This window comes from Manduca sexta, chromosome 28 (assembly GCF_014839805.1).
Source record: "Manduca sexta isolate Smith_Timp_Sample1 chromosome 28, JHU_Msex_v1.0, whole genome shotgun sequence".
NCBI classification, from domain to species: domain Eukaryota; kingdom Metazoa; phylum Arthropoda; class Insecta; order Lepidoptera; family Sphingidae; genus Manduca; species Manduca sexta.
The window spans coordinates 14,464,241-14,608,419 of record NC_051142.1 but is presented as its reverse complement, the minus strand read 5'-3'; the positions used below and the strand labels follow the sequence as shown (position 1 = coordinate 14,608,419).

Sequence of the window (144,179 nt, the reverse complement as noted above, 5' to 3'; positions counted from 1 at the left end):
AGTACAAAAAAAGTATTATGAACCTTATAAACACACGTTCTGATGACGTTGCAATGGACATTGCTTAACATTGAATTTCTTAACATTTTCGCTTATAACATTTTTATTTATAGTTCTACAACAAAAAGTTACCAGACCAAAGTTGTAGAGAATTTAATTTGCAACAAAAAATGTTTATATATTTTTTTTGTCAGATAAATAGTTTAAGAGATACATCGTAAAAACCATTTCAACCCTTATTTTCAAGATGGCGGCCGTGGGACAAGGGTGGCGACCCCACAAACTTGGTTTTAGCTTTAGACTGACCCCCCCTACACTTCAAAAAAATAAAATTGCGTCCTCTAAAAAACGCAACCCCAAATGTAACTTTTCAATGGACTAAGGTTGTTACATAACTTTTATAACCCACAAAACCCCAAAAGTAAATAAAATACCACACATGTAACAGTCGATGCCACGGCGATTAAAAACGTCATAACCTTAAGCTATACGCAATATGACCCCATACCCCCGGTAATAATTTATTGGGTAATTCCGACACACTTTGATAATTCCCCATTTTTATAGGTGGAACCGCTATAAAATTTATGCTGTCGTTACATTTTCGGTCAAAATAATTGATTCAGTTCGATATCTGGTGCCTTTGTTGAATTATGATATCTAAAGAGGTGCGAAGAAGCTGTCAAGTTATACTGAATAATATGTCAGTTTTATTTAATTTTAGTTATATTTAAAAAAAACTGATTCAGTCGGATATGAGGTATCTGGTGACTTTGTTGAATTATGATATCTAAAGAGGTGCGAAGAAACTGTCAAGTTATACTGAATAATATGTCAGTTTTATTTAATTTTAGTTATATTTAAAAAAAAACTGATTCAGTCGGATATGAGGTATCTGGTGACTTTGTTGAATTATGATATCTAAAGAGGTGCGAAGAAACTGTCAAGGTATGCTGAATCATTTTATACTAGTACTATGTAACTGGTAGCTTCTAGGGTTGTTAAAGCAATTATCAGTTTCATTGTGTATATCTGAAATAGAAATTGTCAGCATCGACGCGACGCAATACTTAAATATTCCAAAATTATTGCGTTCACTCTTATAACATTTTGGGTACGACATAGTATTTTTTTTTACATCGTAAATAACTCAACCGAGTTAGTTTAGAGAAAACGGAAATAAACTTTGCTGTTGAGTTTATTGCAGCGAGGTATATATGACTTAGGATTCTCTAAAACCAATAACCTGACGGAGATCTGGATTGTTCATGGAATAGGGTATTTACTGTCTTGATGGTGAATTGTTGGACAATATGAAACGCTAAATATTTAATAGACGCCATAAGTAAACATTATAGGGCAAGAGCGATTGAAATAAGTGGATATTACAAGATTTATGGTACAGATTGCTGAGCACTGTAGTGTCATGCATTTCTTCATTTCTAAGCAGACGATCGTGTACAATAAATTTAATGACTTGCTTGCTTTCTCTGCTTACATCTCATTCAATTAAATAAAAATCCTACAACTCGATTTTACCTGTAAATACAAAACGGATTCTCAGTAAATATATATAACATATCGATCTCACGTTACGTACAAACGCTTCCACTGAACCAAAAGTTTAGTGACCTAAAATAAATTACCGAAAATCCTTTATGGGGCTGAAATGTTGAGGCGATAACAGGAGCTGCGGTCAGCCAAGTTTAACCTGTCGGACAAATGCTCGGCTTTTAACGTGTTAACACAATGTGATGTATTAAATAATGCCTCTTGGAGCCTTAGAATAAATGGTTGTGAACAAGGGCGGATCTAGGGGGGGGGGGGGGGGTGTATTGGAGTCATGACCTCCTTTGGGCTGGGTCTAGATGACTACTGATAATGTTGAATTAACCTCATTGATATCTATAAAAATTAAAATAAATCATCGAAATGTTTGTGCGCGCATAACTTCCAAATGGCTGCATCAAATTAGATATTTCTTTCTTTTATTAACAGACTTCAAAAAAAGGAGGAGGTTATCAATTCGACGTGATTTTTTTGTGTTCGATATTGTCAGGAGAAGGTTTGTATGATTATTAAAAAGAGAAAATATTTATAAATCTCAGAAAAGTGAGTGTGCGAGTAAGACAGAAGACTGTGAAACGTCTTCAATATATTAACAAATCTCTGGCAGAGTAACGTTCAGTTGTTCACTTAGAGTATCTTCAAAAATAACATATTTATAAACACATATTTTACAGTATGGAGAGATAGACAGTTCATTCAAGTCATCATTGCAACTAACAACATGTGTGGCAGGACGACGTCGGCCAATCCCGCTATTATTTAATAAAAAAATATTTTGTATGATAGCAAATACACGCGTATACCTTGCATAATACTACATGCTGTTATTTAATCTATGTTCAAAGGAAAATTCGTAATTTCATTAAAATTATTTTAACGTTTAACAATAACATATTATTTTTTTGTAATTAGATTTATTATTCTAATCAACTCGGACTCTATCCTGACTAGCCCTCAACTATATGACCACCTAACCCTGACCCCTGACTTAAAAGCTGGTTCCGCCCTTGGTTGTGAAATCGAGAACTAGTTAAGTAACAAATTGTTTAAGTCCCTTTCATTAATTTGAAATGTTCCCCGAGTATTCTCAAATATATAACATTTGCGATGTTTACCTAAGAGATTAAAACCACGTAAACATATATCAATAAAGGATTCGTTCTAAAAAAATAAATCTAACCTATATTCCACTACGCTGCTGCTAACTTCCACGCTGAATTTAAATCAAGTCCTCACAGACGAAAAATTCAAGTAAATTCATGTCAAATTCACATCAGACTACACGATATTATATCAATCCTTTAAAATCCCTCAAGAATGTCTGAAATAAAATCTTTATGATAAAGTATCAGGGCCCCAGGTGCTGGGTAATAAAAATACTGACGTATTTCAAGTTAGATCTTGTATGAGATCGTAGACGCCTGGCCTGACACGTTCTTGTAATAAAAATAGATATCTATGCGCAGAGGGTGAGTATTTTTAAAATTGGGAATTTGGTCATCTAAAGCCCTCAGTTGTTTTTGATGCCTGACAAGAAGACAAGTATGTATGTATGTATATATGTATGTATGTATATAGTATGTTTAATGTTCTACTTTATATTTCCGTCTTCCTAACTTTATTTTTTATTCGGTGACCTTATGGTGAGTTGAGTGTTTATTAGAATGTCGGCTGACATGGAAAAGATATATGTAGTGTGTTTAATATGCTTTTTTTATTTTCGTCTCCCTGACTTCTTTTGGGCAAAAGGACTCTACTACACCTGATGGTACGTCGAGTCATTTCGTTCATCTCCAATAGAATGTCGGCTGATAAAAGATGATTACCCCTCAGCTGTCGACATAATTATGCCGGCCTGTTGGAAACGGATACACAGGCTGATCCCGGAACGCGAGACATTTATATGAGCCACTATGGCGGGTTTTAACATCTTGTGTATGATGGTTGCTATCCAGGCGGATGTAAAATATTTCCTACTATCAACAAACGTTAAATATGTGGCTTTCTGCAGACCCCACGGTAAGTACTTTGATAATTTTTTAATTAAATGAATTCCAAACCACAGTTTCTCAGCTAACTGGTTAATGTAGTTGTATTGTGGGTGCGGTACGACGTCGCTTTGAGATCCCGGGTTCGAATTCCGGAAGGAGCAAATTAATATTGGGTTTTTCGGCTCAGTATCAGGCCTGAAATTTGTAAGCGATATGGGGATAAGCTTGCCTTATCGCACTATGGACCGGAATACAGGTGGTGAAAAATAGATGCCCTGTCTACTTCTTCGGAGATTAAAATCCTGAACTGTGTTTATTATTACTTCAGAACATTGAGCTAATGCAAAAGCCGACGACAGGTTTCCATTCCCGATAATTAGATTTTATACCGTTGTTAAGTACATTTTCGTGTTAATGATGATTAGGAATAGTAATCAGGATCTTATGAAATCAGCTTTATTACCTACTAACAAAATAACCTAGATCTATAATTGCGATTAAGATCATTAAAAATGAAGAGAATGATCTGATGATACTGATGATTATTTAAATATGCACCAGTGTACCTCCAGCACCATAGTATTATAGTTTTATGGTACGCAACTATTTCGCCTGCCATGTCATTCTAAAATGTAAACAGATAGACAAACTGATCCTATAAAGGTACCATTACTACAAAATACTAAAGGCTAACGCAGACGGAAAGCGCTCAGCCTAGCCCAGGATAGCCTAGTTGGGTATGAAATGGACTGCCGAAACGAACATCCGCAGGTTCAAAATCCCAGGGCAAGCACCTCTGACTATTCTGAAGTTATGAGGGTATACTTTGTGAATCATCACTTGTTGTAACGGTGAAGGAAAACATCGCGACGGAACCTGCATACCTGAGAAGTTCCCCAGGAATTTTGAGGGTACGAAATCTGCCAATCCGCACTAGGCCTGTGTGGTGGACTTAGGCTTAATCTCTTTAGATAGTAGAGGAGGCTTGTGCCCAGCAGTGGGATAGTATAGGGCTGATATTATTTTAACGTAGACTTAACGCCTTGCTGGTATATAAATATATTTTTATAAAGTAGCCGAAATTTCACAAATAAATACTTGAATAACTGGATGATGTGGCTGCAATCTAGATGATATGTCACCATTAAAGTAGGAGTGAACTCTTTAAGGCGATACCTCAAGGTCCATTTTCATACATTTTGTTTCACCTTTAATCTGGGTAACTAAACAAGTATTGGCAAGTAAAGAATTTAAATTCACGTCTAGTTAGTGATTAGTTCTCGCAGTTGAAAGAAAAACGTAAAAATAATTAATAATCATGGATATTTCGGCCTTTGAAATTTAATATGACGAAATTTTAAAGGCCGAAATATCCCATATATTATTTTACGTTCAAAAGGTAAAAACCTTATCTTAAGGTTCCTTTTTGAATTGGGTCTATGTATAATCCAGATCTACATTTCAAAATGGACTCAGTAAATGGCAAAATGGCGGCAAAATCATATTAATTTGTTTCGTGATTAAAATTTTGTATCAGCACGCTGTTTACTGTAAAAAGTATTTCAAACCACATTACACATTATATTTTAATTTCCGATGACTGAGTCCAAGCTGATAAGTCTGCGTGAACTTTAAAACACAACCGAGCTTTTAAAAGCGAATTGCGCATAATAAAATGCTATGAGTATTGTAAAACCAGGCGTATTTGAGCCCCGACTAGACATTCTAGCACAATGGTTTTAGCTATTCTACCACCATGTAGCCTTTATAAAACGTTATAAAAATGTTTATCGTGTAACACAATGTTACTTAATTAGTCATGCTTCCGTTGTTCTATTATTAGAAAGAACGAACTAGGGAAACGCTCGCCTTGAAGGTAAACATTAAGAATTCTTACATTTGAGAACCTTTTTTATTTAAAAAACATTATATACTATTTCAGTACATAAATAACGCTGAATTTAAAAAAAAAAACAGCTTTTGGGATTCAGAAAACGTCAAGCAAAAAAAACAATGTTACACTGTGTGCAATTATAATATGTATGAGTGCGATATTTATTTTACATTCATAATTTAATTGGCTCATTTTTAGGGTTCCGTACCTCAAAAGAAAAAACGGAAACCTTATAGGATCACTTTGTTGTCCGTCCGTCCGTCAAGACCCTTTTTCTCAGGAATGCGTGGAGGTATTAAGCTGAAATTTATATCAAATACTCTGGTCTACTGTCCCTTGGTGTTGTGAAAAAATCAAACTTCTAAACCAACGTAATAAAAATATACAGCTGTTTATGCCGCAAATTTTTGAAACTCGCAAGGGAATCAAAACCTACAAGGTACTTCCCGTGAACTCAGAATCTTGAAATTTGGTATAAAGCAACGTCTTATAGTACAGATAAAGGAAAAATTGCGAAAACTGTAATTTTTTAGTTACATTATACAATAAAAATATTTTTAATAATTTTAAAGTTAAAACCCCTTTCTTCATGAACGCGTAGAGGTATTCAATAGAAATTCATACCAAATACTCAGGAATATAATACCTTTAAGCTGTAACAAAATCAAACTTCTATGTCAACGCAATCAAAAGATACAGCAATTTAAGCCGCATATTTTTAAAACTCGCAACTACTCGCAGGGGAATCAAAACCTAAAGGGTACTTCCAGTCGACCTAGAATCTTGAAATTTGGCATGAAGCTGTGTTTTATTGCACATATAAAGGAAAAATTCCGAATACCTCATTTTTTTAGACCTATGTCTTTAAATTATGCTCTTCTAGCTTTCCATATTGTAATGCTATCGATTTCATTTTGCAATAAAAATACCATAACTATAACTCGATTGTCGTGATGGGTGAACTTTTACTTATATACCTACAGGTTTATAAGGAACACTCGGTGCGCGAGTCCAACTCGCACTTGGCCTGTTTTTTCAGTAACCTAAAATGTGTTTAAATAGTTTAAAATTACTTAGAATTAAAAAGTGGGCTTGAGGGTTATTGTTAAGTTTACAATTAATATGGGCGTAATGGTGTGGATTGTACAATAATGAATACATATTAAATAAGTTTAATAGATTTATAAAACATTGTACAGCTGATTTTGTTCCAAATAAAATGAAAAAATAAAGCTGGATGTTCAATAAATAATTAAATAAGCGTCAGTTCTTATAATACATTTTAGCAGCTATAATTTAATTTGTAAGGGTGATTTGAAAAACAAATTTTTAGGAACTGTTTCGGATTTTACTCTACATATTGCGTGTTATTGTTATTACGTGGACAATCGAACTGATAATGTTGTTCGTCGTCGCAGCAGCAGCTCCAGTAGTTTATTGTCAGTTTCAGAAGCTCCAGAACCAGACTTTGATTTTGTGAACAATTGCTTCATCTGTGTCAAAGCGATTCAGGATCCAAGTAATTCGCGTACAAGCCGACAACCGCGGGTTTGTGTTGTACGTAATGAGAGTACAAAAAAAGTATTATGAACCTTATAAACACACGTTCTAATGTCGTTGCAATGGACATTGCTAAACATTGAATTTCTTAACATTTTTGCTTATAACTTTTTTATTTATAGTTCTACGACAAAAAGTTACTGGACCAAAGTTGTAGAGAATTTAATTTGCAACAAAAAATGTTTATAATTTTTTTTTGTCAGATAAAGAGATACATCGTAAAAACCTTTTCAACCCCTATTTTCAAGATGGCGGCCGTGGGACGAGGGTGGCGACCCCACAAACTTGGTTTTAGCTTTAGACTGACCCCCCTACACTTCAAAAAAATAAAATTGCGTCCTCTAAAAAACGCAACCCCAAATGTAACTTTTCAATGGACTAAATAGTGTGGTATATAAGTCGTATCATCATTGTCATCGTTGATTTGTGTACTCTTAGTTAGTGAATATTCTCAAACACTGTAATATATACTTTAAACATTATTAATTTGAGGTAGAGGCTTGTAATTAGCAACTTTATTTTACTTATTGATGAAACTATTTGTTCATTATTATTAGTCTGTAAGCTTTCTTTGAATGAATTAAAAAAAATAATCGAATTTCACTTTTGAGTAGCATCTTAAGTATATATTTAAGGTTTTAAACTATTTAATAAATAATACTTAACTGATAGAGCGCTTGTTTCCGGTTGAGTTGGCGCTGTATAGTGAACAAAACTCAACTGTCAAAATCCGTCATATCCTCTCACAAGATATCATTGGAAATGTTGTTCATATCAGTTAACGACGATCTTTAAATCTTGACAGCATCTCAGTTTTTATGACACTTCAGAGTTAAATTGAGTTGCATACTCAGAACAATAACAAGTATAGAAGGAGTCTGAATAATCCGCATGCACTTATCCTATTTTTTCAAATAGACCTAAACCGTTGAAAAGAACGAGACAAATATTATGTTGCTAAGATCGGCTTGTCGGGCTCCGCAATCACCTCTATGATGCCGAATTAAAAAGCAAATTAATGTCAAATGTTATAACTATGCAAAGCGCAAACACAATTTAGTTTCGTTATACTTGTGTCAGAAGGAATCGCAACATAATTAAATTTCTTGCTGTCAAAGACGGTTTACACTCAAATATAATAGTATTACTTCTGGGCTTGTTGATGTTCTGAGGTTGCATATATTAGGCCCTATGACATCTACCAAGCAATTACGTTTTATGTATGTTTTTATAAGAACAAAGAGACAACGTTAAACTTGATAGTATAGATAGTGCAGTCGAAATATAATAACCAAAGAGAGAATGAATTATGACGCCCTACTTTTTGGATGTCTGACCCCGGAACACAGTTCGTCGGAACGAGAACTTTGACGGATTTTTTATTACACTCGTATGTATGTTGCTATACAATGGAACAGAATATTGAAATAAAAATATTTATCGCGTTTATTTATATTATTATTTTCTCCCGACGTTTCGAAGAGTGCAGCCTTTATGGTCACGTGGCTGACTTAAAATAATAATAATATATACAATATCCGTAAATAGTTTTATTTTAATGTCTAACATTTGCATAAACATAAAAAAACCATTAGTCGGATAGAAGGTGACTATTATATACAGGGACCCTAGCAAATTTGAATGATAATACGGTACGTACAATACTATTATTTTGAGTTGTGAATTGTAATTATTCGGACGCATTTTTTTTGTGTCAGTAATTACCATTAATAATAAGTTTTTGAAAGCGGTAAGCGGAGTGAAGTCGAGATATAGTATTGAATGACGAGATTTTTCCTCGCTATTCAACAAAAATATGCCGGCCTGTTCGAAGCCGACTATGTACAGGCCGATGCTATAATGCGACACGTTTATGCGGGCTATTATAGTGACACTAATACAAATACGCACACACGCCTTTTATCCCCGAAAAGGTAGGACGAGGCGCTAAGGATGCACCCACTTTCCGCGTCGTGTTTTCCGCCCCATGGCATGATAGGGCCTATCGCCGTATCGGCGAACTAATTTCAAACTGGGCAGTCATGCTGAGGAGAAAACCCAGCATCACTTTGTCCAAGCCAAAGATCGAATCTGAGACCTTAGCATGGCATTAGTATCATAATATAATTATGCCACCCGAGCAATCAAATATACTATCACTAGCAACATTCTACCACCAGCTATTTTACCCTAACTCTAGGCTAAATTCATCCCCAAAAATTACATTAGACTTTGATTCCAAAAAATGTTTTATACTATTGTGTAGCCGCGAGCAAGACCTATAAAGTCTAGCATCTCCGTAATATATTTCACAGGATGAAACTATATGCTCCGCTAATTCTGGTTTCAGGCTTGAGTCGTATCGTGTTTAAGCCGATGATGTCAACGCATCATTAATTCATACGGCTTGACGCCATACTGATGTTAGAATTAAGCTGTATTGACCTTACGTTCAATGTCATTAATATCAAGCAGGAGAAATTCATTCCTGGACATTATTAGGTTTAATATCTAATATTTATTTATTTATTTTACATTTTATATATTGAACATATAAGTATAAAGGCAGAGTTAATGCCGTAGGTATTCTTTACCATCAACGTTTGGGTGATAAAAATATAATAATATAATATGGGAAGAAAATATAAAAATAATATAGCAAAAAATAAAAGTATAACTACACGGACATAATCAATAAACAATAAAAACAAACTAATGTTTTGGGCGACGACTCCAGTGTAGTGCCATAGAATAATTTATTTATTCACTTACAGCAATTAAACTAAACATAAAAGCTATATATATTACGAACAATAACAGACTTCATGACGGGCGACAGAGATTACAATAACCCCCTTATTCATAAACGTTTTTTATCTAAGGACGGAGTAAAGCTGTGATAACAAGCCTGTTTCTCAGTGCCCAACGGCACTGAGAAACAGACATAGGGCCGTTGAGATTGGTTATTATTGTTGTATTTCAATATTAGCCAATCACAACGGCCCTACGTCTACGCACTGCCAAGACTGCCATGCCGTCAGCACTGAGAAACAGACTTGTTATTACAGCCTTACTCGGTCGTTCGATAAAAAACGTCTATGAATAAGGGGGTAAGTCTAAACAGGTGGTGGTAGGATATATTTTATATTCGCCCGGATAGCGACCACCATAGAAAAGGTGCTAAAACCCGCTATAGTGGCTCACGTAAGTGTGTCGCGTTCCGGGATCAATCTATGTATATACAGTTCTAACGGCCGGCATAATTGTGTCGACTGCCGAGGGGTAATCATCTCCCGTCAGTCGACATTCTATTGGACCACACTTTACTTACCAAAAGTGTATTAGGGTCACTTTGCCGTATACACACAAAAAAAATCTAATCGGATTAATAGTTTCCGAGATTAGTGCGTTCAAATAAACAAGTTCTTCAGCTTTATATACTAGTAACATAAGACTCTTCTTAAATCATATATCATCAAACCAACTCATCTAATCCGCTTTGATCCCGTCCGCTCATACCTATTCGTCAATAACCTACTTTGAGTAAGCTACATGTAACAATGCATTAGATCCGTCCATTTGTTCTGTCAGCAATTACGTCGGCCCTCCTGAGGGAACGATAGCGCAAGTTTATGCGAACCTCTGCAACTACGGGCTTCATCAGGTTAGATACGATGTTTGATGAGAAACCTTAAGAAGTTACGTAAGAAATACAATAATTGTGAAATAGATAATGTTGGAAAGGTATGTACGTATATACAACAATCTGGTATTGTTTGCCATTTTACTTATAGTGTATTTAAAGCGCTTTAACACTGCATGTTTTATAAGTTTGATTAGACGACGATTGCTGTTTGAGCGCTGCAGCGAACTTTAGCTGTTCTAACGTTTATATGGACGTTCGTGTCTATAGAATATACGTCAATGTTATCAGGCCTGTGTTATACCCAGTTCTTAACGTTAACAACTTTTTTATTGCTCTTTTTTTGAACCATCAAAATTACTGGATACGCAATTCCACACATCACTTGTTTACTGCAACAGAAACACTGTTGCAAACTTTAATGGGAGTGTCATAATTCAACTTACTTTTTGCTTATTTTTAAAATAAAAACATTATGCAAGTTTGCGTTCTCGTGCGCGAGACATAAGACAAACGACCAAGAATTTTCATACTTACAAAATAATTAATACAATTTTCTTAAATTTTTAATATAATATTGAGTTTAATAATTCGTAAAAAATATTGTTCGTCTATTAATAGGGAACGCGTGCCCCGAAATATATCAACCAGAATGTATAACTAAAATGCTATATAAATTATACACTTATCTCTGATACATTGGAAGTTATTTCATAATGTTATTACTTGATGGTTATTAATCCGCTATTATCGTAAAAATATAATCGCCAGGCACTTCCATATTTGGCAAAATTCCAAAAAAGCCCGTGATAACTGAAAACACGTGGAGGTGGAAAACTTGATCAATTAGGAACCAAAATTTGTAACAAAGCGACAGTAATTGTTTCGCAGACTTGAACTTCCCTGCCAACGGAGAATCGTCCAGAACTTGTTAAAAGTTTGACGTAATTAGAAAGCAGACTTTATTTTAATTAGCATAAAGATCAAAGTAAATTAACGAGCTCCCGGAAACATCCCAGATCATTTTGTTTTCAAACTTATAAATGTTTAGAGCAGTTTTTATGTTTGTATTTAAAGTCTTTGTAGTAATGTCGGAATTGGTGTTGTTGCTCAACTATTTCTGTAGTTTAAGATAAAGTATCAAAGTTATTTTAGTACACAAAATATGGCCATAAAATTATGTAACACTTACGAAAAAAAAATTCAACAATAAATGCCAAAGTTTGTAAAAATGTTTGGATGTTGTAGAAACAATTAAACGGATTTGGCATAAAGATAGACCATATCCTATATTAACGCACAAACATTTTATCTCGGTAATTTGCTCCATAGAAAATAAATGGATTTTGTTATCAAGATTTTGAAATAGATGGCGTTAGCTCCACACAGTGTTTTAGGAATTTTAATAGTGGGAAAGCCTTTACACTTGAGCAAAGCTGCGAGAAATTATTAAAAACATATTTACGTTAACAGAAGATTTATTTTTATAAAACAAAATCCCCTTTTCTAACTGCCTATATGTTATCGATTTTCTCGAAATCCAATAAAACGGATTTTTATGAAATTCGGTATGGGGATAGTTTAAGACCCTGGGAAGTTTATAGGCCATTTCTATCCCGGGAAAATATATAGCGAGACTTTTATCCCGGAAAACTTAAAAGCTATATGTCTTTTTATTATTTACTAGACAGTATAATTACTTGGTTATCTGAGACTCTACTTCTAAAGACAGACGTGGTGCTGTGGTTTGGAATTCTTAGTTCTGCTAATAATTTATTAACAGTCACATCTAAATAGAGATACAGTCAGCTCGTAATAACTTATATAAAAATATAGTCCCCCCCCCGTGACCACTAAGGCTGCAAAATCTTCGAAACGTCGGGAGAAAACTAAAACATTAGAACCGCGATAAAATCCCAACAGTTTAATTTTAATAAAAATATATCCACTAAATCCCAAACCCATTTGTAACTCAAACGATCAAGCGAATTATAGCAGACCTTGACCGCTATCGTTTAGGGCAAGGTCACAAGAATCCGCTAGACTATGCCATCCCCATTGTGCCAAATACCATCCGTTCATACTGAAATTTTCCGATTGCGTATTATATGCTCAGTGCGTACGTATGTTGGTTTTGGAACAGTTACATTACGTTCGAGACTGAGCATCCATATGAGATTTAAATATTTGAGTTATTTGGGGTTCTAGAGTCTGATATGATAATAGGCTCGTATATGATGTCATGGAACATAATGTATATATTATATAAGGTCGAAGAAGTGTAATGTACTAGTTGCACCTTTCTTATTAGATATAAGTCGTGAGTATAATATATCTCTTAAATAATAGTAGTACTTCGCTTAAGCGAGATAGTGTACTGTGTTTAAAGCTAGCCACAACACAGTTCTACAAAGAGTCCTTATCAGTAATGTTTAAATATATGCAATGATTCCGATTACTCGACTGTTAGAAATTGAAATAAAATTAGTGTTCAGATTTTATAGTTTTTTGATTTTTAATTTGTTCCCGACGTTTCAAGGACTTTGTAGCCTTCAGGTATTGCCCGGAAAGTCAAAGTTACAATGCCTATCTACATTTTACAATTATACTCGTAATTAAAAATGTCGTTGATGATCCGATCTACGCAAAATGAGCTCAGAGTATCTGAAAGATTGGCAGCTTTCGGGAATAAAATAAAAACCAAAAGGACCGATAAATTCTAAAACCTAGTTTTATTTCAATATTTTAACACCGGCTATCTTCTCTCATATAAAAATAATCCAAGAACCCACCCTTTCTGGAACAAAATCGAGTTTAACCCCGTATTTAGCAAACATGGTTGAACGCACTCAGCCCCTATTTCCCCAGGTAATTCCTCTAAGTATTGACACATAAAACCATTATCGATATTCCCGTTGCTGGCGTGTGCACAAACATTTTGTGATATGCCTAGATGCGACAAAAATCATGTATTAGAGGTTAAACATTCAGAATTTTAGTAAGTATTTTTATGTTACGCATTATCTATGCAGTGATTTGTAAATAATCAGATTTTTTTTTTATTGCTTTCATTGAAGAGACGAGCTGCCATTCGCCTGAAGGTAAGCGATACGACCGCCCATAAGCAGTAGAACCATCATCCAACACCTTGAATCACAAAGTATTGTTTGATATTCCACTGCGCTCGCCATTCTCAGACATTATTCATTATTATCAGACATCAGATGTTAAGTCTCAATATTTAGTAGTTACATTGGCTACAATGTTCTTCAAACGGGAACACAGGAAACGGGAACAGTGACTACACACAGCTGCTTGGCGGCAGAAATAGACTTTAAATTCGTTATGATGAGCCTATAAATGCATTAAACTTAATTTATTTATTTTTATTTGCTCATAGCCGGACCTGCTCGAACTTAGGTCTACAAACTATAACGATGTAGATATTAATTTTATTGTTTATATTAAAATTAATTAATGTTCAATTAATTAGTTAATGGCAAGAGCGCAATTAAAGTTACCTAAGACAAAGATACAGCTTTTAAATATTATAAAAAAGCTATATATAGCTTATCCTATTCCAATATCAAAGTATGACAGGAATATATTCATAAAGATTTTTAGGTAATTTTATAAAAATTATGAAAAATTTAATACCAGACTTTTGATCAAACCTCACATTCTGCATTCTCCCGCAGCATATCGACCTGGTCAGTTTAAGTAATGAGCTGTTGACCTTCGGGAGGGCAACGGGAATTCCGACCTCGCGCATATTTGGCGAGAGCGCGAGGAATCCTCTGCCAAGTGTGTCGGGAATTGTATTATATGTAATATAGTGTATGGTATTTATAAATATGTTATATATACGATAATAACACTGGATTTGATGGATATTCAGTTTCTATATCAACTAAGGAGATGGCTGCAGTTGTCGCAATAATGCCGGCCACATAATGCACCGATCAAGACCACGACTTGTTATGAGAATCTATAGCAGTGTTTTTATTCAACTTTTTAGTAACAATTGCTACGTAGTAAGCACAATAAATAAGTTAAAGTTGTTAGAAATATAAAATTTTATTAGTTACCGTAAACTTGCGCCATAACGAATTGTCTACGCTTCGTAGAAGAGCTACAATTACTACGAAGCTACGAATACGACGTAGCTCGCTACAAACGATTTATTAGTTTTGCACCCTATTTAACTATAATTTTTAATTGAAATAATGAATTAAAATACGAATATCACTATTAAAGAACGTTCAAGAATAAATTTATATAACAAATGCCAACTATAAACAAACGCCGCACAAGAATCTCCAAAAGTTCGTAACGTGAGATATTCCATACGGCAAACTATTTTCCATGCGCCAACATTGTCGCAGCTGTACCTTTGACGTCAACTATTTGCGTTTTAAATACTTGACAACTTCCTGCAGCACATCCCTTACCGCCGACAACGGGTTGTTATTGCGAGAAAGTTTATGTTTCGAAATCCTTTATTGTTCAGTCTTTTGTTTAACACTTAAAGCATCTCAATGTTTGCCGGCAAACATTACAACTAAATGACATTACGCGTGTCACGGAAAAATAACCTTATTATGTAGTATATAAGGTTATATTTCCGTGTCACACGTAAATGTCAATGTAGCTGACATGTTTGCCGGCAAACATTGAGATGCTTCACGGGCTAAAGTATATAATGTCAGATTGCGAGACGAAATGGACAGTTTTCTTCCTATATTTCTATTGTGGTGATTTCTTTGCATATAGATTATTTAGAGTACCTTCCAGTGGCGAATGTTCCATATAATCCGATTCCTGCTTTCCTTTCGTAATTTATGTAAAATCTAATAACGTTAGTACTAAGTTATTTGCAGAACGCATTTATGCATGTTATTAGTACTTAAAATTTCATCCTTCGCCATTGGTACCTTCTACAAACTTGTCTATTTAAGATCACTACTCTTAGATGAATAGGCTTCCTTTTTTATTGCCTCCGACGACAGATGGTCTAACAGACCACCTGATGGTAAGTGGTCATAGTCACTAATGGATGGTATATCTTACGCTTACGCAAGAAACAGATCAACCACCCAGAGCTAAGTAAGTTACTTATATAAAAACATATCTTCAGCAAAAAGGACTGTAAGGATTCCCTCTCTTCTCTGCCAAGAATGAAAAGCATTTTTGCCTTGGCTAGGAAATCTTACAACAAAACTGGTCTCTCATAAGTCTAAACAATACCGAAGAATGAAAGCAGCATCTTTTAACTGCATTGTTTCATAAAAGGCCATAATTAAAAACCGGACATTAGCGAGTAATATTTGTTTGAGGGTTTCGTACTATTAAATGCTATTTTTCCATAACAGTAAAGAAGGTACAATAAGCCTGCTTATATAACATGTCAGTGCAAATTTCCAATGAAGCAAGTTATGTTAGTAAATGATAGCTAAAAAACATGTTTTTAATACGTGCACAGCAAAATAATCACTGCACCTGATGGTAAGTAGTGTAGGGTCCAATAGAATGTCGACTGACGAGAAATAATTAACTCTCAACAGTCGACAGAATTATGTCGGCCTATAGGAACCATATATATACAGACTGATCCCGAAACGTGACACACTTTCGTGGGTCAACTATAGAGGATTTTAACATCTTTCGTACGGCGGTTGCTATCCGGGCGGATATAACATATATCCTACCACCAGCAATTAGAAAGATTTAGATATACTGTTTGATTCCACATCAACTCTCTCCAGAATTATATTAGGACGAAACCTCAAATATTTACCATTAGACCGGAATACTTGTGGACTACATAGATACAAGATAGGTTTCCCTATAAAACAGAACCCTAAAAGCATCCACGGTAAAAATGCATTAAGGCAGTGAATTCCGCATTGTAAATAAAAACTGAAACAATTACTAAGCAAGCGAGACGTCTTACAAACTGCGGCTAATATAAGGTCGGTCAGACTTGGCATCGTTCCAAACGCGCCTATTAGGAGCGGGGTGTAGTAAGTTATATTTAGTCGCACTTTAGTTTTGTAACACGAAGGCAGACGGGCAGAATTGATAAGTAGACTAGACTAGTTTTCAAATATCAGCCACACATCCAAAATTTCTTTGCTGTTAATTAATATGATTCGTAGTTCCTCGTTAAAAATACGTTCATACCAGTGGCAAAGCGTCCATACAACCCGATTCCTACCGGCTTCCCTTTTAAGTTTATTTATATTTGTCATAGTTTTTGTTTTCTGTTAAATTGGCCGTGATATGTTAACTAAAGCCTTTTTTTCCTCGGGTTACCTTTTAAAAAATTTCATTCTTCGCCACTGGTTCATACTGACAGAAAACTATCAAGCATGCGGTAAATTCTGTACCCGCTTTTTGGCCTATCAGAATAGCACAGATCATGAAACGCAATTAGGCCAGCGTGATTGACGAGACGTCTATCTTTAATAATAGACTAGTGCTCAGCAATGAGACATTGTAATACAGAGCTAATACTATAATGAACAAATTACCATGTATTTTCTCTCGATATGTCCAACACTTTACCAACAGAATTGATGCGAGGCTCCGGATTGTCGTGTTTCTTAGCGGCATTTAAAGCTTCCTTCCCGTATCGTTCGCGTGTTTTCAAAATTACGCACACAAACTTGTAGAGTGGCTTCTAACTTTTAGAATCCTTAATGTATTGCTGCGAAAGGGAAACTGTTTGGTTACGCATATAACGTATTTCAGGTTTGCATAATGATTTCTTATGTTTACGCGAATGTTAGACATTAAAATTTAACTACTTTTCGGATTTAACCGCGATAAAAGCCGGAAAATAGTTTAATTTTATAGTATTTTAGGATGATTATGGAATACGATACACTTATAAGGGCCACTATGGCGAGTTTTACACCTTGTGTACGGTGGTCGCCCTCCGGGTCCACACAAATTTCACACCACCAGCTACAATTTCTAAGTTTTCCAGAATGAGGATCATGGTCTAACGTAGTAGTACTACACTTCTGAATACTGAGAGTCGATGTTTGGTAAATTCCATAAGACTTTGTCCTACTATTGTATAATTCCAATGGTTAGAACATGGAACATAAAAATCTCAGCCACTTAACGAAAAATAATAAGCTGTATCTTGATTATGGTTGTACGACAATGGCATTATTCCGTCCGAAACAAACATTCTGAAGACGTCTCTATAAAGTAGTTTTACTACTTCTATCCTCTACCTAGAACCAAGGAGAATAAGAAACGTCTGAGAGATAACTTGACCATGATGCCAACAGCCCTTCACAAAATCACGCTGTGCATGATACCGAGTTGTAGGTACTTGAGTGTCTGAACGCGGACTAAATTAAACAAGTCTGTGACCGGTACTGTTCCTGGAACTTTGAACTCTTGCTGCACAAGTCATGAGAGATAGGGATAATTTTGTAAAATATAGTTTTAAGGGCGGTATTTTTAGTTGCACCTGAGATGAATTGGTTAATAGATGATATAGCAGTCAATGAATATTATCTTGAAATTTCAGTAAGATAGCGTTTTTTGATACATCGGAAACTTCTTGATGGTCAGTTATAAAATAAATTCGAATTCTTAACACCCACAGCGAAGTAAATCAGTTGTATAATATGGTTTCACGTCTTTGCATTGTCTCATGCGTTGCAAAAAATAACAGGTCTTGAAAAAAATTATCTTTTGTTTTATTATGAAACGGGATCGGTACTACATCCCATAATTTTCAAAATTTGCTGCTAGCAGAAACATAGGCATCCATTGACATGATAAACATAACATTAAAAATGAAATTGAATCTTTTCTAACAGTTCGTCGCACTTAAGACATCATTATTAGCCCCATGAGGTCCACTGCTGAATACAGTCCTCACCTAAAAATTTCCAGGCGGTCCAGTCAACAACCTTTATCCAGCCTACTAATTACGTAAAGTAGCATATATATTATATATATCAACGTTTATTTTTTTACAATTCGCACCATAATCGTCTATTCCAATAACTTGAACCATCCAGACCTCGGATCCGTTGACAGCGTCTATTGTTTGCGAGGCTCATCCCGTAGGACCTGCTTACAACCCAACTAGAAACTTGAATGGGAACTTACGATCCCCATTCATAAAGGAATGCAATATCACAATTTAAAGTAATGAAGCGCCTCGACAACTCGAACGCTAACTTCACGGATATAGTTTGGAAAATGGAATTTTGGATTTCCTTGGCTTTTGGAATTTGTTTGTAAGAGGTTCTGGAAATTTTATGATTGATTATATTTGTTGTTATGTTTTAAATAGTAATATAACTAGTGAAGTTAATGTATTAATTTACATCCTATTCAGGACGAATTTATGAACTTGGAATAATGGGTATTGTTCTAAGCTCATGAAATTGCACCGTTATACATCACCAGCATTATAATCCGACTTAAAATGACATCTTTACTCTTGGGTATCGTATGGCAACTAAGTTTACCATGGTTGAAGCTTGGTTTTGTGATAGGTTATCGCATATATTATAGTTAGGGATGCAAAATACTCGATGATCCTGTGGAGCTCTCGTTACTATCTGTTTGAACTACATTTTATTTTATGTCAGATTCATTGATGGTTTAATGTATCTTGACGCAACTGTCATTCCTGTAGCATTGTAAGTGGTCACTTAGTAGTAGATAACTTGATTATTTTCCAACCCTTCGTTGCTCCAGAGTTTCCAGATTCGAATCTCGGTTGAGAAAAATCTATTGTACCGTTTACGTCTATAAATTTTATTGCCAATTTAAACACCACTAAATGTGATTACATAATGAGAATTTCAAGTATCATTTACTTTTATCAGCACTTAACCGCCAATAATTCTTTCAAGCCGATCGTTCCGAGTCCAGTATTGCTTCGGAGCTCTGCTTTTAGGGATTTCTATCCAAATTGAAATACGAAAACTTTTGGTTACTGCCCGAAATTGATCAAACCTTTTCTGTGTCTTCAGTACAATTTTCAGTCAGAATTTGGACAGGATGGCCAATTTTGGTAATCCGAAATTGCATGGTTTTTAACTGAGACAAATTAATAAAAAAATCTTAAAATAAGACTTTTATGAGCATACATTATACTAATGGCCGTTTGGGCGGAAAAGTTCTGGAGTGGCGACCACGAACCGGAAGACGCAGCGTAGGCAGGCCCCCCACGAGATGGACCGACGACCTGGTGAAGGTCGCCGGAGTCCGATGGTGGGGGCGGCCCAGAACCGGTCCCTATGGCACTCAATGTGGGAGGCCTATGTCCAGCAGCGGACGATTCCCGGCTGAAATGATGATGAAGCATACATTTGTTCTAATTATACACCACAATGTTATCTAAGTCGTAAATTGTTTTCCATTCTGAAGGTCTATAATCCAAGGAATGAAACCTTTTAATTGGCCTACGAAGTGTTAAAATATAATACGCAAACCATCAGGCTTTGTAACTCTACCAGGCTTGTTAAAAACTAATGTATGTAAAACTTGTCCAGCCGCTTCGTTAGTTTTGGATGAGGCTTAAAATAAAATGTTATTTTCATAGAATATTCTGAAAATACGAGCCCAGTTGCGGTGGTTTTAGGCGTGAAATGAAAACATTAGCAGAAAGTTACAATTTATGTTCCTGTTTAACTATTTATAGTAATATAACTTTTAATAATTTATAAATGCTTATAAATCTTAAATTGCATTGGATATTTTAGGTGAATATAGTATATTTTATAGAATAATAACAATAATGAAAATGTGTGAGTATTTTGTAAATCAACAATGCCAGTTGCTTAATATGAGTTTGTTCATCTTCAAGAATATGTCTGCTTAATGGTTTCTAAGTCATGTATTCTACACACTCAATAGTTAAATAACGACTAAATTTAACCGACATAAAAAGGAGGTTCTCAATTCGCCTGTATTTTTTTTATGTTTTTTGTCTCAGAACTTTTGACTGGGTGAACTGATTTTTTATCAACTTATGTCTCACAGCTGGGAAATGCAATTCGAACTTTACTAGTCATGGTTTAGATACTTATCCACAATGCCAGTGAATATTGATGGCTATCATTATGCTCGCCAATACAATTTAGTAGGTCCCCAGAGACTTGCTAAATTCAAAATGTTGTGTGAAAACCGCGATAAAATCCGAAGATTAGTTTTAATTCCTAACTTAGTGAGGTAAAATAGTGTCCCAAAATATTGGCAGAAGAAACGTTAATTGAAAATGTTAAACTGAATCAAATAGTATAAGCAACTCGAAACTTATTCATCCTAATCTCTTCTCTAAAGTTATTTACGAATTCGTAATCTTTTGAAATATTATTTCAACTAATCCACTCAGAATAACAATCAGATTACAAACGAGACTTTGAAATTGAACTAAGTTCATCTAAGTTTGTCATTCGAGTCTCGCTTTGTACTTGTTAATGCCGAGTTGTAGACAGAAATATGCTTTAAGATTACGATGAGATTACCAAACAAGAAGAGGTAGATAAGTAATAAGTTTGACTAACTTATGGCGTCAAGACCTGAACCAACATTCAGCGCAGTTTTCTGTAAAACTTTGATACGAGACTACCTTCGTGGCTTAGTTGTACTGCTAGCGTGTTGTCACCGCTCTGCGGTCCTGGGATCGAATCCCGGATCGGACAGAGTGATATTTGGGTTTTTCTGTTCAGTATCTGCCCGGAGTCTGGAATCTGTGCCCGATATGGCGATAGGCTCGCCCTCTATCACATCATGGGACGGACCACACGAGGCGAAAAATGGGTGCCCTGATTGCGCCTTTGCATACTCCTTCGGGCATAAATGTGTGATGTGTGTTTTATGATACGAGTTTAATCAAACCGGAGCAATATCAAAACAAACGAAAATGAATATAGCGTTTATCATAATTATTCTAATTCTAGTTATTCAGTTTCCATCATAAGTCGAGTATTTATTGCTCGAAATCATTAAATTATTCATACACTGACCTTAATTGAAAGTGATCCTTATTCCAAAGTCATAAAGCTGATACTCGCTAGCATTTATGTGACGAGTAAAACTTCTATGGATATTACCCAAAAAGGCCTAGGTGCTTTGAGTGTCAATATTCCAGTCATAGCTATTAATAATTCCACAACTATACAGAGAGCAGGTGATGCCAATAATGTTCACTTTGCGTTACAAAGGTTCAAATATGCACTTATTCCGGACTACATCGTCCTTTCCTCGTACTAACGTAATTTAAGCTCGATTCTGAAAGCCATGAATAGCCATATGAATTGTAAAACTTTTAGCAGATGAGCGACTATTTTTAGCTCTTAGCTCGCAAGCATAACGTTTAGTAGTGATCCGATTATTCCTGTGTTCGATTCTATCAGCAGTGCTTTGTGATGCCTAATTCCCAAAATGTGCCTAATTGCGTCTGATTTCGAAACAATCGTCTATCTCATTATGCGACAGATTAGTCTTGCTAGAGCTATGGGTGCATTTGTAGGGCTTCTGCGTTTCTCTTTGATGACGAAAACAAACTGTATGTGAAGAAAAAATGGAGCAATTATTATGAAAAAAAAATTGCTTAAAAATAGCAATGAGATCTTTTAGTTATATTCTTTTTTATAATCATTTTGATTTTTAATAGGCCCTTCTTTAAACATGTTGATGTTTTATCCAAATCAAATTATTTATTAAAGTACAAATATCTACCATCATCCGAATAATGTAATACAACGATCTATATTCGATACACTATGATCTATCTATCCATCTGATCTATGATTGACACCTAATTTCGAATTGCTTTATCCTAAAAACTTATATCTGGCAAATGTATCCACATGTATGTCAAGTATGTATGTATATATATGTTACAAGCAATAACGAACAAACAAAAAAGATCTTGTTAGGACAAGTTGAAGCCTGCTCCTACGAGAGCGGTGCGGATTAAGCAGTAATAACATGTAAATTAGTCCCCCATTCCTTACGTCTTGACTTAAGACAAGGACTAAGGCGGTTTTATGTGGGTTAATTGGGTTGTTCCTGAAATAAATAATGTTTTGGTGAAGTATTACGCTCTGGCTTCGTTTGAGGGACTTTTGGAGATGTTACGTTTTAATTGAGAACGTGTCCGCCTTTTTTTTAAACTAGTCGAAATTCGACCGTCGAATTTAATATATTTGTCACACATATTACATGTAAATTATTTTTTTCTATACTCTAAAAAGATTACAATTTTTTTTCTTTGCGTATAAATATGTATGTAATATAATATATAATAAATTAGTTAGCGCTAAGAATATAATTTCCAGATAATTTAATACAGCACGATATACTGCGATATTGATTTCGTAGTTATTTGCTTAATGCCGATTTTTAAAGTACCTCAATTGTCATTTTAACATCTTTAAATTATATTCTATCAGAAAAACTTTTATCAGAACATCGGCTTTTTATATAGGCCAATAGCATTACGTAAAATATTCTTTCACAGCATCCGTAGTACTTTTTTACGCCTATCGCTGCATCCTATCAATTGCCCCACACTCGCTCATACATAATTCAGACACTGTAAGTTTTACAGGTAGTATACACATGAGGCGCTGCGGCCGCGTCGTTAGCCACATTAATTTATGCGCCTGCCAAATTGTTTGATGCGGTCATTCGCGATCGCAAATGGAAACTTATCGTTGTCGATAACATGGTTTATTTTCCGTTGAGATTCGCCTACCCAAATTATTAATGAGTTAAAAATCATTTTCCATTTTAGCTGACTTAATGTTTGCTAATCTTGGTAAAATTGTAGGTATTTTGGTATGAAATGACTAGTGTGCAGTAATAATAATCTTTGGGTGTACGTCATGGTGGGTAGCTTACTTCACTTTTATGATCCTACTAGGTGTTTTTCGCGGTTTCGCTTGCGTGAAGGGCTTTTCCCGCTTTCAGAGTCCCTAAAATACAGAAACGGTTCCATAGAGTTACTTATGATACCAGCGCCATCTATTCAAAATATCCATTATTTCTCATTGGAGAAAATTTACCGATATAAAAAGTAGCTAATTTGTTAATACAGGGCATATTGGAGTACTCGTGTACTAAATTGTATCCAAACCCGTTTAGATGCTTCTGCGTTTACTTCTAACAAAAATCCAGACATTTATAATAATAGTAAGACACCGTAGACGCATACGAATTCTATTAACTCATCATAGATACTTGTAGACTAATCAACTCTATTATGACTACTCATAATAGACTTGATCTGTATGAAAGTGGTTGGTTATATCCAGCGAAACAGCCTCTGCCGCTGCTCATACTGTCCTAAATATACGTCAAAATTTTATCTAATAAGATATGAAGGATAAAGAAATATTTGTAATTTACATAGATTTAAGCTTTTGAAATATAGAAATAGTTACTAGTGGTAGGTCTCTCATATGTGAGAGTCCGACTGGGTAGGTACCACCGCAATGTCTATTTCGGCCGCCGAGTTGCAGTGTGTAGTCACTGTTGTGTTCCGATTTGAAGGAAATTGTAGCCAGTACAACTAGTGGACATAATGAGACTTAACATCTCATGTCTCAGGATAGCGAGCGCAGTGGAATACTAAACTATACTTTGTAATTCAAGGTGTTGGATGATGTTTCTAGTATATATGGGCGGTCGTATCGCTTACCACCAGACGAACAACAAGCTCGTCTCGTCATTTAAAGCAATATATAAAAAAAAGTACTCCAAAAATGTTTCGATCTGATCCGCCATTTTATCAAATGGCACGTTTCGAACAAAATGGACATGTCCTAAAAACCATTACGCAAAAAGGATTTTTCTGCAGGCTACATGCTCTTAATGTTTTTTGTAGGTGTCCAAAGCGATGATAATGGGTCTCACGCTGTATTTACATATATAACATGTAATATACAGGACACAGAGATGTAGTACGCACTCTTCTAAAATTCCAAATTTTCGGCAAAAATAGATTCACATAATATGTAGGCTCCATTAGAATACTTAATGTTAATGTACGGGGTATTGCATCACTTTCTGCTTGTCACGGTATGACATGTATTGCTAAGTATTAATGCCTAATTATCTACAAAATCGATAGGAATGTCGTTATACGTTGCTCGCTAGAAATAGACGATACGGTTTAATTCCGAACAGACTCGTATACAAGAGATCTAATGCCTGGAACAACAAATACAAATCTGTTTTCTGCCAGCATACCCGCTTTAACGGTGAAGGAAAACATCGTGAGGAAACGTGAGAAGACCTCTATAGGAATTTTAAAGATATGTGAAGTCTAACAATCCGCACTAGATCAGTGTGGTGGACTAAGGACTAATCCCTCATAGTAATAGAGGAGGCCCAGAAGTGGGACAATATATATAATATATATAATCCCACTTTTGGGCACAATAAAAATATCAATCAATGGTTCAAACGTAGCTATAGTTATGCTGGAGTGGCAAATACAATATAATGGAAAAAAAACGTAGTAGAATGGAATACCCATTGTTCGATATACCATTCAAACGTAATGGTCTCAATAAAGTTCTACATTTGAAAGCTTTTAATAGAATCCCGGTTTTAGGGGTCAGTACGAAATAGTAAAAATGAAAATGTGTTAGGTATTTTACTCTTATTTTGACTTTAATGGACGCGGAATGTTTACGGTACGTTTTTATTAAGAACTTTTAGAAGGAAAATTTACGGTTTATTTTCATTTATAATTGAACTTAGTTAAACAGCTACTACGTTTCATTTCACCTTTAAACTGGTTTTCCTAAAAGCGTCAACGTGTAACGTTACTTGACTAAGGCCTGCGACATGCGGTTGCATAAGAAGGCTTAAGCCTGACTTCACAAATAGCTCAATATAACTAGCAGAATAGATAAATGAGAAGAAACTATACTGACTTATATAGACCTAGATGTTGCTTAGGCCATGCTGTAAGACTAGATTCGGCAAGAAACATTTGTTTTATGACGGAATACTGTTGGGATGAGTTTTGTATTACTAAAACTATAGGAGGGAATTAGGCCTTACCTTGATCGTTAGTATTTTGATATTTAAAGCTAACTTTTGCTCGCTGCTCCGCCCGCATGAAAAGTTTTTCCAAGCTAAAATGGAACCAGTATTTTGCAAAACCTCTGTGTGAAAATGCATTCAATTCCATACAGTAGTTTTTGTATGATAAGTGTACAGACATACAGTTAAATAAAATTTCTAAATACTCTTATTTTTCGCATGCGTTGCCCTAATGAAGACGTCATATTGTTTTTGTTCAATATATATATATTAGCCTGTTACAATGTTATTATAGGTATAGATAGTTAAGGTTTATTCTTTCCCAAGCATCAAAAGTAATACCAAAAATAAATATAATTAAAACCGAACTTGATCCATATGAAACAAAGCGCCATAGGAAAAAATATCCCTTTTGTACTCCACATTTAATGAAAACGTGTACCCATATTGAAATTTTATAGCATACGAGAATGCAATGAAAAATCCAGCCCCTGAGGCAACGCACATTAAAGTACTGTGTAATATATGTACAGCTTTTGATATGTGCCTGATAAATATTTGTTATTGTTTAAAGTATGCGCTGTCAGTCAACTCCTATTGTAAAGAGAACTAGTGTTTATCTCGCCGTGACAAACATTAGTTAATTTGTTTTAGTTAGCTCAGCTTTGTGGATTATGATACAAACATAATCACTTGCTATTGCTGGCGGTAGGATGCATTTTATATCCGCTCGGATAGCGACCATTGTACACAAGGTGGTAAAACCCGACATAGTGGCCCACGTAAGTGTCGCGTTCCGGGATCTATGTATATCCGGTTCCAACAGGCCGGCATAATTGTGTCGACTGTTGAGAGGTAATCATCTCTCGTCAGTCGACATTCTATTGGACTCCACTCCACTTACCATCAGATGCAGTCGGGTCTCTTAACAGTGCCCGTATAAAAAAATCTTAACTTGCATAAACATAATGTTTGTTTATAAATATAATATTATAACCAAATTACTTAGACTCAATTTATATTAAACTTTCGTTGAGCATTAACTATATACGAAAAATAATTGACCTCCACTAATAAAAACCAAAGAATTATCAAAATTAAGTTATTCATCAATGTCGTTGGACTACGTATTTCCAAAAGGTGTCATTTGGGCATTCCTCCCTGAATTATGTCCTAGGAGTTGTTGAACCGTTTATGAAGAAACCATTTCTCGCCATATTGATAATCATCTTAAGATTTCTTTATTTCATAAAAAAAATCTAACTGAATCCTCCATGATTTAGCCATCACTTTCATTTATTCATAAATTCACTGTGATTTCACGAATTTCTCAACACTTCACGCTTTACATCGTAAATTGTATCAATCCATCGCTGCTTTCATTAGCACTTCATTCTCTCCTTTTATGCCATGCTGTTAATTTTCCCTTCAAAAAATTTCGTTTTCATGACGCCATCTCCCAAATGGTGTACATTTTACGACGTTTTTTCCATTCATACAATTTTTTCATAGTGATTTCCTATGCGTGCGTACTGAATACACATTTTGTATGATAAGTTGTCTCCATGTGTGTTTAACAAAACAGTTTGTTGTGTAATAATAATAATAATATCAGCCCTGTATTATATACTTGCCCACTGCTGAGCACGGGCCTCCTTTACTACTGAGAGGGATTAGGCCTTAGTCCACCACCCTGGCCTATTGCAGGATGGTAGACTTCACACACTTTCGAAATTCCTAGAGAACTTCTCAGATATGCAGGTTTCCTCACGATGTTTTCCTTCACCGTGAAAGCGAATGATAAATTCACAAAGAATACACATAGGTGTGTGCCCTTGGGATTTGAACCTGCGGACATTCGTCTTGGCAGTCCGTTCCACACCCAACTAGGCTATCGCCGCTTAGTTTGTTGTGCAATTAATCGGAAATCAAATTAGTTTAGACAAGATTTTCAAATATAATAAACAATAGAATGTTTGCAATTGAAACTGAGATATAAGGTCGATCCTATTATATATGCCTTATCATCATCATCAGCAGCAACATAAAGTCCACTGCTGAACAAGGCCTCCCCTAAAGATTTCCACAAGAACCTGTGGAAAGCGGCCTGTATCTAGCGTGTTCCTGCGACCTTTATCAAGTTGTCTATAATTTTTCCCTTGTTGATCGAAAGTAAAACTAAATACAGAAGAATCTATAAAACCTATTACTACACAGAACTTTCTACTATTATGAAACCAAAACCCAAAACATTCATGTCAAAGGAATCAATTACCGAGATAGATCAAATACGGATGATGGAATCCACACAATTGGTATTCGCAAACATAGCCGCGGGCGGGAGCTGGTCCCAAACACTTTCTGTATGGTAAAAATTTAACACGCCAGTTCACACAGCTCAACGTTCCATTCATCGTAGGGTTATTTTGTGGAACAGGACCCATTCCTGTTTGTTCCTGTGTCCTGTGGGACGCGTGTAATTTTCATGTGTTTTAGAAACAGTGATCCTAGATTATTTTAGCCCGTTGTAATCCTAGGTTGAGAGGATGGCCTAGTTGATAATCCGTGTGTTACCCTTTAGGTTTTGTTTTATGTTTGAGTTTATTTAATTATTCAACTCCGTGAAATATTTACTGTTATGCAAATAAATTTCTCGTATTTTATTAATTGGTTAAAAAACTATTATTTAGTCAATTTAAATTACACCCCAGAATGTACGTATTATCTTTAATGATTCAGAACTAGGCCAGCTATGTGCCTGAAGGTGTAATGCTGGTCCGATTATTTTAATTGAAGACATTTGTTGTATTTGTAAATTTGAGTCCATACGTTAGTACTCTCACAGCAGTTAAGAAGAAATTCTACCTCAAAAATCCTTATAAAGATATGTAGGTAGCCTCAAAAGTCTGAAATTTAAAATAGATTTTACAGTAATAAAAATAGATTTATCAAAACCATCTCATGTAATGGCCCTAAGCCTGGTCTACATTATCGTCAAAATAAAAAAGGATCCTCGGCAATACCAAGCATCTAAAAGTCATACATCAAGAAGGCTTACAACGTCGTGTAAGGACCGTTACACACATTCGAACCAGTGCCCTAAATTAGACCGCAATTATTGCAAGGTCGTAGCGTTTCCACTCGCAAATGTCGTCTATCTCGACGGCTTATCCCGTCATGTAAAGGCCGGCGTATTTCTTAGACGTATTATTCCGGTTTGACGCATCGCCAATCCACCGAGCTCGCGTGTCCCGTGAAAATAATTTATGACGTCGAAATGCGTTCATACGACATTTTGTGCGGGTTATTTGAAGAATTGTGTGGGGCAAATTGTAAGAAGTAGCGGTGGATAAGCATAATCAACTGATTTAGATAATCACTTGTGGTTCAGTTCAGTGTGAATTTTGTGTCAATTAAATTGTGTGTTAAATCAATTAAAGTGGCAATTAAATTTTTAGGTAATTAAGTTTGTTTTTGTATATGTCTTCGCCAGCTTTTTTAACATTGTTTTGTCACCTCATTTATCTCATCTCATCTCGCTTTAGGGTATATATATACGGTTTATGCTATACAAACCGCACATTGTTTCTCCCCATGTACCTATAGTTGCATAGGTGAAACAGAATATTACGTTGCTATAATATAATTTTCATCATATCTATGTAATCGTATCAGTAAACAGTAAATTAAAAGTAAACAATAAAAACCCTAAAAGTGTTTTCAGACCATCATTTAATTTTATAGAGACTATAAATTAAAAATACAAGATATTACCAAAATATATTACATAAAATCGAGTGTTTAAAAATGTACAAATTCAAATATAGTATATTAACACGATGCCGTTAATTCATTAGTATTACGTTAAAACGACTAGTCGGATTTCAATATTGATTTAATTACATGCAAAACAGGAGTAAATATTTAAACAGCAGTAAAGAATTAAAAAACCACAAAGTAGCTAATACACCTGGTAAAAAAATAATATTCATACTGCTTATAACCTATGACTTGCACCCCATCAGGGTATTAGCGGCGTATCCACGCGTAGTTCAAAGCTTTAAGGAAATTTGTATCTTGCAAGGAAATGAGACGACGGATGTATCGTCCTATCGCACGTTGGAAGGAGATAGATGCTATTAAAGGAATAGTCTTGTCACGCGGTTTGCGGCCAATGCTCGAATTAAGATACGGTGAATTCATGTTTTTTATACTTAGCTCTGCTCTCAGGTTTGTTTGCGTATCTCTATCCCTATAAATGGCAAGAAATAACTAAAAAACTTTCCCTTTTCTACAAGTTAGGTGAATGTATCCAACAGCTATGGGCCCCGCCAAGATTATTTTTAGGGAGGAGCGTCTGCATAAGTAGGTACTAGAAAGAAAGAAAGAAAGATAGATTTCATTATTGCACACAAACAGTATAAAGTGCACATAGTAACAAAAAGAGAATAAAAACATAAAATTAGAAAAATAAATTATACCTATTATGCCAACAATGGGAACCCTCATTCGGCTTCTTGCTGCAGTACCAGTCTGATACCGCAGCGCTGATTTTCAATGAGGCACCCCGGATCACGTACGGACACTAAGTAGGTGTATTACGCAAGTAAAAATAAAAAATATATACGTATACAAACATAACATAAACAATAAATATAAGTGAAACAAACAAGTCAGAACAAGTCATGAATGATCATTCTCAATGTTGCATAATTACCCACGCATTATAGAAAATGGCGCTCGCATCTAACTCCGTGAACGATAAAAAAGGGGGATCGAGACAAACTACATATATACAACATAATAATAATAAATAATAATATCAGCCCTGTATTATATACTTGCCCACTGTTGAGCACGGGCCTCCTCTACTACTGAGAGGGATTAGGCCTTAATCCACCACGCTGGCCTAGTGCGGATTGGTAGACTTCACACACCCTCGAAATTCCTATAGAGAACTTTTCAGGTATGCAGGTTTCCTCACGATGTTTTCCTTCACCGTTAAAGCAAGCGATAATTCACAAAGAATACACACATAATTTATTAGAAAAATCAGAGGTGTGTGCCCTTGGGATTTGAACCTGCGGACATTCGTCTCGGCAGTCCGTACCACAACCAACTAGGCTATCGCCGCTTTTTTATAAACTACATATATCATATAAATATCGCGCGAATAAAACCATAATAAAACCTCTGTGGTCGATCGTTCGTATTGTCATCCAGTTATTTTTATTGCACGTGCACACCCTTACATCTCCCTCTCGACGCCTGTGCCAACAGCCAACAGCAACATACATAATCCTCACCTCACATGGAAACACAAATGTCTATCAACTACGGCGATATCAACTACGAGGACATATTATATATGTAGCCCCAACATCCCCAACCCATCTCGAAACAAATTTAATATTTGTAAACAACTTTAGTTAGAAATCGCCGCAAAATCTATTTGTATATCAAAATTTTAAATTTCCATTTTTTATTCCAAAATAGAATACTAATTTTTATAACAAAGGTGGACAGTCGTAGAATATTAAAATGTTTGAATATTTAATGTATTGATTTAGGGAAACTGGGTTAAGTCCAACATAATGGAAAACACTTAAGGAAAATAAATAACAAAGAGTTTTTGTTTTTGTGTAAACATTAAACCTTCTTGGCTATTGTCGGGTGATGAGATAAAAAAGTAGTAAATGAGGAAAACATAAGCACGTTCAAAAGTAGTAAATCCAGGTACGTTAATAGTATAACTCGTAGGAATTAATGTAACCCTTTATTTATTTTCCATAGAAACGAAGAAGCTCGGCCGAATTTTTCAGTTCCTGATGATACCAAAATATTGTTATTAATTATAATTCCTGTTAGATAATACTCAAGAACAACATTCGTGACTAAATTGTGTGAAAAAAATTGCTAAGAAAATATGAAAGAACAGAAAAAATATGAAAAAAAAGATAAGGGGATTTGATGCTGACATTGAAATATGTGTCGTCATAAAATATTCATTTATAGCGATTAATATATCGACGGGTAAAAGGCTACTTGACGTAAGCAACATTTTTTTGCGACACTAAGTTTCATTCTTATTTTAAATCAGCACTTTTATATGTTTTTTTTTTAACCTTGTAGCCAGTGTAACTACGGGACATAAAGAGACTTAACATCTCATGTCTCAGGGTAGCGAGCGCAGTGGAATACCAAACAATACGTTGTAATTCAAGGTGTTGTATGGTGTTTCTACTGTTTATGGGCGGTCGTATCGCTTACCTTCAAGCGAACGGCAAGCTCGTCTCGTCATTCAAGCAGGAACAAAAAAAACATATTTAACATTTCGAATAAAATGTCCCTTAAGAGCGTTTACGTGCCGCGCGTGAAGTCAACTATAGGTAATTCTTCGCAAAATTCACTCACACAGAGCCGTTGCGTAGCTGTGTGCGTAGAGTTAGCGCGTCGGCTATCTTTATAGTCAGACCAACCAATTTTGATCTTTTCGCTTTAATTATCTAATTGGAATGTAACTTATGATTTATGAATTTATGATAAATGAAGAATTCTATTATTAAATATATAAGAATTCATCATGAAATAGTTTATATGTATCATTTTGTAATTATAAAAAAAAAAAACATATTTTTACAAATTTTAACGGCAATTTTACAAATTGTTATTTTCACTTTTAAATGCAAATGCTTAAAAATTTAGGCATTTGCATTTAGAAAAGTACCTGCTAGTAAAGTGGAGCTCATCATGAAGCCGAAAGATAGGCACCAGAACTCCGTAATCAGACAATAAATCAGGAAAATTACTGTGCTACGATATTTATAATGGACCACATAATTACTCCATAGATCTGCAGTTTTTAATATTTAGCGTATTGAAAGTTTAAATTAAGTCATTAGAAATTACATATTGGAATTTATATTTTGAGTCAGAAGGTGTATGTAATGAGATGTCATTTTTAGGTGTATAACTAAAAAGTGAGAAATAAAAGACTTCTTTTTCGGAAGTTGGTTATATTTTTTGGATAGTTTTTTTTTTAATAGGTATTGCTTCTCAGTGACATCGATCATCAATCGGTCGATTGTACATCCGTGTATAACAATTTACCAGTTTTGTATCCATAGTTTTGCATAATATTTGCGACACACGACGAAGCAAAATAGTTGGTTCTGTACTTTTTTTTGACCAACAGCAGTCAGCTTTGACTGTAAGTATGAGAATACCGTCTTTTACATCGCCACAGGCAACATCTTTATCAGTTTCTTTCCTAGCGGCCTCTTGCATCCTGTCCTCTGCAGCTAATTTCAATCATTTAGCTAACTCGTCGTAACATTTCATGTAAACATTTTGCGTTAATATTGGTAAATCTATGGAAGCTAACTGTTCGTTTAAATTTGATCTACCAACTCCAGTCATCGTAGCTCTATTCACAGTTCCACGATATACGTCCATACTATCAGTATATCTCTTAGCGCTTAAATAGCTTAAATTCCATATTGCACATATTACACTTCATTAAAAATGTTGACTGCAAGCAAACATTATTCTCTTTCAATAGTTGTAAATGTTCGATACTACAACCTGTTGCTCTGTTGTGGTTATTGAGTGTTTTAACTCTTGGTCTCTCGTGAATCGCCGGCGAGCCAAGACAGCTACATGACATTTGCGTGTGTCACGGGATTATAACCTTATATACTACATATATACTACATAATAAGGTTATTTTTCCGTCACACGCGTAGCTGTCAATGTTTGCCGGCAAACATTCAGCTACCTCACGGGTTAATTTGATCCAAAAAATATTGAAAATCTATAATTTTGCGGATTTTAATAACCTTATTTATTTTGAGTGTAATATCAGGCTCGATTACCTAAAAATTAAAAAAAATATATAGAATATACTATTATTGTTATCGAAGTTTACGAAAACACTACATACTTAAGTAAAACTGCATATGGATCTAGAGGCGTTTAATTTATACATGTATAATGACGCCGAAACCTGCACAGGGTTAAACGTCAGGATAAAATAATATGTAAAATTGATGTGAGCGTGTAAACCTAAACTAGCCCAAATAGTTAAGAAGATAGGTATACTAACTACTACTAGTAGTTTTATTCACTAGCTACATAAATTACCAAATCCCTTATTTCTAAGGTTCAAAGAGGAGAAAGATATAGAATTCCGTCTCTCGTCACTTGAATTTTCTTAACAGTGCGCACCAGTGAACACAAAAACCTTGTTATTTGAAAGTAAGCGTACCTATGCATTATGCAAAAAAATCAGCCAAGTGCGAGTGGGACTCGCGCACTGGGTATTTGGCGAGTTGTAAACGTTTTGACAACGGGACAGCAAAGTGATTCTATAAGGCTAAGAACTCACGAAGCGGTTTTTACTCGCGCCCGCCGTGGTTGTGAAACGGCTGTTTTATTTCCAAACTCATGACGACCGGAGATCGGTGCGATTTGTAACCACCGCGGTTCCGATTATGTCCTGCAAACTTGGCGAGCAATTATCGCAAGGCGGGCGGTTACAAGATGGACAGTTAACGGTCAGTTGAGTTCCAGAACGCCATGGACACATATCAGAAACGATCACGATGGAGGAAAATGGCGTCAGATTTCTGTAACCACCCCTCCCCTACCGACTATTGCAGTCGCCCACCTACTAACCACAGAGCGCGCTGGTGCTACCGTGGCCCGCACGATTCTACTAGTTGGCCGCCACTACAGCGGGTACCGCATACAACCGCGCACGCCGCGGGCGTAAAAAGAGTTTTGAAATGTGGGTTTAGTCCATTGAAATGTTACAATTTTTGGGCCATGTGTGGGGGGTCAATAGAAGCTTAACCTCAAGTTTGTGGGGTCGCCACTCTTGTCCCCCGGCCGCCATCTTGGAAAAAGAGGGGTGAAAACACTTTTTTCGCGATATCTCGGAAACTATACGTCTTACAAAAATTTTGTAAAGCCATAATTTGTACCAATTGTTTTGCCTGCAAATATGTTTTTTTTTCTCCTTTATCCCCAAATGGTAACTCATACCTTTTCTACCTGCATAACATTTGATAAGTTAAATTTGGTAAGTACTATGGCAAAGAAAAGAGTTAGGAATAAATAAGTAAAGTTGTACGAATTTAACAAAAAAATTGTAATAATATATTTACAATAAAAAAATCAAAAATAAGTTAAACATTTTGTTTCGACCGGATTCTCATGAGCATTGACGAACCCGGTAAACTTTGGAGCGCTGTAACAGCGTTTTAAATGAATGAAATAAAAAATATATAGGGAACAATTTTCCTCAAAAGATCATTTACAAGTTAGTTTGAGGTAATTTTTGTAAAATGTAAAAAAAAAAGAAAACTTTTATAAACATTTTCTCACATTTTTGCTTATAACTTCTTTAATTTTTAATTTAGGGCAAAAAGTTATATAAACATATTTGTAGGCAAAACAATTTGCTACAAATTATGACTTTACAAAATTTATGTAAGATGCATAGTTTCCGAGATATCGCGAAAAAAGTGTTTTTACCCCTTTTTCCATGATGGCGGCCAGGGGGCAAGGGGGGCGACCTCACAAACTTGAGATTAAGCTTCTATTGACTCCCCACATATGTTCTAAAAATAAAATTGGGTCCTCTAAAAAATAAAAAGCTCATGTAACATTTCAATGGGCTAATTGTTTTTAGCTTAAGGTTCCATTTTTTTCCTTCGAGTAACTGTTGCTCAAGTGTTTAATGAGTAAAAAGCAACAACCATAACTACAGACGCATGTTATAACATTAGTACATCAATCTTTTAGCTTTTGCTTTAGACGAAGTTTCAGCGTTGTTCCGTTTCCTTTTCTTGCCTAGAAATAGCTTTACTTCCCATTGTGTCTGAAACATAATAATATAATAATAATTTATAATAACTACTAAAATTATTGTCACTCATTAAAGAAAAAATATTTTACTTACTAAAGTACTAAGATGTGGCAATCACTGTATACACGTGACTATTTTTCTACGCACAGCAAAGGCCAACTGGAGTCTGGCCGGAGCGACGAGCGATACGTCCTCTCTCTAGAAAGCCTCAAGGCGGACTAATTTGAAACGATTTGCGCGTTGCGTTTTATAGTGGTATTTAAAATATTTATAGAAAAATAACAGAGCTAATTTTGTTGAATTTTTAAATTGTATGTTTTAAGGAGATGTTCTTCTATTATAGTAATCCAATATTATATTCAATTAAGTAAGATATAGTGATAAAAAATTAATTTAAATGACCAACATTTCTGAAATTTTCGAATTCTTTGAATTTTTATTTCTCATGAATTAAACATAAAAAGATATTTTTTTCTCTACTAACTTTTTCTTCAGGATCTTTTTAGTTAGATAAAAATAACATATTGTTATGTTCCTTAGTGGTTTAAGATATTTTGAGCTTCGAAATAGACGTTCGAAGCGCAAATTTGAAAACCTCTGTTCAGTAATCATTAAACAATTTACAAATACTCAATAAATCTAAAAATTTTCTCTACTAACTTTTTAGACAACAAAATTTTCTATAATAATTACTAATTCATATGTTTTTAAAATAATGTTTTGATGGATATTATCTCCTTCGAAAAGTGCTGTTTTTGAGACATACGGCGCGCGGATGCGTAAACGCTCTTAAGTCAAATAGCTTCTCAACCGACGATATTTACACATAACATAGTCATTTGGCGTGTATATATAAAATAATAAATTGCAGGTATAAATAGTTTCTCTATCCATTTGGTTATATAAATATTGCGCTACCCGATATCCTCTTTAGCGTTTAACATTAAGTAAGCTAACGTCCTGCTTAAATTGTAAGTTTCTGCTATCTTCAAGGACTTGATTGTAAGTACTACAATAGCAATAACTCCAGCGAACTGTTGTTACCCAAGCCTCGCTTTAACTACACATAAATTTGGAGACAATGATAGGCGTTTGTTTTTACGGGATCTGAGGATCGGGCAAATTGTTAATAGTTATTTTAGTTGTGCCAATATCTTTTAATCTTCTTGAATTTTAAAATGGATAAAGACGCTTGCATCTTAAGCGACTGCTACAAATTATTTTTATCGTTTTAGCATGTTTTACGAGTCAAGGCGTATTTAAAACATCTTATGATCAGATTTTATTATCTTATAGGGATAGAATCCCAACCCTCGAATGGAAAAAATTCGAATACTGGAGTTCCTGATTCAACCAAGATTACAGATATATGTATATGTGGAGAACTCTCTAACTTCTCTGCTTAAACATGTCACCACCAGAAAAATTCAAACAAAAATAAATTCTAAGAAATAAAATATAATTAAAGAACAATTCCACGAACCTATCTCACGATATTGACCAGTACGTCGATGACAGCCCTACAGGTGGTTATTGCGGTTAGTTTCATGATTGACGCTATTATTCACGGGCTAACCGCATAGCCAAAGTTTCCAAACTAACCACCGCTTGAAGAACAGACTATAGATTGTTAAGAGATAATGGTTTTCCTCTCAAGTTATTACATTATAATATATAGTTATTATTATAGCGTAATGAAGCTTGATAGACTATGCGTTATACAAAAAACAAGAACACAGGCAACAGAAGGTCTGCTATCTAGTCGAATACAAAGCAATTAGTGTACACAACTATATATTGGTACTTTCTATCTAAATTATATGTAATTTTTAGATCCAGTTACGAATTTAACTTCAGTAAAGATGTGACTGAGAATTCCAGTTATGTATATTGAAATATAAAGCCACCAGAAATTCAAGTACGTCGTCATCTGAATTAATTTGAAGACACTTCATCTAATAGATATTTCGAATGCCTAACATGATATTCAGCTTCTAGTACAATGAACTATGCCCTGGAAGCTCTTGAAGAGAAATTTCGCGAGTGAAGAGGTAATGTCGGTAGGATGTAAGAACAATACTATATTGTATTTAGAAACCAATTAAATTCCTAGTGACGGTACAACGTGATATAACATTAAACTCCAATTGGATATACAGTGGCGGGGTTATGACACCCCAAAACTTTACCTACTGACGGTTAATGAAGGTGTCAAGAATATATGCAAATATTAAGATCGAACTAAGTTAGTAGTAATTGGGTGCTTTAAAACAGCATATTTGCATGTCATAAATCTTAGATAAGCGAGACTAAAGCAAATACGGGCCTGCCCCAAGCACTTCGCTACTTCACAAACTTTGTGTAAACTTTTTACAAGTTCTCTTTGTCTGGGCTCTGAATAGGCCAATAAAGTAACGAAATTTAGTTTAGGGAAGGGACGTAAGTGTATCAAAGAATAACGTTTATCTACTGAAAAGGTTAACTATCTTCGAAGATTGAGGCTGACGTATAAACCGGTAGTTTATGGTTCCAATCAGAATATTGAAAAATGAACTTTAAATGTTTGGTGCATAGTGCAATATTATGAATTATTTCTAGCTTATGCTCGTGGTTATTTGGTTGGTTATTTATCATGAAATAAAATCTTTAGCTATACGAATGTGTCCAAAAAATAATTTCCATTAAAAATTTTGCCGCTGTCATTCCATTTACGGTTTTAATTATTGAAAACTCCAAATTCCGTGTTTCATTGTATCGAACAGCGTTCGCACCAAGTTTCGAGTAAATTTCAACAGACAATTATTACTTTCCATGCAACTTTGCAACTCCTTTTCTGCCATCCGTGGTATTCATTCAGAAATATCTTCGTAAATACAATATAAAATCACCACGTGCTCCAATATTTCAAAAGCATATTTAACAGTTGAGCCTGAATAAGTAAATGAAACAGATAGTTAGAATTTTTCCTTTTATGTTGAAGATACATTATTTGATTCGATTCCTTGTATAAAGCAGAGTACCTGAAACAATATTGTTCGGATATCCAGAAACAAAATATTTCTGTAATGCTCTCCGCGTTTGTATGAGCTCTCTATCATCATATTTACAGAAATACAACTTGTCATTTAAATAAGAATTAAAAGAACTGTTTTACAAATACCTTTTGATTTTTGGAATGTAATAAGCGACAAAGGCTGATAATATGAAATAAAAATTATATGTTTTAAGATTGATTTTTAATTCAAAACTCTGAATATTATACAGTCATGACTACAGGTGAGTCAACCTTTAGTCAGAAAACAATAAGTAATGCCACCAGCCCTAAGAGGGAGACGTAAATTGTTGTTTCTGTCGATTATTTAGTTTGGAAACACTTTTTATAGCAGCAGGCCCGCAAACAAGTTGGTTAACTGATGGTAAGAGATTACTACTGTCCATAAACGCTTACAAGTGTGAAAAATCGAGGGTGTACGTCGAAATTTGGAAATTATCAAACTACTATTATTAACATACAACGTTCCATTAAAGTTGGCTTAAACAGTCGCGGTTTGGACTTTCGGAATAATATCAAAATTAATAAATATTTGGTTGAATCTTGAAATATATTATTTTACATTTTCGTATACTTTAAAGTCACGTTTATACATTCTCGAATGCTACCAAAACTAAATATTTATAATCTTATCCATATTTGAAAAAGCTCGAATTTTGTTCCAGCTCGAAAAACATATTTTCATTTTAAGATCAGATTATTTTTGATTTATTGTTGCTGCATTCCACAACACAGGAACTAAAGCACCTATCACAGCTAACTGGGTCGATGTTACACGGCTAAGCTTTCATAAAGCTCGTCTAACAATAGAAGTGCGATCAAATGGAAACACAAAAGCATTGATGAATCCAGAAGTTAAGGTAGTGTGATATAGAATTAAAAGAACAGAAACACATATATTAATGAATGTAACCAAATATGAAACCTGCGCTAATTCTAATTATAAATAAGTAAAAAAATATGCTACAATATTTTATTATTTTATATTATTATGACATCTGGTGGTTAATGAAAACAATCACAGTCCAATGATTTCTTATATTTATTAAAATTATACTATTTTTTGTTAATGTTCACGATGAAATGAATAATTATGGGGTGCAGACTTTTCATATAAGTAGGTGATGGAAAGCCTCGGGTTATGGCCGTCAAATAGCCTAGTTAGCATCACCTTGGTTTGTTAATTAGTTAGCTAGACGAGAATGCGTCTAGATAAAATATAATTATGGTAAATCACTAGATCGTTTCTACCAACCAGTAGGATTTATAGGATATATTTAGTCTAGTGAGGGGTTATTGTAAAATATTGTCATTGTATAAAATGTTTCTATTGTCATAATAAATTTCATTTCATTTTGTAACGGTAGTTCTGTTCTATTATGGTGTAGATAAACTGAAATTTAAGCGAGAATATCTATTTTCTCAGTGAGCGCAATGCACAATCGTGCAGTATTTTATTCAATTCCTTGGCAATGTTTTTGAATTTTCTTATCGCTTATCATCAGAGAAGCATCTTACTAGTCCGACACGTAACTTAAGTTTCATCATCATCATCATAATCAGCCCTGTATTATATACTGTCCCACTTTTGGGCAAGGGCCTCCTCTACTACTGAGAGGGATTGGGCTTTAGTCCACCACGCTGGCCTAGTGCGGATTGGTAGACTTCATACACCCTCGAAACCGTTCAAAGCAAGCGATATTCACAAAGAATACACACATATTTTTTTTTGAAAAGTCAAAAGTGTGTGCCTTTGGGATTTGAACCTGCGGACATTCGTCTCAGCAGTCCGTTCCACAACCAACTAGACCATCCGCTTTTCATATTTCCAAAAAAAAGAAATAATAAACTTAATGCAACTCTACAACACAATTTATAATCCTCACACCCAAATAACAATATAAATATACTAGAACGAAAACATTTATGTTTTGGGTATTATTATTATTTTATTGTATTGGGTATTATTTATGGGTATGGTGGGGTACAATGAGCTTAGGGTACGCCGGGACTTTACACTCGCGGCGTATATAATAAAATTACTGCGAGGTGTAGCACATAACCCGGGAGTGCTGCGGCATCTGAACCTTTGCGTACCAGACCGATACGTATGGAAGCGACGGCTCCCACAACTACTCGCGGTACCAGTAGCCAGAACCAATCTACTGGAGAAAACAGCTGTGACGCGGATAATTAAAATAATTAACGTGACTCATGACCGGGTAGACATATTCTCAGCTACTTTGAGTGAAATTGAGAGAGTCGTTTTAAGTCTAATTTGTTATGCAGGATAAATATTATATATTATATTATATAAGAATCAATGAAAACAAACATTTATATAAATTAGTTAAAAATGTAAATGTTTAGGTTAACCAGGACACTCACTTATCACTATAATATGTGATGTGATTACAGATTTCATAATATTTATAAAGTTTTTAGTCGTCGATGTTTAAGTGTTTACGGAAATTTATTTACGGAATTCACATCGGCCGCTTATGTAATAGTAATTAATAATAAAATACTATAACTATTGTACTACGCTATTGTATTGGATATTACCTGTAAAATAGTGTATGTGGGAATAAATAAATAAAATAAAAAAAAAAAAAAAAAATCTATTTGCATAAGATATAGCTCGTATCAGATGTCATAGGTTGTAAAAATGATGAAGGGTCGGTCGCAGTGCGTACATCACTTTTATTTCAACCAATATTGGACGGGCTGAATCCAAAATATTGGTAGACACTCTTGTATACTAAAAAGACTGAAATCGTATCGTAAAAGTTTCATCCAAAAATTTAGCCAATTTGTTTTTATTAGAGAAAATGACGTGTCATTGAAGCAGAAAATGCGACGCCTCGTTTCGATTTTAGCAAAGTTGCGTGAAAATTGTTGTGATTGAAATCAAGGGACATTATTTTAGAGACGGTTTACCCATCGCACCTACTTCTGAATCTTCTATGAGTTAGAATTATTGTGAAAATTTTGTGATACCTTTCATTGAACTCGCTGAATCTCGGCAACCTACAGAAACTATTGTTGACAAGCTTATATTAAATAGAATTTAAATTATGGTAGACTTAGAAACGTAAATTTCTATAAGACAGGACATGTAATTTAAAAAAAATGTACCCATAACTTCAAAATATCATATCATATTTTAAAATTAGAAGACGCTTATCATAAAAGTAATGGCTCTACAATATATCATTATAAGTAAATATTGTTACAGGAACATTGTTAAACTTAAGCGCTTAAGGCATATATAACATAAATCATGATAATTTATGCCTTAGTAGTTAGGACTAGTTCTAAGTTCTTAGGTACTAAACTAGACTCATTACTTGAGAAGAGAAATTGGAAATCAATATGTATGGAAACGTGATGACTTCTAGGCTTCGTTTAATCCTGATGAAGATATTTATTGGTTTTGTAAGCAATACTGTGTGAAAAGTATGTTAAGCTGTATTGGAATTAATAGGCAGTGATTATCATGGATCATGCCACAATAATAATAATCAGTTTAGTCATATTATTCTTTCACTAGACAAAGAATATATTTTTTATCCACCCGGATAGCGACCACTGTACACAAGGTGTTAAACCCACCATAGAGGTTTTCATAGTCGGTATTTTATTTTAACACTAGCTTTTGCTCGCGGCTCCGCCCGCGTTATAAAGTTTTTCAGGCTAAAGTTTTCCGTTATAAAAATAGTAGTTTCCCGGGAGCCTATGTTCTTCCCAGGGTCTCAAACTGTCTCCATACCAAATTTCATCTTAATACGTTAGGTAGTTTTTGAGTTTAACACATTAAGGCAGACACATGCAGCGGGGACTTTGTTATATTATTTAGAACTTTTTAAGTGAAACAATCCCGTCATACATCATTGTTGCATAACTTTAACCGTTTACGCAGCGCAGGCAACGCAAGCTCTCAAAACTAATAATTTTCCCCGTATTTGCAACATGTTTCTTTACTGCTCCGCTCCTATTGGTCATAGCGTGATGATATATAGCCTATAGCACTCCACGAACAAAGGGCTATCCAACGCAAAAAGAATTTTTCAGTTTGGACCGGTAGTTCCTGAGATTATCCATTACTGCTCCGCTCCTATTGGGTATAGCGTGATGATATATAGCCTATAGCACTCCACGAACAAAGGGCTATCCAACGCAAAATAGAATTTTTTCAGTTTGGACCGGTAGTTCCTGAGATTAGCCATTACTGCTCCGCTCCTATTGGGTATAGCGTGATGATATATACTCTATAGCATTTCACGAACAAAGAGCTACCCAACGCAAAAATAATTTTTCAGTTTGGACCGGTAGTTCTTGAGATTAGCCATTACTACTCCGCTCCTATTGGGTATAGCGTGATGATATATAGCCTATAGCACTTCACGAACAAAGGGCTATCCAACGCAAAAAGATTTTTTCAGTTTGGACCGGTAGTTCCTGAGATTAGCCATTACTGCTCCGCTCCTATTGGGTATAGCGTGATGATATATACTCTATAACATTTCACGAACAAAGAGCTACCCAAGGCAAAAAGAATTTTTCAGTTTGGACCGGTAGTTCCTGAGATTATCCATTACTGCCCCGCTCCTATTGGGTATAGCGTGATGATATATAGCCTATAGCACTCCACGAACAAAGGGCTATCCAAAGCAAAAGAATTTTTCAGTTTGGACCGGTAGTTCCTGAGATTAGCGCGTTCAAACAAACAAACAAACAAACAAACAAACAAACAAACTCTTCAGCTTTATATAATAGTATAGATAATATTATTATTTCAGGAAATTCTCTATTACGAATTTTAGAGGGTGTGTGAAGTCTACCAACCCGCACTAGGGCAGCGTGGTGGACTAAGGCCTATTCCCTCTCAATAGTAGAGGAGGCCCATGCCCAACAGTGGGACAGTATATAATACAGGGCTGATATTATGATATTATTATTATTTCTGATGAACATAAATATCCGCTTCGAAATATCAAAAAACAGCTGGCTAATTAATGAGAATTAACGCCCAGTCGATGATATCTCAATATCTTGTGATGCAAATATGCAAATACGCTTTTTTCAATAACTTCACGCGTCGCACAGAATTTTGAGGAAGGCCGATGAGTTCGAGCCTATGTTTCACCAAAAATATTTCCATGCCACAATAGATTACACTATTGGCATATTGGAAACAAGAACTATGTATTTTTTTATCTATAAGTTCCTGCAAAACGAACGTAATCATTTCCGTTGCATAAAACATATATAAAAATATATATTCTTGTATAATTCAAACACAGGTTTTGAATTTAAACACAGATGGTGATCAACCCTTGCTAGAAAACTAATTATTATATGTATTATTATATCCTGTTATATTAATTAAATACACCAATATACACCAACTTGCTAAAAAAACAAATTATTACATGTAGAGTGTATCCTGCTACGTCAATTAAAAACACCGATATATTCCAAATCGAAACAAACTGAATATTGCAGCCAAATCTTCCATCTCTTGCATGATTTCAAAATCTTACACTGCACCATCTTAGGATCACAATAGACGGTTCCGATCTGATTAGGCACCTTCGTTCGTCTTCGGGACACTTGCCAAAGCGAAGTTGGCTTCTTGGCACTATTCCCCAGTTCGTTTTCCAAGAATGTAAATACACCACTTTCTATACTGGTCGTTCGTATATGAATGACATTAAAATTAGTGAAATGATTATGAACTGGATATTTAGTATCGCCACGTTTGATATTTATTTACTTGAGATTTTTTTTCTGATAAATGAGAATTATTTTATGGTAAGGTTTTACCACTTTCCATGTAAAGCCATATCAATACGTCTTATATTTATATAAGTTTTTTTTTTTATATCTATCAAATAAGATTTACATGTTTGTACTTTGTTTACCATTCGATTCAGCGTTCCTTGTCTATATTATGCCTACCATAAGTGAATATTGAATATATCCCCCAGTGGGGGACTAAATGCGACAACAAGAATAAATGCTTCATATATTTTTTATAAATACTTCGTTTATTAGCTGTGATAGTGATTACAGTAAGGTTTTACTACTGATAAACCATGACATCAGAAAGCTTTCCAAGTTCAACCAGTCTTTATCCAGGAAGACAGCAAAATATAATTCTGGTAATCGTAAGTAAGACTGGAAAGTATGACCGTATACATCACACATTAAATAGAGTCTAATGTGTTTTTTTTTATATTTTTGTAATCTTTACTTAAAGAGCTTGGTCGTAATTTTAGTATTACTAATAGTTCTACTTTATAATTACCAGCTCCGGATAATAAAGAAGAAACGACTTTAAACTAAGACTCATTCTTCACCATTTTCTTACAAAGGATTATGCGGTAATAAGAAAACGTTTTTGTTACTTAAGACGTTAAAATTTCCGTCTAATAAACCGCCCACTCGGTAAACTACACCCCTTACGATTAGGCTGTGCCAACACAACACACCCTTAAAGGTAATATTTGTTTAAATTATAAGGTATGTTTCTACGCCGGCGGTATTTCCTTGCCTTTAATAATATTGTGTTTTGTGACTCAGACGAATTTCGCTTGGGGGTATATCTACTGAAGGGTGTGGTACTATACCTATATTGATTACGTAGCGACTCTCTTATGAAAAATAAGAATTCGTCAGTTGTTTTATTTTTGAGGATTTGAAGAATATAGAGGCAAGTAAATTTTTTGCGGATTGGTAGAATTTACATAGCCTCAAAATTCCTATGAAAAATTTCTCAGGTATGCAGGTTTCTTCACGATGTTTTCGTTCACCGTTGAATCAAGTGACAATTCACAAAGAATACAATAAGAATTTCAAAAATTCTGAGATGTGTGCCTTTGGGTTTTAAACCTGCGGACATTCGTCTCAGCAGTCCGTTCCACATAGAATATTATGAGTTAGCATTCAATATCGTAGAGCGTCAAGTACTCTATAAAATTTTACTATCACATTTGACATAAATTGACTATTACCAGACCTCCTCAGTAAGAGGGTAATGTTTTAATATCTGCATTTTATCTCAGTAAGGATTAAGATTGTATGTGTTTATTTACTGCGCCAACAAAACTTGAGCAATGCTAGCAATATTTTTTGGGAGGTAGAAAGTCATGTCCTTAATGAGCTACATGTGTCTTCGTTATCTGATAAAAATATGTTAGATAATATCACTGAAATATAACTTTCATTTGGAGCTCTCTTTTATATTTATGTTAGTGTCATTCAGACATGAAACATTATCTTTATAGCCCGGACGTCAGGACCAAATTTGTGCTAAAAAGTTAGTAAGTTAAAAGTATTACCAATGGGTAATAAGTATATTTGAAATGTCTGTGTAACAAGATGTCACAGCGCTCTTTTTTATACAAAAAAAAAAATATTTTACGAAAATATGCAAATATGAGCATTAAAATCACGATATGGAAAAAAGTCGAAGTATTTTACATTGGTGTTTTGTTATTTTACAGAGGTTTTTTATGACAGTCTTCTCAATATCCGCTCTATATATAACCTTAGAATTCTTCGGTGTCATGAATTGTAGTACCTCTTGTTAGACTCAATTTAATTTTGTTATTACTGATTACTTTCTTCCGCAAAATAGTAATGTGTAATTATAAATTTGGAGGACCTTATAGTCATAAATACCGACCATACAATTTAATTTCAAATGACTTTACTAATCTAATCTAATGCCATACTTTGTTATTATGATCTAGATGGCATTGCAAAATAGCTCTTATTACTTTAACGTCGAGCATGTCTTGTCATTCAGTCATATATTTTATGTTTCCATCTATGAAAAGTATAAACACGCTACCAACGTCGGGCACGGAACAAAGAACCTTTATGATCGTGTTTATTGTTCACAGCTAAGAATTCCTTCAAACGTGCATTAAGTCGCTGCTTTCAGCTTGGCTTTAACATTCAGTGTAGTTTTGTTCAAAATAAAAATAAAGTATTGATAAGTACTCTCTATGTTCAGTATGACTTTCATCTTTTATGTGGCATTAATAAAAAAAAAAATTTTTAGATTGTAAATTAATTTGTTCTTTAAATATTTACTTTACAACTCTCTGCTTGGTAAAATTTATGGATTTCTATTTTGTGTTATGTAGATTACTTTGACATTATTTGCGGTGATTAACTCCTAATTCTCAAGTCAAAATATTTATAAGAAATTTAAAAATGATTTATACCCTAATAAAGTAACCATCTACTAATAACAATAACTTAAATAATTTTCAAATAATGTAACCGCTCTTAAGCAAGAAAAACTTTTTAACTAGGCCATCAGAATTCACCGTTAATGTAATAAAAATATTTTTTCTTAAAGTCGAAGAATGATTTATAAAGTTCGATAGCCTTTGAAATTATCAAGGATCTGTGAATTTAGCATCCTTTGGATGTATGATTTCAGTTTATATTTTTATTTCCAAATCAAATATTTATATTATCTGTTTGGTTTCTCATTTATATTTTTTTAACATTTATCTAAAATATTTTAGCAATGGAATGTAAAATAACAAAAATTATTTGGATAATTATTTACAAACCACAATTTGAAGTTGATGCTAATGGTTGTGTAACATTCCTAAAATCAGTGATTAATGAACAACATAAAGATCTATAGAAATTTATAGCCAGATTAAATGGCTTGAAACATAGAGAATGAAAAAATAAAAACGAAAAGAAACATAAAGTCAAACGCTAGGTATTTAAAGTGAAACAAATTTCATAGATGATGTTTTATTCGATAATCATATATCCAGTTTTTGAAAATCGTTAACATTTTCTCGCTCTAAAAAAGAACTTCATACAATATATTTACACTCATACATCCAAATTATTCCTGTAATGTTCAATAGTAAATTATCTGTCACACTCTCATTTCATCAATTGCGGCTTGCGGCAGATTTGAGTGAAGGGTGGTTTTTCCCCGACGTAACGTTGCATGGGGAGCGCTTCTACCGTCGTCCCTGCCCGGCGAATTTTGCGCCGTCGAGCCATTCGGTGGCTGGAATTTTTGCTGCCTCAACTCTTGCAGTGGAGGTGAATTGTTAAAATGCGCTACGTTCTTGGGCATCGTTGCATAGTTTGCTACTTGTGGGTAGCTCACATTTGGAATCCGAAAACTGTTACTCCTACTGCCCAGTTTACTAGGAAGCATCATGTTGTCCATACTTAACGTTGGACTCGGAGGAGATTTCGGCACGTCTAAAGGGCCTTTGAAATTCAAATTGGCTAAATGGGCATCCGTGTTTATCATGTGTTTCTTCCTACTTTGTCTTTCCACGTCGACCACCAAACTGGGTGCGTGAGTTGGGTCCATATGGTAGTGAGAAGGCTTGCCTGATATTGTTTCGAAATGCTTTTCATTAAATCTATTCTTTCCTCGAGATCTTGATTTATCTCTTTGATAGTATACGCCAGCAAATATCAATACATTTAAAATAAGCAGAGAGCAACCAATTGCTATGGTAACGCTCAATGCAGTGGAATAAGCCGCGTAACCAGCTGCTTCCAAATTCGCGTAGCTGTTATCTGAATTGTTTAAAAGTTGTAAGTCTCTTCCACTAGGCATCACTGTCGCACAAGTCGCTAGAATACTATCCACTGTCGTCAGCGCTGTCTCTGAGTAACTTGAACCATTTGTTCTTCGGATTTGGTCATTGTCATTGATATTCCTGGATAATGGATCTGGTCTTACGATGCCTTCATACAGATCTTGTTCGTTGTGGTTTCTAAAGAGGTTGTGTCTTGCAGCAACGTCTTCCATGCCAGCTCGGTGAAGCTCAGGCACCAGGCGTAGCCAGACTGATAACTGATGAGCTCGGTAATGGTTCTTGAGACGAGACTTCATACCTGTGAACAAAGTGTAACTTTCAGTTATTGTTTTTAGTTTAAAATCAGTGATGACTGTATGGCACTGGTGTTTATTATGTTCTTAACGACTATAATGTATGTTAAACGAGTTCTATACATCAAATTTAAGCCTTGCATTTATTCCAATATAACCTTAAAATTAAAAAACCTAGAATCCCTGAGAGAGTACAAAAATAAGATTTTTTGCAGAGACCCCGCATTTCTTAACTAGAAAAGTCTTTTGCGATCAAAGCCCGCATAGCAGTGGGCAAATTAGCATTCCCTTTTTGTAGACTATGAAGACAGACGTCGCTCTTATCTGTACATTTATTATGAGAAGCAATGTAAGCTTCGGGCAAGACTCAGTCGTTAAGGAATATACTTCGCCTTAACTTATATGTTCATACATAGTAACATGTTATTTATTACTAACGTACTCTGATATCGAAATTCGGATAGTATAATAATATACGTGTTCTAATAATATTAGTTTTTTTATATTATAGGGGGCAAACGAGAATACGGTTCACTTAATGGTAAGCTATCACCACTGCCTATGAACATCTGCAATATACGGAGGCAGAGATATACATTGCCGGTCTTTTAGGTGGGAATACGTTATTTTAGTACATGAAATGTGATTTTTTTATCCCTAGACGTTGCTCGAGACTCCTTGCGCAGAATAAAAACGATTCTATACTTCTTGGAAAAATAGTAGTAAAGTGTTATTGACTTGGTTTATTTGTCCAATATCATCCAGATCTGTTCAGCGGATTCATAATTTATTTCTAACAAGCGTAATTTCTAAATATTAACAAAATTTTGCATTTATATATGAAAAAAAATAGGTCTAATTAACGCGCAACATGTAATTACCAACGTTATGTTACTCGTTTACAGAATTAGATATTACAGGTACAGTCAGCTACAAATATAATTGAACAAACCCAAAATTTCAAATGGCATTTAATCTTTTGTGTCCTTATCAACAATCGTTTTTCTTCACTAACATAAACTACAAAGGGTTTACTTTATTTTGGATAAAGAAAAAGAATACATTGATTGAAGTTAAAGTATAGAAGCGTTTCGATGTTTTAAATTTGTTCAGCTACTTCTGTGTCTACAGTCAGCTGTATATTACGTTGTGCAGTGCACCAACATCTGCTCGTTGTTGTGCATTACTAATTGCGCGTCAGCTACACCTGAACGAAGCCTCGATATATAGGTACTATATGCTAATTAGTCCGGTACAATAGTGCTCTGAGGTCCTGGGTTCGAATACCGGGTCGGGCAAAGTGATATTTGGGTTTTTCTGCTCAGTATCAGCCCGGAGTCTGGAATTTGTGCCCGATATGGCGATAGGCTCGCCCCCTATCACATCATGGGACGGAACATACTTGGCGAAAAGTGAGTGCCCTAGTTGCGCCTCTGCATACCCCTTCGGGGATAAATGCGTGATGTTATGTATGTATGTATATGCTAATTAAATTTATTAGCTTTTGTTATGCTTATGTCATAGTTACAGCGATTTTTTTAAATACGGACACGGGCAAGTTATGCCACTGCATCTGACGGTTCGTGGAATGGAGTTCAGATAGAAAGTTTACTAAAGAGAAATATTATCCCTTTTATGGTGAAAATTATGCATTGTTACTCATGTCGATTTTCAATGCTAAAAATAATATATTTTTTTACTATGCGTATAACCTACTTTTTGGTACACACTTTACTAAATTTTAGTAATATTATAAACGCGTAACTTAGTGAAAATGATTGGATGTTTGTTTGAATTAAATTCAGAAGCAGCATTTGGATAGAATTTTGCACATGGAGAGACCATGTCGTAGATTTACATATCTATTTTTATCCTGTTAATTTGTGCCTATAGTAACTTTTTTTTTAAATAGATGACATTGGTCGCCAGCACCATCTAGTTTCTCATAATTAAACACACTTACTGTTGGAATTCGGGCATAAAGGAGGGATTTGAGCAAAAAGGGCCGAACATTAAAGCGTCTATTTGTCAGCAGTCATCACAAAAGACACCGCTTGAACCCTGAATAAAAAAGGATTCTAAACGCCACTCCCACTCCTCAGCTTGGAGTGACTATATTAAGCCAAAATAAAGCAGATTTACGATCTTTATAAATTAAACTGTCCAACCAAGCAACAAAACCAGCAATCAACTCTTTTCATTTGTCCAGTATAATAAAAAATGTTCTGAGAGTATCGTTAACTATATCTCCTGACAAGCACTTCTAAACAAGAGAACCCTAAGCATCATTAATCATCTGTTGGAACATCCATACGGTTCGTTAATCATTTGTTGGTGTAGTAAATTGTTTTTAGACAAAGAAGTGTGATTATTTTTGATATTTTTAAGTTTTATTTTTTGCCATAATGGCAAATTCTAGCGGCCGTCTGATGGTCAGCAGCCACCTCTGCTCATGGACTCGGCGATGTCAGGGACAAAGACAAGCCGCTGCCTATTGTCAATTTTTTAAGTGTAAATACCTAAGGCATAGTTACGACGTATGTTATTTTTTTAATACTGGCACGATATGGATCTGGATCTAATAGATCTTATGGTGCGTTGAATGACGTCCAGATAGAAAGTTTACAAGCGCGAAATGTTATCCCTTACCAGTCGACACAATTAATAGCAAACGAATCTAGTAGGTTTTTAGCTTTTGACACAAAAAAGGGGTGTTATAAGTAGGTAAAACTGTATCTATGTATTTGTTTGGTCTCGCATAGTTCCCAAAACAGTAGCCCGTTTTTTGTGCGGTATTTTTGTTTCAAAACTGATGAGATCAAGATATCTTAGTTTACTTTACTTTCAATAATTTATGATAATCTCTAAAGGCCTTTTTTTTCTTAATACGGTTATGGCTAAGTCACAGCACTGCACCTGATGGTATATGAAGTGGGGTCCAATAGAATGTCATTGACGAGACATGATTACCCCTCAGCAGTCGACATAATTATACCGGCCTGTTGAAACCGAATATATACAGCTGATTCCAAAACGCGACACACTTACGTGGGCTACTATTGCGGGTTAGACACTTTGAGTACGGTGGTCGCTATTCGGGCGGATGCACATATCCTACGACCAGCTTAATACGATCGTAGTCACTCTGATGCAATAATACGGAATTGCAGATGTGACACTATAGTGATAAAGTAGGAAGCCGATGTAATTCCTTCACATTTAACCTAACATCTCAGGGGAGCGCAGTACATTGTCATATCAGTAATTAAATTATAAGCGATGAGTTACTATAATATATGGGTTCATATGAAGCTTCTTATTGGGCGTGGTACTCATTTTATCATTTGATAGAAAGAATGGCATGATTTTACATAACAATTTAATAGGAACCTTTTTTAATTTAAAATATGGTCCACAATCAGGGACATGATGTTAAGTTTGATTCTAACGACTTATAAATAATCTATAATTATTTTCCTTAATTTACTTGGTAACGTAAATCAAAACCTAAGAAAGAAACTTTAAGACTCAATTTCATGCGGCAAATACTAACCTATTTCCAAATACTTCTGATGAGTGGAGTCGTATACCTCCCAATTAATGCCTCGGAATTTGTTCCGTTCCCTCGAGGCCGGGAGAAGGGCCTCCTGCCGGCCACTATCGTTCGGATCCCTGTAACAATAAATAACTATTAATGAGGAAGGCCAAGATAATATTATAATAGATTATCGGAATTCATTGAGAGGTTAATGTGAAACATGTGTGGGGCAGGCTATTGTGATTTTGGTAGAAATTATCGTTGCGGTTGTGGTTAGGTTAGGGTCGCTAACGCTTTGAGCAAAAAAAAAAAACTTCGGGAAGTATGCAAAATGATTTTCGGAAATTTTATTCGAATAGGAACCCTTGCATGAATCTTCTTACTCATAAAAGTAAAAAATCATTATCTTAAAGGACATTGTTCTGTGCCCATACATAATTCGCCCTGGAACCAACAGCAATGGAAATTTTTTTGTAATATTTAGAATCTTTAATAAATTCTCGTGACATATTATTTATAAAACGGACAAGCTGGGATACCGCATCAATCCGAAAAAACGATGAGATTTTGAGGTTATAATTGATAGTAAACATTGAAAGCTTTTCAATGTTTAAGGTAGATTTATAGTCCTATCATTTACGCTTTAAATATGCTTTTTATTGATATAAGTACCTATATAATATATATAAGCCCTAAAGATTCATCACCATGTAGGTATCTGATTATTTTTTACTTAAATCAGGCTATTTTAAGACTTGATTCATATATTTTTTTATAAGTAAAAGGTACCTAATTATGTAGTTATAGTATTTACATCCTCTAAGAGTACCCTTCAGATTTTATGTATTTTCTATATATACGTACGTCATACGTATTCCCCGAGGAGACAGACAGAGGCGCACTGTTGAGCATTCACGCTTCATCAGAAACATGGCATATTTTACACACTTTTGGTAGACTCTTAGGGCATGTAGGATTAAATTAAACAAATAAAAAAATATTTTTAGTACATATTATTTATTTCCTCATCACATACATTGTTTTATAAAATATTATCTGAGTATTGTGCAGGGTTGTTGTTATGGTATTATTTATCAATTCAGTTTTGCCAATCACAATCACCGAGTCCGGAGTTCCAACATTCTATTACAGAGCACGCAGCTTCTACTAACATTGTTACATCTGAAGTATGTATAGGCTCTTGGGCCGTGGTCCAACATGCTGTACATATAAGATCAAGGACTACAACCTGAAAAAAAAAAACAAACAAACACATTATGCTCAAATTAGAATGGCAATATATTAATATTGTGTCACACGGAAAGCAGATTTATGTATTCAAATCTTCCAGCTGAATTAAATGTAAAAAACCTTCAAGCATATGACACACATTTTTTTAATCAACAATATACTTGCTAGTTTGCTCTTAAGTTGCCACAGCCACATGCTAAAGTGTGTAGTAGGTAGTATACAGACTCTGTTCGCTGTCTCCACGCAGTTACCAAGAACAGGAACTGAGGAGCGAACTAGAAGTTTGGCGGCAGTTAAACTTGTACGATTAAAGAAAAATGTGCTTACCAAACAAAGCGCTGTCCATTGTTGTATACAATGGCGAATCTGCTCGTTCTCCAACACCATGGATCCGCCAGCAGAGCCACAATTAATGCAAAAAGCAATTTCCATTTCGTATCCGTTATCAATGCCAGGTAAATTGTTACATCAGTTCACAAAGTCCAGAAATCACAGCCAGTGCATGTCGATATCGTAATTAATCGCACAGAGTCTTTATAATAGCCGAATCGTCAAGGATATAGTGAGAGTCAGAGAAATATAATATATTATATGGAAAGTGAGAGTCTAGTTTATTTGTCTCTGATGAGTGAAGTGTGAGTGACATTAAATTGAATTGAAAAATGAAGTAAGTATTAAGGATACTACTCGACTAGATTCTGAATCGATTATATCGATCATTTATACAAAAATCGATTTTATTCAACATAGGGTTATTTTTAATCGGAAAAATATTTAGCGGGACCCTTATCCCGGAAAATCTTTCACACGGGCGGATCCGATAGTAATTTAATATGGAGAGAGTTTGAGGCCCCCCGGATGGAGGGAGAGAGAAGAACGCTACTTTTTATATGTATAAATCATAAATATTTTGTACGACAGAAAAATAAATGTTCGCATAATATATTATGCTCTGCTATCTGTACCAAACCAGGGCGAGTCGCTAATATAGAATCTAAATAAACAAAGTAAATCAATATGAATTAAAAACTAAAAAAAAAACTTTTTCATAGACGACTTGATCTATAATCAATTTAGTCCTAAAACTAACTACTTATTTATTTGAGACGCATCCACTGCTCGATTAAATATTATTATTATAATAATTAAAGAACATATCGCCTCACAAATCGAATATATTAAAATGTTTCAATAATTCATTATCGGTAATTAGATTTATCGTTTTGTCAAACCGGTACATCTCTATACACAATTAGTTGTAAACATGTCGGCGACTTTGACTTTAAGTCGTTACAATACTTTTATATTATATTCATTTTGGATGTAGCAGCTTGTCCGTTTTATACACATATTTGCAAATAATATAAAAAAATACATTAATAATTATGTTGCTAGTCACACCTTTGTTGGTTCTGGGGCCGTTTTCGACAATGTCCTTTTGGCATATGTACGGTCGAAATTTTATACAAAATCATTCAGTGGTTTATGAATTAATTTCTAGCAAACTAATACTTTAAGAAAGTAATTAGCAATAATTGCACTGACAAAGCTAAAAAAAATATTGTGGTATTTCTAAACCAGTTGACCTAATTGAACATAAACCAAATACTTGACATGTACGTACAATCTGTGAGATAGCCCTATATTTCCATCGGATAATTAACATGTTACAATACAAGAGGTTCGAGGGTCATGTCCCTGGAGGGCAATATTTTGTGTATGTTATTATTTATTCTGAGTAGGGGCAACTCTCGAATGTAAATATATGAGGTCGATGTTCATTGCCCGACGGCCCGCTTGGGAATCAAACCCTGGATCCCTTACAAACTTATTTTGAGCAATCATTGGGGCAATTGTTTAGGAAACACTTGCCGAGGGAAGCTGAATCAGAAGTTTTTCGGTTGATTTCTGAAAGAAATTGTGCCAATGAAATTTGAACCCTATGTTTATTAACATAAGACGCTAAATAATTTTGCTTGGACAAACTACTTTACTTTCTTATTTAGTCCGTTTATTTATAATTACTCGCGGCTTCGTCCGTGTGAAAGTTTTTTCCACAATAAAAGTCCCTATATATATTTTCCCAGTATACAAATTAGCCTATATCCATCACAGGGTCTCGAAATATCTCCGTACCAAATTTCATAGAAATCCGTTGGTTAGTTTTGAGTGAACGCAATAACGTTCAGACAGGCAGACAGATGCGCCGAGGGATTTTGTTTTATAATAAAAATATAAGATTCTTTAAGAGGAACAATTCCGTCATACATGATTATTGTGTATATTTAACTGTTTCCTTAGCACATGTAACGAAAACTCTCAAAAGGAATTGATTTTCCCGTTTTTTCAATATTTTTCGTTGATAACCCGCTTCTGTTGGTCATAGCGAGATGTTATATAGCCTTTAGCCTTCCGCGATAAATGTGCTATGCAACACTAAAATATTTTTTCAATAAGAACCAGTAGTTCCTGAGATAAACCCGTTCAAACAAAACTCTTCAGCTTTATATTATAGTATGGATAGGTAAGTGACCTTAATTTCTTAAAATGATAATATCAAAGAGGCACTCAAGTTTATAAAAAGTAAGTAGAAAAGGCTAATAGCGCATATAAAAGTGCTGTAAATGTACTTATAATAAAGGTTTATTGGGCTTTTAAGAACAAAACGATCTAAGGGACGGCTAAGACATCCCATATTTACGGCGCAATCGAAATTGATCTTTATTACGCTAGCAATAAAGCTCACGGAGTAAATACATGAAACTTTAAACAAGATTTGAGTGTTAGAGTTTTGAATTTGTCATTAAAAGGAAGTTCATGTCATGAAAACAATTACGATCGCTTTGTTCGAAGTTTTTTGGACCTTAATTGTGCAACTTTCGGAACGATTTAAGAAAATTTTCCACGTTTACTGTTACGGCTAATTAATGTGCTTATATTTTTTAAACAATTAAATGGGACGAACGGCTGTCTTTTAAATGAACTTTATTTGACGGCACGTGCTTTACAAAGGACAAAATACATTATTTCACCTCTATATCACATAATTGCTATATTTACATTCAAATCTGATTTTATCACAATGCATATCACCATCTTTAGGATCAATTCAACTACAAAATAATCTTACCCCGTCCTGGCAAAGCTAGAGATGAACATCATGATTGATTCTGACAACGCCACCTCTGATTTGGTGTAATTTTGGGGAAAGTGGGCAAATCCATCAACCAAAGGAGCTCCGAAGATGTAAGGTAGTTCCTCTCCATGTACAGCGCCTGTTCTCTAAAAGAAATATATATCAGTAAATAATGGTAAGAATTTCGAAGGTATATGAAGTCTGCCAACAGTCACTAAGTTTGCGTGGACTAAGGCCTAAGCCCCCATAATAGTAAGGAAGGCTTGTGCTCATCAGTGAACTGCATATAATACAGGGCTGGTATACATATTAAGAAAGATATTATCTGACTACATACGAATGTTCGATAGTGTCCTGGGCAACAATATGTTTGAGATTTTTAATAATTTTCCAAGGCCTAGTAGTGCATGGCGTCACCCAATTTACAAACCGTGAAAACTAAGGCAAATTTTTTCTACAGCATCCATAGAAGAAAACATTGACCATAAGATGAAAGAATTTGACTTTATGAGTTAGTTGAACGATTCTTATCTTCTTTAAAAAGGAGTAAATTTCTTATTCGATACGTATATTTTTGTGTTTCTTATATTTTTATCAAAAAATTAAGTATACTGACTGACTAATTAGAGATAATACTTTATGTGGCGAATGGGAACCCGACACAACATATAGGTACTAATATGCATGAATATGATCTGCAAATTGTTTAATGATAATTAGTATTAGATTATTCTATATAAATTATATAAATTCTACATAAAGAGAAGCCGACAGGAATAGGTTAATATGGACCATTCGCCACAGATATTTTAGGTACATATATTTTAGTTATTAATGCATATATAAAATAACCAATAATGTCGAGTATTACAATAAAATTTCAAGAACATTACTTTTAAGTCACAGAAAAAGTGGAACGCAGATGGAGTTTCTCAAGCGATGCATATTATTTTGCAACATAATTGGATGCTGAAAGCTTGTGTAATGAGCAAATATCAAAGTCAACAAAACCTGATGTCGCAGGTAATTAAATATCTCTGTGAATACAAACAAAACACAATCTCAAATAGAGGTAAGTATAAAGCGCTCAAATGAAAGAAGTTTACGTAAAAAAATGATAAAGGATGTGTAAACTCACAATGAGCTCACCGCCATTACAATGCGGGCGTGCGAAAGAGATAGCTACATATTCCTATTACGCGCCCATGTATGCTACCAATATTTGAAACATACATTTTCTTATTTACCAAACAATTTTTACCCTGTTTTGACGAATATTTTCTGTTTTATCCTAATACGTTAACGTACGCCACATTAAATACGTACACCACAATGTGACAATATTCGATGGATTCATTAACACATTTAATCGAACAACTATTCGAATATTCATCGGAAATCAAAATTAATATAAAACTCTATTGAATATTCAAATAGATTTCATTATCCACTGCTGATGCATTTTTTATTTATTTGTCATAGAATATAAAAAAACTAAGAATTATATCGACCTATCCGAAGAATAAAGTTACTTCTGCAAAAACTCAACTTTACAGGAGAGCGATTTAAAGTTTGTCATCAACATTTTTTGATATAATATTTTTCTTATGGGTACTAGGAAATTGGTTCTTTTACCAAACTTGTAAAACATTATTTTGCATTGATTTTCAGCAAAACATTAAATTTTAAACCTGTATTTTGGATTTTAGGAGGTTCTATGTGCATGAGTAACTATTTTTTACGGAAGTGTCTAGGTCGTATAAACATCTGTAGCCTTATTTTTGGGAGAAGCGATAGTAACATGGAAACATATAACTTTGTTCTGTGTAGATACTGATTGCTTAGCTAACATTTTACAGTTTTATGTGACAAAAGGTTAAGCATTTATCGAATAAAAGGTGTTTTTCAAAGTACACAAATTTATAAAAAAATAAACAACTTCATATTTATATATTGGTACTTAAATAACTCCTCGTTTTGAAAAAAAAAACAAAGAACAAGTGAAGTTTTGACAAATTATTATGGTACTTTCAAAAGTCCGTTGACATAATAACACAATAGTTATACTCCTTATCGATAGTCACGTAAAACATAATAAAATTATAAAAACATAAACCACTTTATTGGTGCATAAGCTTTGTATACTTAAACTATTATAGGCCATAGCTAAATCGTGTTTTCACATACTTCTCAAGTTAAGTGTATTAATATAATTTCAACAACGCAATCATTATCTCAACATAGAAAAAGTATTACACTATACTAAATAACTATAATAATACTAAATGATCCGCGAGACATTCTGTCAATCGCTGAAATCAACTTTTCCTAAATTTTCTTACGTTCCGCTCAACTTCCTTAATTTTTTTCCTAAGATCCTTCTCCTGACAATAACAAACACATCAAAAAAAAATATTTGTGAAATCTGTCGAGCCGTTCACGCCTGATGGCGTGACCAAGGGAAATAGGGATTCATTTTTATATATATAGATCATATTCATCAACATATTGAAGTTTTCATTCGATCAATGTTTAAGAACCAATAAGAACAAGAAAATACAAAAAAAAATTAAATGTACTCTAGTTAAAAAATTAAATAATAAAAATAAATTACTCATATTCACTACCGCTCAAAATGTTATCATTATTACATAATTCTCTTTAATTAATACTGTCATTAATTGTCATATGAGGCTGCGATCTGAAGCAGTCTTCGTATTGGGAAGGTATAATTCACCCATCAACTAAACTAATGAGATCTTTATATTCGTCTTTAGATAATTTATTTTGCTTTTTATACGCTATCTCTAAAGTTGGTTAGGAAGAAACGGCATTACGCCGTAAGTTTTTGAGTATAGCGAAATAGTTTTTCAATTTCGCTATGTTCATATTATTCATACAATAACTTATTAAGCTCTGATATTTTCAGGTCAATGAAATAATTTGATGTCATGTTTAGGACTTTATAAGGATCTCCTCTACATTTAGCCTATTGAATAAGCTGACGCCATTCGTCAAAAATGTAAATAGCTTTTTTTTCAGCTTCTCGTTCTATCAAGGCATGCATATATACCGCTGTCTCCTTCGCTCTACGTGTGGCCTTTTCAAGAAATCTATGTTTTATAGACACGTAATTTTTTTTGGCACAGTAGATATATAGAAAGAACACAAAACGGTTTGTGTTTTGCCCACCGCAATTGTCCGACCAAAACCGATATTCGTTAACACCTACTATAACATTTTGCTCTATGAATTCGAGCAAACAACGACCTACTTCATTTGCACCTCTCTTAGCCTTTGTTTCGTCCCATATGTAACAAAAAGCCTTTTTTCTCCCCATGTCAAAAATTGTGAAGTTAAAACAAAACAGTTTATTTATAATGAAATACGCTGACCTGGCCATGTGGACATGATAATACTTTTTGGAAATCAATAACAGCGATTGAAATTAAACCATTAGATTGAGTAGCGTCACGTTTGTCGAGATCTTTTAACCTACGAGCTTAATTTTATCGGACAATTGATTGCAATTGATTCTCTGGACTCGGTACACATGCTTCAGCTGGGCCGAAACATCTGTCCAAACCTTAGGCATGGCTCGTTAAATATTTTCAGCCCCTTCTGGTAGGGCAATGACATAAAATCTTGAAAATTGTCTACGCTACCTCCTGAAACATAAATAAATGTAAGTAAGAGACCAAACAACTGCCCGCTGATTGATCTGACAAAGAATGACAATGCTGGTGATTCTCCTTTTAAGCCTTTTGATATTATAACCATGTGGGTATAGTTGTAGTCTGCTTTCAGTGACGCACTACAATAAAATAATATTTTTAACAAGAACGTTAATTATTAACACAAAATATATATATATTTTTTTATTTTTCCGTAAAATTTACTTGAAAAAGGGTGTATCTAACTATATCGTCCCAAGAATAAAGCTAAATATTTCCATATAGACCACATGATATCCATCAAACAAAGTTGTTTCTATAAGTAGAGCTGATATTTTTTATGCAATTTCCGATGAATAAAGAAGTACATTAATAAAAATCATAAATTTTATGACGTATTAAAATATCTCAATTATTATTATACAAACGAAATGATTTTATTTTTTTATTTAAGATATATTTCTATATAAAAAGTCTATTTTCCGTAGAACAAAGTTCTATGTGATTATGGGACCTCTTATTTTGACTATTTAGCTATACAAACACAGGCGATTAAAAAATATTATAAATAACCACATCAGAATAAGTAGATGCTATATAACTATCAATGTGCTTAGAGAAACATATATTTACTTACCTGGAATATCTAATTCTGCGTTATTTATTTTTGCGTTACCTGCTAAAGCATTATAATTTTCACTTGGTGACTTTATTAAAAAGTTAATCATGCGTTTAGATCTCGTGCTTTTTATTTTAATAAGATATTTATGTTATTTATATATATATAAAGTTACGAAATGAGAATTTCAACGTGAACGTGCGTAACGCCGGTCTTTCCATAAAACATAGATACAACTGACGATGCAACCCCGCGCGGGGTGCGCTTGCACCGGTCCCGATAGCTACTTGTGACGTTGCGGGGTTATTCCTTGGACTAATAAAACTTATGTACCTTTATTTTTCTGTGATCTTCAAAACTATATAACATTTTGAAATTATGATTTTACTATAAAAAAATATAGGTCTAAATAGACATTAAAATGAAATAAAAGCGATTTGGTTACATCATCATATATACCTTTATTATTCGGATAGGTCGATATGATCCCGAACAGAAGACATCTAAGTAAATTACTACATTGAAATTAAACTAATTTTTCGGATTCTATCGCGGTTTTTTGTTTTTTATTTTTCTCCCGACGTTTCTTATATCGGGCAAACAAAAAGAAATATAGGGACCCGCGTAAAAGAACATATAGCTGACGTGAAACACCGACGCTCGACGAAGTCTGCAGTCGCTGAACACTCTGAAGGAGGCGCCAATCATTATCTGCGACTAGACAAGCCACAAAACACCGATTCCTGCCCAGGATGATTCACTGTGAGCTCATTCTGCGTAGATCGGACCACCAACAGCTAAAAATTAAAAAAAGTTGTATAATTGTAAAATGTAGGTAGATATTGTAACTTTGACTTTGCGGATGAACAACACCTCAGTCCCCCCGTGACCATGAAGGCTGCAAAGTCTTCGAAACGTCGGGAGAAAAAACTAAAACAAAAACCGCGATAGAATCCGAAAAATTAGTTTAATTTCAATGTCTAACATTCGCGTAAATATAAGAAATCATTAAATTACTACATCTTGCATTCTTAAATACAATTATTCGAATAGACTGCGTATTCATTCATTCAATTTGAATATCCTATTATATTAATAGAGTACTAGTACGCGATGAAGAACATCATCATATATGCCAAATATTGTACAGAAACAAAACATTACCCATACATCAGTGGAGCGGTATAAGCTTCGCTCCAAACGGGAGCTGTTAAGTGTTTAATGGATACATCCTTGTGAATTATGTACGAACGGTATTATCTGATATACATTTACGTAACTTCGAATCCAGATATATGTGAGCGGATTATTTGTATTATAATTGGATAAAAGCTTGATATTTATACAATTAAGTTTGATTAAGGTTTGATAACGTATTTGAAACTGGTACATTTGTTTTGTTTGCTTTTTTAGAGGATAACTAGCTTCGAAAACGTAACTATGATTTTTTTTTATTATGCAACCACGGCAAAGTAACCTCACTGCACATAATGGTAATTGAAGTGGTCCAAAAGTAAGTCAAATGACGAGTGATGATTATCCCTCGGCAGTCAAGACAATTATGCCGGCCTATTGGAACGGGAACGGAACGCGACGCACTTACGTGGGCTACTATGGCGGGTTTTAACACCTTCCGTACGGTGGTCGCTATCCGGGAGGAGATCAAATTTATCCTACCACCAAGAAAAATTAATTCAATAATAGATTTTATGAAATATGTACTTACGGGTAAGCGGTAACATAATAATTATCGGCCGTTTTATATATTCAAACATGTCTCAGTATACATAATATAACATGATTGTGTAAAATTTAAGCCGAACTTCAGAAGCAACTGGGATTTAAATAATATAGAGCATTAACATCATATTAACTACAACTGGTTTTAAATGGAGAAAACTGAATAAGCAAGTACTCATATCTAATTTATCGTAGATTAAAAATATTTCAGAATTAAAATCGCCGTATTAAAACTAAAGCGCTCCATTCAAATGAAAAGCGAATATTTTAATAAAATCAACAAGCGCCCGGAGCGCACTACAACCACTCAAAAGCGTTGCAAGTTGAACACTGAATATCGTAGTTTGGAAATATTAAAGTTACATTTTCATATGAGATGTTAATTGAAACTCCAGCCGTCTAAATCATCGCGGTTGTCTGTATAAATTGTAAATATTTATGTATTTTTTTTTTATAAAATTCCTACCCTGGTAGTAAATACAATCAGCCAAATCATGCCTCTGTATGTAATTATATCAAATACAATGGTTAAATTTGTTACTGCAAGTAAAGTACTTTTTTATAACACATAGCCTTGAAGTAAGCAGTAGTTTCAACAAGAAACAAAAAAACCAAGTCTCATTCCACCTTTAAATAAAACTGTTAAATAATTCAAACAAAAGTTTATCGATAAATGTAGGCAACACTATCAAAGAGAAAATATTGAACTGGCATTTACTTGAATGGTCAGAGCAAACGCCAATGCATCACAAATGCCGATACACGAAGGCTATAAGATTGGCACAGAGTCGCAATGTGACGTGCCAACTGGCACCATTCTGAACGACACATCGGAACGGGGGCTATTCAGTATTGAACTGGGTGTAAATTAGCAATCTATGATTTGATGTTCATGTGCCTTTTATGTTAGCAGATTGACGACTAAATTTTGAATGAAGTTCGACTTATATTTATATAAAAGTAACTTGACGAAAAATATATTTTTATACATTTACATGATGAGACATATCAGTAATATGCTAAAGGCAGCACGTGTTCATAAATGATAGTATAAAAAGAATGTTCCTTAGTAAGCTAAGTATTGGAAATAATTTTAGTTTTTTGTTATTTGTTTGAATTTTATTTTATTGTTATTGCTGTCTTAATATTGATAAATTTAGGGTTAGTTTATATTGTTAGATGTAAGTGTTTTGGCCAGGCTGTAAACCTTCATACAATTTATAAATAAATAAACGTGATGACAACCTACACCATTGAATTATAGACTAAACAGACCACAGCAACGAACCCGTCACTCTAGTAGGAAATAGTAATTTATCGCACAATGTCCAACAATTTCCCTAGCTTAGTTGCCCATCAAACCGAAATGCTATGTGGCTAACATCATAATACTGCTGCTGTGTGCCAGAAATAGAGAAATCAATATCACCTATCCAGACAGCCTGTGACCTATTCACCACAAATAAGTGGCTTATTAATACTAGAGAAAACAAATAAATAATCGGTAACTTTAATATAACTAAATAAGTATCCTAAATTGATTATGGTGAACGACTGATTACTTATAAGCATTTTAGAGTCCCTTTCCAAACAATTAAACATATATTTTAAAACTTATAATCACTTGTGTACAGAGAAACCCATAGTAAATTTGATATGGAATTAAGACCAAACACCACCTCTACTCACGTACGCAACCGTTTGCATCTGATGACACCCATCAATCTTCTAATAATAGAACGTACCTGAGGATAAAATCCATCTTTCGTCTGATAATCGAAGACGTAGAAAAAAGTTTTCGTTGGCCTCCTTGGTTCGTCTTCATCGTTTGGTGCTGGTTTGGGACCCCCGCTTAATAAGTCTCCGCTCTGTACCAACGGCGCTACGTATTGTGCGTCAGAGAGTGCTGCTACAGTCGCATCCCTAGTGTTTATTGGATTCTAGAACAAAACATCAATTCAAGTCTTCAACATTCAACTTAGTGTTATTATTTTAATGCAGAATATTTGTTATGTAATATTATTACTCGCGATAGAAATGCAAGCGTTATTGTACTTGGAAAGAGTTTTATTGTAATAGTGGTATAAAAATCTAAAATAAATGAAGGGACCTCTCAAGTAATAATACATTCCTTGGCAGATACTTCTGATGACGTAGGTATGGCATTTACAGAATTCACAGGAACTAAGGAATGCGTGTTGGTTGCGAGACTACGACTTGATTGTTGCCTAAATAAAACATTTTAAGAGTTGGTTTGACTTCTCCTTTTATAACGTTCAAAGTTATTATGTAATAAATCTTCTAAGATTGCGTTTATTATACCTAACTTGGTAAAGAAACATAGGAACTTTTGTAATTACTTTTAGATGCCATTGTTAAAGTTGCACAATAACATTTAATTAAACGACAAATCTATTTTTAAATCCACTTGATGTTTTTTCTTCACAGCTTGAAACATGAAGATGAAAATATAGATTTTACTATATTGAAATAAAATCTCGGTCTTCAGTTTTAAAATGATAAAATGAATATTAAATATTTATCCAATAACTAGATTTGAATATGAAAAGCATTACAATAGATTTATAGACATTCCAATTTTTTTGTGCCTGAACCAATATCTCGTTAAAGTCAACAAAAGAAAAATATTGTTTGTACTTTACAAAAACATAAATCAAAATAGATGCAGTAATCCTGGCTCTAATCTTAAAAATTGTATCAAAGCTTCAAGACGCCCATTTAATACCGGAATAAAATTAAATTGTTGTTTAATTTGGAAAATTCAGATTTATGTTTGCACCAAACTTGGCTATGATGGAAATTAGTAATTGGTTCTTGGAAAACAGATCTCCGCGGAAAGTGGGTGATCTCTTAGATCGTGTTATTAATGTTATTTTCCCGAGACGCTCCGTCTCTTGAGATATAAAGTGTTTTGCCGGGTCGCCAATTGCAGAAAATATTACGTGTTTGAAAAATAAATGTGTGGCAAACCAAAAATTTATTTTTCTACTGAAGAAGAGGAGAGAGGAAAGATCACATTTTTAATGAAGCTTACGTTATAAAACCATGGTGTCAAAATATCTATGAAACTATTATTACTTGAGTTAAAAAAAAAATCTTGAAATCTTTTAACTGGTTAATATTGACTACCAAACATTGTATTATAATGCCTTCTTTTGATTTAATTAATAATAGTTGGTACAATCTTCACGAATAAAATAAAATTAACTCACTACAGGTTTTGCTGGGCTCTCGTTCCGAAATGTAATATTGTTACTCAGAAGAGATTGTTCGAAACAAAATCATCGAACTTTAATCAAAATTTGGCTTCGCGAGATTAAATTAAGTCAACTCTAGACTCGTTCGTCTTGAATTTTAAAGTTAACGCGAACTGACAAAACAATATTTGTTTCTTGTCTTTTATGGCTGCGTGAATGATATTCTAAGTGTTTCAATAATATTTACAGTTACAGACATTTCTTATTCTCTTACTTTTATCACGTATATCATTATTAATGATAGGATATTTAGGCCTTGCACATCTAGATCAATTCACAGGTCAAAAAAAACTAAGTGTCAAAATCACACTTAAGTTATCTGATGTTCTTGAAACGTAATACTCCACACTTTTTATACTATCTTAAATAACAAAACAAACCTCTACCGTTTTTTCCCAATCGGTGTACTCGTTCACGATCGTGTAGAAAATCTCACTCAAATGGTACGTGTAGGAATTTCTCACGTAAGTTCTGGAAAAGGGGAATCAAGTCAATTCAAAATTCAAATTGCGATTTTTTATAGGAGGTAAGGGAAAAGGTCACCTGTAAAGCAATTACCAATGCACGTGAACTGAATCTAAAATTATTCAAAGTTTCTGTACCAGTTCACTGCATTTTTGGTAGGTTATTGAACTTTAGTGACTAGTCATTCGATGGTTGTATCCGTTTGTGTTGTAGCATAATATTGTTTACTTTTAGAATTATTACATCATTCACAGATAGTAGGGTAGGTAGTAGCATATCATAGGGTATTATTTGTTCAACCGTACCCAAATAAAAAAGTATTAATCTGATTGGAAAGTTTAATAAAATACTATCAGTCAAACATTTTAACGTGATCCATGCAAGCTGTCTGCATAAATAATAATGTGATGGAAAAACGTGTTTGCGCATTTATTTCAGTAAATCAACAGTGAAATTTATTTTAAAACGAATTTTGCTCTCAGTTATCTGTAGTATAATTCGATGTAACCAAAATTAAACTTGGCTGTGTTTGCGAGTGCTTTCATCGATATTACCAATTTCATTTGATGGAGACACAGGTGCTGCAACGAGTGGTAATTTTAAACACACCTGCTTGGTGACAGACTTTTATACTGGAGTAATCATGGGGGAGGGTATTTACCTCTTTTTTTTAATTAGCAGTAATAGTGTAGTGCCGGTTATCGGGCATATTGACTTATCATCAGGTATGTGAACTTCTCGACTTGTCTCTATTAAAACCAACATGTACATGACATACCTCAACATCCGATCTCTTTGTCAGGCTCGATTCCGTTCTGAACGTCCATGGCCGAGAACTTCCAGAGGGCTTCACTAGTCACAACACCAAATAGCAAATCATATTTATTTTGAAACAGTCTTCTCCCGCTGTCACTTCTTTTATGTATATTCAAATTTAAATTCATGTTGTTAAGTGGACCGAAACTTGGAAAATCTCCTGTTGAGTACATCGTCAGGAAATCTTTACCGAAATCTGTTTTGATAACTACTCCATCGACTGAAGGTCCAAATGCTGTTAGAAAATTTGGCGGCGAGCTGTCTGCTGATATCAAATCTCCTATAGGAGCTTCTCTTAAACAATCTACAATTATTTCATGATCTTTTGTTAAGTCTTCTGGTATTGTGCAATTCATCTGCTTAGCTAATTTTAATGAATAGTAAACTGGATCATCCACTATAGCCCAGGAACTAAGCGCTGATCCTGATAATAAAATAGCCCGATGAAATAGACCTGCAAAAAAACTACGTTAGCAAACATTTTCCTTTCAGCCGTTTCCTTCAAATATTAGTATTAAGGTTGTTTACAAAGATTTCGGTTGTTTGCAAAACTTATTTTGATATCGTGTCTAACATGAAAAATATGGTAACTATTGAAGATTTATATTCATATTTTTCTGTTCAATTCTTTAAAAATTTATGTGAATTTTGCGATTCGGAAAACAGACGCGTAATTCTTGAGAGCAGAATTATAAATGATTATGAATACCATCTAATGTATGAGAATTAAGTAGTGGATGAATTATAGTTACCCCTAGTTATTCCTATGCTAAAATTAAAATAGACATGAGTCTTATTTGTAGTTCGGTAAAGTTTAAATTGTCTATTAATTTCAACATTGAATTCAATAGTAGGGATTCTGTGCAAAAATCAACGCCAATAGTCAGCAATTTAAAATCGTATTCTAATATTATTTTTAGTTCATACTCAGACTAAAACCAAAAATAGCTTACCTGGCATAACGGTAGGAGATATCATAAGAAAATTTATACATGCCGCGCCAGATCCGTGACCCATCAGAGTAATGTTAGTAGGATCTCCTCCAAATAGAGCAATATTCTGCTGAACCCAATGTAATGCTGCGATTTGATCCATTAGGCCGTAGTTAGCAACTCGAGCTTTCAGCTGCGGGGATGGGTTGGCATTTAGGAAACCTGTGAACAATATTTTAAGTGTATTCTAAAATTTTGGAATATTTTAAAAGTAAATTCTAATTTGCGTTGTTCTGATCTTGCATTAATAAAATGATATTGTTTATTCGTCATGGATCTGTTGGTGACAAAAGCAGAATTAATAGAAATAATATTAATTGATAGATAACAAAAACAGTTATTCGTACTTTTCAAGGTAGGAAGGAAATAGGAGTATAAACTTAGACTCGATATATTGATGGAGCAGACAAAATTATGTAACGCGGATTTACCACATATCAGAAATCTACCTATTTGTTTTAGAATAAAACTGAAGGGGCGAGTATCAGCTACGAAATGCAAGTTGAAAGAGGCTTGTGGATTCAATTAGATGCAAAGAGGTCCAGACTGCGATGAATGCCCCATTTTTCGAGTATCACTTCCAAGTATAAAAGGAGCATGAAGCCTGATTTATTCCTGTAGAACGAATACTCCAATTTCTTAATTGGTTTGCATGACTGAATAAAATATTCAATATAAATTCCAATTCTGAACGAATAGGTAGCGTTAAAAATCTTGATTTTGCGCCAAAATATATTGCGTATATAGCACTGACGTTTAAAATTTATAGTTTACAATATAAATAATTATATCTTATATTAGGTGATCATTAATATACCAATAATCCTAAGATATTTCCTTGCCAGATTGCCTGGTAACAAGGTTACCACCTTATTCCGTACAAACTCCAATCTAAACAATTCAAGTATGCTAATTGAAAATCTGATACAGATCAACTTGAAATTCATGAGACCTCAGCGAATTCACAGCCTGAACACCCCACTAGTCTAGACCATTGACACGGTATTCCGATCATTAGCTACAATTTTCCACTCCATAGCTGCTTTCTGCCATCCATTCTGCAAGTCCCACTTCAACTCAATGTCCAAGTGGGTGAAGTCGCGGAACAAACTAACCGACAAAGCTTAAGGCCGTATTCGGAGTAGCGGAACGTGCAGCGGGGCGTATTGAGGTGAAATTTTACAGCATTCAGTGTGCACATTTGCATGTTGTTTCAGAAGTCGATGACTGGTGAAAAGAGTGAAGTCCAAATTCAAATCAAATAATGAATTTGATTCTTACGATTCTTGTTCTAAATGAACAATATAAAATCTTTATATAATAATATTATTTATATTAATTACATTATAGTTGATACATAATATAATGTATCGACTATAATGCAGGTCAATGTAAAAAAAAACCTACACGAATTATTTCAACTAGTAGTATTTTTGATTAAGACTATACAGTACATACCATCAGATACATTTTGGCATGCCGAAATAAACTCTAAAATATTAAAAACAAGGCACACCAGGCTAGTCTTTATGTAGAAAAAAAACATAATATAAAAACCGCGATAAAATCCGAAAAATTGTTTTATTTTTATATCTACATTCATTTAAACATAAGAAATCACAATTCTCTATGTTCTGTAACTATAATTTATTATTTTACCTAGCTATGTCACCCTGTTCACATTTTGGTGCATCGTACTCAGTCTGTCCGTACCCTTATTCTCCGATCGACGTCACCCCATGCAGTACACTGCGACGCAGTTACCAAGTACACAATGAACCTTTGCAAATGGAAAAGTTCTAACACTTATACATACAAATAGGGAATTTCGTATTTGCATTGTACCCATTGAGTAAAGTAATCTACGAGTTTGTGAACTAAGATGGAATTCAGTTGATTATTCAAATGGAATGGAGTAGTTTTTTTTTTTCTTTTCGTTTTCAATTTGTATGTATATTGTAGAAGCACTTGGGGAATTGATTTAAACTTATACTTCATTTGGAAGGGTGGAAACTCTGTGGTTTTATCACGTTTGAGTGCAGATGGAATTTAATTCTAAACAATTAATTACTGGAATCTAATGTAATATGTATTGAGAATATTGTCATAATTCTTGTTCATTGACGTATTTGCAATAAAGACGCAAGTCTATTATCTCATAGGATTTGCTGGTGGTAGTATATCTTTGCTATCCGCCTAGATAGCACTGTACACAAGGTGTTAAAATCCCGCCATAGTGGCCCACGTAAGTGTGGCGCGTTCCGGGATCAGCCTGTGTATATCCCGTCCTAACAGGCCGGCATAGTTGTGTAGTCTACTAACGGGTAATCATCTGTCGTCAGTTGATATTCTATTGGACCCCATTTCATTTACCATGAGGTGCAGTGCTGTCATTTGCTGTAACCGTATTAAAAAAGCTTTTAGAGATTATCATAAATTATAAAAAATAAAGTTAACTAAGAACCACCTTGATCACATCAGCTTTTAAAGAAAAATATCGTACAAAAATCGGGCAATCGTTTTGGGACCTACGCGAGCACAAACAAATACGTAGATACAGTTTCATTTCTAATGCCCCTTTTTTGTGTCAAAAGTAAAAAACCTACTAGGTTCGTTTGCAACTAAAAAATGCCGAACCTCTACAATCTATTTTATATTCCCTTTATACATCTGTGATTTAATATACATACATATAAAAATACCATTTAAGTAGAACAAAATAGGATGTTATACCAACAAGAATTTGGCACGACCGTTTCAATGAAATTCAAACATTATCTCGCAGTAATTACAACGTTGTTTATTCTCACTGATATAGCAGGATTTATATTTCGTGTAAAATGTGTAGGTTTATACTGAGTTGTTAACGTTAAACTGCGCTGGGGCCTTATTCTCTATCCCGCACGTTATTGTAACAGTGCGTAACAAGCACGTAACACAACGCATCATGTTTAGGACTATAGAAATTTGGCTTACAGAATACCATTCCACGCACATTTCTCGAAGATAACATGACACGGCCGCGTTACGCGTTTACACTATCATACAGAATAAGGGCCCTGGGCTAATTTAGATTCACGCGTAAATGTATCGTATGAATAGTTCCAAAAGATGACGTATCACTTAGGATAAGATAACGAAATAGTTGATTGTTATAAAGCTGATTATATTCTAATCCTCAGCAACTGCAATTTCTATAATTTAAAAATATCAAAATTTTTACCTAATTTAATAACTAAAATAAAAAGCAATATGAAAAAAATCTTGTTAAGATCATTTAAAATTTTACAAACAATGCTTAAGAACAATCTACATTTTATCTTCGCAATACCTTTCATCGTATCAAGAGAGTGAAATCTCATTTCCCCAATGACAACACATTTCTAAAAAAACATCATGTAAAAATAATTTTAATTAGAACGACGAAGAAAATTCAATTTCATTTGAATAACAAAATGAAACTCGAGTTATGAACTGAGGATTCGAGGCACTAAACACGGTTCAACGGCCTAGCACTATCCCAACGTAATAAAGTTTCAACCGGGCGTTGAAGAAACAGTTAAAAAAACAGTTTAAAGAAAATGTTGACACCGTGAAACTAGCGGATTTGTGTTTACTGTTTTATCTTTCGTGTTCCGTTTTAATTTGAGGATTTCTTTGAGTATCTTAATTAGTACTGGCTGTAAATGCATCCGAAAGGAAAGTAGCAAACAGTCGTGATTATTAACTTTCGTAGATGAGTTTATTTGAAGGTATTTACCATATCCCGAGGGAAGCAGCTATGGAGCAAACTCACCTTGGTGGCGCAAAACAAACCAGAATAATTCTGACAACTTTGAAAGGTTACAATGTTTCTTCTTTGATGGCATATTCAACTGTGTCAAAAAAAATACGATCCAATTCATGACTTGATCTAATTAAATTTATTCTAAAACCAATCGTATACAAGCAAACGTGCTCTTTTCTAATATAAATAGATGTTTTAACCATCATTAGGTCAAATATTTTGGGTATGAGACTTCTACATCATTTCACACTCAAATCCAAAATTTACTGTCAAAATTTTTATTGCTTTGCATGAGGAACGAGCTTGCGGTTTGCCTGACGGTAAGCAATACGACCCATAAACAGTAGACACACCATCTAACACCTTGAATTACAAAGTATTGTTTAGTATTCTACTGCACTCGCCATCCAAGCCATGAGTTTTAAGTCTTATTATGTCCAATGCTACACTGTAACTACTGGACGTAATACCATTTTACAATAAAATCCATAAATGAATATACAAAATATTTGTATTAACTTACCCAAAACCCCAAGTCTGAAGTTGAGCGTCACGACGATCAGGTCTGTGTAGCTCGCCAGCACGGCTCCGTCATAAGGGTGACTGCAGCTGGTAGAATACGTCTCACCGTGTATGTAAACGAGCACCGGTAGTGCCAACTTTATTTCGTCCACTGCAACAACTTTTAATGTTATTGGAAATCACAATAGCAAAGTTCAAGAGTTCCGTTAAGTTGTATTTATTGTTGCTTTTGTGGGTTCAGTTTTATAAACTCGTTGTAGCGGAACAGCCATAATACTAAAGAAATAAGATTTAAAATACAACATGCCATTACAGACGATGTTTGCAATATTTGTTTTATAATTCAATTATGACAAAGCAGATAGATTCTCGTAACAAAAGAAACATGACTACTAAATACTAATAATAGTATAAATATTATATGAACTGCGCACCACGTCCTCTCAGGATGTTAAATCTCAAAATGCACAGTAATTATACTAACTACAACGCTCTTAAACCGAGATACAACAGTGCTTGCAAATTGCTACTTGGGTGGAGAAATAAAGCGGCACCATCTAGATTATGGCATTAAACAACAGAGTTTAAACATTAATTCATATTCTAAGAATATAGTGATAATATAGTATTAATAATGATGGACAAGATGGAGGGGAAGAGACGCCCTGGGCGAAGGAAATAATCGTGGCTGAGAAACATTTGGGAGTGGATCGTTATCACTTCCATGGAAGACCTGTTTCATCTAGCTAATCACAAGGAGAAATACGAGAAGCTGATAGCTAACCTTCAACAATAGAGGCATTTGAAGAAGAAGAAGAATATAGTGAGACCATAAACAACTCTTCACTATTCCTTCTAAAAGATAATTAAATTTCCACCGATACACAATTGACTTTTCATTTTCCATAACTATTAAGTGTGGAAATATCTAACCCAATTTCTGATCTAATTTTTGACCAGACGCGATAGGTCGCGACCGACTTGTCTCCAATATTATATTCCAATGTATGTTATTTTGTTCTACTTTCACATTTAGTTGGTGCTAGTAAAATATATATAATACATTGTAGTATTTAAGGATAGAAAAAACGTAAAGAGGTTCTTAAAAGCCAGCTGTGTATTATATTTGTAGAAATTTCGTCTTATCGAGAATTGACAAAGATTAGTGAAAGAATTCTCCTGCAAAAACATTAAAAAGATTTTGTTACATAATTAATAGCCAATATTAACAAAAAGACCACTTACTTTGTAAAGGAGCAAATATGTTCAAATACAAACAATCTTCGCTTTGATTCTTAAGGTAAGGCATCAGTCTTTTTATATACTCTAGTCTCCCTCGGGGCATCTTCTCTAACAAGTTCCTCTCGTCATCCAGGTCCGGCAGTTTTTGGGGGCACGCGGGTCCCGGTCGGTCCGACACTCTCACTCCGTCCCATGGAGAGGGGGTCCGTGTTGGGCTGAATCTAAAATAAATTTTTTATATGTGCCAATGCGTGTCGAGATGGACAGACAGTTAAGGAAAATTGATAATGGAACTTGTAGGCTATTATTAATTTACCCAAATTAACGTTTTGTTACAAAATTATACAAGGCAATTATCGGTCCACCTGATGATAAATGGTAATCACTTCTCATAGGCATCAGGCATGCACAGGTAAACCGACTATTTTAAAAAAATAAATATTTTATTCCCAACTTGGGATCACGCTCAAGGCATACAGATCGGTTATATACAGCTCTGAGATACCAAACAAGTACCTACCAAACTAAACTCCTAATTTAAACAGCAACTAATAAAAGTGTAGAGATATTTTATTATTAAAATATCACTTAAAATATTTCAGAAGTAGCTACTTTCACGACCTACTTAATATTTGTCTCTCCATTTCTCAAGAGCAGTTGAAGGCAGCTTGACATAATTTTACTGGTGTAATGTTTGAGTACCTATCTCATAAAAACAAAATTTCTCTTGATTTTTCACCGAAATAGTTTGACGGCTATCTTTTCACGGAGCGTTGGTTTTAATCATTTTCAACGTACTTATTTTAACAGTAATTCATAACTAAACAATTATATTGATAATAGAGTCCATTTTTATATTGGTGTTTCGTATTTTTATTTAATTTCGATGTTGCTAGCACAATTCTACGCCTAAAGTTATGTTTCTAATTAAATGAATGGATCTGTAGCTGCGAGAAAATGCTTTCGCACCTTAAGCAGCAACAAGATCTGGCACCTCCAACGTGTATTACTTACGTATTATTAAATTGAAAATAACGTCCTAGAATTCAACGTAGTGCGCGATGGGTCTTAAATTTTAAAACAATTAGCTAAATCGAACAAGGACAACGGGTAAGAGTGCGGTGTAATACTGAACGACAGTTAACATCTTATGACCTTTAAACGAAAAAAGAAAACGAACGGTGCTGCGAGTGCAGGTGAGTGGTACATATTGTTCACACATTACCATCCATCTGAAGGTCTGTCGATTTCCCAAGCAGTTAGCAAGAACTATAATATAAAAGTGTTGCCATAGTACAACGAAATGAGAACATCGATTATTCTACCGCAACACTTGCCATATAATTACATACATATACTGAAAATATAATTCCGGTGTTATATTTATTTCCCATATAATTATTTCTAATAAAATTACTCACCTATTAGATCCAACAGGCGGTGTAGCATACGGAACCCCCAAAAAAACTTCCAAAGGACTAAGATATCTGTGCTCATCCATCCCCAACACGATGCCCTGTAACTTCCCGTACTTAGTTTGAACTATCCTACTGCTTATTTTAAACTTAGCATTCGACCTAGGCAGTGGGTTTGAAGGATTCAAATAAAATTTCTTATAATCTTCATAATTACTATACGCGTTGTTATCATTGTTATAAAATTTCTGCATAAAATCCCCGCTGAACGCGTGACCGAAATTCGCTTTCGCATAATCGATTTCGCGCTCGGTCTCCCGATCTTCGTAGTTGTCCTCGTCTTGTTTCCCGTTTTTATTCATGTTAGTAGTGTTAGAATTAACAGTGTTGAACGATAAAAATGTAACAACAAGTATTGTGTACAAATTGAATATGACTAATCTTCGGGCGGGGTTTCGGCGACTCGATTCGTTTTCGCCATCGCACCGACAGCGCATGCTCGTTCCGCACTCAGTCGCTTTCGCATCGGACTGAATTTGTAACATAATTCATGTTATCATTTTTGTTACGTGTATTATGTTACGTTTTTATTCGGTTTCTCATTTTTTCGCCTCGCCATCTGTAACAAAGGATGGGAATTAATGAAAACAAATTAACGTTTACTGATGTTGCAATACGTTTGATCAATGATAATAGACTTTTATTAACTATAAAGATATTAATTTTGCGTGAAAGTTACTTTAAAGCAATGATGATTTTATTAATGAAAGCGAAGACTTAAAACGTCTCAGTCGGAACATCTTTAATTATATCTGTTCCTCTCGTACTTTATGAATCTTTGTTCCTTTTTAGTAGAAGAAGAAAAATGTTGCTGATATTATCAATCGTTTGTACTTGTTTTTTTTACTGCCTTGGTAGCATGATTATAATTGTACACAGTACGAGCACGACTATTACGCTGAGGTCCTAGGTTTGAATCCTGGGTCGGGTCAAAATAAATGGGGCTGGGTTTTTTCATCTTTAAAATTATTCAATCGCAGCTCGGAGTCAAAAAATTGGCAGTGTGATAACCCCGTGCCTCAGAGAGCATGTAGAGAGAGCCCTTGGTCCGGCACCTGATCTCTCTCCGGTCATGTCGGATTTGCCGTCTCACCCGACTAGAAGAGAGAAGGAACAGCGAGTGCATCTGTATATTGCGCACACACTTGTGTACTATAATATCTCCTGCGTACTTGGCTGATCTCCGTTGAGATTGGCTGCACTACCCGAAATTCGACTAGGAGAGATTCATTAATTCACTTGTATTTTATAATATATGCAATAGAAATTTAAGACGCTAAATGTCTTACTTTACAGAAATCAAGATTACTGGTCAAAGTATTAATTGATGAGACATCTCGTCAATCAAAGTCACAAATAAAAATAATTTTAACAATAAATTAAACCGCCTTCAAAAACCACTCAAAACCAAAAAATAATTTCACATAACAAGTATATATTGGATACCAATTTTGGAGTCAGTGCCTAATTAAAATTGCTAGTTTTCAAATCAATTAAAAGGAGTAGGTTTGCGTGTACTACAACATACACAGTGAAAGGGGTAATAGCAAGCACATGTATGGTGTTTCATCTTTTTATTTCCTCTTTTTTCGAGGCAGGGAGTGTAATACACCCACAATTGACCAGCTATATGTAACAGGGGAATAATTTGGGTAGTGTACAGTTCACAAATTTAAATATTTCCTTAATAGCTTCCATTTGCTGTGCTGCGGCGATGTGTACATCTCCGGTGACGATCTGACTTGCTGACTTTGTACGCTGGCAGCACATTGTTTTCGTATATTTGTTAATGTATTTATCTAGCGTAACTAGCAATTTTAATTTGGCACCGACTCCAAAATTGGTATCCAATATATACTTGTTATGTGAAATTATTTTTTTGGTTTTGAGTGGTCTTTGAAGGCGGTTTAATTTTTTGTTAAAATTATTTTTATTTTTTGCTTTTTTGTGTTACTAAAAAATAGACTGTCTCAATGGCATAGTTGTGTTTCGCTCACGATACAACTATCGCGCTGAGGAGTTACACCTCTGAGTACCACTGAAAAGGGGAAAAGGTGTGATGCTATATATATGTATGTAAGAAGTAGATTCAAGCAAACCTAACGCAAAAACACAACTGATATTATTTGGCTCACAGTACAACTATCGCGGTGTGGTGTTACATCTCTGCCTACCCCTGAAAAGGGGCAAAGGTGTGATGCTATATATATATGTATGTAAGAAGTAAAGTCAACTAAACCCAACGCAAAAACACAACTAATGTGTTTCGCTCGCAGTACGACTATCGCGCTGAAATGTTACACCTTTGCCTACCCCTGACACGGGGAAAAGATGTTATGCTGTATGTATAAGTATGTGAAAAGTACAGTCAACCAAACTCAATGCAAAAACATAACTAAATACGTCACAGGAAAGCTAAATTCGAGATTTCGTTTTCTTGGACGACATAATTATTCTAGTTTTTTAAATTTTAAAACCAAACTACTGAAGCGATCTTGAAAAAAAAAATTATGGGACCAATCTGGAGAGAAATTCTTTCGAATAAAAAAATAATTTTCCAAATCGGTTCATAAATGAGCGAGTTCTGAGGTAATAAACATACAAAAAAAAAAAAAAATCACGTCGAATTGATAACCTCCTCCTTTTTTTTGAAGTCGGTTAAAAACGGCCAACGGCAAGCTCATGCTTGCTGTTTGCCTGATGGTAAGCAATACGACCGCCCATAAACAGCCGAAACACCATCCAACACCTTGAACTACAAAGTATTGTTTGGTATTCCACTGCGCTCGCCATCCTGAGACATGAGGTGTTAAGACTTATTATGACCAGTATTTATACTGGTTACATGTCGTGAATGTAATGACTATTAAATCAAGAGATATTGTCTTTATTGATCATGATTCACGTAACAAAATTCAGTACATGTGGTTAACTGGTAAAACATTTAAATTTAAACTGAGCGCGCGGTTTAACTCGTCTGAATAACAAATATCTGTTAATGTAATGAAGAGGGATGATATTTGTGTTAAACTAGTGTGTTGATGCGGTTTCTGTTGACTTTTAATGCAAAAGAGTCACTATTATACATTTGAACAAGATCGTTGAAATACCAAGAAAGAAAAAGACTGAGTAAAATGGCAACTAAAAAAACGCTTACCTATAAGGGGCAAATTACTGATTGACTTATTAAGCCATAAGCATACCCCAAATATATTTATATTTAAGATTAGACTGCCCCGGTGGCGTAGTTGTTCTTAGTGCACGGTACGGCAGCGTTCTGTGGTCCTGGATTCGAATCTCGTGGAGCAAAGTGATATTTGGAATTTTCTGCTCAGTATCAGCCCGAAGTCTGGAATCTGTGCCCGATATGGCGATAGGCTCGCCTTCTATCACACCATGGGACGGAACACACGTGGCGGAAAGTTGGTGCCCTGGTTACGCCTCTATATACCCCTTCGGGGACGAATTCGTGATGTGTATTTTGTGATACGAGTTCATTTAAACTGGAGCAATCTCAAAACCAACGAAAATTAATATAACGTTTACTATAATTATTTTGTTTTTGTTTGTTAAGATTAGACAAAATAACAACTTTCAATTATTATATTATATCGTTCATTGTTATTGGCATTTATCTCACAAAAAATTTGTTTCCTTACATAAATATAGTATAAAACTTCGAATTACAACTCATAACGAGCCGATATTTCGTCTAAATATAATAAGCCTAACATGATTTTATTCGCTCAACTTTCCCTCATTATATTCATAATATCTTAAAATATTTACGAGATCCACACATAACGGTCCAAAGACCGTATATCAAAAAGTATGTGATTTATTTAAGTGCGGGAAAACGCCGGTTATGTATGTCCTTGTGGTAAATGTATGAGAAAAATATAAAAGGAAATAGTTATAGTTTTAAGAGTTCTGGATGAGTCACTTCGATGTGACCTTCGATATGTATAGAGGAAATATTGTGGTCGATAAATAGAAGAAAGATCGTGGCTAATAGTGGCAAAGGGTACGCGAATAACCCGATTACTGCTAGCTTACCTTTATGTAATAATAATAATAAATAATAATATCAGCCCTGTACTATATACTTGCCCACTGCTGAGCGCGGGCCTCCTCTACTACTGAGAGGGATTAGGCCTTAGTCCACCACGCTGGCCTAATGCGGATTGGTAGACTTCACACACCTTCGAAATTCTTATAGAGAACTTCTCAGATGTGCAGGGTTCCTCACGATGTTTTCCTTCACCGTTAAAGCGAGCGATAAATTCACAAAGAATAAATTCCTTTTATGTAGATTATGTAAAATGTAATTATCATTACAACGATTTGCAGACAGCATTTACGCATATTAGTAATTATATGTTGTGTCGGATTCTCTTTCGAAGAATGTCGCCTTTCGCCATTAGTGACTGTCACCACAATTTGATGCTCAAATCAATTAAAATTGAATACATAGTGCAGCGGGCAAGTTAAGCTTGTATAAAAAAATCTACAATCTAGCACCTTAAGAATTTGCTGAAATAAACCGTGTAAGCGTATTATTAGATAAACCAAACAATTAACCCCAAGACAATATCACGCCAATCTACAAGATCTTGACGATAACACCTCCATAAAACAGTGTCCGGCCGTCACCACGTACCGAGCCGAATCTCCGCAACGAATGCATTACTTATTTCCAATCAGCATTTTCCCCGAACGTCGAACAGTAACGGCAATGTACTGCGTTTGCGAAATTGAATCGATGTTTCCATTGACGTAAATGTATGGGCGGAATCTTGGTCCATCTTTTTCCAGTGTCAGCGTATATATTACAGTGAATAATCGCATCCCACGGGACCCTTTCGGGTGAACGGGAGATGACCGGCCCAGATCGAATTGAAACACGCTTTCCATTGTTGTTTAGACGAAAGTGATGGAAGGAATGTCCAGTTTGTCTTTATTTTGTTTGGGTTGTGGATATTGGATTGACCTATTTTTTTAGAGAATTGGAAGTAAAATATTTATTAAGTTTGATGTGAAACTTTTGTGTTTATCGAATTCGGATTTTATCTGAAATTGATCTGACTACAAGACATATTTTTTCTGAAAGGTAAAGATTTGCCTCCTTAATCCGAAAAGAGTGCGTATAACACAAAAATAACAACTTAATATTCACAAAAAATATACTTTAAGAACTACGCATAAACTCATAAGGGAAAGAAAATTCACAAAGCTGTGTACACAAGGCCTCGTTATTAAATTCGCCTTGCGTTATTAAGTTTTAAAAAGGCAGACACCCCGCCTAGAGGAAATAGGCTATCACGAAATCAGATTTTTAAATCTTAGGTAATATTAGTAATCATTTTAGTGCTCAATTTGGCGGTAATATTCATGTCTAGGTTCAACATAGCGTACAAGATTAACTTTTAAACATAAGTTGGATTATTTTTCCCCGCGATATAAAAAAGTCTTACTAACAGTTTAGAGTTTCGTTTTCTCAGTTTTTAGCTTTTAGGTTTTAAATATAAGACCATGTAACTAGATATTATACTATCTTTATTACACAATATCTTCGATTCAGTCTTACTTTAAAGTTATATACTACAACTAAGTCGGTATATTAACTTCCAACATTCGATTTTTTCTTATTGCTTTAGGCAAGCAACAAAGCTGTCTACTCATCTGAGCACGGCAAACCCGTTACTTACCGGGACGAGAGCACTCTTTTTAAGCATTTTTTAATGAATGTCTAATGAGTGTTTAGTTTATGAAGAAGTCTAGTCTAAGAAGTCTTCAAATTCGATATATTGATTCACCATTTTGACATGATTACATGAATTAAAGCAATCACTTAATTCCTAAAATTATATTTTGTGCTTTAGATCGAATAGGTAGAAATCTTATAACTGAAGACAAAGAATAATATCATGTTTGTATATCACATTTTATGTATTTAATTTCAAAGGAAAAAATTAAGTCTACAAAAATTTCATCCATTGTACTTTATTACATCTTTATTCTTTCATCTTAACACATAAACTCTGGCAAGAGATACTTCCTTTATAAATTGCTTATATATTATTCAACAGCTTAGATCTCGCCTCTCGTTTACATAGATTATGATGTAGATCCAAAAATTTGGTTCACTATGTAACAATGAGATGCAAAATAATGCTCAAAACTTCACACGACATGCTCTGATCTACATGTGGAGTCACCAGTCTATATAGCAGGGCCAAGGCATATAACGCGATTCCTATGGGCTTCTCTTTCATAATTTACATCTAATTAGCATTAGAATGATTTGAGACTGCATTTGTGCATATTAGTACATATATGTTGTGTTGGGTTCCGTTTAGGAGAATATAACTCTTTGCCACTATCATATAGTGATCGATACAATATGTACTACAAGATTTGGCGTTCCGAACATGCACTGTGTTCAACTGATTTGAACGGATATCCATTCAAACTGACTTTAGTATGGTCAATATTTTCTGCTTGTGGTTGTGTAAAAAGTAGCGCTCATGATATAACAACTCGAGTCTAAGTATAAACTTAGATTCTAATAAAAAATATATTTTTGTTCAAGTCAATAAATAGGTTATCACAATGACGTTTTAGTTGCCATTTTAGTTCAGATTTTGCACAAATAATTTATATGGACTCTCGTGTCTATAGAATATAAGTCAATGCATATAGACAACGCTTATCAACAAAAATTCGTCAAGTCCTGTCCAAATTTAGAATCCACAATTTCAAACCTTCAAATTGTTGGTTTTGTTCATGTCACTTATCTGTAGAATATACAACGCCCATACTTTTGTTGTCGTTTTCTGTAAGTGTTAATGATTGAAAAATTCATCTTATCTAGTAGATTAGAAGAATCTTAGATAATTTGCCCTCTTTATTTAATAATTAGATAGAAGATGAGGTTGCTTACGCCTTCGAAATTCTTGCTTAACAAATGAGACGCCAAAGGTAGGTTACTACACATAGATTTTCTGTGACATAATGGTGCTGCCTCTATAGATCCGATCTATGCTATTTATTCATCATTTCATTTCATCCACCAACAGATGATCCAAGAAGTACATTACATATAAATACGTTTTATAATATAACTCATTTGTTTATGAATAGGCCTAACTACGTTATATGACTATGGAAGTAGTAACCTATTAATAATTAATATACAGCATGACTCTATTAGTGTAATGGTAGGAAAGAAGATACACCCACAATTTCAATCGTTTTCTCATCACATTAAAGTAAGTTTAAGGTTGGGAAGATTAAGTTCACCTTTCCAAAGCAATTTTTTTGTCACGAAATTAAATTCTGGCGTCAGCTTTGCGGTTCCTGATATTTAACAATCCATTACTGACTAAAGGAGGGTGATGTCAAATTAGTGTCAATGAAGGCCCGACTACTAAGTCTTATAACAAAAAACTATCAGTGGCAAAGCGTCCATACAATCCGATTCCTACCGGCTTCCCTTTTAGGTTTATTTACGTTTGTGTTAGTTTTTGTTTTCTGTTAAATTGGCCGCGATACGTTAACCAAGGCATGTATTTTTGCCTCAGGTTACCTGTTGAAAAAAATTCACCCTTCGCCACTGGCAACTGCATTAATAAATAATACAAGTTGTATTAATAAATAATATCAACTTACCAGGCGCATGTCATTTCATTGAGAAATTACGGTTTTCAATGACAAGAACGGTTTGTTAGAATTATTATAATGTTTGCAAGTTTATAATAAAATCTTCCAGGTATGCTGGTTTTGTCGCATTTATTTCTTCAAATGACTGGTAATTAATTATTGTGCAATTCAATTAAAAATAAAAGTGGGATCGAATGTGTCTATTTGTCCCCGTATCTCCTCAAGTTAGAACACTTTATTGCGCCAAAGGATATTTAATATTCGCCAAGTATTTTAAGTGGGTAGTTATTTATGAGGAATGCTGCGATGTCACTCATGAAAGTTTATTTCGGTGAGTTTATGAAAAACCCAAAGTCACAATGAATAAGCCGACTATCCATACTGTTAGGTTTAGATTTGAAAATATATGTTTTAATTTGGCATGTCTGCGTCAACTTTCTTTTTTCTATATTACAAGTCTACCAACCCGCACTAGGCCAGCTTTGTGTACTAAGGCCTAAACACTCTCAGTAGTAGAGGAGGACCGTGCCCAGCAGTGGGACAGTATATTTTACAGGGTTGATATTATTATTTTATAGTTCCAGACTAGTAAAGTAAGACTAATAAATCAGATTTTAGCAGCGAAGCCAAGCAAATACGTTTGACAACAAGGTTGATATTAAGCTGACATCAGATAGTAAAAACTAAGGAAAATAGTTTTTCTAAGATTGAAAGAATGTTTCAGTAGTTAGATCATCGTCTATCTACTAAGGAGGTACAATCTAAAAAAAATATTGTAATTATTTGTAAGAAGTATTGTTAACCTAAAAATAGTAAAGTAGTAAGCCAGCATAAGGCTACTGCTTTTTCATAAATTTCTGTGTAGCTCCCCGGAATTCCAATTAACTTCTGGCTTTTCTATAAATATAAAATGAAATTGTTATTATGCTTTAATAATTCCTCCTCACAATATATACGATGGAGATAACTAACATGACGTACAATCCAATTGGGAAAGGGAAAGCGTTTGTTCCACCAGATAGCACCTATCGTGTGATGTGCAGGGAATCTCATTGTCTCCACACCAATCGAAAATGCACTCTACGTGCTAGTATATGGAGTTGAAATTAGAAAAGCTCGGCTTTATCTCAGGTCGGCACCCGAGGATGTTAAGACATGTCAAAGTGTCTTATACAAGATTAAAATCTCTTCTGAAATGGGCTGATGGGCTCTCCATTAACCATGGAGTTAGTAGAGGTGGTCTTTTTGGAAGAATCTGTCGTAAGCGCATTTTGCCAGACACTAATTCGATTTCATGAGGTTTATGTTTCCTCAAAGGTCTTTCGTCGTTTTAAATGCGATGACTTGTTAAGTAGTATTTTAGAAGTTGGAACGGACTGAAATGTTTAGTTAACAAATTGCAATTTATTTTTGTCAGCTACTACGTCGCGTTGGGAGTTTGAAATGTCGTGTCTGAGTCTGTTCATAAAGCAACCTTTAAGAACAAAGTTTATATGGCAATTTTATTCTATAAATAACTAATTTTCTCTGACGAAAGTCTTTCTGTCATAGTAATGCCAAGAACTAAAATTTTCTTCCGAATAATAAATTTTTCTTTGATAATATAATCAAATGCAGGGGAATTCTCAAGCATATATCGTTAACTAAAACTCTTTTAAAATCTACTTCCAAAAACGACTTAAAATCAGCTAAATCCTAAAAGAAACCCACGTAATCCACAATTTTCCAATTCATGTCACCGCTGCCAAGATGTGGACCAATGTTGAAGTTTCAACATGGAACCTCACTCTCCCGAGCACATAACATAATGTACTATCGAACCAGCTAGATTTCAACTCACGTAAAACGGAATCTATTAAAGAGTCATTTGGAATGTATACGTAGTTTAAAGTAAGGTAAGGATTTGTGGAGACTTTTAGTTCTGTTACACTTGGTGAAGCTAAAGATAGAAATGATATAGTTATCTATGAAGTAGAACGCCTTAATGCGCTTAATGGAGAAGACAGTCAGCGGGGTTCCTTTATGTCTCGTTTCGAATAGTTTCTTGAGAACAAATTAGGTACAAGGATTTTCTACATAGTAAAAAGACGAGTATGTCATTAATCTGAAAACGGGGATAGTCTATTTGAGTTTGGAAAGGACTGCCGAGTTGAATGTAAGCAGGTTCGAATCCCAAGGGCACACATCTGACTTTTATAAAATCATGTGTGTATTCTTTGTGATTTATCGCTTGCTTTAACGTGAAAGAAAATGTATACCTGAATAGTCTCTATAGGAATTTTGAGGGTGTATGAAGTCTACAAATCCGCATTAGGCCAGCTGGACTAAGGCCTAATCCCTCTCAGAAATAGAGGAAGCCCGTGTCCAACAATAGGACAGTATATAATACAGAGCTGATTTTATATTATTTATATTATGTCATTACTCTCATATAAAACATAGCTACTATTACACAAGTGCTTCGATGCAGAATAGACGAAGTATTTGTCTCATATATCAGGAAATAAAGTTATAAAGCATATAAAGTTGGAGAAACAAGATTAAATGTAACTATTGATTGGTCGACACCATACCTGTAAATAGAAAATCATGGTACATTCAACTTAGATAAATATACAAGAACAGACATTCAAATCAAAAACTCTCATTCATTTGTTTTAGTATTGATAACAAATGGCAGAATAAAAGAAACAAATAACTCCGTAAATAATAAGTTTACTAATTCCTTACTTTTAGAGTTAACAATTATGGTGCAGTAAAACTCTATTAATTTAGAATCATTTTAGTCAGTGAATTTTTTCCATATTTAATTTTAAATATCTAAATATTTTTTTGTATGATTCATTATTCCAAAATTTTTCTTTGTTTATTTCTGACCTTAAGCATAATACTAAGATCACTGATTGTACTGGTCCTAGACTTCAAAATAAAACTATTTTACGGATGTTATTGCGGTTTTTATATTATAATAAACGATAAAATCCGTAAAATAGTTTTATTTTGAATATCTAACATCCGCTTAAACATAAGAAATCATTATGGTCTTATATTGATAAAACAGGCAAAGAACTTAACCCAATGTAAACGCTTAAGTCCTTCAAAGCAAATTTTTCGATTCAAATTTCAATACTCACTTCCTTTTAAAATACAGGTAATTTTTCTTTTACATCAACCGCATTTCCACACACCGGTAATCAAAAGTTTAAAGCATTCCCTTTGCCATTACAGAATCGTTCGGTGCCGGTTTCTAGAACGTTCCGTGGTATTTATTTATATTGGCTGTGCAGTATTGATTTCGTTTGAGGCGTTTTCTGCAAATTATACTATGTTTATTGCAGTCTCGTCGAGTGGAAATATCTTTTCGTTGGACTTCAGTAGTTTTGGAATTGTCCATGTGGAAAGATTGGGTAATATGATGGAAAATTGTTTCTTCTCTGTCTCATACCTCGTCATTTATTAACGCGATCGCCTTATTATAATCAAACGGCTTATTGGTTGCGGTAGTTTTGATACAAAGTATGATTTTTTTAAATTCTAATTCCAGTTTAAATTATTTTTTTTTATTGTAAAGGTTGATTCGATTCCCATCACTGTGGTCTGGTTTGAATAAGATACCATCACATATTTATCGCCGATTTAGTTCATTGTAGTCCACCGCTGCACATAGGCTCTCCCAAGGTATGCTACAGAGCTCGTTCTGCTGCGTTAAGCATCCAATCGCTGCCAGCCTTCTTTTGTAAGTGCTACGGTTTCCAAGACGCGCTCTGCACTCCAGAACACGCTTACTCCAGCGGTTATCTGTTCTGCGACATATCGGCCAGCCCAATGCCTTCACCCTACTAACTTTCAGAGCTACGTCGGTCACCTTGGTGCTCTAAGGGATCACTTCGTTCCGAATTTTCCTTTTCAAAGAAACTCCGAGCATAGCTCTTTTCATATTGAGGATGCGATTGTTTTTTTATTGTTATTATTTTTTTTTTTTTTTACTTGGAATGGCGATACGAGCTTGCCGTTTGCCTGGTGTTAAGCGATACAACCGCCTATGCGTCCAATGCGCTCGCCATCCTGAGACATCAGATGTTAAGTCTCATTATGTCCAGTAGTTACACTGGCTGACATATGTCCTTCAAACCGGAACATAACAGGGACTACACACTGCTGCTTGGCGGCAGAAATAGACATTGCGGTGGTACCTACCCAGGCGGCCTCTCACATATGAGAAGCCTACCATCAGTAAAACAGTTCAGCTGTACAAAAACAATTCAATATCGTTTACTTAATGTATGATAGATAACATACTATAAGTTTGATAGCATTAATACTCCGGTAAGAATTGTTTAACAATTTTAAATATTTATGAACTCTGTATTACGTGACCAGTTTGCCCTTTGTAAAATCCATTACATTATACAACACCATTACTCTATCGTCGGGTTGAAACTAAAAACTTCGTAGTTGCACCCACGCGAAAACTTAAACTATTATGTTCGTCATATTTTGCGCCAGATTTCATTAATAGGTCTCAGAGTTAGTTTTCCAAGGTTGTTGATATTAATAAAATTATTTATTTTCGTAGTTATAATGTGAAATGTAAAGTGGGTGCACAAGTTGTGCCTCTGCCTACCCCTGTGGGGATAAAAAGCGTGTTATAATGTTTAGAAGGTCATAAAACTGAGCCTATCTGTAAGCTCGAAAAATGTGTGAAGCGAAATAGGGGTAGATGAACTCCAATATATAATACAATGGTAATTTAATATAATAATGGGTATTTATACATATATAGTATCAAGCCTGCCTCGGTGGTGTAGTTGTATTGCACGTCCGGTACAATAGCGCTCTGAGGTCCTGGGTTCGAATCCCGGGTCGGGCAAAGTGATATTTGGGTTTTTCTGCTCGGTATCAGCCCGGAGTCTGGAATTTGTGCCCGATAGGCTCGCCCCCTATCACATCATGGGACGGAACATACTTGGCGAAAAGTGGGTGCCCTTGTTGCGCCTCTGCATACCCCTTCGGGGATAAAATGCGTGATGTTATGTTATGTATGTATGTATGTATAGTATCAAGCCTCTATTCCATAGAGGTAGGTAGAGACTATGGATTGCCACTTTGCTCGATTTTGCCATACTTCTGTCGCTTCATCCAACTTCATCAATCTTTTTATGCATTCCCGCCGGTTCTGGGTATTTGACATAGCCTTTACTAAGAATGTCAGGTATCTGACATTCGAAGGTTCGGAGCAGTCGACCCCTGCTCAGCTCTTCCATCAACATTCGCCTTATATCTATATATATATATATAGATATAAGGCGAATGTTGATAAAAATGAATCCCTATTTCCCTTGGTCACGCCATCACGCGTGAACGGCTGGACCGATTTCACAACTTTTTTTTTGTGTTTGTTATTGTCAGAAGGTTCTTGTGAACGAAAAAATTAAAAAAAAATGCGCGGAAAATTAGAAAACTTAACGAAAATATTAATTTTATATAACTGTCAATTGTTTGAAATAACTGTCAGCGATTGACAGAATGCGCGCTGCAAATTCATGTATATTGTATGTGTAGTTATATATAGGTAATTAGAACAATGTTACCTCAAGGGATTTCGCGCTTCGACACAGACACTAGATCTCCTAGGACATGATTTATATAAATTGCTCCGGATCTACACGATTCTGTTGACCTAATCTAGAAACCACAGCGGCAAGATAACATAGTGCATTAAAACAAAGACTTAAGCCAACAAGCTTAAGCCTTTGTATTAATCGATTATAATAGGCGGTGAAACTCTAACATACGTAATGAAACGTAAATATTAAATTAACTCATATACATTCCAAAAAACCAAAACTAAAGCATGAACCTACCGCTAAGTCCGCCAACGCATTGATGATTCCTTTAGTATATATTTTGGAATTTTAAAATGGTGATCTTCTATCATCAGGTAATCCACTCCTTCGTTTACCTCTCTAGTATAAAAAATAAAACTATCTTCTAGGGGCTAGCATAGATGTAACTAGGCCACTCATTTTTCCTCATGTATGTTTCGTCTTATGATGTGATAGAGGGCGAGCCAATCGCCATAACGAGCTAAAATATCTTCGGGCCAATACTGAGCAGAAAACCCAATATCACTTTGCCCGTCCCAGGATTCGAACCTGGGACCACATTATGGTGGTCGTACGCGTTCGCAATAAAACAACACCAACGATGCAGTCTACTATCGATAAAGATGTAATGTAAAGAATATTCAATGTTTTAAGAATCACAAATGAATACTTCACGATTCCACTACAGGCCGACATGACTTTTCAATAATAAAGTAAATGAAAACTTCGCAAAATCAGCGCCCTCAACTATAAGTCTGAAGATTTTACGTCGAACTAATTTAGTTGGAAAGCTGATAATCCCTGGAACTAAATCCGATTATGCAAATTAATACTTTAAAAGGGAACTATAAATATACACTAATGGAAAATCGTGTTCAATTTTATGAAGTATCTCGGTATTATTAGGTCCTAAATACATAATGTCCTAAGTGCATAGTCCCGATCCTACACTGGATATCGGTGCTGAAAGAAACAAATTATGAAGGTAATTGGCAACGCCATGTGCTACGAAAAATATTTAAACTTTACAGTATACGGATGAATGTGTGTGTGTATGAGAAAGAGAGAGAGTGTGTGTGTATTAAACTACAATATTTTGTATAGTTGCAAATGATTTCTCAGAGTAAGTTTATGAATTTTTTGAAGGATTTTTTCTTTAGACTCACGTAAAAGTATTTTTTTTATTATATTGACAAAATAATGAAGATGCAGATCATTGACATTTGCTTAGCAACCTTCTACAACCAGGTGAGAAAGTTCTTGATCTACTTTGCTGGACATCTATCGGTTTACGCAGGAAGATTTTTTTTAATACTGGAAGGATAAAATGACCCCACTACAAGTGATGGTAAACGCAGTGGGGTTCAGATAAAATGTCAACTGATGACGAGTTAACAAGTCCTCTTTAATCGATATAATTATGCTGTTTGAACCGCATATACACATGGTGATACCAGAACGCAACATACTTTTTGTTGGTGGTAAGATATATATTATATCCGCCCAGATAACGACCACAACGCGTACACAAAGTCTTGAAACTAGCCATAGTGGCCCACATAAATGTCGCATTCCGGGATCAGCCTGTATATCCAGTTCTAACAGGCCGGCATAATTGTATCGACTGCCGAGGGGTAATCATGTCTCGTCAATCGACATTCTATTGGACCTCATTCCACTTATCTGGTACAGTGGAGTCACATTACAGTGCCCGTATAAAAAAATCACGTGTGCCATTATTGGGGAATAAATGACTATATACCATATTTCCAATAATGTCTCATTATATGACACAAAGAATGAGTTATATTGTTCATTAATCAGATAGCTCATCCACGGTCCATTTGAGTGGAGACTCTTGTCTGTAATAACAAAGGAACTGATGAGCACGAAGCGGTGCCTTCACGTCCGGTTTATCATAACGCTTGAGTTCAGATATTGAGATCAGTAAGACACTTTTCATCCGTGGTTAGATATCGAAATATGGCATATGTTTAATAAAACTGATTTATTTTTTACTAGATCTGCATTAAAAACATCAATGCTATCTGAAAATTTATTTTTCTTTTTTATTTTGTCGCGATTTTTTTTATTATAATTTTCTCTCTACGTTTCGACAACTTTTTAGCCTGCGTGGGCATGAGGTGTGTGTAAGTCGCCCATAAGGTCAAAGTTACAATATCAACATACATTTTACAATTATAGAAAATTACATATTCTTTAGCTGTTGATGGTCCGATATATCCACGCAGAATAAGCTCACAGACACTTGAAGAAGCTGTGAGATCAATCAATACAAAATCCAGAAAAATAGTTTTATATCAATGACTAAAATTCGCGTATTTATAAGAAACCATTATAAAAACGTCTTGTTTTCTAAAGTTTAAACAAATACCGTTCTGTTTCTATAATATCTAAGTTTTATTTGTGGACAAATTTATTGTTGCTCCAGTTTTAAAGGCAATTATAGTCAGTCTGTTAGTCAGCTGTATATATTAAGACGCTAATGTCGAACATCATCATTTATAGATAATCATAATGCATTACAATGACAGCACTTATTACTCAAAATCCCAAATGCAATCTTTCAATGAGCCATTAACATGTATACATATCTCTTTTATTTTATTAATTTTTCAAATACAGGCTAGCAGAAACCAAGCCATACAGATACAAAAGTCCTTGCATTAGAACGTTAAATAAAATTAAAGCTAAATAAAATACGTTCCATTGCGATACGTCTGTACAAATGAAATCCAGTATTCTCTTAAGCAATACGGTTTATATAATTAAAAACAACAGTTCACGCGAGTATCAATAAGTAACGGACTGAACACGAATCATTTTTCATTCTCTCCGTCGTTTTGTCTGTGAAATGGTAAAGCGTGGAACAATAGGGAATGCACAATAGCAGTTGCAAGAACCAATATGATTACTTTCAATAATTTTCCGATACTGGAGCGCATACGCCATTATTAACAACCGACTACGTATGATTGATTAACAAGAATGCAAGAAAAATGTTTCTGTTGTAGTGAATGTATGACGATATTTTTGTCTTTAAGTTATTTATTGTTTGATACGTATTCTATAAAAATAATACTAAATTATGTTTCTATGATCTTTGTATTTTGTATCTATGATCAAAATTCTCAATTTTATAATAAATACAGAATATAAGATAATTTTATAGTAGAATGTAGACTATTAATTAGATGTAGCTAATTTTATTTCCACCAAAACTTTACTTTGTTTATTACATAAATAAAAAAATAAACAAACACATTGACAGTTATTGTATTATTTCGTCCATAATATTAAATACACTTACTTCCTGTTTCTATCCCGTTTGTCAAATAGACACTTCCGTAATGGTTTTTTTTTCTTTGATAGTAAGATTCACATTTAATTTTACAATAGAAGCATAAAAATTTCTACCCTATTTTATTAATTTTAGGGGTTACAACAAAAAAACACGAAATATTTTTATATAAAAAAATGCGCCAGTTATAACAGACTTCCCTATTTAAATATTACAATGCAAAAGACCTATTAAATTAGACCACAATACACCCTTAATTATAATAAATATTGAAACATGAACTTGATTAATGAGTTTGAGGTTCCCTACGACGGTTTCTTGGAAAAATATACATTAGTGTAATAAATTAGCTAACTGTAAATATTAATTAGAAAATGCATTAAAGGTTAATATTGCTTGGGAAAGATAGTTATTCTAAGCGTATTAATTTGTTACAATATTGTTGGCTTTGCATGCTCTCTGTTATATTTTCTAGTTTTAACAGCTTGAGAAGTTTCAAGTTCTGTATGTTTATAGAACAGTCGATAAAATTGTTATTATCGTCTTATAGTAACAAATTAAATTACAAGAAGGTTACGGGGTTTTATTACGTAAATATATAATTCCATGGTTATTAATTGAATATGTAATGTCGAAAAGGGCAAATCTCATAAATATAAAATTTCTAGAAATGTATATATAATAATAACGTCAAAACTTCTGTAATTTTTTGCTAATTGAACCCAAACTGTAATCCAAAAATAAATATATATTTTTTACACTACTTTAGAAAATAATAAGTTCCATTTCCTAATCTTTCCATATTTTTAGACATCTGCCCTTTTTCGAAATTGCATATATAATTAAAGTAGGAACCAATAAATAATAGTTCAATACTGAACCTCTCATACTAGCGAGAGGGTTGACACAATAAGAGGATAAATATCCACCCCATGTCATACAATCTGACGCACATTAATTACTCTATTTGTGTCGTTTTCCCATGTTGTGGATAGGGAATGGGTATTTGTGTCTTATGCTTATCAATTAGCAACAATCGATGATAAACTTATACTTATTTTGGATATTAAAAAAAAATACAGGTACAATAAATTACGTCTGATATAAATATATTTTTATTTATTTTAATGTTTTCACAAAAGTGTTATTTTCACATATTTATAACTACTATTATAGTAGTTTACTGGTGGTAGGTCTCTCTTATGTGAGAGTCCTCCAAGCAGCAGTGTGTAGTCACTGTAGTATTCCGGTTTGAAGGACATTGTAGCCAGTGTAACTACTGGACATAATGAGACTTAACGTCTCATGTCTCAGGATGGCGAGCGCAGTGGAATACCAAACAATACTTTGTAATTCAAGGTGTTGGATGGTGTTTCTACTGTTTATGGGCGGTCATATCACTTACCATCAGGCAAACGACAAGCTCGTTTCATCATTCAAGCAGCAATAAAATAAAAAAAAAGTTAAGCTCATTGGGTGTAGAGGAGGTGTAGGTTCCGCTATTTCATACGTAATTCGTCCCCCATTAAACTCAATATTGGATTTCAACATTTGACGCAAGACTTATACAAGCCCAGTTACGTCATCACATTATAGAATCATATTTAACGCCTCGGCGAAGATAAAACTACGTACAATTTGAAAATGGAATTCCCTCTCCTTAAATTCAACCACAAAACAAAAAGTAAACTTGAACAATCGAATATTAGGCAAAGTCAATACAAACAAGTATCGAAAAAATACGCGAAACAGCCATCAATCTTCGCCTATAGAACGTTCAAATAAAAGGCAATCGATGCCGGCGTCAGAACGCTTGTCAGATTTGGGCAGAGGGAACGAACGAGTGATACAGCGGGCCGTCCGCCACTGTGAGTAGAATTTGCAAGTGAAATGCTTGTCCGCACACCTTTGTTTATCTACGGCTTGTTTCGTTAGAAAAGTTTCAGAGATCCTCGGCTTTCATATTTTTCATTTTTATGCAAAAATTAAAAAAAATGTTCAGCGTTTTTGAAGTTTTTGGGTGTTTAAGAAAAAACTACTTGCGTTGTAAAAATATTTTTTTTTTTTTACTTTCATGATTTAGTATTGTAGTATCCAGAATCCTAAGCGTCGACATTGTTTAATTTCGGCTAACTTCGTGGCTAATTCAGCACTCTGTTTACATTAGAACAAACCTCCACATGACCTATATGACATACTCGTAAAATGAACTTATACAAACTCAAGACAACGTTAGTGGATTCAACAAATATTTGCTCCAATATTAAATCCAAACATAGACAGTATTACAAGTTTTATGTCAAATTATAGTCTGAAATATAATAAGATATAGTAGAAGAAATTTTTAGTTACATTATAATTAACATTTTAAACATGTATTCTATACCAATATGTTGTTATGCTATTGAAAGATTATAATTGGCTATAACACTACGTCGCGGTTGTATCTACTTAACTAGACAGACTTTCGTCTTAGACGTCCTACAGTCGACCTAAGGAATTACGTAATACCTAAATACTTTAAAGCCTTAAGTGCTTCCTTCGTCAATTAATTCATGTGGACATTGACTACTAAATGCATCTATAATTATAAAGAAAAATCTTTGTAGTAATTTTAAACACATTACGCACAAGTATGTGAGATTTGGCATGATTAAAGATCATATAAAGAAGTGCAGAAAAATGAAATAGTGTAAATTCGACAGTTTTGACTAATAGTTATTTCATTGATTACTATTTATTATTAATAGACAGCTCTAGAGTTCCCACCGATATCATACAATTGTAGCTTGCATGAGAAGTTAAGAATATTTCTGGCACCTAAAAATATGCAAAAAGTATTCCTTTTTTTAAAAACTCCCATTATTTGCAAAACATATTTCCTTTTCAGCAAAAGTTTCCGATAGATATTTTTCTTCGTTGTTATGGTACCCAAATATGTACAAATAATACAAAGATTTGCATTAATTCTACAAACGACTAAGAACATTAGGGGTTGGAAACGAAAAAGAATAAGTAAAGATGAGGGGTCGAAATGTAAAATTTATTCATCATTACACTCGAAAAAGCCCGTGTCGCGTGACAAAATGGCTACACCGGAAATGGCAGAACGAAACGTGAAATTAAAACTTGAACAACTTCGGATCTTTTTTGCGTAATACCTTGAGTTTAGTGAGAGTTGGACTGATGTGAAAATATTATAAATATTAAAGACATTTAGAAATATCAGAGGCGTGCACAAAAAATAACTAGTCCATTTTCTTGGGTCGGCCGCCATGTTAGATTTAGAATAACGTCATTTAGCTAAATATGCATTGTCATCTAAATGTGTGTGTAAAGTTGCATATTAATTGGTTGAAGATATAAATAAAAGCTTGTAAATACTGTTATGTCCGATATTTGAAGGATCTAATACCAACTAATTATTAAACATTATAATAAATTTGATGTTTTTTGGCGGTAAGTACGGTGCCGTGTAGTATTTTGTAATTCGAAATGCTATGTAATATTATCAATACCTACACTTTAACTCATCACTTACTCGTAGAGTAGCCATCAAGTTTTTCACTGATCAATTTATTCATGTAAAACCCTATACTTAACCTATATATAGAGATAATCAGTATCTCGCCATAATACAAATTTAAAATTTCAATCTGTCATTCAAACACAATTTTACAGACACAAGCAAGTTTTATTTTAGCCTATCCCAACAAAATAGCTAGTCTTACAAGCTGGAAACAAATCTTTTCTATTATTTTTCCATTATTCCCACTGACGGTTAACTTGTGCTGGTTGTGAGCTGAAATAACAATACATCTTCGCCGTCTTTGCGAGCGGTAATACAATTTCTTCAAAGGAAACCTTACAAAGGGAAAAATTAAATATTAAATGTTTAAACTGACTTGAATTATGTAATGGAGATTGTTATATTAGCTTGAGTTAAATTAACGTTTATTTTTTCCTTCCAACGATAGACCTGACTGAATGAAACTACCGGCGGGTTTCCTATTGGGAAATTATCTGAGTATAATTAATATGTATCTGCAAAATAGTGATCGCTAAAATACAGTTTTTAATTATTTGGAAGATATAGTGATATGGCGATAGAGCCGCCTTCTAGCATGGGATGGAGCACACGCATATATATATATATATATATATATATATATATATATATATATATATATATATATATATATATATATATATATATATTACTTTGAATGACGAGACGGGCTTGCCATTCGGCTGTTGGTAAATGATATGACCGCCCATAAACAGTAGAAACACCATCCAAAACCTTGAATTATAAAGTATTGTTTGGTATTCCACTGCGCTCGCCAACCTAAGACATGAGATGTTCAGTTTTATTACGTCTAGTAGTTACACTGGCAACAATGGCGAAAAGTAAGTGCCTTGCTTGAACCTCTGCCTCTCCCTTCACATAAAGCCGCAATGTATTTTTGAATGTAATACGACCTTTCTTGTGACCAACAGAAACATGGGCATCTCATTATACGTTTCATTTCAAAGCCTACAGCTGAGGTACACTAGGTAACTCGTTAACAAGTCCTAAGGCATTCAGAACTATAATATTCTAATCCTAATTATATTTCCATGTAATTTAATAGTACTATCTATTCCATTTTTAATATAATTTTTGAAGATTGTCAAATTTTGGTACACTGGAGAGCCACGATTTAGACCGTTTTTAACCTAAAAAAAAAATGAGGGGGTTATCAATTCGTGGTTTATTTTTTATGTTTCTTATGCACACAATCATAAAAGGTTTTATTGTATCTAGAATTATGTCTAATGTTTACGAGTTTGCGCATAAATAGCGTACAACCCGTCATCCGTAAGGCTGCTTCAAGCCTAAGATATCCTTCTTTTAACAATAATTTTCTTCTTGATAGATAATGCACTATGATTCCTACAGCAATTATCATGGTCGGTCTCTCTCACTTATAAGAAATCTAGTGTTTCGTTGATGAGTCATAAAAACCTAAACTTACAAGCCAAATTGGCACAAAACTACAAACATATCTGACGATAAAAGATCACACATTTCAAACGATTCGTAACGCAAAACTCAATCAAATAACAACAATAGCAAAAACAGAACCGTCTAAGCCGTATTGCCAAACCATTCCAATATCACGCGATGAGCTGCAATAGAAGACAAAAAACACCGAGCATTTGTACAATATTTTTTTTCAAACACTTGGAAAACGACCAGTGTTTTTGTGAACGATCGCTTAGCATACAAATGGCTCGCCGATGAGATTGTCTTTAGAGAAAAGTCGTGAGATTTTGTTGGGCGTAAGTCGTTGCTCTGAAGTTCAACGGTCAGGTGCGGGAATAAGCGATGTCCAAAATTAGATTGCAACTTGCCAACATTGTTGTCGGGGATACAAAAATATTTGTCTCGCAAAAATACGTGATCAAAAAGTCCGATGCAAACTTATACCATTTTTTCTGTTCGTTTACATGGTTTTATGTGATGAGTTTTTGGTAAGTGGAAAACGTATTGTTCAATTTTGTGAATACTGCTCTTATTTTATATGTAATGTATTACACAGGGTGATGTTGATATTAGATACGTCACCGTCAATTTTAAAGAGAGCACATATTGTGACAATAAATTAGTTTTAGGCATTTTTCTCATTCCCATTCCCAGATCTGTTCTAATATATAAAGCTTAACAATTGTTTTGTTTGTTGGAACGCGCTAATCTCATGTATATAATGTATACAGAATGATTTTGATATTAGATACGTCACCGTCAATTTTAAAGAGAGCACGTATTGTTATAATAAAATTAGTTTTAGGTATCGTTCCCATTTCCACATCTATACTAAAATATAAAGCTGAAGAATTTGTTTGTTAGAACGCGCTAATCTTAGGAACTAAACTGCTATTGATTTTTTTTTCACTAATAGGGATCTACGCTACTTCTTAAAGCTATAGGTCACTTTTTATGCAGGGAAAATATTTATCGTGAAAAAACTTTGTCACCCAACAGGCCCGCAGGCAAAATCTAAAGGTTGGACAAATCTTATTGTCTTATTTCGTATTCGATCCCCGCATTGATACAAAAAAAGTGTTTCGTCGATTATCATCGGCAAATTAATAACCTTTTTGACACTGTGGTGATCTCAAAATTTTGAGATTTTTTTTATTATAGGATTAGAAGAATGACCAAATTTTTGGGAAACGTTACACACAACCACGTTTTTTAACCAGGGAGTAAGCAAAGGCGCAACTAGTGTATTTCTTCCTGATGTGACCGGGGCAATTTTAGCACTATACAGAGCACAATTTTCATACTCCGGGCTGATATTGAATAGGAAAAATCATGCCAATTTTCCTGACCTCTGATTCAAACTTGAAACCTTAACTCAGTAATTGTATCCTAAAACAACGCCAAGAGGAAAGTCATTGAGAAGCGTTAGTTAATATACTTTTTGGGTACCACGGGGTGTAATCTGCTGACGGTGTACAGGCGATCCCCCGGCTTAGCAACCATGGCGATAAAAAAATAATATTTGATAGCATCAATACCACCTCGCAGCGAATTAAAAATATCATCAAACGAACTCGAAAACCTAATTAGGTCTTGTTTCAGTAAAACAGTGCCGTTTTAAAGCATCAGAATCGCAAGCAATTTGCTGAACGTCAAGGCACCTTTGTTACAATTGCTTTCTGTGAATTTCCACTTAAGTTGGAATGGAAAGTGCAAAGACAAGTTTGGATCACGGGGTCTCAATTATTGCCGGTTTTTGTTTGCTTTTTTACAGACTTCAGTTGACGGTTTGATGAATAGTAAATTATTCTTGGCGTATAAGGAAAAAAATGCTGTTTCTAGGATGACGTTGAATACTTAAGGCGATACCTCAAGGTCCATTTTCATACATTTTGTTTCACCTTTAATCTGGGTAACTAAACAAGTATTGGCAAGTAAAGAATTTAAATTCACGTCTAGTTAGTGATTAGTTCTTGAAAGAAAAACGTAAAAATAATTAATAATCATGGATATTTCGGCCTTTAAAATTTAATATGACGAAATTTTAAAGGCCGAAATATCCATGATTATTAATTATTTTTATGTTTTTCTTTCAACTGCGAGAACTAATCACTAACTAGACGTGAATTTAAATTCTTTACTTGCCAATACTTGTTTAGTTACCCAGATTAAAGGTGAAACAAAATGTATGAAAATGGACCTTGAGGTATCGCCTTAAGTAGCTTTTAATTTTTAGTTTAGAGGTAAATATTGTTATTTATGTAATGGTATATTTGGACTATGTACCGTGCGGTTCCGATTCCATTACTATGACTTACAAATTTTTTATTAGAGTTTAAGCAGGATTTGGCTCTAAGTCAGTCATAATGTAATAGATTTTGACCTGGAGATCACTGGACGAAGTAGTTTTGTTTCTGCATACCCTTTAGGAGAAAAAGATCTTAGTCTAGGCGAGTATGTAATTATTATATATTCGTTTTTAGTTCCCATAATTTTCCATTAAATTCAAGTCTAGATCTTAAGCCAGACAGCTGTGAACTGTTACGAAATTCCAAGTATATTGGCTAAAGAGAATTTTTATTAGTCAGAAACTATAAAATATTCATAAATACTATAAAATATTTATTATATAGAAAACATTTAGATGATGCTATTATGTGTTCATAAATCGTATTGTTAATAGCACAAGGAAAACTGTGTGGGGGCATCAAAAAACTTGCTTTTCTGCTTACTATAATAGGACATGCTAACAGGCAAGCGAGAAAAAACTGCTCACCTGATGTTAAACTTCATGGCAATCCCTAAAGGTATGCATTATCGCTCTTTGAGAAGAAGATAGATATTGTCAGATATTATTTAAATGAACTGAAGATATTCTTAAAATCCTTATACTAATAGACATTATTCCTAAGTATCACTTTTTACCTTGGATATGGATCGATTGGTAGAGCCTCGAACAAAATCAAGTTAAATAAATAAATATGATTCCATTTGTAAACTTGAAACTGTTCGTAGAATCCACGAATTGTGCGGGAATTGATGTTCCACGAAAAATGTATAACTTTTGGGAACGTGAATAATGTTACAGGCTGGAACAAGTCGCACGAGTCGTATATTTCGATGTTCGTCCGTTTCGCGCGTGGGTGTGTTAAATCGTACGAAAGAATATTTCCACAGAATTCTATCGCGTTAGTAACGAACGCAGGGCCGATTTATATGACAGCGCTCGATGATTCTGTTTTTGCGAAAATATGTGTTTCTATAACATTTTCCTTGTTCGTTTAGTACACGATTTGATGCGTGATTGAGTTAGTCGGGACATTTTTTGTTTGGCAGTTTTATTTGGAAAACTTTCGTGCTCTTGTCAAGCAGAAACGTACGAATGATAGAATTTATTGATGAATTTTGTGCGGGTCCTTTTTTGTATCTGCGTTCTAGATAGTAGGTATTGATCTTACGTACGTCTTAACGATTGGCTGGGAAGTAGACTATCAATTTGTGGTGTCTAGCCACAGTGTGCCGACGGTGTTTTACGAAACGGTTTTAAAGATATTGAAGCTATTGTAACTATATTTTTGCACGGCAATGGACATAATGAGGTTCAAAATGTGAGGTGAAACTGCGTAGTGCCGTACCGTGTGGTCCGAAAGTCGTAAAATGCACAAATTTGTTTTTCGAATCAAACATAGTATCTGGTGACAAAGAAACATTTAGTACTTATCCAATCAACTCACAAATGAAACACCTACCTAATACGTACTCATGCAGAACTATTACGTTTAATTCAGAAACTATTCAAGTTTCTCTGATATCTACTTTATATGCAAATGAGAACTGGAACCATTTCAGAAGTTTCATAAAATCCGATCTTACTTAATAAATCAGTTAGGAATAAGTTTTCATTGAATTATGTGAGTGTGTGGGTGTGTATTTTTATGTTTGGATGCGTTTTTTGCTCTATCTGGAATATGTGGGTAGCATTTATAATTATGGACTGGAAAGGTCTTGGGCTTGACTATCAGATAGAGTTGTAAAAGTTTACATGATTTACCCAGATTGGATAGTACGTAATATGACAGCTAGTAAAATAATTAGTTAACCAAACAAATGTTTGAATAACTAATCCAAAATATTTTAATGTATTTTTTTCTGTTAACAGCGTCCATAGCTCCTGCATACTTTCTCCCTCTCTTCTATATTGTCATGCCGTAGGATCCACAAATATGTTCCTAACAAGAACGTTACACCATTTATATAACTACGGAGTACAACATTTTAGATTGAATTGAATCATGAAATAACCGAAATTGTAGCTGAAAGTGGAACGCCTTACAATGGTTATGTATTTTTCTGTTCTGTGCTTTTAACTTATCAAAATTACGAAATTCTTTGCACATTGTCGATTATTCACCATAAAAGTCCGACATAATTTCAGTGATCATTTACAAAATAAACTACTTGTTGATCGACATTATATTTCAATTGCAAGTTTGTTACAACATCCGACTACAATGTTCGCAGCATGAAAGTAATTTTTTTATTGCTTTGAATGACGAGACGAGCCTACCTTTCACCTGATGGTAAGCGATACTACCGCCCATAAACAGTAGAAACGCCATCCAACACCTTCAATTACAAAGTATTGTTTGGTATACATCTCATGTCTTAGGATGGCGAGCGCAGTGGAATACCAAACAATACTTTGTAATTGAAGGTGTTGGACGGCGTTTCTACTGTTTATGGGTGGTCGTATCGCTTACCATCAGGTGAAAGGCAGGCTCGTCTCGCTACAGTATCCTTCAAACCGGAACAACAGTGACTACACACTGCTGCTTGACGGCAGAAATAGACATTGCAGTGGCACCTACCCAGGCGGACTTTCACAAATGAGAGACCTACCGCCAGTATTCGTTGAAAATACATCAACAAAATGGATGATGTCACCCTTTCAAAGCCATCAGCCCATCGCTATAAAGCCCTTTCAAATTCGGGCATTAAATCCACTCATTAAACAGATTACGATCCATTGAAACGTCAATATCATCGACCGTCCATTTTTCATCGTTTCACTTTATTTTTAGTGTTAGTTCTATTTCCATATACTTCGTGATTGACAGATTCTATCCGCTGTTAATAATTCAATAGACAGAGTACACAGTGTTATGCGCGTAGTCTATTGTTAGGACTTTTTGGTCAATTTATTTACGGAGCATTTTTTGTTGGAACATTTTACGATGATTAAATTGATCTTTCGTTGGTTTTGTGATAGGATTTTGTAATAGCAGGAAATAGATTAAAATATATTATTAAGAAGTAAATATAATAATAATAAAATAATAATATCAGCCCTGTATTATATACTTGCCCACTGCTGAGCACGGGCCTCCTCTACTACTGAGAGGGATTAAGCCTTAGTCCACCACGCTGGCCTAGTGCGGCTTGGTAGACTTCACACACCTTCAAATTTCCTATAGAGAACTTCTCAGATGTGCAGGTTTCTTGCAGAAGTATAAAAGTTCGATAATTTAGCAAATTATTCGATCGAATGAAGCGATCAACATTAAATGAATAAATATAATAATTGTGTATGCTTTTCTTTCTGCTACGATAACAAAATTGGGATAAGAGAAGGTTTATTCTTTTAGTTGCTACATAGCGGATAGCCACACAGTCGAATTTAGCATGCAATATATTGGAGAAGATTGTAAAAAGAAAACGCATTTGTTTTAGTATAAATATAATCGAGAGCTATTATCAAAGACATTAAAGAGCAACCGACTAAAAGCAAAACTCGCTACATCATCTCAATATAAGAATTCTGTTTAAAAACTGTACCGACACACTCAGCTTCAATGTACACATATAAAAGTTTAAATTATTTAATAAAATTAAATAATTTCATTGTTAAAGAGCTTGTGGTACACTTCTACTCGAGCTAATCCATTAATTATAACAAACACCTCTACATCATATTTCTACATATCTACAGTCTTGAATTTATAAAGAATTCATAGATTGTCTCGGTGGCGTTGTTATACTGAAGTGCGGTACGGCAGCACTCTGATGTACTAAGTTCGGATACCAGGTCAGACAAAGTGATATTTGGGTTTTATTGCTCAGTATCAGCCCGGAGCCTGGAATTTGTGCCCGATATAGTCATAGACTCGGCCCCTATCACATCATGGGGCGGAACACGCTTGGCGAAAAGTAGGTGCCTTGGTTGCGCCTCTGCATACCCCTTCAGGGATAAATGCGTGATGTGTGTTTGTGTTTTGAATTCATTAAATAAAATTAATGCTACAAGGAATCCTCATACATGCTGAACAATTGATTTTCAACATCGGTTATACACAAAATAATATTCTCAGAGAGAAACTTTAATAGGAATTTTGTTTATTTTGAAATGTTAAACAATTCTAAAGGTTGTCTAGAAGACATCTCTGATAGTAGTGTGTCGTTACTTTTCAATTTATAAACGTAATAAAATAGTAAGTATACCTAGTCTTGCCATAAATATTGTAATAAAGAAAAAAGAAAATTGTTAACTGCAAATAACATTTATTACTTTTACAGTGTGTCAGTTTAATACATAAATATAAAACAATTAAAAATATAAAAAGCTTATTCGAAGTGGTCTCCATTGGCTGCAATACAGTCCTTTAAACGATGAGGCCAGTTATCAATAGAAGCACGCACTCTTTCCATGGGAAAATTCTTCACTGCCAATCGTATAGATTGTTTTAGGGACTCCAAATTATCATGGCGTTTAGAGCAAGCTGTACTCTCTAAAACTGACCACAAATCATAATCCAGCGGATTAAGATCGGGACTAGACGACGGCCAGTCTTCAGCTCTGATGAAGTCCGAAACGTTCGATTCCAACCAAGACTGCGTGGACCGAGCTTTATGACCCGGCGCCGAGTCTTGCTGGAAGGACCATACTTGGTTATTGAACATGGTGATGTTAAGGGGCTTAACTACCTTCTCAAGAATGGTATCTTGATACACTTGTGCCGATGTTTTGATACCTTTTTCACAAAAAATATGGCTCAGTCACTCCTTCATAGCTAACACCCCACCAAACCATCACTGAAGTCGGATAATGTCCACGTTGCACTCTGTCGACTAATTGGGAAGCTTCCTTAGAGCTTTGAGCATAAATACGGTCATTTTGTTTGTTAAAATGTTGCTCAATTGTAAAAATTTTCTCATCCGTAAACAAAATTTTTCTGTGACCTCCCTTTGCGTACCGCTTCAGTAGTTGTTTCGATTTTACCACCCTATTCTTCTTTAAATTATCAGTTAAGAAATGGCCAGTGCGTCTCTTATAGGCTGCAAGTCCTAAGTCATCTTTTAAAATACGCGACATGGTTCTAGGTGCTATCTTCATTTCCCGAGATAAAATCTTTTGCTTTCGGACAGGATTTCTTCGAATTCTTTCCCTTACTGCTTTGACCACCTTTTTCGTACGAACACTACGTGGACGGCCAGATCTTTTCTGTCACAAACAGAGGAGGTCTCATTGTACCTATTAATAGCCCGGTACACAAACATTTTACTAATACCAAGTGTATGGAGAGTTTTAAAAATTGCATTTGGCTCCATACCTACTTTGTGTAATGCTATCACAGCGATTCGGTTCTCTTTATCACCCCACACCATTTTAATATCGCAAAATATTTTACAATGTATTGGCGCCAAAATGAGAAAACACAATGAACAATCGTATAAAAATGACAGATTCGAAATTCAAATGTAATATTTTTTTATAATTAAGTGTAACAGTATTTATGGCCAGACTAAGTATATTCGCGTCACTTCAAACGGTTGATTATGTTTGCATTCAGCTTTCACTATTAAGGAAAACTCTAAAGGAGAACTCTGAAGAACTAATGATCTTCAAAAAGTTTATAAAATGTTCGCGAATCATAGCAATTTATTAAGTCGAATCTACTTCGGTTCGAAGTTACAAATATAATAGACAGATTACATTTGTAACTCAAAGGGTACATATTAACATCATCAGCCGCAGGATGTCCACTGCTGAACATGGGCCTCCCTCAAAGATTTCCAGATTGACCTATTGGAAGCGGCCCGTGTCCAGCGATCTCCTGCGACTTTTATGAAGTCATCTATCCACCTTAAGGAGATCTTGCTCCATTGGCCATCAGTTCTACGACCTATTTCCCCTGCCCACTGCCACTTCAACTTGCTAATCCGATTGGCTATGTGTACATATATGGGTTCATGTATTAAACCTGTACCACCTCTCGAGCATCGGCAGTTAAAAATATATTCTAATAATAACAGTTCTATAGTTCATATTTAAACGGCAGGCTTTTTATTCAACTGAGAACAGCATATTGTAAACAAATAGCAGTGTTTGCGTTTAATTTGGAAATGCGTTAACATTTTATACGTGAAATATAAAAATGTCTATTTACTTTACATGTTAATTTTTTAACTCCTGATAGTCCAACGAGAAACGAAACATTACCAGACTCACCATTTGGTTGCTATCACAGTACAAACATATTCATTTATGATATTATATATGCATTTACAAAATTATTACTTTAAAAATGCTTGTAATATATAAGAGTTTGTCATAATAATTCAGAAAATATGTAAATTTTCTTAATATTCAATAGACCACTTTAAAGAATGAAAGACTGGCCTTAACGGTAACAAGTAACGACTTACTCTTAAACATCTGAAGTAAAATGCCTCCAAATTTATAAGAAGCCGTCTTTCTCAAAAGGTTTTGACGAAAATCCCCACATTTATCGTCCAAATGATATTAAGGGCAAAGGAATCCATCAAGCGAAGTTCCTTCAAAATTAAATAACAAAAAAGTCGCCAAGACACCAATAATATGCGCGAAAATAATGCCAGTAACACCTGGCGATGAGAAATGTGTTGAATCCAAGTTTATCCATTTGGTAAGCCTCTTAAACTGTCACTTGTAAAGGCGCTGGTGAAGTAAAAGCTATGAAATATGATTACCAAGATATTTAAGTCATCGATTTTTTATATCACACGAATCAAATTAATATTAGACATTAAAAGAAATGTATTTTAATATTATATAGCAATCGATTCTAGGCATATAACTAAAAGAATACATACCATCGGTATATTAGAAACTGTACAATTTGATGGCGAAACGGTGGATAAGTTTAAAAGGTAACATAAACTATTATATTCGTTATATGATACATGTATAAGATACTAGCTTTCGCTCGCGGCTCAACCCGCATGTATAAGATTCCAATTAGCTTGATCTTGAGTAAACCATCACAAAAAAACCATAGCATCGCTCATAGTGTGTACAAACCCGAACTGTGACCGTAACTCAAAGCGAGCGATTATAAGATAGCGCAGATGCTTTACCGATGCGTAAACTCGACGGGTCCAGGATTGCGACCCTTTGGCATTACCTATCGTGTCACGTGACATTTCTAGGCAAAAAACCTTTGACGAATAATGTTTACTAAAAAGATATATTGTAAAAGTGATCGAAGGAAGAGAATACCTCAAAAGGTATTTATATGTTAAGTGCACGATAGATTTGTTGGTAATGGAACAGGCTGCCGACACGAATGTTAGGTTTAAACCCAATGCATAGATCTTTGACTTTTTAAAGCTACGTGCATTGACGTGTATTCTATAGACAACGTGTGTAAACTATACGTTCAATATCTGAACTAGAATGGCAACCAAAACGTCACTGTTATAACCTATTTTACTTATTTGACTAATATGTTTTATTCACATCCAGGTTTAAACTTAGACTCGAGTGCTTATATTATGAGCGCCACTCCGTACATAATCACATGCTGTCAATGTTGAAATCATACTAAAGGTATACGGATTGCAATACAGTTTAGTAGAACACAATGAGCATACGTAACGCCAGATCTAGTACATAGTGCATGTATATCGATAGTTACTTGAGTAATGTTTATCAAATTATTGTTCGCTTTAAGGGTGAAGACGTCGTGCGGCAACCTACACACCTGAAAATTTCCATAAAAATTTCTAGTGTTTGTGATGTTTGCCAATCCAGGTTAACGTGATGGACTAAGGCCTAACCTCTCAGTAGTAGATGAGACATGTGCTCACCCGTGGAGAGTGTGCAAGGTCATTGTTATTATATTTATTCTGAAACGGCAAAGTAACTCCATTACACTTGATGGTAAGTGGAGTGTGGTCCAATAGAATGACTGACGGGAGATGATTACCCCTCGACAGTCGCCACAATTATGCCGGCCGGTTGGAACCAGAATTACACAGGCTGATCCCCGAACGCGACACAATTACATGGGCTACTATAGCGGCTTTAAACACATTGTGTACGGTATAAAATCCGTATATCCGTCCATCCGTATTCGGGCGGATATAAAATTCATTCCACCACCAGCAAAAATGAATTAAATAATAAAAGGTTTTAACAATTACTTATGAGTAGCGGTAGTAGGATATATTAAATATCCTACTACCGCTACCCATAAGATATATATATAAACCGCTATATATAAAATATATCCTACTACCAGTAAACGCACTACTACTAACTCTGTCTGACCTCTCGGTTGAAACACACGTAATAATATTGTCACACATAGATTTTGATAACTAAAATAAAATGTATCCTACCACCAGCGATGAATATAAATTAAAAACTGATGAACTCATTTCCCCTGTACCCTTATACGGACGTTATATTTTGGAAAATCAACACTAAACGTAGACACGCGCAGGGCCGAAAATTACATATTATGAGGCTCAGCACCCAGCAACTAAAAGCGACCTCAATTAATTCCAAAGGCCCAGGTGGACCGTGACGTAATGCAGGGAGACGTAAGTTGCACATTAATTATTTCAGACCCAAGACGTTTTCTAAAGGTCCCATTTGAGAGATGTCACTCTGAATGTAAGAACATTTGTTTGAAACTGACGTGACTTCGTCTATTTAGTGTCGTGTTTGAAATGGAGGTGTTGTTGCGTATTTTATTGTAATTTCTGTATTTAGTATATAGAATATTTTGTATACGTTAATGAGGTATATGTAGTAAATTGGATTTTATAATGATAATTCGATTGAGATTTCAACATCTTTGTTCCACACTCTATTATTTCCTAAGTCATGCTGTATTTTTGTGTTACTAGTGTTGCTCGCTGCTCCGCTCGTTTATGTCTTTTTTCTATATAAAAGTCCCTTTCTGCATAATAAAATTTGAAAATCTACTCACAATAAAAACAGACAAAATTATTTAAACACATTTTCAAAGCATCTCTTAAATTTGATAGCATTGAACGAGGCGCCGTGGCTTCGTTGGTTAAAGCGGCTGTCTAGTAAACAGGATAGCGGGGGTTCGAATCCCCCGGGGTCTTCCTTCAACAGAGAATGTTGATGGAAGGTCCCGGGTTTCTACTTTTTTTTCATTGATGAGGTTGAAATTAAGAATATTTTTCTTTCATGTACAATAAGTATAAATAAAATAATATTTTGTTAAGTTTTATTAAAATTACAAACATCTTTCATAGATATAATATACATTTAATTCAAATATCCAAACATCTTCACAGATTCTCACATAAAAATTTTGTTTTTCGAATATTTTGATACATTCTAAATTCAAACAGAATACAAAATATTTCTGCTCGAGAACCAATGTGTAGATCGGCCGTTGTATTTGAAATCCATTTATATTGTTGGATTGGAAGGAGGCGCGGCGCGATATTTCAATTAAAAAGGTAATATTTCAGCTGGCCCAAATTGCCACAGATATTATTGAGACCGCTCATTTATGATCCGGCGTTATAATGAATTTTGGTCCATACTAGTCTTAGAGATATAATTTTAAGAAAGGGTTCATAAAATTAGCATTTTTTTTCTATGAAAGATTGTAACTTCTACGTATTGTATAAATATGAATGCAAATGACCTAATGGTATTTTGTGAGGAAAAACATACTTTTGAAACGATATAAACAGTGAATGAATAATTTTGTATGTTTTATTATATCTTGTGGAAGGAAAAATCATTCAGTTCCTATCTCTCAGTGCAATTGCTAAAAGCAATATAACTTAAAAAGGCTTTTATTCTCGTGGAAGGATAATAAACTTTGTTTTATGACTCTTAGATCGTTTGAAGTGAGAAAGTAAATGCGATAACCGTCATTACATAAAACATTCATCAATAATCTTTATTGATAGGCAATTAGAGACTAAATTATAAAAATAAGTGACAAATCTCAATATTAATAGAACGAGACGTGCCACCGTGAAATCCTTGGGAAATTTCTATTGAAAATTAAACGGAGGGAGGGGGGTCACCTCATCCTGCGGATCCAATAACTTAATTTAAATTAAGAGATGAAAGTGGAGGATGTCCCCTGCCTCCCCTTAGAGCGGTCGAATTATTCTCAAGACACCATTTTTATTTTGGTATTGAACAACGTTTAAGACGACTGCTCTTTTTTATTTTTGTTCAGAATTTGTTTTTGGTTAATTACCGTATTGCGGGTGAAGTGGGGGATGTAATGCAGAGGAGTGCTTTAATAATTTATTATGTTAGTGTTGTTGAAATAAATAACAGCTTTTTCACACTTAGCATATCAATATTATTTTATTATTATTACTAGCTGAGCCGACAGACGTTGTCCCGTCTTAACTATGAAAACAATTGAGTTATATAAAATTAATATTTTCGTTAAGTTTTCTTAAATTTTCTATTTTTCCGCGCAATTTTTTTTAATTTTTTCTTTCATAAAAACCTTCTCCTGGCAATAACAAACACAACAAAAAAAATAGTGAAATCGATCCAGACGTTCACGCGTGATGGCGTGACCAAGGGAAATAGGGATTCATTTTTATATATATAGATATATAGATTTATACAATATTGGACTTTACAACTGGACGACAGCTCACCAAGCACTACTCTCTGATACTCAAATAGAACTGACTAACTAAGCACAACCAAACGAAACTTCGTCTGTTTTCATACCACTCTGACGTCGTCATCGAATTAGGTTAATTTAAAATTTAATATCAAAATCGAAAGCTAAATATGACACACTAAATTGTATTAATATTTGATAGGGTAAGAATGGAATAGACTGTCGCCGCAAAGGTCTTGTGCTTAATGTCTGGGGACACATTCACTTGAAAATAACGTGTAAATACATTTTTGCCTATCGCTACCTTTAACTGTTAAAAAAAAAATCCTAAGGTAAAACAAAATGGAACATATTAAAATAGTAAACAAAATACTATACTTTTTATGTATAAAACGCTTATTAAAAATAGTAAAGATTTTTTGTTTTTGTTTGTGTTAAAAAAGTATACAACATCTCCTTACACATATAAAACCTGCATAATAGATGAAGATCGAAAACCAGCTACCTGAAGAAACTCATGCCCCGTGTGCTAAGGTCATGTTGGAACCTATATAGGTAAGTATAGTAAAGTTGTAAGAAAATTCACATTAAAATTAATAAGCTTGGATATGCACCTAAAGGAAGCGGGATTTCCTTAAGAAACGGATATCCTGCCGTGGATTATTAGTTTGGTTCCGAGAATTAGTGTCGAGGCCGCTTCCGGATTCATCCGAAGGGTTTGACGGTAAAACCATATAGGTATAACACCGCTGTTTTAGTTATAGAAGAACGTATGGTAGAAGTTTGGACTTTAATCTATGGAATTAGGGGTTAAATTTCAAATAAAGGTAACCAATTTTTTTATTCCTGGATAACAACACAAGCCGACGTGCCTAAAAGTAGTTTGGTGCTCATTATAAAGGTGGTTTAACTAAACCCAGGTACTTTTCAAATTACAAAGTACATTGCACACTCAGCTTTAAAATATAGCGATAAACTGTATTAAAAATCGACATGTCAACGCTTCTTAGATCTTCTGCAGTAGATTTTAAGAGCTAACGACGCCCTTAAAGTCATTAAATCAAAACGTAATAGGCCTTTACTTCCGCAACTTTACAAGCCAATACACAATCTAGCCAGCAGTATTTAGTTTTCTAGTTTTTATAAATGACAAGTCCTTAACTCGGCGCCAATTTCCCCGGCTTCCTCTAGCACTCGGCAGAAGCTCGTTTTTTTTTTCAATAAAATGCGAACACTCGAACACGTAGCGTATCGCGTAATAAAATCTTTAGTATTCCCCCGACTCGTATTTTTTACGGCAGCTCTTAACAACTCGACTTTTATTCGTGAAATATTTCATATCAAAATATGAAATTCGTGTAATGAAGATTGTGGTTGTATAATAGTGGTTGAGACCCATGTGGTTTCATTGGTTATCTTGTAATAGCTACTGGAGGGAATTTACTATATTTTTATTTTTTAGTAAAAGGTAGGCAACAGATTTGTTTATAAGTACATATTATATTGCCAGTAATCACTTTCATGAGTTGGGTATTGTAGACTTTTCATTGTCCTTAAGTACTTTGATATTCCAATTTTATATGGCTTTGATATTATTTATTGACTTCGAATATATAAAAAAACATTTTAATCCACAAACTCATCCTTAAACAAAATGGACGATTTGTCCTCCGAGCCGCATTTCACTGTAAATTAGAACGAGCAGACCATTTATTAGGGACACGCGGTCAACCGTGACTTTAATGTATACCCAATGTCCAGTCTTAATTTTTCGAATTATTTTTAATGACAACGACCTAAATATCATAATGTGTTTTAAATAAACCCTGGAGAGCCGTTTGGAATGGTCGAAAGTTAATTTAACCCTTCCAAAACAAAATCCACTCATTTAAGAGCAAAGAGGTTGCGCGGAGGAAATGAGGTGTTAAGGCAATTTGGCCTTTGGAATAGCCTGTTTACCGATTTCCCGATGATAATTCAAGTGGAAAATTTCTTATTAAACTTCGATATATTTCGACACAATTTCATTTTATAGATCCGTAATGGTTTGGATTTGCGTGATTATTTGAATGACTATGTAAATATTGGTCTTTTTGGAAATATACAATTATAATATGTATGGAAGCACAGGAATTAGGCGATAATTCTTATAGCCCTTGATAGTTTTACACACACACACACACAAACACACACCCAACATAAAGCATTTATCCCCAAAGGGGTATGCAAAGGCGCAACCAGGGTACCCACTTTTCGCCGAGTGTGTTTCGTCCCATGATGTGTTAGGAAGCGAGCCTATCGTCATACTCAGCAGCGAAAATCCACATATCACTTTGCCCGACCCGGGTTTCGAATCCAGGACCTCAGAGCGCTGCCGTAATGCGTATGCAGTAAAACTATGTCACCGAGGCAATTTTTAAAATAAAATACTTTATTTATCACATAGGTGAACAAACTTGCACTTATGATACGTCAAAACAATGTATAAAAATAATTATTATTATTTCTAAACAACTATTAAAATTACTTATATAACTATGGACAATTTATTTTAAATAAGGGATACAATTTATAATGAAAACATGGTACAAACCGAAGTAACCAGCTCGGGCTGGCAGGTAGGGGGAAATAAAAGGCAGTCTTGATAGTTTAATGTTCTTTTTTCCTGTATTTTATTGTGGAATGAGTGATAAAAATCGATGTAAGGTGTTGTGTTTATGTATTTATGTGTGGCCGGCAAACTGTAGGGTTACGCTAAGTTTGAATCGTTCAGTGCCATCGCAAAGTAATGTTGCATGCTGCAGATTGTAACAATAGACAAAGCGTCAACACCCAGCGGACCTTCGAAAATATTCCCGAATTAATTAAACTCACTCATTCGTACACAATGATTCCCTTATCGCGTGTAAAGAACCAAAGGAAAATAACTATATTCGGACAAATTACAATTCAATTAATCACGCGAATATTACTCGATATATCATACGTCCTTTGGATATAATTGATTGTTTATCAAAATATATCGAGCATGAAATATCTTTATTTCTTTTCGACGACTCACAAAAAGTAATAAGGGTATTGACAAAATAGTGTGATAATTTAATGTTGTAAAACTGGAGAGTTTCTCTTTATTAGATATGCTAATCTCTGTAACTACTCTTTCAATTATGAAATTTATTTCCCAAAGTATGCTAATATTATATAAATGCTGAAAGTACAACCTACTAAGTAAATATTCAGATGTCGATAAACCTTTTTTATATCTACCTAGGGAGCTGAGAGACCTTTAGTTTCTTAGAGATGTGATTTTTACTTTATACAATGATTAGAAATATTACCTAACAACTTGACTGCCTCGGTGGCGCAGTTGTATTGCATGCCCGGTACAATAGCGGTCTGAGGTCCTGGGTTCGAATCCCGGGTCGGGCAAAGTGATATTTGGGTTTTTTCTGCTCAGTATTAGCCCGGAGTCTGGAATTTGTGCCTTATATGGCGACAGGATCGCCCTCTATCACATCATGAGACGGAACATACTTGGCGAAAAGTGGGTGCCCTAGTTGCGCCTCTGCATACCCGGGGATAAATGCTTGATGTTATTTATGTACCTATCAACTCGGTCTGGGGGGAGACGCATTACCTATCAAATAGTGGACCCCCCCCCCCCCCCACAGAGGTGAGACACTATTGTAAACTATATTTTGACTCAATTAAACTTCTATCTTCGAATCATTGGGAAAAAAAAACAACATGGTCTTCACTTTACTGGTGTCTATATCCCTTTGAGTGCTCCATAACTAAATTAGACTATAGTGTATTTATTACTAAGTACACAAGAAGGTATATAATAATATCAGCCCTGTATTATATACTGGCCCACTGCTGGGCACGGGCCTCCTCTACTACTGAGAGGGATTAGGCCTTAATCCACCACATTGGCCTAGTGTGGGTTGGTAGACTTCACACACTTTCTAAATTCTTATAGAAATCTTCACAGGTATGAAGGTTCCCTCACCATGTTTTCCTTAACCGTCAAATGACGCGATAAATTACCAAGAATATTTTAGAAAAATCAGAGGTGTGTGCCATTGGTTTATGAATCTGCGGTCATTTGTCTCGACAGCCCGTTCTACAACCAATTAAGCTATCACCGATTCGCACAAAAAGGTATACCATACTTTATTCTGAATAAATAGTCCACGTAGTAGGGTTATGTGGGAGTTGTGAATTAATACATTTGTGTAATTATCTTATATTAATTCTACGAATACTTTTAACTTTAAAAATGCGAAAAAGTACATAGATATTTTAATAATTTTAAATTCTGAGTTTCGTCAACCTTCGCTTGAAGCTTGGCTACCTTCCCGAATACTAATAGCTATTGAATAATTCATACATTATTTTTTAGCCCCGATCAAAAAATAGGGGTGTTATAAGTTTCAGATGTATTTGTGTATCTATGTCTCTGTGGCACCTTAGCTCTCTAAGAAATGGACTGATATTGATGCGTTTTTGTTTTGTTTGAAAGACGTAGCTAAAATGGTTCTTAGTTATACTTTATGTAGATCTATTCAGGCGTTTGAAGGTCATCAGCACATTTTTACATTTACAGGTCCATGATTTGAAATTTGGTGTATTGTTACTTCGATGCTATTCCCAAGACATGGCAAGCTCGAGTAGATGCTATCAAGTAGTCTGAGGGTTAAATAACTCCTCAGCAACTTACAGCAAATATAGCTTGTTTGGCTTATAAAATTAATCTCAATGATTAAACGTTAAATAGATGACAATCGAGGCCCAGGGTGGAGAAAATAAAAAAAATAATAGCTTGCCAAATAACAATTTAATTATACATTTTAATAACCCTCATCATGAAATAGAAACCATTAAACAGTAAGAAAAACATGTATTTGTAAGGTCTTTTACTATAAGTAGCTGGTAATATGTTGGCCCAAAGTATGTCGCGTCTGAGGACCGAACCCCGTACTGGGGGGATTAAGATACTTCCTTCATTTCTTCCTTTTTGTTTACGTTTCTTCCCCGTCTGTCATTATTTTGATTTATAATTTAATATTTATATAGAACAAAATCTAGTTGTAAACCTCGTGGTAAGTATATTTCAAAATAAAATGTCATCTTAATTCATTATTTCGTTTCGCTTTTTGCTATGGAGGGAAGTGGACAATTGATATTTCCAACTCCTCCCTATCTTTCTGTTTGTGTAATTTCGTTGCGGGATAACGACAGAGTAGTGTTCACTGAGACTTACTGAACTTTACAGCTCGGTGTCATGCGATGTTTGCTACTGCAGATCCTAATTTACAGGAGTTATAGTGGTGGATATTAGGGCGAAGTCTCATACATCAGTATAACAAGACAAGAAGAAAAAAGTGGAAATGTTCACACAAATTGTACGCTGTAAGAAATTATGAAAACTTCTCTCCTTAGACGGTTTAATTTCATTAAGTAATAATATAATATCAGCCTTGTATTATATACTGCCCCAACTGTTGGGTACGGGTCTCTTCTACTACTGTGAGGGATTAGGCCTTAGTCCACCACGCTGGCCTAGTGCGGATTGGTAGACTTCACACACCCTCGAAAATGCCTATAGAGAATTTCTTAGGTATGCAGATTTCCTCGCGATGTTTTCCTTCACCGTTAAAGCAAGCGATAATTCACAAAGAATACACATATAATTTTAGGAAAATCAGAGGTATGTGCCCTTGGGATTTGAACCTGCGGACATTCGTCTCGGCAGTCCGTTCCACAACCAACTAGGCTATCGCCACTTTATATCATTAAGGAACTGGCTTATTAAATAATGAAAGCAATTATTATGAATAAAGAACTTCCATATGCAAACTCCGGGCATGTAAAACGACAAAGCTTCAAGGGAACTAAGGTTTCCGCGTTGCATATTTGATAAAGGTTTCCAATATACCGGTTACGCCTTCACTTCATTTATCTTCACACTCGCTTCACGCGCCTTAAATTGTTTTCGTACGATATTGTTTAGAAAATGCCTTGTCAGCGTGAAAGCTATTTCATAACTTATAAGCAAATTTTTAAACTTAATAGTATGGTTTAGTATATTGCATGTAAACGTTGAAGTTACTTTGTATCGCCACCGTATTAATTAGACAGCAAACTATTAATTTGTTTATTTTGTTATTAAAATAAACTAGCTGACCCGATAGACGCTGTCCCGACTTAACTATGAATTTGCAGCGCTCATTCTGTCAATCGCTAACAGTTATTTCAAACAATTGACAGTTATATAAAATTAATATTTTCGTTAAGTTTTCTAATTTACCGCGCCATTTTTTTATTTTTTTCTTTCATAAGAACCTTCTCCTGACAATAACAAACACAACAAAAAAAAATGTGAAATTGGTCCAGTCGTTCACGCATGATGTGACCAAGGGAAATAGGGATTTATGTTTATATATGTAGATTATTGAATTTCAAGTCTAGAATATAAAGATTTTTTAAAAGCTATCGAGTGGTTCATTAGCATATTATTTAGAATTCTACCCATCCATGGAATATTTTTAATTATACTTCGCCACAGTGTTAGTTAATGGTATTAAATAATACTGATTACTGGTAGTCGGACTACTTCAGAAGAGCAACTTGCTCGTTAAAACATAAATTTACATTGCGATAGAAATGAAAATATTTTGATTATTACATGATATGTAGTGATCCTGACCTTGACTTAAAGAAACACTTGCCAACAAAATATTATACGACCTATTGTATAATAATTCATGTTCATGTTTAGGCTGGTACAATGTATTGTGCTAGAAAATGGAGCGCAGAAGGTTTTCAAATAATATATTTGATGCCTCATGTTTTAGTAACAGGGTACTTGATGTAGGTTTTCATGCCCAGTTACGAAGTACTCCCGAGCAAAACGTGTATGAAAAATGTGAAGTAAAAATTCGTCTAGGAATCGAATCCAAAACTACCAGTCCTCAGCCCTTGTACGCTTTAATTGGACTAAGACAACATTAAGACATCATGACATCTTAATAAATTAACAGCTTAAGCCACATTTCTATTTTAATGGACATGTCAACGTTAATCACTGTATCTGATGGTAAGTAGAGCAGAGTCCAAATAGAATGTTGAATGAAGCAACATGATTACACCTCGCTAGTTGATACAATTACGCTGGCCTATTTAAAACCGGAATAATACAGGCCAACTATCTAACTATTAAAAATGATATAAGTGTAGGAACAGACTGAATTAATTTAATAGAATTTTTATTTTGCTCATTTTGCATTCTGTAACTGCGCAGGAGCGCGCTCGCCAGCGTTCGTTAGTCGTCATCACAAGCCAAGTAACCGTACCACATAACCGTAGATAGTACCGTGCACACAATATTATTAAGTGATTTTATATTAGAGACTAACGATTTAACCACTTCTGAACTTGTCAAGTCAAGTAGAAGATTACAAAGAGCGTTCAGTCATAAAAACTTAATAATTTGTTCTCACAATTCCCACAATGGTTACCCGGACGTAAGTATTAAGTATAGCATTACGAAGATATGTAACAAAATTACGAATTCAACACATCCTACATTTAAGTCAAATTACACCATCTGTTCTCACTTTGTTGTACAGTCATTGTAAGTGATAGTGCGTTGGGATCTCGTGCCAAACGATACCGACGGATTTATGCCCGCAACCGATCTTTCGCAGACAACGCCTGTATTATTGTAATTTATGGCATTTCACGCCATTCCTTAGCGTAAACAGATATCGGTTATGGTTGTATTAACATACTAATTTATGGTTTCTCGGGATGTATTTTTTTGATCGGGAAGCGAGTAAGGGTATGTGTAGACTGCGTATTGTACATGCGCCGATGTTTTGATACACGTTTCCTGCGTGTATGTAAAGTATTGAAATAAAACTATTTTGTGGATCCGCAAAATAAAATCCACAAAATAGTTTTAATTCAATGTCTAACATTCGCGTAAATATAAAAATTATTGTGTATGTAAAATGTTCGTAGCGTCGCGTTTACTACGCGATTTAGTTGCGTTTGAATTATGTTATCTTAAATAAAATACTTATCTCTCTTTCTTTCCATTAAAAGAACATTGTGTCACTTTGCCGTGCGCCTATTAAAAAAAGCAAAATTTAGGATAAGCTAGAATATTAATATAGGCATACATAATGCTTTACCCAGCTGATTACTTGCTATTCTTTAAAAGTGTACGAATATCATGATTCGACGCTGAGCTATGCATTCAACGCCCATCAACCGTAGCCGAAAAATAATTATTGAAACGCGAGTATCTCAGCCTCCTCACTGTAATTGGATTAAAATATTAATTAAAATCAGAAAATTTAACTTTGAAGCGGTTAGCTTGAGTCTTGATAGCAAATGGATTATGAATCGTCTGCTAAATTGGAATTTTATAGATTTTTATATTACCTCGGAGCTCTGCATCGAGTGGGGCTGCGGTTGAGCTGATCTCGTTCAGTTATGAATGCAACTAGTTTTCTTTGAATTTGTATATTCGTTTTGCTCGCGACTTCGCTTGTGTGTGGGTGTAATGGAAATGTTGGTTTAGTTAGGTGTTTTAGGTGCCTTGGTAAAGCGATACATTTTTTTTTCGCGAACTATAATGTAATGTTTGTGTTAATGAACTTTATGTAATGATTTTTTTTAATTTTTTTTTTATTTAGTTATTTTGCGAGTAACTCATGAAATGAAATGAAATTTATGTAAATAATTTACATATTGTTAGCAAAATCCTTATATGATAAGTGTTTGACCTCCCATAAACAGTAGCAATAACGCGATCTTTAGATAAGAAAGCAGTGCGTGGCACTTTACTGTTAGTTTACTTACTTTCTTTATTAACCTAAGATTTGTTGATGGTAGGATTTATTTTATATTCGCCCGGATAGCGACCACGGTACACAAGCTATTAAAACCCACCATAGAGGCTTACATAAGTGTGTCGCGTTCGGGAATCAGCCTGCGTATATCCGTTATCTTTTACTAACGAGGAGTTATTATTTCTCGTCAGTCGACATTCTATTGGCCCTACTCCACTTACCATCAGTTGCAATGAATCACTTCTCCGTGCAAGTACAAAAAAATACTTTATTATGGTTACATTTTATAAGGCGCAGTAATGATTGCCTATGGCGTTCTGGTAACATAACAGTGCACGCACACAATTGCCTGGCAGCAAAAACCAACTATTTCTCCATCACGGAAGGTGCCAATCTACCAATCTACCAGTGTGTCCAGCAGAAACCTATAATTACCGTACATCAAAATTATAATAAACATTATTGAAATACGTCAAAATGCATCATTCAATTTCTCTAGCAAACTACGAAACACTAACTAGACATAAACGTATATACTAACAATGTGCTGAACTAACTCGTGTTTGCTATATTGTCGGCTAACAATAAATGTAACATGTAATTCCATCTGCTTTGTCAGTCATGTATTGTGCGCGGCCGCTTGTTTGAGTTACACTTCTAATGGGTGTTTAGGTGTGTTCATGAAGTTCAATTAATTTTAGTAGGATAGTTTATTACTTGGCCGGAAATTTTTACTCACTACACGTTTATAAAGATAGATAATACCTACAAATCTGTTATTTATATGTCAAACGTTTTTGTTGGTTAAATACGTGTTCATTTTTTATCGCTTTAACTGTTCAGGAAAAATCGCATCGAAACTTGAGAATTACAAAAGAATCTCAAAGGTGTTTAAAATCTAGTAGTATAATGATTTCTTATGTTTATGCGAATGTTAGACATTGAAATAAAATTATTTACAGATTTTATCGCGGTTATTCAAATTATTATTTTTTGTCGACGTTTCGAAGACTTTGCAGCCTTGTCACGGGGCGGACTATGAAGGCTGCAAAATTCGAGAAGAAATCCGTAAATAATTTTATTTCAATATCTAGTAGTATGGTTAAGAAGTTAACGTGGATACTTCACTTCATCTTCTTAACTTCTTAACTATAACCGTTGGGTAACAGTAAGAGAAGCAAGTCTGGACAGATTTTGAGAGGAATATACGAGCAGCGAAACCATTAGTTGGATGACAATGAGACTCAGCAATAGACTTACGCCCTTATTCTTAGACGTTTTTTATCTAAGGACGGAGCAAAGATATGACTCTGAGGCTATGACATTCGCAGATGACAATTAATGGAATAACAAGTCTGTTTCTCAGTGCTGACGGCATGGCAGCCTTCGCAGTGGGTGGGCCTTTGTGATTGGCTAATATTGTTGTATCTCAATAATACAGGCGTTAGCCTTTTATTTCCCCCTACCTTCCAATTAGGGCTGGCTACTTTGTTTTACCTTATTCCTTACATTCCTTATTAATTTTGTTCCTAACTTAAAACTTCCGTAGTTATATAAGTGATCTTAAATGTTATTTAAAAATTATTATTATTATTATTTAAAATTGTTTTGACGTATCATAAATGCAACTTTGTGCGCCTACGTGATAAATAAAGTATTTTTTTAATAATAATATTTGTTATGAAATTGCCTCCACTTGACCACACATACAATTCAGTTCACAAATGTCACTCCATAATCTATATCAATCATAATCAGAATACCCAATGCATTAATCATGATTAAAAATTCATAACTCCATACAGCTGAGTTTGATCGAGAAATGCACAGTCGATACCACGTGTTTATTTATGCAACATTTTATGCGAACATTATCAGTGTATGAATATTTCATAAATTGAGCGTCAGCATTTGTATGGAAATTCAGAGATTATTAACTTTTTTATACAGTCCCACTGCACCTGATGGTAAGTGGAGTAAGATCTAACAGAATGTAGACTGACGAGAGATGATTACTTCTCGGCAGTCGACACAATTATGCCGGCCTGTTGGCGCCGGACATACATAGACTAATCTCGGAACGCGACATACTTACGTTAGCCACTATAGGTTTTAATACCTTGTGTCCGGTGGTCGCAATTTAGGCGAATATAAAATATATCCTACCACCAGCAAGTCAGCTTCTGTATCAGTATGCTTTAGTTAATTTGTATATTATCTAGCGGGGCATTGTATCTATTTGATGATAAGTAAGTGTAGCAGTAAATAATATGATTGTTGTAGTTTACGACGTATAATGTCGGCCATGTCGCTTCTCTTATCAGTTGCTAGATCTAGTTTAGATAAAAGTCCAGATTTATATTTTCCCGGGAATAAATGTAGCTTATATTTTAAGTTAGCCCTATATCGGTGAAAACAGCATTGAATTTCATGCAGTAGTTTTTACGTAATGCGTGTACAAATATACAGACAGATAGACAAATACCTAAAGATTGTTTTGTTATTATTATATACAGACATCGGCCTGCTACAATTTTATTATTATTATGTATACATAACTTGTCGTAAGAAGCGATTCGGCGGGACGAAACCCTCTCTCTTAAATACGTTTATACATTTTTTGAAGTAACTATGGCTTACAACTGCATTCATGAATATTGAAACTATAATAAAGATGGCAATCAACACCTAATATATCCCATAATTAAAAACTAAGGATATTATATTTCGATCAATAAAATTCATTTAAATATCAAAGCTTTCATCACGCCTTCTTGCACTTCTTAAACTTCCCCCAATCTCCTCTAACACTCAAATAAAACAATGCCAAGTCTCTCGTACATCAAATGTACAGTCTAGGCGCACTAAAATACATCTTATTTTGTAACATTACTATCTCGCTCGTAACATGACGGAATGCTAGACAGAACAATTTAGCGTGTTCCACGTTGGACCAGACTGGGAATGCACTTTAAACATTTCCATTCGTATGAAGCTTATTTGGAGTGATTTGTTTTGCTTATGATCGAGTGCAGTCGCGTATGCATAAATTTTGCGAAACAAAACAAAAACACATCGCGCTTCTATCGCCGAACGGGTACGCGGGGTGCAACCAAGACACCTTTTGCTATGTTTGTTCCGTCCCATGATGTGATAGAGGACGAGTTCATGACTGAATCGGGCAGAAATTGCAGACTTCGGGCTGATAATGAGCAGAGCAACGCAATATCACTATCGAACCCGGGAGCTCAGAGTGATGTACCCCGTGCGAATTACAACGACGCTATAGGCAGGCATAATTAATCTACGAGGAAATAAAAAATCCTTCTACTTCTATAATATTTGATACTAGCTGATCCGGCAGACGTTGTCCTGTCTTAACTATGTATGCACGCGCGCATTCAGTCGATCGCTGACACGTATTTCAAACCACTGACAGCTATGTAAAATTAATATTGTCTATGTAAAAAAAAATAGTGAAATCGGTCCAGGCGTTCACGCGTGATGGCGTGAACAAGAGAAATAGGGATTCATTTTTATATATATATATATAGATAACTATGAAATGTGCTCAACTTCTACAGTATGCACAATATCTTCCGAAATTAAAATCCCACTGTTTCGGTATTAATAATATCCTTTTTGTTAATGTAATGCGTGCCAGCATATGACGAGTGAAATATTTTCCGGAATTAAAATCCCACTGTTTCGGTGTTAATATCTTTGTTGTTAATCTAAAGCGTGCCAGTATACGACGAAATTAATAATAATAATAATAATAATATGACGGTGAGTGGCGACACCGCGTTCCCTGATTCCGTGGGGGCTAAATGAGACCCCCTGACCCTTGGCTTGCCTTAACTGGCCGGCTAGGGGTGGAAGTCGCAAGAGCTAAGAACCTCAGCTCCAGGGTGGAAGTGCTCAATCTGCGTAATAGCGAGGAAACCCGCTCCGGGACGCGATAGCGACCCGCGATGGTGAAATCGGTGCACACCTCTCGACACCCTTAAGCCACCCACACCGGTGTTGCGTCCTTGGCTTACGCCACTTATGGGATGCCCATCTAGTGGGGGCAAGTCACCGCCTGCCTTGAATACATAAGATTGAGACATTTTACTTGGCAGGCGTCCCGTTGTCTCAATCAATAGCCCAGCAATCAGTCCACCTAGATCCCATCCATAGACCCAGTATAATTCCCATCTTTTCTGCAATAGTCCCTGCACCTTGCAAGCGCTGTCTTTGGCTGTATTTCCTCCATAAGTATAGACAGAGAGAGTACTCGCAAGGTGTATAAACCCCAACTAGAGTAATGTATCTTAAAGGGGCCTCTACGTGTTGGATCCATGTCCCCACGCAAGCCTTCCAAAAGGACCGGCCTTTATGCCGTGATTTCCCGCAGGAAAGATACAACATAATAATAATAGTTTCTATCAATAGATTAACATATCAACAACCGAAGTTGTTTGGCCAAAAGCCCGCAGCTCTGGTGAAATACCCCAGAAATGGGAGAAGTTTAAAAACTTAAAATATAATAATAATAATAATAATATCCGCCCCGTATTATATGCTGTCCCTCTGCTAGGCACGGGCCTCCTCTACTACAATAGCAATATTGATACATACAATTTGCTCATCTTATCGTGAACGCCACAATTGCTTCTGAAAAGTAAAAACATATTACGACTTTTCAAGTATTATATGATGAATAATTATTCTGAGATTTTGCTAGTGGTAGGATACTTATATCCTAGGTATAAAACCATGCCATAGTGGCCCTTGTAAATGTGTAGCGTGCAGGGATCAATCTGTGTATATCCGGTTTCAATAGGCCGGCATAATTATGTCGTTGATCTGAGATATCTCCAGTCAGTCGACACTATCTTAACTCCACTCAAATTATCATCAGGTGCAGTGAGGTTATATATACGTATAAAAAAATATATGACTAAAAACAGAACTGGAGTGGAGGCCGCGAACTGGTAAGCGCAGCGTCGTCCACCCACGAGTTGGAGAGATGACCTAATAAAAGTCGGAGGAGGTCGCTGGATGCGGGCCGCTTCCAATACGTCAATCTCGAAATCTTTGGGGTAAAAGGTTATCTTTAGCGGTGGATATCCTGCTGCTGATGTATGTAGAACAGAACAATGAATGGATATATTTTAAAATAATCAATTATATTAGCAATATCTTAACTGGAACACAACAGCGGTTGAACACTTTCAGGACGACAATTAGGCAAACCTGTGGTTACTAGTTCTCCAACAGAATTAATATTTGAATTCAAACTTTGTTTCGTTTCTGTTTGTTGCTGAAATGTTACGAAATTTTGTTTATAAAATTGCTATATGTTTAACTCTGTTTATTAACTAACAGTATCTATTTACTTAATTTATGCTCCATTTTTTATTTTTTATTCTTCTAATACAATCTGTAAGTTACTATCTATTATGCGAAGGTTCCAGTTGAAAGCCAGCGCCAAACACACCTTTCCTGGAATTTTGTGCTGAATTGGAACCTTTTCGGCAGTATGAGATGCACCTGCATATAATTTTTATATCTTGTTATAACAGTATAACAGCGTCTCAGTATATTGTATGAATAATGTATATTTCATTGTTTAATTGTGTGAAAATTACGTAATTTTTTGTATAATTTATGCAACTGTTTCGGTAGAGTTTCGCACGAAAAATTAAAACCACTTAAATAATTTTCACAACTTCCGCAATGCTGTAAGCGGATATTAAAACGACTTTGTACTTTAAGAATAAATGTTCTGACTTAATGTCTGGATAAAATTTATTGTGATAACATAGAATTCTAACATGATTTGTAGTATGAATGACATGAACGTTTATTTAGAAGAAAGCAGAATGAGCTCATATCTTGAACCCAAAAGACCGGCTGCCAGACTTCAAGAGACTGTGAGATCATTCTTCGTAAATCAGTAGCTTCTATCTATCTATCTATCTAATCAGCCCGTATCCGCCCACTGCTGAGTATAAGCCTCTTATTTGTCACGCAACTCTTCTTCAGTAGCTTAATCAATTTAAAATGTAGGAAGTAGATATTGTAACTTTGACTTTTCGGATGACCAACACCGCAGTCCCCCCGTAACCATGAAGGCTGCAGTCTTCGAAACGTCGGGTGAAAATAATTATATAAAAAATCGCGATAAAATCCGTAAAATAGTTTAATTTTAATGTCTACCTTTCGCGAAAACATAAGAAATCATTATATATATACTTTGTTTGTTATACCTATTATACCACTGTTTTTGTATTTAATGGCATCCCAAGGTACATGCATATTCTAGTTTGGGTTGCCCTGGTAAATGCTTTATTTTTGTTTTTAGAAATTTGTTTTGTTAAACCACTGTTCTTAATGTAAAACACATTATGTAATTTTTCAATAAAAATCTTATTTAAGACCTTTTTATATTATGAAATACAAACTTTCCTCTTTTACGGAGGTGAGTGTCAATATCTACATTTACTTAACTAAAGTAGATTTCAAACATTGCATTAAAAAAGCTATTTTGCTATTCGAAATAAAGATTTATTATTATTATATTTAAGACTGCTTTCCAATCCAATACAACGTTTTAATACTATCCGCATCGATCCGTGACACGGCCCCATCTAATTTTATGTAGACACCATCCACACAAAAAACATTGTAACACAGTACTTTGGGAGGCCCCTACATAGTCTGCAAGAAACAAATAGCCTACTCGGAGACGTTTTATGGACCTCAGCACGGCTGAGTGAATTTTTAGACTATCTTGCACTAACAGTTAGCTCACAGTTTAAGGATGATGTTTTTGTATATAGCAGTATTTTAGTACTAGCTGATGGACGCTACTTTGTCTGTACGAGAATATTTAATAAAATATAAAAGAGGGTAATACATAATCTCGAGTTGGTTGCAACTATGAAGGACGATAAAACAGCACGCTAACTGTAAAACAAATATATATTAACCAGGAACTTTTTTTTTGCAACAAGACAAACAGTGCTAACTCAACCTGTAAAGGCTAATCCTTCAAAGGCTGTCATTCGCATCGCCATGGACATATATATTATTAAAAATGCAATAAAAACCACCATACAGTTTCTCATCAGAAGCTACGAATTTCATTTCCACAACGCCAATAACGAAACAAATATTAACAAACTAGCTGCCGGTGACCGCGTCCGTGTGGAAATTTGAATTTACCCGTCCATATTATTTCTTGAAAATTTTACATCCTAAATATTCAAAGTTCCACTTAACATAATGCGAATTTAAACGGTGAACAAAAATACTATGGTATATATCACTACATAGTATAAAACAAAGTCGCTTTCTCTGTCCCTATGTCCCTTTGTATGCTTAAATCTTTAAAACTACGCAACGGATTTTGATGCGTTTTTTTTTAATAGATAGAGAGATTCAAGAGGAAGGTTTATATGTATAATAACATCCATTAAATAGTGGAGAAATACTGTTATTTTGTTATGTTATACCCGTGCGAAGCCAGAGCGGGCCGCTATGTTTTTATATACAACGTTCACAGTTTTTCTGTAGTGTATTTAGTATCAGCATTGCACCCGTGCGAAGCCGGGGCGGGTCGCTAGTATAATATACACGAGCAGTGAATACCACCAAGGTAACCAGATGTTATGATTTTTGACCACCATTTTTTTTTATACGTGTAAGGCTAATTGACCTCACTATACCTGATGATAAGTGGAGTGGGTTCAAATATAATGTCGACTGACGAGAGATGATTACCCCTCAGTAGTCGACATAATTATGCCGGCCTGTTGGATCCGGATATGCATAGGCTGATCCCGGAACGTGAGACACTTACGTGGAACACTACGGCGGGTTTTTTGTATACGTTGCTCTCCGGGCGGATATAAAATATATATCCTACCACCAGCAAGCGGCGATAGCCTAGTTGGGTGTCAAACGGACTGCCAAGACGAATGTCCGCACATTCAAATCCCAAGGGCACACACCTATGACTTTTCTAAAAATCATGTGTGAATTTATCGTTCGCTTTCACGGTGAAGGAAAACATCGTGCGGAAACCTGCATATCTGAGAAGTTCTCTATAGGAATTTCGAAGGAGTGTAAAGTCTACCAATCCGCACTAGGCCAGCGTGGTGGACTAAGGACTAACCCCTCTCAGTAGTAGAGGAGGCCCGTGCTCAGCAGTGGGCAAGTATATAATACAGGGCTGATATTATTATATCTACCACCAAGGTAAATCAGTTGTTCTATACCAGCAAGTTACCCACTACTGTTATGACTAACCCACTAGTAATTCAATTGCGTTAATCACTTACCATAAGTAATTCTTGTTCTACAATACAATTCACGTAGAGCGTACATATTCCTATTTCCTAATAAAATGGCAATGAAAATAAATCTTACACGAATGCACGTAGTTATCTAAACGAGAGCTTTCCGAATTCACGAGGGAACAATTAGTGACTATTGGAAAAATTGTCAAAACTGTTCGCTTTTTCTTACGCCCTAGTACTAACGACAGCAACGAAGCGCTGCTCTTTTCATTCGTTCAGTGATTGGACAATTCCTCGCATTTGTGAATTTATCATAAAATTATACAGACATTCGTGCTTGTAATCTCCGATGTAAGCAGAGGCCCAACTGATGCAACCACTTTCTGTCTTAGTGTATAGGCCGAGCTTATCGCCATATCGGGCACAAATTCCAGATTCTGTGCTGATATTGAGCAGAAGAACCTAATATAACTTTGCCCGATTCAGGAATCGAACCTGAGATCTCAGTGTTGCAATCGTATCGTAATAATATCCTTACATATTATTAAACAAAGCCTCCCCACCACGTACGTCTGTCTGAACGCAAAACTCAAGAAAAATAAACTCAATTATAATCATACAGTTTTCAACAACGAACAGATTAATTCAAAAGGAAGGTTTAAGTGTATAATTCATTACTGTTTTGTACGACAGAAAAAAGTAGGCATATATTATGTTCAGCAGAGCAGTAAGTCCGGCCAAAGGCAGCAAAGCCTGAGGGGTCGCTGTTTGCTATAAGAGATAGCGTAACGATATACATTAGCTGTTGATAAAGACATCGCCTACAACACCCACATTGATATGTTGTGGGTGTCGATCTTTATGTGGAAGTAGTGAGTAGAAGTAGTTTGAAAACGTTGAATAGGATTAGTACTTGCATTTATGTGCTTTTATCGCAATTACTTTTTAAATTATTAAAGGTGAAATCAGCTATTGATCGCATCACTTACACGCCTACATTGATAGAAGTCTCATGAATATCTTTTCAGAAGAGTAGTGGGTTTAGGAAATCTTCAATTTATTCCACCTATTGAAATTTCGCTGACCAAGCGACATATAACAGTTAAATGACGCCAATTTTCTGTAAAACTATGGTAGGACAAACACAGCCCCTATACAAGGCCAAAAATAACAACAGCTTGTTTTATCAATTACAAAAAACAAGCATTATAGGCAATATTGTTTTCAAAGTCTGAATTATTTTTAATTATGAACCAAACTAAACCAGTCAGATGCGATGTCCATGTGACTAGCCACTAAAAAACTATCAGCTCATCTGCCTTCGAAGCAAAAAAGATAAATTTACGAAGCTCCCAACATCAAAGTGGTTAACGCTACAAAGGCGAAAGGGTTTCGCCGAGTAATTTTGCAAAGGCACGTGGGTTCGATGCCCTGCCTACAAAAAGAGAATTAATGGCTCAATGGAAGGATATTTGAATAGAAAAGTACTGTAAACCACAAATAATATGAGATATTTTTGTGTGTTGACGGATGTGTAGAATATTCATTTATCAATGGTAGAGTTATAATGAATTTCTCTACATCATGATTTATAATTAGATAGACAATAATAAAATGACGTAAAATCAGTGGGAATATCGCAAGGCTAACAAATTTCCTACGATGTCATCACAAACTTTAATTTCTAGAAACTATACTATTTTTTTGAAACCCTGAAACCCACCTATTTATTATTATTTTTTGAACTCCAATAAAAATGAATACCACATCCAAGAACTGATCATACTAATATGCTTAAATTATACTGATGTAATTACAAACATAAATAAAACTATAAAGAAGTTATTACACTAGTAACTAACCACGCAAATCACAATTACTGCCTAAAAAAAAACTGTGAACGCCTACCCTTCCCGCTAATGAAAACATACAAAATAGAAGCCCGCATTAGGTTTAGCCCGAAGGATATTATAATGCAGTCTGAAAATATACACTAATAAAATACCGTATAATAAGGCAATTGAGCACCAATTTATTTTTTTGATATAAACTCGCCAAAGAAACCCATTCTTCAATATTTAGATACATTAAAAATATCAAAATTGATAAGAACACGTAACATAAAAATTTAATTTTAAAAATTAAAAAACTCATTCTTCGATATTTCGATACATTAAAATATCAAAATTTATAATAACACGTAACATCGGAATTTAATTTTATAAATAAAAAAAAAACATCATTCAATATTGCGATACATTAAAAATATTAAAATTCATATTGACTCGTAATACCAGACTTTAATTTCAGAAAACATCTATAATATTAGTGCAATTACGTTTTAATCAACATAGCATTGTATTAATGTTCATGTTGAGCAAAATATATATTAAAATAAACAAGTTTTTCTCATCTCATTATGGGAACGACATGATTGAGGCGAAACTCAGCTATCATTCCTTAAATCGACCCACGTACTTCACTTTACTACATGTTGTAATCCTATGCGTGTCGCGCAAACAAAATTAATTTGCCCAGTTAAATAAATGCGGTCACTAAAATCATTGTTTAAAAAAATGCACAGTGTTTAAATGTTGTTTAATTATAAATAATAATAATTCAAATTTATTAATTTATTGTAAAACTTAAGAAAAGATTAAAATAAATTAATTCTCTACTAAATAAAATCGTGACAAATATATCTATGTACACATTAGACAGATTTATCAAATACTAATAGTGTTTTATTGTAGGTTTTTAGATCGTAAATTAGAGCCTATTTCATGAAAAATATGATGCGGATTTCGTTACCAACCCCAGCACGTGTTACGTAAACATAAGATAATATCTCTTGAGATAACATAGAGATATAAAATGTTACTCTCGTCATAAAATAATAAGGATACTTTGTCAAGTCAAATTTTAGAAGCAAATGACTAAAATACCCGTTGTAACTAACTAATTAAATACTTGCACATAAATACAAAAGAATTTTAATTGATATGCTACACATCTTCAAAATAACAACGGTTATTTGGTATTTTTTTAAAATTATTTTTATCATAAAAAAAGAAAATTCCTGGAGCGATGCACATCGGAAATCCCAAAACTCGTTAATTTATTTAATTTGACAATTAAAACTGATAATAAACCTTCATTTTAAATACTGATAAATCCAACGATAAATATTTTAATTCAATTTGTTTTCATGTAAAAAAGCGTTAAATTATATAACTTTATTTTTAATCATACAAGTTTTATTGCAGAACCCTTAATAACATATAACAGAATAGAAAAAATATTTAAAAATTACCGTCTCATAACAGCAAGGAAATAGATTCATCTCGAACTCATGATTCCAACATTATAAGTTCACTTCAACTATACTACACAAAACATTCACAGAGAGTTCAAAATACTATACGATTTATTTAAGTCTATCCAAAATTGTTTTGAAAAATACACGGTACAGTCGTACGCTGCAGCGATCGCGACATGAACACGTCCGTCTGCGAACGCAGTCGCGCGTCTACTGAAAATTTCACCGTACATGAACCTAATTTTCCTGTGCGTAATGATGAGGTCGTGTCGGGGGTGTTTTTGTTTTAGTTCGCCCTTTAATACATAGATGGCGTTGTACATATATGTTTTTTTGCTTTCAGTGCTAGTTTCGGTAGAGTCCGTTGGCATTTTTGTGGATAAAATGTTTCTTTGTTATGTTTGGAAAATTTGTGAAAAAATATTTTTCCACATTCCAGAATGAGAACAGCTAGTTTGTTTATCGTTGGTTAGCATCTGGTTCAATGCAGTCACATAAAAGCTATAAAGTTTAGTGAAGCGTTAGGATTTGCGGAGTAATAAAAGATTCGCCGCCAGCCTTCGTGGCGCAGCAGGGTTCGATCCCGCATTGAGACGTTTGTGTGCTTTTCAATTATTTATGTCGGGTTTGGGTTTTGTCGCCTACAAATACTTCTTAAGTTCCCTCTGAAGGCTATCGTAGTTAGTGTTGAGATTTAATACATCTTAGAAGGAATCCGTAGAGCAAGAATACTTCCAATAGATCATTTTTTTTTAAATTTTGAATTAAGATGTTCATATTTTTTCAAGGCATTGATCAAACAAAAGACAAAGAAAATCTGAGATTCTATTTTTAAATTACTTTGGTACATTTTTATTTTTTTTTATTCCTGGCACGCAAAGTGCATTGCATTTATTATAAGCGAGACGCCGTCCAGTGAGTATATGGAATGGCAACAAATGGCTATCTCATGCCATTCGACACGATCATACCGGCCTACTAAGATGCTTCTTCGCGCTACGGCAGAAAATCTCAGGATTATAGAAAGAAAGGAACATGCGCCTAGACAAATAATTCCAAAGCTTGATGGTGCAGTAAAGAAAAGTCGCCGAACCTATGGGTACGGGTTTTGATGATTTTAACCATCAAACTGTGGGTCCGCTTGCAAGTACGCTTGATTCTGCTGAGAGAAGGAGAGAAGGGGGTTAAATATATTTATAGAGCCTTCCTGTGTCATGTAAAAAAAATCAAACAAACATAAATCATTGAAAGGATGTAGTATTAAATTACATAGACCAAGGTATATTGCAAGCGATTATCCGCTTTCCCATTCCGTTCAATAAAAAATAAAATAAACGATATAAAGTAACCTTACTGGATATATTGTTAGAAATTATATCCCTCTTAAGGTCCCTTACATTACTGCCGATTAGGGTATGGTACAACGTGCAAGGGACTGTGAAATAACCGTTGATTTGATTCTAGGACTGTTGTGTTTTAGATAGATATCTACTTGTGTGTGATATATTATTATATAATAGACTAGATAGTTATAAAATGTATGTAAATCGAGATCTAAAGCCGATAATTATGATGATAAAAATATGACTTGACTATTGTAGAGCCGGTATAAGATCAGTTTTATGTACAGCAGCGAAGCGTCGGTACAAGCCGATTCCTACCGGCTTCCCATTTAGGTCCATTTACGTTTGTTTTAGTTTTTGATTTCTGTTAAATTGGCCGCGATATGTTAACTAAAGCAATCCATTTGCGTCGGCTTACCTTTTGAAAAAAATCACCCTTCGCCACTGATGTACAGTATAACAGTGGCGGAAGGTGACATTGTCCAAAAGGGAAGCTGACATAACATATAGGTACTAATATGCACAAATGCAATGCAATGCTGTACATAAATTGCAGATGCAAGTCGATGTAATGATATTCAGATTTTACATAAAGAGAAGCCGGTAGGAATCGAGTTATATGGACATTTCGCCACAGCAGTAAAAGATATTGCGCTTGTTAGTCCAAACCGAGAGTCAGCTATGAACATAATTTATAAATTTTTATAAAATATTTTCTAGCCTTAAAAAATAATGTAGTGTTTATTTATTAACACAGTACTTGTGAATAATTCTATATTTTCATGCTATTTTTCTCATATTTTTTTGCGAACGCTAAATATTAAGATACATTTTCAATAAAAATGTATTTACAATGTATTATAATAGCAGTACAAGAGACCCGTGTCCAGCTGTGGAAAAGTATACAATATAGGGATGATATTATTTCTTTTTATTAAAATAAAATTTATGTGAAGGTATGAAAATGTATTGTTAAGTATAATCAAAGTATTTATCGTTTTGAATATTTGATTCATCGGATTATATTCAAAAGATATAGAATTATTTTTGCACCAAGTAAAAGGTCAATGTGAATGAAATGTAAATTAAAATGAATGAATAGCATAACTCATGTAATATTCAAAGGGTTTAAGAATTAAAATCTTAATAGTAAAGCATAATTAATAAAGTTAAATACGAATTGCTCCAACTATGTTGTTGTGGTTACCATAAGAAACATATTTAAATACTTCGTATTTACAATAACCCGAGGTAAGAACTAAATCATCTTAAACATCGCCTTTGAGACGCATTTGAAGTTCTACAAAACGCTACGAGGCGCTACGAGGTGCTACAAAGTGCTACGAGATTGCTACACGCTGTTGTGGGCATTTATGTCAGTAGTATGTAAATGTAATTAAATTAAATCTTTGAGAAAAATGGAAGATTTATGTGTTAACCATGTTCATAGATTATTTGGGTAAAAGACTATCCTTCTCAGTTGTCAAAGAGGCAACGGCCCCCACCATCGGGACAATGACAAACTGAATGAATTATTGTTCTGAATAACTTTAAAATTAATATTTGCATTCAATATGATTAAGGACTTAGCCATACATTCTCAACAGAAATAAGCGATCATATTGTTACTATTAAATTCATTATAAAAGTACACTAACATTAAAATAATTTTATGCATCTAATAAACAGGATTTAATATAAAACAGTGAGGACGTAAATATTTTACCCTATATTCTATTTTAAAATGTAGTGAGTGGGCTTTGATGAAATTAAAATATTTACAGACAAGTTCTCATACGTAAACATTCAAGAAATCTAATCAATTCAAATTAATCACAGTTCTTACTCTCGTGGCCCTTATGTTTAATATCAACCCTGAATTATATACTGTCCCACTGCTGGGCACGGGTCTCCTCTACTGCTAAAAGGGAATAGGCCTTAGTCCATCACGTTGGCCTAGTGCGGATTGGTAGACTTCACACACCTTCGAAATTTTTATAGAGAACTCTCAGGTGTGTAGGTTGCCTCACGATGTTTTCCTTCGCCGTTTAAGCAAGCGATAATTCACAAAGAATACACACATAATTTTAGAAAAGTTAGAGGTGTGTGCCCTTGGGTTTTGAACCTGCGGACATTCTCTCGGCAGTCCGTTCCACAACCAACTAGGCTATCGCCACTTTTTTTGCCCTTATGTTTAGCTTCTCATAATTGACTATATCGTCCAACGTTACTCATACATTATTTATTAAAACAGAAACAACAAATAAACATCAAAGATGTATCAACAATTGGAGTGTAAACAGACAATGTTTTCGTAACGTCCCAACTTCCTTCATTCTTTGATTTTTATAAACAAGAGGAAACAAATCCCTAAACATATTTATTCATTGCCAATACAAAGAACTGAGCGTTTCAAATATGGTTGCACGAACAAATTATGTTCGACAATTAAGTTTTTGGCTTATTTATAGTATTTATTTTTTATTTCACCCAGAGTAATTAGTGCGAATTACGTAGCCAATAGCAAGCCAATAGCCTAGTTGGAATAGGATGGATTGCTGAGATGAATATTCGGAGCTACAAAATCCAAGGGTACACACCTCTGACTTTTCTAAACTTATATTCCAGTAGCAAGCGTCCATACAACTAGATTCCTACAGGCTTCCCTTTTAGGTTAATTTATGTTTGTCTTAGTTTTCTGTTAAATTGGTCGCGATATGTTAACTAAACTTTTTTTTTGTATCGGGTTACCTTTTGAAAAGTTCTCCTTTCGCCACTGATGCTTTCTTTGTAAATTATCCCTTGCGTTAACAGTGAAGGAAAACATGATACCTGCATAACTAAGAAGTTCTTTATAAGAATTTCGAAGGTAAGTGAAGTCTGCCAAACCGCACTAGGCCAACGTTGGAGTAGGAACTACACCCTGTCAGTAGCAAAGGAGGCCCAACAGTGGGCAGTGTATAATACAAGGCTGGTATTATTTATATATTATTATTATTAAACTACTAAACATATTCAAACTTAACACCGCATGTCTTAGGATGGCGAGCGCAGTGGCATACTAAACAATACTTTGTAATTCAAGGTGTTGGGTGGTATTTTTACTGTTTATGGGCGGTCTTATCGCTTACCATCACGCAAACGGTAAGCTCGTCTCGTCATTCAAAGCAAATGAAATAAAAAAATGACCTCAAATTCAAAGAATATTTAAACACTTTCACTACTTATAGTGACGTTATTTGAGGGTAACTCATATTATTTACCATCTGATAATATGTGATACACACTTTACGTTGTTCAGTTTCCAAAAAAAATACTTTTCCGTTAAATATCTTAATCGCTCATCTCTTATAGTTTGTTGGCGACCGAATTAGGATTCCGTAAGAGGTGAATACTTTGCTCTTTACGATTTAGTAACGGTTTTATTTGTTTACACGAAATATACGAGTTCTTTTTCTATCGTATACGGCCGTTCCCTTTATATTTACTATTACTATTAGTCTAGGTCGCGCTGTGGTTGAATTTATACAGTATTTTTTGTTTTTAATTATCTTCAAACACCTATTGCTCTGTTTTCTATTACAAAGAATTATTGCCCTATGCGACCGATAATTACTAACATACACCACTTGAAATGATTCTACATCAATAAATAAGTTTATGAATTCTATGAAATATGCTTGCTTTCTGCGTTAGCAGTCCCGGATTTAGAGGTGGGCAAGCCGGGGCCCATGACCCGAGCGGCTAATTCAGAAGGCGACAAATTCTAACTTGGCAAACGAATATCCTACTCATCATTAACGCAAATTTGACTAGTGAGACGTCCAGTACATTAAACACATGATTTTCCGCGGGCCCCGAAATGATGATGACAAAGGTAAAAATATAGGTGGATGGGGGCAGCATTTTCCAGATTTTGCCCCACCTTGAAAAAATTTAAGATCCGGGGCTGTGCTTTAGAAGGTAGGGTTACTGGTAATAGTGAGTATTATGTTGACTGCGATGTTCATAAACTTTATAACGAAGAGCTTGGACACTTCTATTTGACATAAAATTTAAAATGAGATAATAATAATATTGTAATTATAGTTTATTAGATAATAATAATTTGTCTTGTTATGATATCTACTGGTGTATGATATTATATAGTCGACTAGATAGATACCAAATTATGTACATCGAGAACTAAAGCAGATTAGTATGCCAATTTTAAAAAACCTATCTGAATTGACTTTCGTATTGGAAAGACCGGAATAATCCAGATTTTATGATTTTATATTAAACACAGTGGAATTATTTTTTACAGAACGTAAGTGCAAGAATGGGGTATCCTATGGAGATTTCAGCAATCTAAGGTAGGAAAGAGCTCGGAATAACATTTTACAGAAACCGGATGTGCAAAAGAAGATCAATGTTGTTGTTTGGGCGGCCATTGATCATCTTTTGTTCATTTGCTGGCTCGAAACGCGCCACGGATTATAAAATATGACAATAAATTACAAAAAATATGCAAACCGAGAAACTCGAGTTTCATATTCAAACTGCGGATTACAACCTACATAAACTTTTAGAAGTTGCTACATTTTCCACACGCCAACTCTGATTCTCACACTGATATAGAATATGTGTATGTTTTTAAACGAGTACTTAATTTATTGTTTGAAAAATTATTTATGTACTTCCAACGTTTTAGAAAAAAATTGCAACACTAGAAAACACACATTAAAACGGGGTCATAGAATACCTTTTACAACACAATAAAAATTAATAAATCAACATTAGAGTAACATTATTTTCAAGTGCATTTCGCGCCATGCCGGGAGTTCCCATTGTGTAACCAATAATCCTGGAGCTTCTAGTTTTCAACGCAACCGTAAATCAAAGTTCAACAATAAGATAGAAAGTCTACCCTCGGGACAAAGCCTGGGGTAGCTGACGTGGATTCTGAACAAAACCTTCTGCCCGCCGTGAATAGAGAGTGTTGAGCGATTTAAAGTATATTTGAAAACTTTTTTAAAGTACCGAGCAAGTTGCTGTTCCTCGTCAATCATTTAAAGATTATTTTTTTTATGCTAATTAATAATATTTCTATAAAAAAACATTGAAACAAAACATTGATTAAACTTTAGCATAGTAAATAATAAATCTGCTATTATCTATATATATAAAAATGAATTGCTGTTCGTTAGTCTCGCTAAAACTCGAGAACGGCTGAACGGATTTATCTTATCTTGGTCTTGAATTATTCGTGGAGGTCTAGGGAAGGTTTAAAAGGTGAGAAAAATTCGAATAATTGCCGGGAAAATCCTCAAAACAGCATTTTTCTATTTCCCATACAAACGTTTTCTAACTAATACGTAGAGTCAATTTGAGCTTTATTGCTATTGTATAAAGTTCACTGTTGTCTAAGCAATGTAGGTGTGTTCCTAACATCAAAGCAGTGTGCGTTGGAGCACAGAATATAATAATGTAATGTCGCGTTCTGAAACTCAACAAAAGTGATATCGCGGACCCGACTAAATTGAACAGTCACAAAATTTAATATATCATTAGTTATTTGGTTGGCTTCACGATATTATTTCTTTTGTTTTACTTTAAAATGCATGTTTTCGTTATGGACAATTTTTGAGCTACTTTTGCATATCTATACTTATAATAAATCTGTAAAGAGGTCAATTCTGTACGTGAAATATATTTCCAAAATAACTATCAGGGGGTGATTAGGGATCGATACTGATGCCAAAAATGCAATTAGTAAAATTTTTGTCTGTCTGTCTGTATAACCGTTATAGAAACAAAAACTACTCGACGGATTTTAACTTAACTTGGTACAATTATTTTTCATACTCCTGAGCTGGTTATAGTATACTTTTCATTACGCTACAATTAATAGGAGCATAGCAGTGATGGAAAATGTTGGGAAAACGGGAGAAGTTACTCCATTTTTAAGCTTCCGTCATTTCGTGTGCAACCTTAATGGTTAAAAGTTCCTTCGATTTCACCAGGATCCCATCATCAGACCCTGACCGGACAATCGGACCACCTGCATACCACCATAAATTAAAAAAACATCCCGACAAATTGAGCACCTTCTCCATTTTTGAAACCCGAAATCCACGCGGGCGAAGCTGCGGGCGGAAGCTAGTTACTTATAAATATATCTCATGAATACTGCAAAGTGATTTTTTGCCGTTTTTAACCGATTTTCAAAAAGGGGGAGGTACTCAGTTCAATTTTTTTTTGTGTATTTGTGTTATCCGTCGCGATATCTTCGTCATTTAAAAACGATTATGAATGTATTGCATACAGTAAACTTAATTTTATAGTGGTAACTTATGAATATAATCGCCATCTGACCTTGAACTTCGAAGATACAGCAGAAAACTTCATAAAATAAGTAGGCTGAGAATTATTATTTTTGTATTGGATTCAATTAGATCTGTTTTTAACTGACATAAAAGCAAAAAATAAACAAACAGCAAAAATATTACGTTTTTTTTTGCTTTTTAGTGTTTTTAAAGGCGCTTTAATTTGTTGTTAAATAGTTTTTTAACATAAAATTTTGGTACGCTTTAAAATATCACGATATTTTCTGTCACGTATAAATAATGTAAATACAAAATTAACTAGAAAAATATTATCACGGTAATCCAACTTATCCATTCTCTACGTAATTCACTCTGTTGATTACCAGACGAAGCTCATGGCAAGGTTGATGAAGAAAAAACAAAAAAGTATCTCGCTCGCTATGCGCTTATGACTTATACCGTTCTGGTAATATTCACGCGCGCACCTCGTGGCAAAACGAAACCACCCTTATTACCATAACAATAAAGCTCAAGCGAAATTATTTAACAAATGTTTATATTCGATTATTCTTGACACGCTGACAGCGGGTTTAGAAGTAATGGCCAAGCAAGCCACGATTTCGCCTTCACTTCAATATAGAGGTTTTGAGATATCAAAACTGTTAATAGTATGTAAATTTTGTAGGAGCTATATAATTTTCTTTGAATGTACCTATATAATATTACGGATAATTTTTTATCAAAGAATAAGGTGCAGATGAGCCCTTTAAATACATCTCATTTGTGCTCTTAAACCTTATACTAGCAGAAGAATTGCAACTTGCAAAGCTTTTTCAAATAAAATAATTCAGAAATCAGATATTACAATTTTGATGGCCGACTTGATAATCGAAATTCTCAGAACAACACCGACGCTAAGACATAAAATAAATTACGTATAATCTAATAATACTCACTATAATCCCTTCAAAGCAGAATACTACAATACTCAGTAATAACGTACCAGACTTGCTCATCTACTAGTTTATAATCGCTATGACTAAGAACATAAGACCCAAACTCAATAGTATTTAACTAAACCATCTTTCATCTAATTACACATGTCGCGAATAGATGCAAATTTCGCAGAATCACAAGCGCATGCAGACGTTAACCCTAATTGCGAACGGCGCCGGAAGCGCGACTTAGCTTCATAATTGAATGTAAACGTGGCACTTAGAAAAACAAATAGTCGAACGCGAACAAACAACGCTCAGTTGGAATAAGTGGCTGTGAATTCTTGGCACATGCTATCATTTTTGAAAAGGGGTTAAAAGAAATAATACTAAGATTATTTTAGACTAACCGTCAGTTTCTGAATTGGTAATAACTTGTGGTGATAAAAACCCAAAAAAATTGTTAGAAGGTCACGGGCCCTATTAAGTCTTTTTCAAATTACAGGCGCTCTAATCGAAGGACAGCTTTGATAGCCGTATAGGTAAATAGGGAATTTTTGACTCTCTTACCTATACGACTATCGAAGCTGTCCTTCGAATAGAACGCCTTACGCAAAAAGACGGATTCGCCCCTATGGAAGGAGTAGGGCCCCCTGACGTTATAGTGGAGTTAAAAATAATTAGCAGATTTCTACACTTGAGTTTGTGAAGACAAAAATCCTAGGGACAAGATAAATTAAAGAACTTACTGCGGCTTGGCGATCTGCCTTTCTCGAAGTTTCTCCGGGCTCTTTGCTCTTGCTCTCTGCAGCTGTGATGATGATACGGAGGTGGGAGGAAGGCGAGTGTGGTTTAAATAACAGATTAAAATCAAAAGAAAATGAATATAGTTTATGCCTTGGAAATTATTAAAATTTGGTGCAAGGTTTCAGACCCACTAACTTTAGTTCCAGCTTAATCGGACGGGGGTTGGGTAACAGAGTTGTATTATTGCGAATAATATAGACAATCACAGTGCATAAAGGGAATATGATATATTAAAAGTAATAAAATAAAATCTTACACTATAACTATTACAAATGAGTGGTATAAAAACAAAGACTCTAATTTGGACGGTTTTTTAGGATGTATTTTTTTTGGTTATAAATTTCATACGTTGTTTATTTTTTTTATATAATATTCCATAGGCTCTGGCCAGAATAGAAAAACACCCTAGATTTATGTGGGAATTAACTTCGTCGAAATATTTGTTTATATGCAGATTGCTGCCTTTGATTTCACGACGCACTAATAGTAATTAGTAACACCATTCCGAACTTGGAATTTCAAAGCAAATTCGTTAGTCACTCTTATTCATATGGCATTAAGTCCCATTATTATCCTCTGACATTTTACAGGATTCGGTTGTTCGGAATACAACAGTGGGAGTGAAAGTTGGCTCTTTTTTAGATAAAATTGTTTATAAAATAGTTCCATTACTTATTACTGACATAAAAAAATATAGCTTGTTGATGTATGAAGATGGTATAATATAAAATTTAAATATTTTTTATTATTACAGCATATTTTTACAAAAAATCTGAATGTGACTGACTCAATATGAAATATATAAAAAATATGTCTTGTTAAAAACAAGATCTAAACAATAGTAATAACAAATTTTGTAGTTCTTATAATACTTTGTTTTCATACAAAATGTACACAAGAACAGCTGCAAAAACTATGCTTTAAAAATATCACTCATGCTTTCGAAACCACCGCTAAATAAACTTAAATTGCATTTAGCTAAAATCGAATTTCCATACAGGAACGCACTAGATTTTCCTCGAATTAATGTTTTTCAAAATAACATTTTAATGTTGTAAAAATACGGTTCATTTTAGATATTTTTTTAGCGAACTGCAGTAATTGTTGTTCTCGTATTAGCACGAGGTCCGCAGGTCACTCACCCCCATTTAGTATTTATGCCCTTACAAGCTCATTTCACACTCCAGTTGTTATTGTGGTCTGCATATTGGGGCCCAAACATGACGGCTTTATGACGTGAATGAGGTCCATTTGTTTACCGTATAATATGGGATAAAGCTTCATATTAAACATGATTTGTTAAATTTATAAGTATTTTTTGTGTTGTTTTACTATTTTTTTTATTGCGTTGATTGATGAGACGAGCTTGCCGATCTCCTAATGGTAAGCCATAGGACCGCCGATAAACAGTAGAAGCACTACCCAACACCTTGAATTACAAAGCATTGTTTGGTGTTCCTCTGCCCTCGCCATCCTGAGACATGAGATGTTAAGTCTTACTATGTCCAGTAGTTACACTAACTACAATTTCGTTTAAACCGGAACACGCAAAAATAGTACATTGCGTTGTTACCTACCCAGGTGAACTCTCACATATGGACTTACCACCAGTAAACTGGCTTATAATTTAGATTTATATCGAAATAAAATTAGATTTCGGATTTTATCGCGGTTTTATATAATAATAATAATAATATCAGCCCTGTATTATATACTTGCCCACTGCTGAGCACGGGCCTCCTCTACTACTGAGAGCGATTAGGCCTTAGTCCACCACGCAGGCCTAGTGCGGATTGGTAGACTTCACACACCTTCGAAATTCCTATAGAGAACTTCTCAGATGTGCAGGTTTCCTCACGATGTTTTCCTTCACCGTTAAAGCGAACGATAAATTCACAAAGAATACACACATGATTTTTTAGAAAAGTTAGAGCTGTGTGCCCTTGGGATTTGAACCTGCGGACATTCGTCTCGGCAGTGCGTTCCACACCCAACTAGGCTATCGCCGCTTGGTTTTATATATTTTATGTTTTTATTTTTTGTACAATATTTTGCATAAAATTGAATAAATGTAAAATATAGTTAGATATTACTTTAATTTTTCAGATGACCAACACATCCATCCACCTCGTGATCATGAAGGCTGCAAAGTCATCGAAACGTTAGGAGTAAATTAAAATGTAAATACCGCGATAATATACGAAAGGTAATTTTATTTAGATGTTTAACATTCGCATAAACATAAGAAATCATTTAATTTATGCGTTTATTAAGCGAAAAATTCAACTGTAAATATTGTTTCTTTTACTTAAATATTTTCACCTTTATCGCACCACCTTGCTTTACAAGAATGTGAACTTAAAATGCAACAGCACAGATACTACTTAAAATAAATATTCTTTGCAACCATGGTAGTGATTTAATTGAGCCAGCTGATTCAACCTATAGACAACATCTTCATTCAATCACACACCAACACGTCAGACGAAGTATCTAGTCAAACTTCACACCCAAGCTTACTCATACAAAACCCACCAACTAAACAATAAGGCATAAACTAATTTCACCAACTATTTAACTTCAATGATTTAGGTCAAATCAGATAAATAAAGTTAAACATCTTTTGTCTTTATTACAAAAGTTTCCATCGTAAAGCGTGTGAGGGAGATTGGGGTCAGTCGCCTTCGAGGCCCGGTGTAGAATTAAACACGTAATTACTGTGATTGCACTGCGCTACATTCGATACTTCCACTCTGTAAAAAAATAAATGGAGAAGGTATTTTTTACATATAAAATGATTTATTTATTTAATTATTTATTATAATAGGAACATCAACAGTAGGTACATATATTCAACAGTCTATTACACTTTACACAGGCTTAATAACTAATTCATGCACGAATTAAAGATGTACACACATTGATGATTTCTTATGTTTACGCGAATGTTGGACCTCAGTGCCCCCCGTGATCACGAAGTTTGCAAAGTCTTAAAAACGTCGGGAAAAATTTAAAATATATAAACCGCGATAAAAGCCGAAAAATAGTTTAGTTTTAATGTTTTATCTATATAGTTTTAGTTCAATTAGAGAAATAAACATAAGATAATATTATGAAACCTATATTCAATTTCTCATTCCTGGACACAAATGTTCCAATTATTAATCCTTTAGTAGACTTACTCCTTATATGGCTCTTTGACATGGATATTTAATATGCTTGCTAGGAGAGAGGAAAGTGAAAAAAGGGCACAGGATGAAGATACTTGCTAGTATTATCATATTAATAAACCATCCAATCATTTTCTATCATCGGCAATAAGACCAAAGGCTTTTATATTCTAACATTTTTAGTACTCAACTGTGCACGTCATTATTTACCTTCTCCGTTCTTCTAAATCCACGACACCGTCAGCCTGAGGCGACGTTCTCCGAAGAAGTATAAAGCGGCTTGTCAAAGATAAATTGGGTTGGGGCTTTACAGTGCTTGACCGTGGCGCAATTTAGATTAGCTCGCTGAATTAGACCACGTTCATACTTGAGTGTTTTTGGAAGATACGAATTAATTAATAAAATTTAAGGGAAATATTGATAAGGTTTTTTTTTAATTCTGTTGAAACGCTACGACTTTTGGACCATTTATTATGTAATAAAACCTGTATCTTTTATCTTGATAAATACGTTTTCTAAAACATGAATTTATCGTCGATTTACTGCAAGAACTCACAAAAAACATCAAGTAAAGTTTATAACGCCTTGAACAATATAATACTTTGAGAATAAAAATATCCAAGAATAGAATAGTGTTTTACTTTTTTTTAACATAATTATATAAGATAATATAGGGAAAAACAATACAACTAAAAGTAAAAGTGGCTTAATTCATACTTTTGTATTTTTCAGTTAATTTCTTGCAGTAAACTGACGTTATATAAATGAACAGCATTAATTGATGTGTAATATTCATTATTTAACAATCTTCCAAAATGTACACCTCGTTAGTACTGATAATACGACTTACACAATCCAGAATTAGACCATTCAGACGAGCGTCAGGTACACTAATTTGAACATAACCCGAGTGGCTGGACAAACAACTTCTAGTTAAGATGCCCGGAGACAGCGGGACGGGATAATCTTACCGTTTGAGCGGACGCCACGTCTTTGAAACTGTTGCGTCGGGTTTTGGATTTTAGTGGGATTTTTAGTGGAAAATAGATAGATGATATTTAGATTAGTATCGCCAAGCAAATTAGATGTACATTACTTTCTATATATGCATGATAAAGTGACACCACTGCATGATGGTAAGTGAAGGGGGGTCCAATAGAATGTCGACTGACGAGAGATGATTACCATTCAGCAGTCGTCACTATTATGCCGGCCTGTTGGAACTAGATACACACAGGCTGATCCTAGAACGCGACACACTTACGTGGTACGCTATGGCGGGTTTTAACACCTTGTGTATGGTGGTACCGCTAGCATACTTACTACTACTTACTCTGTCTACCTTCTCGATTGAAACAAACACGATAACATGCAATAATATAACACATAATAGATTTCTAAAAGCTACATTATATTAATATCTATTCAACTCCGTCGACTAACCAAGAACGAACACAAACAACCAACCATTAAAATAAATAGTATATTCAAAAAACACGACGATTTCAATCAACATCCACTCATGTCAACCCTCATTGAGACCACCTGAGA

At 34.6% G+C, this 144,179-nt stretch overlaps 1 protein-coding gene across 1 annotated transcript; it reads right to left on the bottom strand.

Annotated features, from left to right (window-relative positions):
- Positions 1 to 47,402: 47,402 nt before the first annotated feature.
- LOC115455613 (neuroligin-4, Y-linked) lies at positions 47,403 to 130,264 on the bottom strand. Its single transcript, XM_030184245.2, is given in 12 exon segments — positions 47,403 to 48,534; positions 52,083 to 52,201; positions 56,449 to 56,600; positions 64,233 to 64,427; positions 66,152 to 66,236; positions 67,009 to 67,027; positions 67,030 to 67,500; positions 68,000 to 68,200; positions 72,349 to 72,498; positions 73,593 to 73,810; positions 75,011 to 75,623; positions 130,060 to 130,264. Coding segments are annotated over 11 exon segments (3,135 nt in total). The 5' UTR covers positions 75,550 to 75,623; positions 130,060 to 130,264; the 3' UTR covers positions 47,403 to 47,548.
- Positions 130,265 to 144,179: the final 13,915 nt, after the last annotated feature.